The sequence below is a fragment of the Miniopterus schreibersii genome, assembly GCF_964146895.1.
Source record: "Miniopterus schreibersii genome assembly, chromosome: 8".
NCBI lineage: Eukaryota > Metazoa > Chordata > Mammalia > Chiroptera > Miniopteridae > Miniopterus > Miniopterus schreibersii.
Genome location: NC_138109.1, coordinates 1,969,670 through 2,110,293, shown reverse-complemented (window position 1 = coordinate 2,110,293; position 140,624 = coordinate 1,969,670). Strand labels below are relative to the sequence as shown.

The window sequence follows — 140,624 nt, the reverse complement described above, 5'->3', positions numbered from 1 at the left end:
AGAGGGTGGCTGTGGGCGTCCTGTCTGTGGGTGAGCGTCGCGAAGGCCTCCGTGTCTCCCAATCTCCGTGGCCGTGGGCTCCGTCCAGGTGAGGGGACTATGGGGACGCCACCTGCGCCCCGTGTGACTCCTTTGGACGGCGGATGGAGTTAGTCGCAGTCCCGCCTCACTCTTGCTATGTCCAACTTCAGAGATGTCCCGGGGCCCGGAGACACCCAGCCTCGCCCCTCCCCGCGGCCGTGTGTTCCGCAAGTAACCAGCGCGTCTCCTTCAGTGAGCGCCCGCGGGACACCCCCCGAGGGCCCAGCCGCGCAGATGGACAGGCGGACAGCGAGCCGGGGCCCCTTCGGAAACTGGCGGCCATCCGGGGGCACCCGGGGAAGCCACCGGCAAGGGTGCGTTGCCTTCCAAAGGGGGCGCCCCGCTCTCCTCCAGGCCCACACGCGGGGCGTCCCTCCGCCCTGCGGCGAGGTCCCTCCTTCCGACTTCTTTTGCGTTTGGACACAGACCCTGTGGGGAGCCGCCCTGCACCCCGGCGGGGTCTGATGTTTGAGACTTTGGTCTAGAGCTTTATTTGTCTGTTTGGGGAAGAGAAGTGAGGAGCAGATGGAGCCCTTGGTCACTGCTTCCCGGAGACGCAGATAATAAATGAGCTGTCCCCCAGCTCAGCGTCGGCCGCCAGGGCCCGCCGCCACCCTCAGCCCCCACGACGCCGCGATCGGCGGTTCCAGCCCCTGGCTCGGCAGTGCGGGCGTCTGCCGTTCATCACGGGCTTCAGTCAGCCCGTCCACTGAGGCTGACCTGGGGAGCTCGGCGTGATCACCTTCGTTACACCTTTCAGCGGGGTTGGGAAGGATAGTAATTAGGGGGATTTTTGCTTCAGCCAGGGGCACTGTGTCTTATACTCAAATGTGGGGCCCATCACACAGTCCCCCACGGCCTGGGGGTGACTCGGCCCGAGTCCCAGCCCTGGCCGCGGATCGCAGCTCCCCGGAGGGCCCGGCAGGGGCCCGCGCTGGGGAAGGGGAAGAAGGGGAAGGGAAGGGCACCTCTGCTTTGGCCTCAAGGGTAATTAAAGTTTTTTTTTAAATTTGCTTTAGTTTCAAGATTGGTCCCAGGGGTTTCAGCACCTTAGGCTGGTGTGGCCTCTGTGTCGCCGGCCCCGTGAAGGTCTGGCAATGGACTCGGAGGTTTCTGTTAGCGTTTCCGACGAGGGAGGGAGACGGGGCCACCGCTCCCACCTGCTCTGTCCGTACGAAGCCACGTCCACGATCCGCCAAGTGGTTGGTTTAGACGTGTCATTAAGTGGGACGGTGTCCGTGGAGCGAGGAGGAAAGCAGGTCCCTGTGAGATCCTGTGGACAAGATCGTGTGGGGGGGGTTGTTTTTTTTTTTATTGATTTCAGAGAGAGGAAGGGAGAGGGAGAGAGAAACATCAATGATGAGAGTCATTGATCGGCTGCCTCCTGCGCGCCCCCGACTGGGGGTCGAGCCCGCAACCCGGGCATGTGCCCCGACCGGGAATCGAACCGCCACTCCCTGGATCCCAGGTCAACGCTCAACCGCTGAGCCACGCCGGCCGGGCCACTCCATGCGTTTTGATGACAGTCCCCGCCTCTGCTCGGGTGAAAGACGGGTCCCCTGCCGTGGGGGCCAGCACTCCACCCCGACCGGCAGGTCCCTCGATTTAGGACGGTTACGGCTCGGCTGTCATGAGTGTATGTTAACCTCTCCTTCAGAGCCCCAGGAACATTTGATTCACAAAAAAATTACTCCGAGCCTGTAATGCAGGGGCGAGAAACAGCAGCTGATTCAACCAGTGAGTCGGCGGCGAGGCGGCCTGTAGCCTGAAGCGTGACCGAGAAAATCGCGGGAATGGCAGGAGCCCAAGTGCTCGCAGGTGGCCCAGTCCCGTGGGCTCTGGGCACCAGGACCCCAGGCCCAGGGCCCCGTGTGGCGACGGCAGGAGGCCAGCCGTGGTTACCGGGCAGCCTCTGCCGCCCTAGGACGACTCCCCGCTGAGGGACACCCTGCGCCCTAACCCGGCACATTAGCCCCTGCGAGCCAGCTGCCCAGGGACTCGGGTCCCGGAAACTGCGCGGACATTTAAAGCCGCGAGCTTTCTTCCCCGCGTGCCCGCTGAATGCCCTTCTCTGCGGAACTGGGGGGAGCCCCCTCCTGCCCGAGCATGGGGGGCCTGGCATACCCGGTGCCATCGGCGAGGGAGGCTGCTGCTCCACAGGCGGGACTCCCGGTGCCTGCTCAGCCCTGGGCATCGCGCTGAGCACACAGCCCCCGGGCGCTGGGAACGCGGGGAACAGGGTCCGAGCCAGCACAGCGGTCGCGGGCCGAGGACAACGACCCCGGAGGTTGTCTCAGAGCCTTCTGTAAATTCTGGGTGCCTCTTACCTGATTTTTAAAAAAAAATACAATGACAAGGCCCGTCGGCCGTCGCGTATTACTTTTATTTGTTCGTTTCTGTTATTTTTTTTCGGTTGCAGTCTGCACTCGCCGCTAGTCTGTTAGTCTCGGGGGGACAGCGACAGGCGCTCAGAGGCCGCCACGTGCTCCCCGGAAGTTCTCCCCGCGCGTGGACTCGGGGCCTGTCCCCTCCTTTTCCTCTTTCCGCTCCCAGGTCCGCCCCAAGGAAGAGTCTCCCGGGGACGGGACGCTACCAGGTGTCGCCAGGCGCAGCGACGCGTCCACCGGATGGCGGCTGACGCAGCGCCTTCCCTGGGCTGTGGGGAGCAACCGCCAGGCGTGGGTCTGTCTCACCCGCCCGTTTCGGCTTCGACGCAGGCGTTCCTCGCCTCGCTCCTTATCGATTGTGCGTTTGGCGACGAAACAGCCGCTTCAGGTTTATCACAGGCTTATATTCCCGCAGCCGCCCACCTCGCCCGCTTCCTTTGCCGGGATTTCCCCCAGGAAGGGGCTCCGCTGCTCTCAACACCCGCCCCGCCCGCGCCGGCCGCCCGGCCTGACCGGTCCTTTCTCCGGGGCTGGGTGGTTTCGTTTGTTCCTCGCTGGCTCGGAGGCACCGGATTCCTGTGCCGTCCGCAGGGGTGAGAGAAGCCAGGGCAGAGACGTGGGGCAGTCGGGGTGCGTCCCCCGCCCGGTCCCCTCCTCTCCAGGCCCGAGAGTCAGGGTCCCAGGGATTCCCACGCGCACGGGGACCGCTCGCCGCCTCTGAGGGTTGCAGGAGGCGCAGCAACGCGGGCTCACCCGGGACCCCGCGGGCTCACCCGGGACCCGCCGGGCTGACAGGCTGGGCCTCTGGGGTGCGACGAGGGGGCGGGAGCCAGAGGGCGGAGAACAAATCGCCTTCACCCCGACCATCAGAGCCGCCAGGTGACCGGCCAGGCCGTGTGGGTGGCCAGAAGGAAAGGGCGACCGGGGGCTCCTCCTGAGGCCGATCGACGCTGCCAGGGGAGAAGCAAACTGCCCACGGGACACGTGCCTCGGAGCCGTGGGCTCTGGGGCCCCCAGGCTTCTACTTGGGCCCCTTTGCCTCATTCCAGAGCCACCTTCGGGGCGGCCACTGAGCTCAGCTCTGAGCTCTCAGCATCGGGGGGCCCCGGCGGCCTTCTGTTCGGATCTGAGCTTCCGTCGGTTAATCACAAAGTCGCTCTGGGCCGCGGGGTGTGATGTGCAGGCTCTCACACCCGTGCAGGTGGGTCCGGGGCCCAGTCAGCGTCCAGTGGGAGGGGAGGAGCGCCTGACCCCTCTCCAGCTTTCAACCAGCTCACCCTCCGGTTCCAGGACAGGGGGTGGCCCTGTGCTCTCTCCAGGTGAAAAGGGCTGAGAATCTTCAACTGAGGCTCAGGATCGCACATGGTCACCATGTGCAACCCGTGGTTTCCATCCCAGTGCCATGTGTCACCCTCAGAAGCCAGTGAGGGTGGGAGGGGGGTGACCACCTGTGTGCACCTGTGTGCATGTGTGTGCATGTGTGTGCCTGTGTGCTTGCGTGTACCCATGTGTGTGTGTATGCATGTGTGTGCATGTGTGCCTGTATATGCCCATATGTGTGCACACCTCTGTGTGTACATGTGTGCATGCGTGTGTATACCTGTGCGTGTGCACCTGTGCATGTGTGCGCGTGTGTGCCCGTATGTGCCTGTATGTGTGTGCACCCGTGTGTGCATGTATGTGTGTGCACCCGTGTGTGCATGTGTGTGCCCGCCTGTGCCCATGTGTGTGCACATGCACCTGTGTGTGCCTGTGTGCACGTGTGCCTGTATGTGCCCATATGTGTGTGTGCACACACCTGTGTGTGCACGTGTGCACCTGTGCATGTGTGCACCTGTGCGTGTGTGTATGTGACAGAAAGAGAGATGCATTGAGGTTCCCCCGTTTCTGGTGAGTGTCTGCACTGAGCTTCCTGGAGTCTGACACTGCGGAAAGGTTAGTGGTGGGTGCAGGTGCTAGTGTTGATCTCCGCTTGTCCCCTGGGTGAGCGGCTGCTTGCACACCCCTCCGCCCCTCGATCACTTCAGTATAGAAATGGGGGGAAGGGCCTGTTCCTGTGGCCTTTATCTGGTAGCGGTGGAAGGTTCTGGAACAAGCAGCTGTAGTCAGTGGGGCACAGGTGATTTAATTTGTCATAAAGGCAGGTCCATGAGCCCAGGTGACCCTGTTCCCCGCAGAGGCTCCGTGGATCTTTGGACACTGGTTTCCCCAGAGGTGAGACAAGTGGCCTGGGAGGTGGTCAGGGCCATGGCTCCAGCCCAGGGCTTCTTTTCCACGAGAGCTTCACACTGTCACGAACCACAGAGACAGGTTCTGCTCCTGAGTTCTGTTTTCTTGTGTGTCCCCAACCACGTAAGGGGACAGTGACCTCTGCAGCTGTCCCAGGTCGAGTAGGGAGGGACATGGCTTCTCCTAACCTCCAGTGAGGACCAGGATGTGCACAGTGGCTTAGAAGTGCCATTGGAGAAGCGGCGAGGGGCACACGGGGCCAGCCTGGTGTGCGTGTCTGCGTCCCTCCCAGCGCCCCACGGGGACAACCGGACTCCGCCGTCAGATGGGCAGCGGAGGGGAGCTTAGCCCTGCTTGCCCGCTGGCGGTAACTGCGGCGCTCACCCTGTAATTACGCTCTTATTCAGCCGTGTGATGGAGAACCACCCAGCTCTGGCGGGTCCGTCCTGCCAATAGTGGTGGCTCACGTCAAGGGGGCAGCACCTTGAGGCTCATTTTCACTCTGGGGTCCTGGGGGGGACGGCACGTCTTGTGGGCTCCGAGACAGGCTATTCCCGGGGCACCGGCTGCGGGTCACCAGGGCCCCCGTCTAATTGCTTCCAGGGCGGATTTGCTTTAATTGGTGCCCCTGTGGTCTCGGGGCCCAGAGGCCACGTCATGTCGGTACTGGGGGTCCCTCCATTTCTGAGCAGACAGGGCAGAGAGCTCCTTCCTCCAACTCGCTTCCCCTGAGCACACGGCACCTCGTGATCCCAGCAGAGCCCGAGGCCTGTCCGTGTCCGAGGCACCAGACTTCCGGCTGCAGGACAGCGGGGCCCTGGGAGAGCACAGTGAGGGCAGGTGGGGATTTGGAGTTGGGGTGCATAGTGTCCAAGTGGCATCAGCCCAGAGTCTGGGACGAACTCTCTCAGCACGGAGGAGGTGATCCTGCCCTGAGGGACAGCTGAGGAGGGACTGGGCTGACTCCCACCCGGCCTTAAGTGCCCCGCAGCCCAGCCCAGCCCAGCCCAGCCCTGAATGGCACCTGATACCTGCATTTCCAGGTGGACCCGAGGAGCAGAGAGTCACCAGCCCCACCTCATTCACTAAAAAAATGAAATGAGCCCGACCGGTGTGGCTCCGGGGTTGAGCATCGCCTCATGCACCAGGAGGTCGCCGGTTAGACGACCTCTAACTTGATCCCCAGTGGGGGGCACTCAGGAGGCAGCTGAACCATGTTTCTCTCCCTCCCTCCCTCCCTCCCTCCCTCCCTCCCTCCCTCCCTCCCTCCCTCCTTCCCTCCCTCCCTCCCTCCCTCCCTCCCTCCCTCTCTAAAATCAGTAAAAACATATTTTTTAAAAAAACGAAATGAGCCACCAAACCCCAAGCACAGTGGGGACAGCCTGGTGTGACCCAAGCATCTGTCCCTGGCGCCCTCCCCCCCTCCCAGGCAGAAGAGAGGCCTCAGCCCCCTGGCCAGGGTCAGCCGTGGAGCCCGAGAAGCAGCCCCCGGTCAGTAGGAGGATTCCCATGTCAACAGAACTATTACCATTTATTTAAATTAAATAGACTCCGTCTCTTTCTGTAAGAAATCGATATATGGCACACGCGCCTCCCGGTCCTGTCCTCTTTTCTATTTGGGTACATTTAATGGTTCTGTGTAATTCAGAGAGGAAATCGAAAATGAAAGCTGCCAGGATTAATTTGTCACAGATCAGTTTTCCTGTAGTGGGGACAGTCCCTAATGCGCCCACCCAGGCCGCGCTCCAGGTTGTCATAATGGACTTCGGTCGATACGGCTTTGGACGGTGGAAGCCCCCGTGACCTTCTCTTCCCCACCCCACGCCCGTCACCCTGCTCGTGGCAGGGACACTAACTGGTTGTGATAAGCTTTTCTACGTTAGGACACCTGTTCTTTTCCCTGAAATATGCCTCTGCTCCCTCCGCAAATCCCCCTGCAAAGTGAAAGTCGCTCTTTCCCACTGAGCGGCAGAGCCGTTGCTGACGGTCACTGCGCCAGGACCGGGAGAGCGGACGTGAGTGACCCACAGTCTTACTGGGTCTCAGTGGGGGACCAGGGGTTTCCAGTGTTGGGGGGGTGCGAAGGACATTCATCTGGGCTTTGGGGGTGCAGGGGGCGGCCCCACCGTGGAGGGTCGTGGCTCAGGGAGGTTTGCAGAGGCCTGTGGGTCAGCTGGGGGGACATTTCCATGCGTTAGTGGGTCAACTGGGGGTGACATTCACATGTGTCAGGGGAGAGGAGGAAGCCGGTCTGTCGGGGGTCAAAAATACAATGGGCTCCATGGTTCTATGGACCCGAGTTCAAATCCCAACCCCACAGTCAGCGTCTCACCCGCGATCCCAGCACGTTAGGAGGCCAGGGTCCTGGTCCCAGCTCCATCGCTACCTCCTAACTGGGGGCTCCTACTGAGTGAATGGGCTCAGTGGCTACGAGCGGCCCGATGGTGCGGTTCAGAGGTTACTGCCCCATCTCCCCTGCTTCCCGGTGTCAGGCTCACCGCTGTCCTCAGGCATCGCGGGGCACCAGGCCTTGGCCTTCCGGGGCAGTGACTCCCGCTGGCATTCCCACCTGCTCACGCCAGAGCCGATGGAAAGGCCGATGGGGAGGGGCTTCTCCGTTGCCGCATCTCCAGAGTTTCCCCGTAGCTGGGAGTCAGCCCGAACGCGCCATGAGACCCGCATTTCCAGGTGGACCTGGGAGCAGGGGTCCCCAAACCCACTTTATTTATTAAAAAATGGAAGGAACCCGTTTACCCGTAACTGAGGGGGGGGTGACGGGCATCTCCCAATACGGGGTGGACCCCTCCGTCTCTCTGTAATTCCAACAGAAGCCTTCGCTTTATGCGTCGTGAGGTAATTTTATTAGACGCATACAGATCGCGATTGCTGCATCTTACTGGTGGCCACACGGGCCAGGGCAAGAAGGTGCGTTTTAATGCGATGTCCCTATTTCTGGGCCGGTCTCCTGGGAACACCCTCCACTAGGAACTGATTCGGTCACCTCTGTTCTCCCGGAGTCCAGTCGGGTGCGCGGTTCTCGCCCTGAACGAGCTCGGGAGCCACCTGCACGGCCCCTGCGGACACACAGGGCCGGCCCGGCCCTCGGCCCTCGGCCCTCGGCCCTCGGCCCTCGGCCCTCGGCGGTTCTGGCCCCGCGAGCCCGGCGTGGGGACCGAGCCCTGCCCCGTCTGACCAGCCCCACGAGGCCGCACCCGAGGCGCTCGCTCCGGCCGTGTCCCCCCAGCCTTCCCCGGGGGCCCGCCCGCTCCCTCCCCACTCGGACGCCTCCCCAGTTGGAACCTGAGAAACCCGTGTGACGAACGGAGGAGCTGTGCCTGCCGCGCTTTTCTGTACTTCCCGTGACGGGGCCTAGCAGCGTTCTCGTTTTGAAGCCCCGTCCGCCCGCTGGGCGCCGCGGGCCAGCCCGGGGCCCTTCCGGAGCCCTTCCGGAGCTCCCTCCACGGCGTGGGCCTCCGGAAATTAACTCGGAAGCCAAGCGCCGCCGCAGGCCCCGGAGCCGCGAGCTTGACGGGTACAAATGGCAGGTCCTCATATGCAAATGTGTAATAATCAGTTGTTCCAGCAGCACATTTTTTATCCAGTCCCTTCTGGAAGGATGACATCTCCCGCCTCATTTTATTGGGAAGATGGATGGCCTTGTGCAGAGGGAGAGAGACAAAGGCTCTCAGTGTTCCCTGTCACCCACTCCTTGTCCCCGAGCGACGCCGTCCTAACAAATGCGAGGGGAAGGCGGGGGTGTCGGCGTAATTAGTTCTTCCGCCGCGAGATTGCTGGTGATTTATAGGAAATTGTGCCCGGGTCCCCATGTTCTTAACCTAAAGTCAGTAGCAAAATAAGGAATTCCAGCGGAGACTCCCGGGCGAGCCCGCCTGGTCGCGGACAGAGTGGGACGTGGCGATATGATATTATTAACATCCAGGAAAAGAGAGGTATCGGGGCAACCCTCCCTCGTGTTTCCCTGGGCGCGAGTGACGTCGCCGGGGTCTCCGTCGCCGGGCAGTGACCTCCCAGGAGGACCTCCGACCACCTTCCCCGGCTCCCGGCTCCCTTTCATTGTCACGTCGAAGCCGCCCCCGCTCTCCGGCATCCTCTGGGCCCCTCTCCGGACGCCCTGGCGGGAGGGCCGGTGCGTCTCCCAGGAGCCGCCTTACATCTCCCGGGTGGGCGCTGTGGGCTCGGGGGCCGAGCTCCGCGGGCAGTGACGCCGCGGGGGCTCAGGGAGGCCGGTGCTCAGGGCCTCGCAGGCCACAGCCCATCCGCAGGCGACCGGCTGGGTTTGCGTCTCGAATTACCGGCCGTTTTCCGGGCGATGAGGTGGCTGAGCCGGGGAGCAGGTAAAGCTTCGCCCAAGTTAGGGGGAGACCCCTGTGTTTTCCTCTCATTCCAGCGCCAAGGGCGACAGGGAAGCAAGGGTTTCCGGGGGCGTCCACGCCTGCCGCGGCCGTGGCCCAGGAATCCTGCAGCGGGCCCCGTCGCGCAGTCTCCCTGCACTGTCCCCGGGCCCTGCCTCGCTCATGGTCGCGTGGACGCCCACGGTCCAGTCCCACCCGATCGCTCGCGAGGGAGTCGGGGCGTTTTCTAAACTCAAACCGTGTCCCCGTGTGTTCGTGCGGCGACGGCCCCGCGGCGGCAGGGGGGAACCGCTCCTAGTCTCCGTTTCTTTGTCATCAATAAAAACTCCCTCCGAGTACAGCTTCGAGGCCGAAATCATTTCCTGTGGATCTCAGACAGAAAACAAACTCTTCTTTTATGCTCCCTAAAAGCTTTTAGAAGTTAATCCATTTAGAAATGCCACGGGGGGGGGGGGGGGGAACGACAAAATACAGTGGCCAGGACTCTGTTCGGGGTTCACGTGATGCAGACGCACGGCCGAGCTCCGGCTCCCGGGGTGGCCCTGGGACTTGGGTTCGGCCCCAGGAACGGGGGCGGCGGTCCAGCCTGGAGAGAGGACAGCGAAGTGTCCCTCGGGGGCCCGAATGTGCGCCGGTGGCCGTAATAAAGCTCTGCTCCAGCCAGGCTGGCCCGTCCTATCGGGCCCCGAATGAGCTGCCCACTGGAGCCAACACACCCCTCTCGAGGGCACACGCGTTTCCTCGCATCTGTGGCGGGGTTTGCAGCCCAGGCGGGACCGATCCCCCCGGCTGTGCAGCTCATGCTCAAGTCTTGGCTCCAGTATCGGGCTTCTGATGACTCCGTGTCACGCAACGCAATGAAACGTGGCCCATATTTCTGGACCTTTTGATGGGCACGTGAGTGGCCCTAGGTGCCAACCCAGAAGCTCCCGGGAGGCCCGAGGGCTCCGTAAAATTCTCCAGGAGGAAACACTGCCCAAGGGTTTCCTGCTGGCATTTAAACCGAGGGTGGAGTCTAGATGGCAGTGTTTCGTCGGCGGCCCAGCCGAGGAGGCTCAGAGTCACCTCCCGAGTCCTGAGCTCCTTGCACCCTCCCCATTTCACAGGCAAGAGCCGCCTCACCCCCACGCTCCTAACTGCAGGCGGGCCCGGGACACGGATCCCAGCTTACCCGCCACGCGCGTGAGCAGCTGTGTCTGCGTCGGGGGGGGAGCCCTGACTATGAAACTCACACGCCTGTCAGTGATGCCCGAGTGCGGTCACTGCGCAGACTCAGCCTGTGTCCCGAGGAGTCACCTGCACACACACCTAGCACCCTGTGACGTATATGTGCACACAGACACGCACATGTGCTCATCCTGCGTTCCGAGAAGTCACCTGCACACATACGTAGCACACCGGTGACGTGTGTCTACACATGTACACACACATACATGCTTACCCTGTGTTCTGAGAAGTCACCTGTACACATACCTGGCACGCCTGTGACACATGTGTCTACACATGTACACCCACCCACAGACACACACACAGGTGCTCGTCCTGTGTTCCGAGAAGTGACCTGCATACACACCCAGCACACCCGTGGTGTGTGTGTATACACGCGTGCACGCACGCCCACAGGCATGCACACACAATGACACGCCCGTGAAGACGTTCTTGTGACACGGTGACTTCTGAGTCCCCCGCTGGCTCGCTCCCTCCACCGCCCACGATTTTGACCTTGTGCTTCTTTCGCGTTCAAAATTAACTTGCGCGAGGCTGTTTCCCACAGATCCGGGGAAAGCTGTTTGTCACAGACCTGTGCCCGTGATGTCTAAGATGACCCTGCTGGCCCCGCCATGCATGGAGAGGAGCCGGGAGCTATTTCTCAGCGCAGTGCCTCCGCGGGATTGATGTCGGGGTGCCCCGTGGCCGCGATACCATCCTCACGGGGAGGGTCTGTTTCACGGGACGCAGCAAGGACGCCTGGGCAGCCAGGCCCCAAGCCTGCGTGTGCTGAGTGTAGATGTCCCCGCCTTTGCCTGCCTGTGACAAGCCGCTGGGCCTGGCGGCCGGGCGCGGGGCACAGCCGGGGGACCTGAGTTCCCTGCGGCCCGCTGCCGAGTCCCCGCCCCAGCCGCGGTCTCAGGCCCTGTCGCTGGCTTAGCTCAACAAGGAGGGAGGGAAGCTGGCAGGGGTGGGCCGGGCGGGAGGGTATTTTTTTTTTAAAAATGTTTTTACTGTTTTTTTTGAGAGGAAGGGAGAGAGAGAGAGAAAAACGTCGGTGTGAGAGCACGTTGATCGGCTGCCTCCTGCACGCCCCCTACTGGGGATCGAGCCCCAAACCCAGGCACGTGCCCTGACCTGGAATCGAACCGGCGACCTCTCGGTGCACAGAAGGACACCCAACCACCTGGGCCACACTGGCCAGGGCAGGCATTTTAACTTGAAGTTGTGCCTATTTATCCTTAAGCACTTACCATTTTAAAAAACTATATAATTCAAAATTATCACCATAAATGATTCCTCGAGATCACAGTGAGTGCTCCTGGGACCCAGGAAAGGGGGTGCTGCACTGACACGAGTTTTATCTGATCAAATATGACTCAGTGTTGGGAGGAAGGGGCAGGATGGTAGAGTCCTTTGGTCAGAGTCCAGCCCTGCTTCTCAAACACCATTTTTAATGTCTTTATGCACCTTCCAGCTACACAGGCATCTTGCAGGAGAGAAAGGGGGTGGGAGAGATTAGATTGGGGTCCTTGTGGGTCGACACACATGCGCCTGTGATGTTCCCCCAGGGCTCACCTGCTGGGACCCACCTGGGAGGGACCCTCCTGGTGCAGGGACACGGCCTCCAGCGAGTGTCCTAGGAGGCGTCCACGCACGGCGGCCTCTGCAAACACGTGCACGCCCACACTTTGCAACACAGGTCTGCGAACATGACAAAACACGGCGACTACACTTCACGGGGGCTCAAGAAAATGCAAGAAACCCACCCTCTCATGGGACACTCATGACAATTAAAAACAAGGTTTTCTCCAGGAAAACGGGCCAGCAAGCGAGGACGTGAACGGTAGATGGAGGCAAGGGAACACTTTCATTACTGAGCGGCATCGATCACTCTTTCAGTACCAGCTCCGTAAAACCGTAACTTCTAAACCAAGCCAAGCTCCAAGCCACGGAGACCACGTGGCTGCCGGCCAATGGGGGCCCTGACGTTTCTCTCAAAATCCTAATTAGCTACAACGGTGACTAGCTCAGTGCTTAAGACGCCAAGAAAAGAGATGCTTGGTCCTCCGAGAATTTACACACTAACGTCTGGTCACAGTGGATGTGCCACCCAAATCTAAGCTCCTTAAAGAACACAAGGTCCCCCCAGCCTGGTGGGTGAAGTGCCCGGGACACCGCGGATCGGAGGCCGAAGCTGAGACTGGGCCACTGGCTGTGGTGATGCTGGGCTGGAATAGACCCTAGTTCTTTGCGATCTGATGAGTAACTGTGACAGGGGACGAGTATGACAGGGAGCCAACTGGCGGACTCCGTGGCATCCTGGAGATCGTGCCCAGCCGCTGAACTGGAGGAAAACCATCTCCGTTGTTGCTAATGGGGGAACGGCCCAGCAAGGGCCCTGGTTGTCTTTACACGCTGGACCAAGGGACAAGGACGCTGGGATGCAGACCGGCCGCATTAGAACTTCCTGTGCACGCGGGGGGCACGCCACTGGCGTCCTGAGGCCCCGTGATGGGTCATTTCATGGGTCAAACTCGACTGGGCCACAATATTCAGTGTTTAGGGAAATACTAGTCTAGATGTGACCAGGAACATTTTTTTAATGTAATTAACATTTAATCTGAAGCCTCTGAGTAAAGCAGATTACCCTGCACCACGTGGGTGGGCCTTTTCTAATCGGTTGAAGGTCTTGGGGTCCCTCAGGGAAGAGGGGCTTCTGCCTCCAGGCTGCTTTGGACTCAAGACTCATCACCAGTGGTTCCCTGGGCCTCTGGCAGATTTTGGAATTGCTGGCTCCACCATCTTGTGAGCCGATTTAAAAAATAAATCTATAGATAGGAAGATGATTGGTGGACAGATGGATAGAGATAGATAAATAGATGATAAATATAGATATAAATACAGATAGATAGAGGTGTATTTGTAGATGCAGAATCAGACATCCTATTGGCCTGTCTCTCCAGGGACCCTACAGACCTCACGGCCATCTCGCTGGCGTTCCCTGGGCTGGGTCCCTCCAGGGCTCCCTCCACCCGCCCTCGGACCCTGGCCGCAGAATCGCCTCTGCACCCTCAGCGAACCTTGACCCCAAGCAGGAGGCTCCGGAGGAAGCCGCACCCCTGGACCCTCATCTCTAGATTCTGAAGTCATTCCGCCCCCCCCATCCGCCGTGTCCCTCCCGACGCCGGGCTTGGGGGACCCGGCTTCCCTTCGCTCCGAGTTACGCCCGGCTCCTAACCTTCACCATGAATCCTGCTCCTGCCGCCGCTATAAAAAGAAACACACACAAGCCTGTGTGGAGAAGAGCGTGATTTAAGGTCCGCGGGGTCTGCTATTTTGTTTAAGAATTAACTTGATCCGAAATTCTCGGGAGCAGTTATTACGATTCAGCCCCACAGGCCGTGCCCGTGAGCACCGGCAACGCCTGCCTGTGTCCCCCGCTCGCGCCCATTTGTCACGGAGCCCATAACACGGCAGTCAGTCTGTGTCCCGCCCCCGCCATATGCTGCGTCTCCACGCCCCGGGCGCTTGGCTGCGCTGGGCCGGAGGGAAGCCGCCATCCAAACATCCAAACGGTCCATTTGGACGTGTCGTCGGCCCAAGCCGGAGGCCGTTAGGCTCTGCGACAGGCGTGGGGTCCAGGGGGAACCGAGTCGATGGAACATTGGATTCGGGAATGTGCTGTTGAAAGGTGTCCAGCCTCAAATTAAAGCTCATCGAGCCTCTGCTCTCCCTGCCAGAGGCGACGGCAGGGGGCACCCGGCTGGCCTCTTCTCTGCCCTCCCCTCCTCTCGCCTCCGCAGGGCGGCCCAGGGTCCCCTGCCTTCTCCCGGGCCCCACCCTGACTACAAGGCTCGTCCGTTCTTTGTTCCATGTCTCCAGAATGGTGAAGCCCCGGGGCTGGGTGTGGGCTGCTGGGCCGTACCCGGGGTCCCCGTCCTCCGGGTGAGCCCTGCAAGGTGCCCTGGCGGGTGTGGCTTCGCCCAGCTCTGTCCGCGGCGCTCTGGCCCTGGGCCAGTCCCTGGGCCCCGAACCGCACGCGTTCCTACAGCAGGATGGACGTGACCTTTCTTTCTCTCCAACAGCTAAGCCCGCTGCCACTTCTTTAAAAAAAAGAATGAAAAAAATTAATAGGCAACGGCTTTGCTTTATCGAGAGGAATGTTCTTATGTAAATCTAAATCTAATGAATTCGCAAATAAACGTCGCCCGTGAAGCATTTGCTGTTTCGAGCCGGAACACAAATCAATTCCGGCGCCTGTCGGTTGATGGACGTGCGCGGGGAAGGCGGTGGGAGGCGGCTCCCCTTCTGGAAGGCGTCGGCCCCCTTTTCCCCTCCCCCGCCGTCTTTTTCTCATTCCCGCGATGCGCTGGTCCTCGTGCACCTTTCAGCGTCCCCGGGAAGGGACGTGCTGGTTCCCCGTGTGTCTCGAGCCGACCGTGGCCCTGGGTGTGCCCCTGGGTGTGCCAGAGGTGCCCCACCCGGGCTGAGGGGCGGGCGCCCGCTGCTGGGAGCTCAGCGACTCTGCCCAGGGCCTGAGCCTAATGGACGCCCCGGCTCGTGATCGCGCCGGGTAGGGGGCCACGCGCCCGCCGAACGATGCCCGGATTCATCTCCCGTGGCACCGCGCGATCCGCGTCATTACCGGTCCCTTAATAAACAGTGTGTCTGCGTAGCTGGTGCAGCGGCCGGGGGCCTGTCTTCATGATGCGCAGAGCCTGTCTGAATGAGCCCCAGCCCCTCCCCTCGGCGCGCCTGGCGGCGACCTGCCTCTTGCACCCCCGAACCTCCGGCGTACCCAGAAACCTCAGCCGCACTGACCTCTTAGCGTGGCCTGAGCGCCTTGAAGGTTAAGCATAATACTATCAGCCCCAGCCGGGATGCTCAGGGCTTGAGTGTCGACCCCGGAACCGAGAGGTCAGGGTTCGATTCCCGGGCTCCGGCTCGATCCCCAGTGGGGGGCGCGCAGGAGGCGGCCGATCGACGGTTTCTCTCATCGATGTTTCTATCTCTGGAGCCCTCTCCCTTCCTTTGTCTCTAAAAGTCAATAAGAACATGTTTAAAACATAATAATATCGACAGCAGAGGCACGGATCCCCCCGCTCCACGTGCTTGTCTGAGCCCGCCTGGCTCCTACGAGCGGAAGCCCGGGGAGAAACGCGGGCCAGGCCGAGGCCCTGCGGCCAGAAGCGCAGGTGGCGGGGTCCACCGGGCCTGCCCGCTCCCCCCGGCCTCCCGACGCCACAGCCGCGGCCGCTGGCATTCCGGGCGCCCTCCGCCCACGGCCTTCCTGGAACCAGGCGAGCGCCCTGCAGGGGGGAGAGCCTCTCTCCGTTTGCGTGTCACCCCAATAAAAGGGGGGGGAGGTGTAATGAATGTGCTGTCAGGGGTTGGGGGTGAGTTTTATTTTTTGAATGCAAAGCAGAGGAAAACATCCCCTGTCTACCGCCATTTGCCGGAGGGCAGCCTTAGCCCCGAGGCAGAGCGATGGGGAAAGCCCTCGCCCACGTTTCGGAAACACGGGCGCCGTGTTTCATTCATCACAGACGCCGCTGGAGATGCCGTCGCTCCGGGGGTGAGGCCGCGGTGGGGCCTGGCGCGGGGCTGGTGTGTCAGCGAAACAGGGAATCCAGGGTGAGCAGCGGCCCAGGGACAGGCGCTGGCCTCGGAGAGCGGGTCCTCCCCGGCCCGATGCTCTCGGTCTGAGCGCTGGGATCCCCCGGTGACGCTGATGGGCGCCCGAGGAGGTGTCGCTCCGTTCAGCTCATCTGTGCACGCTCATAAGGTGCCTACTATGCGCTGGGCATGAACGGGATGCTGGACGGCACTGACCCTGCCCAGATCAGCCCCCCATCCCTGAGACCGGTGAGGAGAGCAATGTGGCCACGGCGATCTAAGGGACGCCCCGCACACACCTCGTGGGCATCGCCTCTGCAAAATCTTAGCAAACAGAGCGAGACCCAAGAGGCATGTGCTGCCCGAGAGGGTCCGTCCGCAGGATCTAGACTCACGGCCCAGGCTGGGCTGTGGGGAGGGTGCAGAGGTTCAGAGCGGCCCAGGAGCTGTCCACTTGCCCGACTTCACCGGTCACCGGTCTCTTTCCTGCCCAGGAGACGACCTGGCACAGGCAGAGGACCCAGCACAGTTCAGAGCACCCAACAGGGCGGCTCCCGGGACAGAAGGCTTCACTCGAACCCCGCAGGTTTGGCTCTGCCCTGGGGGAGGCGGGGAGGCAGCCGGGTGGATCATGACGCTCAGACACGATCTCGGGGCTCTGGAAAGTTAATTAGTTTTCCCTCCCTTCCCTGTGGACCGAGAAGAAGCTGGCTGGCGTCCACGGTGACAGTCATCCGCCGCATTCCTGTACACACCCGGCCTAATTTAATCTCGAAATTACATTTGAAAAAGTGTGAAAATATGAATTGCACGGCGTCATTTAGAGGGCCCATTACCTGCGGGTCGCCTGCCAGTGGAGCGATCCGCGGCGTGTGGCCCCCGTGATAGCGCGTCCCTCACGTTTCCAGCGGGTCTCGGCCACGGCGGTTTGCAGACAGAACCTGCCATGAACAGATCTGGGCCGACCTTCATCGGGGCCCCCAGGGGCTGGACCCTTTGTTAGGGGGGAGTTGGTTCAAACGAGAAGCCAGGGTCGTTCTGGGTCCCAGAAGCGCCCCGGGGACCACCATGGCCTAGGCGCACGTGTCCCCCCACCATGGCCTGGAAAGGGGACAGAGCAGTGCCCCGGTTGCACCTGGAGACACCCACAGCCATTACTTCCCCCTCTTAGAATTTATTGCCGACGAGTTGTCAGGCTTCGGGGAGCTTACATTTTGCAGCATCAACTTTGGGCATAAAATATCAGGAGGAAATGGTTTATATCTTCTCGTGGCAGCCTTGGAGGGCTGTAAATCTCCTGGGGTCCATTAGAATTAGACAAATCAGCCTGGGAGAGGCACCCGCTGACCCCCAGCTCCCCCCGAATTTCGGGTCAGAGTCCGAGCTGTCTCTCGATGGCCCGTGAAGTCCAATTACAGCAACGTTTTCATCGGCACGTCGCCCGGACTCGATCCAAACTGTCTCCCCCCATCAAAAGGAACGAGTCGGCGCGTCTGTGGAGCTGCGTAAATACACGGCCGCCCGCGGGATGCTGAGAATTCTCGGGGCTCCCATACAGCCACTCAGATGCGATGGGCTGCGAATTCATTTACCAAACAGAAATATTCCAGTGAGGTTGGCTGTGCGCGGGGGCTGTCTGTATTTAAAAGTTGTGTTTCACCGCTTACCTGGGTGGGAAAATCGGAATAAATGTCCTCGCAGGAAAGAGGGACTCTGATGGGCCCGCTGACGGCTGGTCTCTCGCCGTCTCGGCCTCGCAGCGGCATCCTGGGGCCACCTCCACCTGTCCCTACCGGCTCCCTCAGGCCTCCCGGCCGCCCACGGGCGCCCGCCCTGTGTCGGGCTCTGTCCCAGGTCCCAGCGACACAGCCCCGGGGAACCCGGACAAGACTCCCGGCCCGTCTGTGCTTCCGTCCCGGGGGGAGGGTGGGTACAGCTCAGCAGGGACGGGCTCGGGATCTATAGGAGGTGAGAGAGCGACAACCGAGGCAGGCAGGCCCGTGGGTGCTGGAGGTGGGGAGGCTGGGAGTGTGTCCCCAGTGCCCAGGGAGGGGATAATTTCTGGAGGGTGACGGTCCCCCGTCCGGGCCCCAAGGCCCCCCTGGCGTGTTCGGGAAAGAGCTCAGAGGCCGGCAGGGCTGCGTGGGGCTGACACTGGGGGAGCAGGAACCCAGCTGTAAGAGGCGGTGCTGGCCCTGCCGCCTGGACTCCGCGGAGCAGCTTTCCAGCCCGAACATGGCTCATTTACATTTAAAAAGATGGCTCTGTTTTCCCCACTCAGCTGACACCTGGGCGGTGAGCAGTTCCCTCCAGGACAGGGACACGCGATTGCTCCTGATATCCGCGTATTCAGAGCTTCTCCCGTCCCCTGTGTGCGGCACCCTCGGGGGGGGGGGGGGGGTAGAGCAGGTCCGTCTGCTGCTGTTCCACAGATGGACGCGTCTCCCGGGCTCTCTGCTGGAACTGGGGCTGCCAGGCACAGGGTTTCGCCTGATGGTTGTGAACCTGGGTGCCGCGGGGACTTGGGCACAGGGCACGTGGTTAACAGGTCAAGCCTGGGACGGTAAATGAGGTGTTTCAACCAGAATAAAGACACTGCCCTCCCATAGGGTTCGTTTTTTGATATTTTTTATTGATTTGAAAGAGAGAAAGAGAGAAACATCGATTGGTTGCCTCCCATACAGGCCCCATCCTGGGATGGAACCTGCAACCTGGACACGCGACCTGACCGGGACTCGAGCCCACGGCCCTTTAGTGCACAAGACGGTGCTCAAACCAGCTGAGCCGCGCCGGCCGGGGCTGTCTCATAGTTGATGAAACAAAAAAAGATCCCATCGAGAGCTGCCTTGCTGGTAGCTCTGTGCTCTGAGGCTGGGTTTGCTGTCTCACGTCTTTCCCGGGGGGACCACGCCCGTCGGTGGGAAGACAGGGCCGTCCTTGTGGTCCTGCCTCGGCGACTCGTCCTGAGGGCGGCTCAGTCCCTGGGAGTCACTCCCCTCGGCCGGAAGGTCAGATGGAAATGGAGCCGCCCTGCAGAGTTCTGGGGGGGCCGACGCGCGTGGAGAGCTCAGCGCGGCATCTGCCCCTCACCACGTCTCCCCGTGGCCACGCCGCTGTGTGTCCTACACCCCACCCAGCTGCACGGGGTCCCCTGTGGACAGCGCCCAGGGGACGCCCTCCGAGGTAGAATTTGGGATCTGCGCCTGGAATGGGGGGGACTGTTCAGATTAAGTTTCACAGCTAGGACCCAAATCCATCTGCCTTCCCCTGGAGTACGGGGTGAGCCTCAGGAGCCTTCGTGGGGTCATGAGTGTGCCCCCCAACTTCACACATTCATGTCCCGACTTCCAGCTCCTCAGAGTGTGACCGTAGTTGGAGTTTGGGCCTTTAAAGAGGTGATTAAGGTGAAGTGAGGTCGTTGGGGTGGGGCCTTAATCCAATGTGATCGGTGTCCTTGTAAGAAGAGATTAGGACACACACTGGGACAAACACGTGAGGACACGGAGAGTCGCCGTCTGCACCCCAAGGAGAGAGGCCTCGGGAGGAGCCAGCCCTGCCCACGCCCCGATCCGACATCCAGCCCCCGGGGCGGGGCGAGCATGAGCGGCTGTGGTTCAGGCGCCCTGCCCGCCGTGCTCTGTGCCGGGGGCCGGACACTGACTCGGGGCTCGTTCCTGCGGCGGGAACCGCGGTCACAGGTCGGGTTTGGGAAGAGTGTGTGTTGATGGCTGACTTTTCTCCTGCCCCAGTTTCCAAACCCCACTTTCCATTCGTGAAGAACCATCTCCGCAGATGGGGGAGGGGACAGCGGGCTCCTGGGTCGCGCCTGGTGCGTTTTTCCAGGAGGTCTGTGGGAGTTTCCCGTCGCTGACCCTCTCGGGCGTGTCCCCGTCAGACCGGGTTGGACCATAGGCCCTGCGCCGGAACCGGCAGCCACGCCGGGTTAGCTCGGTTTTCTGCTCGGGGAAAAGTTTCCCAATGGCTCCTGAGCAGAGTGATTTCATTTACTGAGAAGTAAAGTTAAAGCAAATTGCACTAAATTAATATTGATTCAAATTAAACCATTTATCTCTTTATGCATTTCAACTCCACATCAGATACAATCATTGCCTCAGCTGCTCCACGGCAAATAAAATTACAAGTTCAATTGCATCCGTGGTGGTTTCCCTTTTCTGGGAAACACACACACACCCCGAGCTTGCTCTGGATGGAAGTGGGGGTGACGTGAACTCGCTCCATCGGCAGGATGAGGGCTGCGAGGTGGCCGGACTGTTCACCTCAGGACAGGAGGCCTCCCGTGGCTGCTCTGAGGGTGGCCGTGCGGGTTCTGGGCAGGTGACAGGAGCTGCCCCTTTGTGTCCCAGAAGCAGGCGAGGGGATGCTGCGTGGACACCGTGGGCGGCCGTGTCTCTGAGGTGGAGCCCTGTCCTCCTGGTCTGTGTGCAGGTTCCACTTACTTCTCCATCCCTCGGAGGGGGCAGAGCCCCAGGAAAGGAAAACAGCCCTGGAAAGGCTGCTGAAGGCCCGAGGCCAAAGCCATGGGCATGAGGCCAGCCACATGCCTGTTTCAGGAGCTCCGGGCCATAAGTATGTGCATGTGTGCGCACACCCACGCACCCATGCATGCACACACACATGCATTCCTGTGCACATGCACCCACACATGTGCACGCACATGCACACACATGCACATGGGTATCCACACACATGCATACACAGGTGCACGCATGCATCCACATGCATGCCCACACGTACATGCACACATGCGTGCATGCCTGGCCTCTGCTGCTCTGAGACCTGGGATGACCCTGGTCAGTACAGCACGGTGGCCAATGGCAGGTGGTCCCTGTCCCCCAGAGCCCAGCCAACAGCTGGCAGGACCCCGTCCCCCCCGGGTGAACAAGCGAGGCAGCTGGGACTGTCAGGGGTAAATGACAGGGACGGTTCTGAGGGACGGCGTTCCCGGTCTGCAGAAAATAAAAACCCGATCCTGACAGAAACTGCACGAACCCGCGGCCGTGCCCGTCGTTCGCCGCCTCGCCGTCAGAGCCCCCGGGAGCTCCGCCTGATGCCGGCCCGCTCCCTCCAGGGGGCACCTCAGCAGCAGGAGCCGGCGTGTTAGTTGCCCGGCCGCCGTCACAGGCCGCCCAGCCCGGCGGCTGGAAACACCCCGCACTGATCCGCGCGCGGCGCGGAAGGTCATAAATGCAAAAGCAGTTTCACTGGGTCGGGATCAAGGTGTCGGGGGCCCAGGATCCCCCGAGGCCCCAGGGGAGAGACTGTTTCTGGCATTTTCCAGCTTCCGGAGCGGCTTCCCTCCTGTGGCCTCTTCCCGCGCCTTCGAAGCCGGCCCTCAGGGCAGCGTCGCGCGTCCTTCCTCACGGGGCTCTTCCTCCCCAGACCCTCGGACTACATTTGAGGCCCACCGGGCAACCCAGGGAAGCCTCCCATCTCTAGAGCCCCAGCGTCAGCACAGCTACGAAATTGCTTTCTCCATTAGGTTCACACTCGCAGGTTCAGGGAATTCGGACTCACTCGGGACCTTTAGGGTGCTCCTCAGCTCACCACCCAGCCAACCCGGACCCTCGGTACAAACCAGTGTCTCCCTCATCCGGACAGACCCAGCCCTGCTGTCTCCAGCCTCTGTCCGGCCCCAGGCCCGCATCCCCCGGCAGGGTAAAGTGACCGCAGCGAATTCTGAACTTGCCCGGAGCTTCTCCCGGGTCAAAGAATCTTAAAAGTACAGTCCGTTCTGCTAAAATGCAACAGAGGCGCTGCTAAAAGTCATTGCCCTGTGCAAAATCGCAGACAAACCACGGGGCTGGTGGTGAAACCAGGTTAGTGGGACGACAGTGAAAAGCCTCGGCAGTGACCTATTTAACACAGGAGCAGCCTGCTGCCCGCGTCCAAAGGCCAGGAGAGAAAGGCGCGGGCCACACGGCGCCTCCCTGGGCCCCGTGCCCGCAGAGCGCTTGCGGACCCGGCGGCTGGGCCGGCTCCGGGCCCCGCGTTCCCCTGGGGGCCGGCGGGAAGCTGGTCTGAGGCCAGGGGCCAAGTCCCTGCGCCCAGCGTGGCGGGTGTAGCTCGAAGTGCTGGTGGCGCCCGTGGCGGGCGCCTGCTCGAGGCCGTGACCGTGGCTGAGGGCGCCTGACGCCCCTGCTCAGCTGGAGCAGGGCTCTGCCTTCTCCTGTGTGCACCCCGTTTTCCGTGCTCCTCTGTGCCTTCCAGGCAAAATCTCGCCGAGCAAACTTGAACTACATTAGGCTCAGATGGTTCCCCAACAGATCAGCTGCGCTGGAACCAATTTGCATTTGCAAAGAGAGTTATGGAAAGGAACTGGCCCCCGATGGGCAGCAGGAGGGCCGAGTCCCCGCGGCCACCTGGGGGCAGGAGGGATGGGCGGGAACTGAGTCCCACTGGAAACCAGGGAGCTGGAGGGGGGTGGGCTTGGTGTGTGCTGGGGGAGGGGTGTGCGCGCACACACACACACCAACATACTTGCACACGTGAGCACACACGTGCCCACACGCAGGAGGTGCTCGGAGCTGCCATTGTTCACCTCCCGGCTCCATCTCTCCGGGCGTCAGCACCTAGCGCTGCCTCTCTGTGTTGCTGTTTATTTGGTCCGCTGATAAAGTTTCCTCTCCTGCCTGACATGCCCTGTGGGGATGAGGCCCTCGACTTTCTGGATAATATTTGCTGGTCTGAAGGCTCAGGCAGTGAAAATTGCAGGCAGAGTCAGAAATATGGCCACGGAAGAGGGGGCACAGCCCGGACGGGAGGCCGGTGATTAAAATGACCGATGTGTCAGGCACAGAATAGTAGCTCCTGCTATCGACCGCGTGTCGAGTGCGAGGCCCCTTATATCACCCCGGGAAATGGGCAGTTTTATGCCAACTCAGAGCCGAGTGTCTGGAGGTGACGGCAGGAATAACTCACATCATTTGCTCTGTCCCAGACCTGCTTGCAAAGAGAATTTCCTGCCTTCTCGGTTTTAAAGCCAGACCTTTAAGATACATATTTAAAAGAATGCTAAAATATTTGCCTTGCTCTAGGGGGCATTAAGTGCCTGTGAGAACGGCCAGATTGATGGTCCCCGGAGGTGGGAGCTGCCCTCCTTATGTCCAGACACATCAGCCTAGACTTCGTCCCGGCCCCCCTTCCCCCCACACTCATGCTCACGCACACCCATGCACACACTCATTACACGCACACCATGTACACTCATGAGCACACACACTCATGCACACACACCCTGCACACACACATGTACACTCACATGCACACACACACTCATGCACGCACACCCCGCACGCACACATGTACACTCACATGCACACACACTCATGAATACACACCCATGCACACACATGTACACACATGCACACACAGACGCACACCCTCTCCTTTTTGTCCTACTGTTCAGTCACCATGTCTTTGCCCCCTCAGGCCTGCTCACCCGGGCAGGTGCCAGCAGGGCCCGAGGCGATCCCACGGAGCTGAGCTGGGAGCCGGCAGCCAGCGCCCGTCCCTGGGGGAGAAGCCTCGGATCCTGGAATAAGCGGGAGGCAGTCCCCAAGGGAAGCATTAAGAAGCAGGACTTCGCCAAGTTTCTAAGAAAAAAGACACTCAGTGATCTGTGCTACTTTGGAGGCCTCTCCGTGTTCTTCCAGTTTTTATTATGAACCCACGTTACAAACACAAAACAAAGAAGCGAGTTTGGAACCGTGACCGTGAGCCGCACCCAGCGCAGGGCCGGGAGCAGTCCGGCGTGTCCCGCCCGCTAAGCTTCCCGCACCTGCGCACAGCTGCCTCGCCCGCGTGCACTCGCCCCCGCCGCCAGGCCGAGCCTCCCTCCCCCGCCCCGGGCGCCGGGCCTGTGCACCAGCACTTTTCAGTCAGTGCTACCTCGTAGCCATCCTTCCACTCGTTACTGCTTACGCCATAAGTTACTTTTTCAGGTTTGCACGCTTTATTTATTTTTTAAGTTTTATGTTTCAGTTACAGTTGACATTCAATGTTACTTTGTAGTACTTCCAGGTGTACAGCGTAGTGGTTAGACAGTCATGTACTTTACAAAGTGACGCCCCAATAATTCCAGCACCCGCTTGGCGCCGTGCGCAGTTATTACATTATTATTGACTGTACTCCCGCTGCCCCGCCCCTGCCCTCGCCCCTCCCCCTGCCCTTCCCTCTGCTGCTGCCTCCAGCTGCCTCCAGATGTGCTGCCGGGTCTGCAGAACCCCGGCAGCTCAGCATGGTGCCTGGCAGGTACTTTGTAGCGGTTGGTGAGTTGAATGAGTGAATGGATTTCTGGTTCTGAAAACACAGTTGCAGTGACCATAGCTACCAAGGGTGAACTGGTTATGTTTCCCCTCCAAAAAAATACATATTGTGGTCCCGGCCCCCAGGACGTCAGCATGAGACAGCGTTTGAAAGTAGGGTCATTGCTGATGTAGCTGGTTAAGACAAGTCATGAGAGTGGGCCTTAGGACTGATGTCTTTTATAGTTGGGCCTATGAAAGAGAAAATGGCCAGAGGATCGCTGGCGGCCACTAAGCCAGGACAGAGGCCCCTTCCAGGAGGGGCTTCCAGGAGGAAGCAGCTTTGCCAATACCCCGAGTTTGAACTTTTGGCCTCTGGATCTGTGAGAGAATAAATATTTGCTGTTTTAAATGTCCTAGTTAGTGGTCATTTGTTACAGCAGCCACAAGACCCTCATACACACCGTCACCCCTTAAAAAGCCACGTGCACATATTTGGGGAGACAGGCAGGCCACTACTGGAAAGGGTGCAGAGGACACACTGCTGGGAAAGGCGGCCACGGTTCGCGGGAAAATAAACCCCGTCACTAGGGGTCACTAGGGGTCACTGGGGTCACTGGGGGTGGGCTGACCCCGGTCACTGGTGGCCCTGGGCCACTTCCTTCTCTAGTGCCCAAGATCTGTCTGCCGTCTCCAGGGACACTGGGGCCTCTGGCCTGTGAGACAAGGGCTGCTGCCTCCCCCTGGAATACTCTTGGGGCCCTCGGCCAGGCTGCCAGCTCTGCAGTCACAGAAGACAGGCTCTGGCAGCCTCTCCCAGAACATGCTCCTGAGAGTGAAACACAGGCCAGCCGTTCTCCGTGCCTCATGCATATGTATTTATGGACATTTACGGAGCCCCTCACAGAAATGCATAGTTAGCTGCTAAACACAATGTGTTTTATTGCCTGTGTATCCTTGTGTAATATCCTCTGGAAATTCATATTAGAGGAGACTTCAGACCGGCGGCTGACCCGGGGTGCCCCGACGGTCGCTGTCTGAGCGGAGGCTTTATCTAATAACAAAGTGTCTTATTTAAAGTTGGGCCTATTGATGGGCTTGCCCGTGGAGGCGCTAACGTCTCCAGAATGCGCTATTATGTGTATTATTGGCCGAATCAACCACTGCGCTTCTGTCAGACCAATTTCCCTTTTATGTTCCGGGTGCTTAAAATCCCTTAAAGATGCTCCTGTATGTTTTAGCAGAAGCACGTCACAGACTTTTTTCTCTCCCCCCGCCTCCCGTTTGAAAACGGGAAGACTGTGTACGTCATGTCCTAAAGCAGCCTTCAGGCTTCCAGGGGAAAAAATGCACATTTAGGGAGACAGACTAAGCGCTCTCCCAGCTCAGTACAAGGCCACGTGCATGCCCCACGGTGCTGAGGGGAGGGTGCACGCGGCGGAGGTTGGTGTCCACGGACAAGTGGGTGTCGCTTACTTGGGAACCCCCCCCTGACTGGGGGTCAGAAGTATTGAGAGCAGCGGATAAAAAAGGGTTTCTCTGACAATATGGAAGGAAGCGAAGGTAGTGGGGGATCGAAAAGCGTTTCTAAGGCGTTCCCTGTTACCTGCCCACAAAACCCCGGTGCTGTCTGCTGAATCGTGTCCCTGAAACTCCTATGGGAAGATCCTAACCCCTTGTGGGACTGTGTTTGGACATGTGACCTCTAGGAAGTAATTAAGATAAACTGAGGTCATAAGGGTGGGGCCCTGATCCAGTAGGATTTGTGGCCTTATAAGAGCAGACACCAGAGAGTTGTCTGTCTGTCCGTCTGTGAGGACACTATGAGAAGGTGGCTGTCTGCAAGCCAGGACGCAGGCCCCTACCAGGAACCGCACTTGCTGGCACCTTGATCTTGGTCTTCCAGCCTGTAGACTGGGAGAGGTAAATGTCTGTTGTTTAAGCCGTCAGCCTGTGGCATTTTTCTATGGCAGCCTGAGGGGATTGAGGGTCTGGGTCAGGTCCCCCCCCCCCATGCCTCCTGCCTTAACCCGGATGGGCAGGGCCATCCTTGAGCTCTGGGGCCTTCTCAGCCCCGATCCTACAGCACACACAAGCCCTGGGTGCAGGCAGACGGTGCAGGGGCTGGGGGTCCCACCCAGCTCAGGGCCTCCAGGCCTCTGGTTTTCTCCTGGCCTTTGGACACATCTTGTCCCCTGCTTGGTTGAATACAGGAGGGAGCCGGTGTCCAGCAAGTGTCCTTTCTTCCTCTAAGGAGAGTTTGTTTAAGCCCAGTGAGTCTAAAAGTCAACAAGGAAGGACACAGAACTGAAAGGGCAGGAGGCCGGGGGCCCTCCCCGCATCTCCCCACGGGTGGCATTCCACAGGGAAGCTGCTCCGGCTGGTCCTGAACAGTAAACGGCGTAGCTGATTCACCCGCTGAGCTCCTTCTGCGTCAGTTTAAATGTGCGGTTAGCCCTGGCCAGCGTGGCTCAGTTTGCGGAGTGACCTCGAGTTTGATTCCCTCTCAGGGCACCGGCCCGGGCTGCAGGCTCGATCCCCAGCAGGGGACGTGCAGGAGGCAGTCGATCCATGTTTCTCTCTCATCGATGTTTCTCTTTCGCTCCCTCTCGCTCCCTCTCTCTCTCCCATCAATAAGAATATATTCTGAAAAACCCACACAGAGTCTGCTCAGCATAAGTTACTCCCTCGACCTCCTGGCCAGAGAAAGACGACAACAGAGGAACTGGGGTAGAAACTCCGACATGGCTCTGCCTTGTCCGTCTGAGCCCAGATCTTGGGGCCCTGTGTGCCTGGGGTTCCTGGGTGAGAGTTAAAGGCGCTGGGTGCTGGCACTGGCGGGGTCTTGAAGCATCTCACCCCCTGGGGCGGAGCGTGGGCCACGCGTGTTCCCTGCAGGCAGGACAGCGTGGCGTCCACAGTGCCGTCTTAGTGCCGAGGCCAGGCTGCGTGGGGAAGAGCCGGTGCCTGGAGCTGGCCTGTGCTCAGCGGGGCCCGGTGGGGTGGGGTGGGGTCTCCCCGACAGCCACTTCACTGGCTCACGGGATGGCGGCCAAGGCTTCCTCTTGGGAACCAGACAGTTTGGAGCCTGAGCCCTGCCCTGTACCTGCTCAGTAAACCGGGCGCCCTTCCTAACCTGGGGGCCCGCCCTCCCCCGTCCTCACGGGTGGGAGGTGCTGCTTCAGGGACCAGGACCGGTGGGGCGACGGAGGCTTCCTGGGCCGGGCCTGGCACACAGGATGCCCGCTCACCATGCTACTTTTGTCTCTGTCTGTGAGGCGGGGAGGCTGCAGGGCGGTTGAGCTGTGAAACCCAGTGCAGAGCCGCTAAAACTACCTGAACTACAGGCGCCCCCGGAGGGGCCGGACCGGGAAACCGCCTGGCCAGCCCCCGCCTTGTCCGCGGCCGCAGGCAGCACCTCGGGCATCCTTCACTTTTATTTCCTTCAGGATCCTTGCGCGGGCGCTGCCCCCGGCGCCCCGGCCCTCCGAGCTGCCAGGCGTTGTTTACAGGTCCAATAAAAGTCAACAGGAGCGGGGATGCCCCGCACCCCGCAGCCCCCTGGCGATGGGGCCCCTCCCTCGGCTCTCCCGCCGAGGACAGACTCGCTCCCACCCTGGAACCCGGCTCAGGGTGGCCGAGGAGCCATCCCTCCGGCCGCCTTCCTGGTCGGGGGGAGGGCAGTCAGGTTTTTACTACGCCCATAAATTCCGCGGTGCTTTATCTTCCATCAGGACGACATTAATATTAAAACCCTCCGTGAGTCATAAATCCGTCACACATCGAGAAAGCAGCGCCAGGACATCAAAAGGCCTCATTAACAAAGACGGAACGAGCCCTCGGAGAACCCTGCGCTGGCCAAACGGACCCGCTCAGCCCCAGCGCTGTCCCCGCGGCTGCCCGGTGGCGCTGGTCAGGGTTCGGAATCTAACTGGGGGGTGATGGACGGGTGACCAGCACCTGGGCGTGTGGGTGACTAGGGGGCTCGGACTCTCCAATGGGAAGGTGAGGGAGGAGGCCTGTGAGAGCTGCCAGGCTGGACCGGGCTCTCCAGTGGGACCCCACAACCTTGCGGCTCAAAGACCTGTGTCCAGGGACTGGAGGGTCCCTGCCCCAGGAGGCCACCACCCTGGGGATTCACACTTTCCTGGGAGTGCATCGGAGCAATTCCAGCAGGACACCCGCTGGGGGCAGACACCTGCTGCAGCCCGGGCAGGAGGCCCCGTCTTCGGGACTTTCCCCCAGAGGACGTGCGCTACGTCCCTGGAAGCAATTTCCAGACATTCTCATTAGTTTGATTGAATTAGGCCCAGACCTCCAGGCCAGCCGTGGAGAGGGCAGTGACAAGACTTGGCTTACCTGGGGGACTCATAGGAAAACTCAAAGTACAGCTTCTAAATGGAGAGCACCGGCCCGGTCCATGGGCTGCTGGGCTGTTGGCCGGATCCAGGGCCCTCCCGAGAGTGGCTCCTGCATGTCGCGCAAAATCGGTCCCGTTCACGAGGGCAGGGACTTTCCTTCTGGCCTCGGGAGCCCCCTGTTCCCAGCAGCAGCTCACAGCGACCTAGGAAGCTCAGCCTCTCTTTTGTGTTTCGAAGCAAGTAGATGCTTAAAATAAAACCTGAGCGGCTGCATCGACACAAGGAGAAGGCGCAGAGTCACCCGTGACACAGGATCCTGGAGACGTTGACATCCAGGAGGAGCCGTTCCTGGGCATTTCCCTGTGGACACGGTATTTGTCCACACAAGTGTCGCGCATGTGCGCGCCCGAGGCCATCTCACCACGGAGGGTGTTTATCTGCCTCTCGGAAAAGTGGTCCATGGCGAATACCTGCTCCTGCCGACAAATGCTCCCCCGCCGGGGCCCGGGCTCCGGGAGACGGGAGATGACTGACAGCGCTGCCGGGTTAGGGATACAATGTATCCACTCGATACCCTGCAGTGAGTTTACCATCCGGGCCCAGCAGCCACCTCCAGCGCATCACATAATTAGCTTTTTTTACATTGAGAACATTTAAGATCTACGATACAGTGTTATTAACTGCATTCAGCGGTCAGATCCCCAGAACCTATTCATCTTATAACTATAAATTTGTATCCTTTGTGCAGGATCTTCCCATCTCCCCCACCCCAGCCCCTGGTGACCACCAGGTCTTGGTCCCAAGGTCTGGGTCACAGGCCAGTGCCACCTGCATGGCCGTCTGGGAATGAAGGTTTTTACCTGAGCCGATTGCCAATCAACCGAAACCCAGGTTCTGCTATAAGGACAACGGTGAGAGCGACGCATAGGGAGGGCCCAGCGGCTGGGGCACTCACGCGAAATCGCCCCTCGTGGGAAGGAGTTCAGGACTGGACCGGAGCCCGCGGACCCAGCCACAAACCCGCACCTCAGACGGTGGAGGTGATAAAACAGGCGAGAGGTTTCAAAACCCTGTCGGTTTCCAGAGGACAGAAGAAGCAGTGAGGGACCAAGAGGGTGCCCCAAAAATAATAACGGGCAGATTGTCACAGACCGGATGTCACTTCTGGAAAGGGACACGAGTGGACAAGACACAGCTGACAGGTTCGGTGAGCGGGAGGATTAAAGGAGACGGTGGGTAATAGGTGACAGCAGCGGGTGACAGGTGACAGCAGGACAGGAGGGGACACTCTGCATAGCTCTAAATATACAGGAAGGAGCGGAGATATTTAGGGGGGAGAAAAGACTGTCAGTTTTTCAAAAGTGAGGAAAGGTGCAAGTCCTCAGACTTAAGAAACCCAAACGTCCCACATGAAATAAATAAAACAAATCCAGACACGGGCATTTTACAGTGAGACTAACGAACCGCACGAATCGAGAGAAAATCATACAATCCTCAGAATGTCAGGCACAGAAAGAAAATCTCAGGCTGTGCTGGAGGAGGGAGAGAGAAACCTAACCAAAAAACCATAGTAATAGGGAGAGGAGACACCTCAGGCGGATAAAGGACGGGCTTGCGACAGAATGTTTCTAACACGGGAGGAAACAATCTTCGCCTGGAAACTGTATCCAGCCACCTGCCTTGGGACAAGCTCAGGCGCAGACGGAGGGGTTGCTGTTCCTCGCTCACTCTTCACAACCCTTTTTGAAAGAAGCACTAAAGGATACACGTCAGCCAGTAGGAGAACGGAGACCTGGCGGTGAGCCTCAGGTGGAGCCGTACTGGACAAGGTCGCTTCCCGCTGTCACCAGGGAAGGAAATGTCAGGAGAGAAGGGTCCCCCTCTCCACCGCTGCACAGAAGGAAAAGCAGGGAGCAGGGACTCCCCCGTCCCCACATCCAAAATTAATGTCACCACGGTGGGTCACTTTGTGCCATTTCCCTCAGACAAGAAACGGTGCCTTGGGAGCCCAGTGAAGTCCCAGCTTGTCGCTCTGCCTTTAATCTTCATAGCTTGGCGCTTTCTCAGAGGGTCCCCGTGAGAAGGTGCCGCCTGTGGTGCTCATTACACACCAGGTCCCGGGCGTCACCGTGAGGGGTCACAGACCCTGGGGCATCATGGGAACGGCTCAGCAGGCTTGTGGTGGTGGGTCAGGGGCCTACCCTGAGGTGTCCTGGAGGGTGAGGGACGCTGGTGTTCTGTCTGCGTCCAGAGCAGGGACCACTGCCCACCACTCCACCCCTCCGCTCTGCATGCCTAACACGGGCATGTGCGGGATGTGGGCTGGGAGGGTGTCCCAGTGCGTGTGCGTGTGCGTGTGTACGTGAGTGTGAGTGTGGAAGTGCCTCTGGGCTGGCTCCCAGGGGACTCAGTAGCTCCCTCCTCCTCGGAGCGCCCAGCTGGCAGCCTAGACGCCCGTTAACTTCCGCAGACAAAGGTGGGAGACGCTCAGGGCAGAGACGCATTATGACGTAATAACAGTTACGCTCTTTGACGAACGTGCCCCCCCCCCCCCGCCAGGCCTCCCGAGCAGAAGCCTGAGGTTCCAGGGAGGCATCTGTCGGAATGAACCTGCCTCTGGTCTTTTTAACCCGTGGGCTCCGTTTAGCCAATTAATCTCATTTCCAGAAGAACAAGCAAACAATTAAAGTTTGTGCGGTTTCCATTTTGGTCATTTTTCTGCTGTTAGCAGACAGGGTCATCTTTCCTTATAATTAGGGCTCTCACAGTCAATAAAAACCCCTGTTGAATGTCAGTGATATTGAGGACAGAGCCTCGCCGCCGTCTCTCCCGCCCGCTGCTGGGCTCCTGTGTGCCCTCGGAGCGTCTGCCCAGCCTCCGCGCCTGCAGCGCCTTCCACCCCGAGTCCTGACGTGTCATGGGCCACTGTGGACCCCTGGAGGGGGCAGCGCAGACCCCGGTGTGGACGGGAGGAGCCGAGTGCACCAGCAGGTTCTCCTGACCCGCTTGGGGCGGGCGCTCTCAGCCAGCAGCGTAGGGAACTGCACGTCCGGGGCCCCTTGGGGAGGCCTGGAGGCAGCAGGGCCTGGACTGGGCGCAGGACGTCCCAGCTTACATAACCAGGCTCCTGCCAACACCATAAACCTCCTTCCACCCCGCGAGCTCTGAGCTGATTTTCTCTGAGATCCCAGGCGCTTGGCTGCCAAATGGCTTCGAGCTGTTCTTGGGGATGGAAACTTGTCCGGGCCGGCCAGCGGGAGGGCCTTCGGGAAGAGCGATCTTTCCTTCCGACGGCCGTGGCTGCGAAGTGAAGGCCACGGCTCCCCCTCTGCTCCGGGAACCGGGCGGAAGCACAGGCTCCGGCAGGAAGTGCGGCCGATGTTGCCGACAGACCAGAGGCCGGCGGAGGCGGACCTGCCCCCTGGGTGACATCGCGCCCAGCCGACCCACTGACATGCAGTGAGGACTGTGCTGGGTCCCTCTCCCAGGCTGAAGCCAGAGGACGGGCCAGGAGGGGGGCAGTTCACTCACCCGCCCAGGCCTCCTGCGGGGAGAGGAAGGCTGACGTTCCTTTCGACCTTTTCTACGTGTTTATCTCTTAGGTGCATGTGGCTTCTCAGTCCTGTGCAATTATCCGACAGAAATTTTACCACCTCGGGACCTTCGAGAGCATCCGGACACTTCCCAGCAGTTTGCCTTTGGAGACTGTTGAGGAGATGATCTCACGAAAATAACATTCTGTGGCCCTGGCGGTTTGGCTCAGCGGTTAGAGCGCTGGCCCTGGGACGGAAGGGTCTCAGGTTCGGTTCCGGCCAAGGGCACGGACCTCGGTTGCCGGCTCCATCCCTGGCCCTGGCCTGGGCATGTGCAGGAGGCAACCAGTCGACGTCTCTCTCTCTCTCCTTTCTGCTCTCTCTGAAAAGCAATGGGAAAAATATCCTCAGGGGATGATTAAAAATTTTTTAAAAAATATTCTGTGGACAAACCCACCGGGGGCCCCGCCCCCCAGCCCCCCAGCCCCTAGCCCACCTTGGCACTGTAGGCTGGCAGCACAGGCCAGAGGCTTGGCTTAGTCCAGCACTCGCCCCAAGGATGGGGCCTCAGCGCCTGCTCCCTGTAGGGATGGCCAGCTGGCCTCAGAGCCCAGGCCCTCCACCGAAAGCCTGCCGGGGCTCAGCCGGGCTCAGCCTGGGCGCGTGTGGGAAACTCGGGCGGGATGCGTGGGGTGGCCTCCTGCGGGAGATTTAGGATCACGCGTGAGCCTCCAGATAAACTGAAGACGGGTTCACGCGCCCCGAGCTCCATCCAAGCCACTGATCTGTTCACTCAAACACGAGGCGGGGTTTGTGCGCCAGGAGCCCTAACAGGATTGGTGTCTCTCCGCTCCCCACCCCGAGCGGGTTCCAGAGGCGGGAAGGGGTCACTCGGTGTGGCCCATCAGAGCAAATTGTCCCTTAGGGTCTGGGTCCCGCGTCCCATCTACAAAGCCATTTGTTCAGTTCTGTAAAAGCCCTTGCGTGCAGTTTTGTCTGATGTGTTGGTTAAGACGTCTGCTCCCCGCCAAGTCACAAATAAGTCTTCCCCCTTCGGCCTTGCGGAGCGAGCTGACCGGGTCACCAGGGAGACCAGCCCACGCCGGTCACCAGGGAAACCGGCCTCCACAGGCGCCACGGAGAAAGCAGAACCCTGATGTCTGTGTGTGGAGAGGGTGCCGCCCCTCCCGGACGCTCACCTCCTGTCCTTCGGTGTGTCACCCAAGCGCTCAGTCCTTTTGTCCCTCCTCTCTCAGTCCCTTGTGACTCGTCTAAATTTGCCGCTTCGCTTAATAAAAAACTCTCTCCCACTCGCTGCCTGAGGCTCAAGGACATGCTAAGCGTCCCCCGCAGGTCCCCCGTGAGGACGCGAGACCAGGGGCTGTGGGAGTCGAGGAGCAGAGAACCCCAGGCCTGTGCCTGGCAGAAACCAGGACACGGAGCTCGCAGGGGCCCCTTCGAAATGCTCAGATCGGGGACGCGGGTCCCTGTCCCACCTCGTCAAGGGAAATCCCAAGACAGGGCCTGAGGGTGAACAACCTGCTCCTCAGGCAAACACAGTGTCTGCCGGGCGGCCTCTGACCGTCTCCCACGGATGGGGAGGGGGCTTGACCTTGGCTTTGCCACACCCAGCGAGTCCATCAGGTTCCCCGCCTCTAACAACTTCCCTTCTCTCTGAGAGGAGGCTGAGTTTTCCGTCCCGTGAAAGCCACCACTGTCGAGCCACCTGCATTGGGGGGTGGCGGGGTGGGGGGAAGGTGGGGGACTCCAGACCAAGACGTAGCCCCCCTTTCACCCCGAGGGTGGGATAATTCTGCAGCTACTTTCTAGGAGTCAGACAGTAGTTACATCAGTGCCCCCCCCCCAAAAGCATTGAATGGATGGACGAGAGGATGGATGGATGGATGGATGGATGGACAAGTGAATAAGCAAAGGACACTCCCCCCCCCCAGTGGTGACTCACCCACCCCCACCCATCCCAGGAGCGGGAGCGAGGCCTCTGGGGGGCGTGGCTGGGCTGGGCTCTGGGAACAGGGAGTTAATTTTAGTTCAGTCCTAATTACTAATCAGCCTTGTAATGAGTGTGCGGAACAGAGCCGCCGGCGCCGACTGCGAGAGGCACGTGGATGCGCTCACCCAGGACCAGCAGGCAGCCGAGCGCTCGGGGCTGGGGCGCACGTGGATCGCCCGGCACCCGCGTTAGAAGAGCGTCTCCCCCGACTCAGCTCGGGCACCGTGGGCCTGGCCAGAAACCAGGCAGAGAAACTCGAGTTCACGTCCCGGCTCCCCCTCTGCGGGGCTCTGACCCCCGAGGCGAGTTCCTGAGCGTCAGCTTCTCCCCTGGAAGCTGGGAATGATGCCGGCCTGGGTGCTGATGGGGACCTGGGTAGATGGGGGCATGGACGTGGTCCCCCTGGCAGGACGGGCTCTGAGACCGGCTCCTCTCCCGAGGCTCCCGTCCACGTGCCCAGCAGGGTCTGCGCCCCGAGGTGGAAACCGCCCATTCTCCCCGTGACTTCGACCTGAAGGTGCCCCTGAGCGGGAGGGTGTGCCCAGCGGTGACGCTGCAGAGGAGAGCACCCAAGGGTGTGAGCTTCCACCCACAAACTCGGCCTCTCGGGAGCTCGGGGGCTGGGGGGGGAGTTGCCTCTTGGTACCCGGGGTCGGAGATGCTGGGGCAGTTATGAGGGGTGTGTTCCTGCTGCAAGCAGTGCCCGAGGGCCTGGACCGGGGGTTGCTGAGTCACCCGAGTGAGGCCCGGGGCCTGGGCTGCAGGGCCGTCCGAGGGGCCCAGGGCTGGGAGGGGGCCCAGGGCTGGGCGGGCCGCCTTCCCCTGAGCTCGCCAGCCTCTGGCTGGGATCTTCAATCTTCTGCAAAGTGGAGTCAGCGAAACCATAACCCAGGGACGTTTCCGAGAAGCCGCCCGGGGAACGAGCCGCAATATGACTAATAGAGCAGCCTATAAAACACTATCAGTTCTAATTGAGAATTGGACTTTTCCTGTGGCCATAAGTAAGGCTAAAAGCTTCAGATATTGTATTTAAATTTCTGCTTTGAAAACCCCGGGAAGCCCAGCCAGGCTCTTCCATCAGAGTGAGGAGTTTTTTTTTGGGGGGGGGGGGATTTGCATAACACACGTCAGAGACCAGACTGCGGAGGGCCCCGGACCAAGGCTCTAGCCAGAGCTCTTAAGAATCATTTTCACTCTAATTCACACTTCGGATCATTTCCGCACTCGCGCCGACGCCTGCTTAGCGCTGGGATCTGGGCGTGCGACAGGCGGGCCTGAGCAGGGTTGGTGCCAGTCCGGACGGCTTGGCGAGCGCTGGGCGTGAGGCCTGGGACCGTCTCAGGCCCCCGAGAGGCCCGTCAGGAGGGAGAGCGTCTATCCCGGGGTCCCAGCGCGAAAGGGCCCCTGAGAAGCGCCCAGCCCCCCTCCTCCCCTCACGTGCATGACTGAGACACGGTGCCGAACCCCAGGAGCACAGAGGCTGGGGCTGGAGGAGCAGGGACTTCAGGTTATAGAGGGGACAGCAGCGGCCAGGCCGACGTCGGGAGCTCCACCAGAAGGTGACAGTCGTTAAACAAAATGCTGTGACCCCAACGCTCTGGCCCAGATTCTCAGAGCTCACACATTCTGCACTGAGGCGAGTTCTCGGCTTTAAGCATCGGCCTCGCCCGCACATGTGTAGCTATGGTGACAGCGATGTCCCTGCCAGAGTTCGTGGGTGTCGCCGAGGCTCCTCCTCTGTGCCAGGAGGGTGAGGGTTGGAGGGAGCGGGATCGGCTTACATGTCAGGCGCTCTCCGGGAAGCTGGAAGAGGTGGGGGGTGACGGGCTCGGGGACACAGCAGGGCCAGCGGTGACAGGCACACTCTGGGTCAGGCTGACCTTGAAAGACCTTGAGCGACCTTGAATAGGCCACTCGTGCCTCAGAAGCACAGCAGCCCCCCCCCCCCCCCCGGCTGTGGAGGGGCTGCGATGAGCAGATGTGAGCAAAGTCCTCGGCATGTAAAGACTGCCCAGGAAACAGGTGACATCTGCCCGTGTCTCTGCATCCCCGAGACGGCACAGGAAACCCCGACCCCAGAGGATAGCGGGGACGGCACAGAGTGAGAGGAGAGGTCACAGAAGAGGGGTGTGTGTGTTTGCGCGCGAGCCCCTGGGGCGGAGGGAGATGTAAGAAACGGACCCCAGGCCCTCAGGGTGGGTGAAGACGGCCAGTGTCTGTGGCTCCCACAGTCCTGGGCCTGAGTTATGAGAGCTTCGCCCTTGACTGTGGGATCCTGAACTTGGGGCCACATGGTGGGGCCAGCGTGCCCTCCGGAAACCACCCTGTCACCCAAGTGGCCCCAAGTCTATGGCGACCAGGCAGAGCCCTCCTTGCCGGCGGAGGTTCCAACAAGACAGCACCTCCTTAAATCTGACGGATTGCTGCAAATTGGTTTATAATCACTTCTGTTTGCCTTTCCAATTACGGGGGAAGCGAGTTTCACCTGCTAAATAATCCATCAGCGGAAACCCCACCGCGGAAACACTCCTGACGTGGAGGCATCGCCTTCAGACGGAGGCCCACCGGGGCCAGAGGGGCCAGCGGTGGACTCCGCCGGGCGGCTCAGCTCCCTGAAACTGGCCTTCGCGGCCCGCCAGCCCGGGCACGCGGCCCTCGCGGTCTTCATACAAACACCCACTTCGTCGTCTGGGCCACGTTGTCATGAGAATAGAAGGAGATGATCTGGGAGAGGGTGTGCACGCCATGCACATGCCCCCGGGGGACACGGAGCCATGGGGCGTCCCGGTGCCCAGAGCAGGCATCCGGCCGCCTGCTGACCTCTTTCCTCCCAGGCCACGGCCATCCCCTCGACTCCTAAGGGCCAGCACGGCCCAAACACAGCTGTCACGGAAACACGATGGTCCCACCCCGTGAGGACCGGATCTTGGGGCTGGCCCGCCCTGTGTCCGCCTCCTAGGAGTGTTAACATTGGGGGGCTCCTGTCATGCTCTCGTTCATTGGAGCCCCCCCAGGACATGCCAAGCACAGCAGGCAGGTGGCCTCCCACAGCCATGTCCCCGTCACACAAACGAGGACAAGGGGGAACCTGCTCAGTAAGGGAGGCAATAACTTGTGTCCTGAGCAGCCAGCTGACTCTCCTTTTCTTATTGTATTTATGGGGGGGGGGCTCCCTTTAAAAAATTAAGAGTTGCAGGGACTTTGTCAAAAGGCCATTACCTGCAAGCCTGTCTTCTGGAACCTCATTAATGAGCAGGCGCAGCTCCCACCGTCCCCACGTAGAAGTTAGACACCCGCGGCCCGTGTTCCACATTCTCTGCTCAGCATCACTGTCAGGCCCATTTCAAGGGAGATGGGTATCTGCATACGGTGCCAAGCTGGGGTTTCCATAGCAACAGGCATCCTTGGAGACCTTGGGATGGGCTCCACCCTTGCTTTCGGGTTCCGCCCAAAACGCTGTGGGTGAGGGACGCCTGCGAGGGAAGCTTCACTGCCCATGCCATTCGGGTTGGACACGGCGAGCCGCCCGTTAAAGATGAATAGGTGCTTTGTACTAAAAATAGGTGTTTTGTAGTTACAGTTTGGGACTAAGCAAGAGAAAAGGGGAGAGGGGGAGGAGGCATCTCTTCCCACCTCCTCACCAGGGGGAAAATTACTTTCCTTTCGGAAGACTCAGGCTGGGGTGCTGAGGGGGGCTCACCCATCCTGCCACCCTCAGCTCCCCGGCCAGAGCTGACAGAGGAAAAGCAGGGCCAAGATAAAAGGTCCAACAGTTTTGTTTGTCTTGGTTACAATTCTGCCTTAAGCTGAAAAGCTTCCAAGCTTTCAGTTTCATGAGCCAATAAATTTTATTTTTGTTTAAGACAGTTTCTATCAAGTTTTGTCGCTTTCAATAGAAAGGATCTTAACTGATTCAATATTCTCTCATTTTCACAACTTAAATAGAATGTGAAATCCAAAGATAAAGCTGTCTTTTCATGAAGATGGAAGCTGAAAACAAAGAAAGGCGGGACAGGATGTTCAGCATCCTGAGGCTCCCTTTATGCCTACTGTCAGGTCTGGCTGTCCTGCCTGCAGCCCCAGGACTTGTGCTATGCCTCTGCCTCTGATGTCAGCTTTGGCTGACTCCAACTCTCAACATATGCTGGAAGTTGGGCTGCTACTCTACATGTTCTCTGCCCTTGTTAAAATCTACTGCCCCCCTCACCACCGTACAACCAGGCCTCAGAGAAAATTTACTTTGATACGTTTTACTTTGATACATTTTAAAATGTCAGACTTGGATGTCAGCAGGTGCCTGGATGAGGAAAGAGGTGAGATGACTGAAAATAGGCACTCAAAAGAAATGTCAACTTATATTCTTTAAGACCACGGACATAGTGCTTGAGGACCAGCTTCTTCAACTGTAAGAGAGAATGAGGGATGGGCGGGGAGCGAGCCCCACCTGCAGAGACCAAATGCCGGTGCCGCTTGTTACTCAGTCACCTTGCTCATTTATGCTCCTGACAGCGTGATACTGTATCCAAATGGTTCCCTCCGCAGCTGATGAATGTGTTTGGGAATCTTCCCCCAGTTATCAGCACGGCTGAGTTGGTCGGCATGTGAAAATTTTCCATCTCCTTTCCGCCTCCACTAAATCACATTTGTTTTATTTCATTGATTTAAATTAGAGATGGTCGCTCTCCAACAAGTCCCAATTTTACAGGGAAAAATAATTTGAAAAGTTATTCATCTTAATGTCAATTAAGACCAGCTAATTAGGCATAGCTTCAGTGGTCTGGACTTGCTGAACGCTAAGTCACTCGTGATGATGTTTATGATTTTGGAAGAGTTCTGAGGAAGAAGAGGAGGAGAGGGAGGGGAGGAGTGTGGGTCCTGAGAGGCCTGCTCCCCACCCAGGTCCCCCCGTTGGTGATGGGGTCACTTCGTCTCCCCCTCTGGCCTGCCTGTGAGGTGGCACAGTCTCACCAGGGGGTAATGTTGGGTGACAGTAAGAGCAACACTAAGTGAAAGCAATGGTCACGGGAACCCGTTCTACCTGCTGACCCTGCGTTGGGCGCCATGGGGCACTGCGCCCGTCGTATCCCGTACCCCATTTCATTCTCACAACCCGCCTTTGCTGCTGACTGCGGAGGAACCGGAAGCAGAAAGAAGGCGGAGTTGTCAGCACGCGTGGCTCCCAGGTGGCGGCGGGCGGAGCCTGTGTTACCTGGGCTCCTCCCGAGTCTTGAGTGACGAAGTGGCACAGCTGTGGGCAGGTAGGGGAGCCGCTGCCCCATGGGGTTGGGAATATTTAACCACCTTTCACCATGAGTGTGATGAGTGGGGCCTGGGGACGGGGCGTCCTTGTGAGTTTGCACAAACCCTGTTGGGGGTGCCCGTGTGTAAGGGGGGAGGGGTAAGTGTACAACCAGGTCCACTGGGGGAGCATGCAGACTGCTCGGGGCTCAGCTCCAGGTGACAGCCAACCTGCAGGCGGGGCTCAGGCCCTTGGTCTTCCTGGGCATCCCTTGGGGTCCCTTGGCACGGCGCCCTGGTCCACACTGTGTCCCCACACAGAAAGGACGTGCAGGGGCTGTGGGTTGGAACACAGGGGAGCAGGGCTGTGCAGCAGGGTCCCGACCCCTTCCAGAGGCATCCGTCCCTCTGCTGCTGGGGCCCCACCTGTGGCTTCAGATCCCTGCTCTCCAGTCTTCAAAATGATACGGTCAGGGGCTTAGAATCTCCCAGATGCTCCTCGTAATGACCACCCTCAGGCCGGGGCGATGGCGCCAGGGTGGGTGGGTTGAAGTTGTTGTTTGAGGGTTTTGGTTTTTGCTCACCTTTCATAATAAGCTGGTGGCCGCTGCCCCATGTGGGCGAGACACCCTGTGGCCAAGGACCCAGCATCTCAGGCCACAGTCTGTGCTCTGGGTCCAATGGCCCTGGGCAGCCACGGGGGGCCCTGGGTGTTTCTGACGTGAACCCCTAATTGTTAGTGAGCTGTTCCCTGCGATGGGCTCAGGACAGCGCCTGGTGCGGTTCCTTGGTGTGATTATTACTAATAAAGCACAGAGGGTTCTCCCTCCCTCGCTCGCCGCCCCTCTCCCCGTCTCTCTCCCTCTCTCAGACTGACGGGCCCCTTCTCCCCCTCATGTCCCACAGTCGCCAACCCTTTGGGCTGTTTATTTGAGTAGAAACCTATTCGCATCACGCAGCATCCAACCCAGCAGGTAGATGCGCAGAGAAGCGTGGGAAACGGAAGACGTTTGTGGGCATAAGGTAGCGGGGCCGAGGGGGTCGTTCCAGCCAAACCTGCGCCGGGCACAGCTAAGTGCCTTTCTTCAGTGGGCGACCCCCGGGGGCTGGTCACAGGCGCCAGGCAGGTCGTTCCTGACGGGCCGGTTTAGGATTCGTTCCCGAGGGGGGGGGAGTCGAAACTGTGATGAGTTGGGTCTGGGTTTGGCGACCTGGGGCTCAGCATAAGAGACTCCGTTTGGGGCCCCTTGTTTGGTTTTTAACAGACTGAAGCCCCGGGACAATGTGGCTTCCCTCATGGGTATCCCAGCCCAGGTCTCCCATGGGTGGGGGTGGGGTGGGGGCTGTGTCTCTCTCTCCCAATCTCTCCCCACCCCCTGCAGCACCCACATCCCCTGCCACGTGTGCTCTTAAACTTCCCAGCCCCCCAAAACTGTAATAAATAAATTTCTGTTGTTTAAACAGCTGAAATGGACTAAGGTGCTAGTTCTAAGGTGTGTGTTTTTTTTGCCTATCCAGGTAAAGTTCAGAATCAATTGTCAATTTCAAAAAAAAAAAAAAAGGAGGGCTGTCTGCTTGGATTTTGACTGAGATGATATTGGATCTATAGATCAGTTTTTGGAGAATTAATATTATTGAGTCTTTCAGCCTTCGAACAAGATACTTATCTCCATTTATGGAGGTTTTTAATTTCTTTTAACAATGTTTGGTAGTTTTATTAGCGTACACTTCTTGCATGTATTTTGTGTACATATATTCCCAAATATTTAAAAATTTGTGGAGTGTATATAATGTTAGGTGTATAAAACGATACTGAACTATCGTGTACCCTTAAATAGGTTACTCTTTTGATGCTATGATAAGGGATATTATCTGTAAACTTAAATTTTCTGTTTGTTCATTGCTATATGCAGTGGTAACATTGGTTTTTTGTATATTGACTTTCCATTCAGAGAACTTGATAAATTTAGTGATGCTTTTGGAGGTTCTTTAGGATTTTTTACAAACGTAACCATGCCCGCTAGGAGTAAAGCCAGAGTTACTGCTTTCTGTCCAATTAGCACGCTTTTTATTTCATTTATTTGTGTCATTTCACAGGCTAGGACCTCGGTAAAACAGTAAATAGAAATAGTGAGAATGGACGCACCTGCCATCTCGTGTGTCTGTAAATATTTCGGCTTTCACCTCTGTGTGATTTTAGCCATAAATTTGGTTTTGGTTTTGCGGGTTTCTGACTTTTGGATGCCCTTCATCATGAGGGTGTCACCTTCTATTTCCACTGTGCTGAGAGTTTTAACATGATGGATTTTGAATTTGGCAAATACTTTCCCTTAATCCATTGAAAGTGTCCTATTTCTCCCTTTAACATTAAACTACGTCACACCCCAGCTGGTAGTACCCTTTTTTATGTGCACCTGGATTTCATCTGATGAAATTATATTATGGTTTTTTATTATTTATTTATTTATTTATTTATTAATTTTTAAAAAATATATCTTTATTGATTTCAGAGAGAGGAAAGGAGAGGGAGAGAGAGAGAGAGAAACATCAATGATGAGAGAGTCATTGATCGAGCCCACAACCCGGGCATGTGCCCCGACTGGGAATCGAACCCCAATCGCCTGGATCCTAGGTCGACGCTCAACCGCTGAGCCACACCCGGATGGGCTATATTAAGGTTTTTTAAAATCTATGTTAATGAGGAATATTGGTCTATTGTATTATTATTTTTTTTTTTTACTTTTTAAAACGTTTTATTGAATTTATTGGACACTGATTACTAAAATGATACAGGTTCCAGGTGCACAGTTCTATCACACACCATCTGTATGCTGTGTGTTCACCCCCAAGTCACTCCCCTATTGTCACCATATAGCCCCCCTTTACCTTCTTCTACCCCCCACAACCCGCCTCTTTGGGTCTGTTGTATTTTTGTTTTGTTTCGTTTCTGTAATATCTCTTTTTGGTCCTCACACATGAGCTGGGGGTGCTTCCAGTTCCAGGCCGCGGGCGGTCATGCGGGCCGGGCCGTGGCTCTTCAGGTCGAGGGGCGTCACACGCGAGCGTAACCCCATCTGAAGTCTCCACTGCCGGCTGCTTTAGGTGTGAATCCAGCTGCTTCACTAGGTCCAGAGCCACCCAAATTCCTCCTTCTTCTCGTAGCAGTTTTAGTACTTTGTGTCTTTTAAGCAGTTTGTACACTGTATCTAAATTGTTGCAACTACTCATATAAAGTTGTTCCCACTGTCCCCTGGTTGCCCTTTTATTATCTGAAGGATCTAGGTCCCACCTGCATTTTCTTTCTGATGTGGTGCTTATCTGCCTTTGTTTTTTTGTTGTTTTTTTAAATTTGTCTAGCTGGAGTTTATATTTTTAAAGATGTTTCCAAAACACCAGTTTTCCGTTTCATTGACTTTTTCTCGCGTTTGTTAATACTTGAGCTCATTACTTCCCACTTTCACTTTCATTTCCTCTCTTACTTTTGGTTTAATTTTCTCTCTTTTTTTCTAGACTCTTACTGTGGGGTAATTAGGTCACTGGTCCTACAAGTTATCTTTTTCTGATATTAACATATGAAGACATAAACTCCCTCTGAGCCCTGTTTTAGCTGCATCACGTATTTTGTCAAATGTTTTCCTGACCCCATCCCCCTTTGTCGGTTTCTGGGGCTCCAGTTATACCTTTGTCACTCTGCTTGAATCTGTCCTACAGGTCACTAAAACTTTGTGTATTTTGTGTTCAGCTTTTTTTTTTTTAATGTTTCAATTGGATAATTTCTATTTCCATATCTTCTGGTTCACGTATCCTTTCTTCTTAAGCGTTTAATCTGATGTTAAGCTGATCCAGGGGATTTTTCATTTCAGACACTTTATTTTTCAACTTTAGAAGCTCCATTCAGTATTTTTACATCTTTTATTTTTATCCCTTATGTTTGGATTTCCTTCTCATACCCCTGAGCGTATTTACAATTACTGTTTTCAAGATCTTGGCAGTTAATGCCGTCCTTTCTGTCATTTCTGGGTCTGTTTCTATTAAATACATTTTGCCTTGTAACTGGTCCCATTATCCTATGGCTTCACACGTCTAGTGATTTTTTATTGGATGCTAGACATCTTGGGTGTTACATTGCTGGGTGTCTGCTTTAGGTTACCCTTTAGAATACATTGAATTTTGTCCTGGCTGCGGTTCCTTGTGAATCAATTTGAGCCTCTTAAAATTTAAACAACATTTTTTATAGGACCAGCCTAGAGTAGCCTTGAACCTGTGACAGTTCAGCCCGAGTCATAAGGCACACGTCTTCGAGGGTCTGTCCTGATGCCGAGCAGTATCTCCCCGCTCTGGCTGATCAGAACCCAGAATCCCCAGGAATCCCATGTGGATTTCAGGACTTGTTTTCCTCCCAGCTCCTTGCTGGTTCTTTCCCCAGCCTTATGCAGTTTCACCTTATGTGCTTAGGATGTAACAACAGATTTCCGAGAGCCTCTGTGCAGATTTCTGGAGCGCTTGTTTTTCCTGCATGACTCTCTCCTCTTCAGTACGAGACCTCAGCCAACGGCAACTTCAAAATTCCCAAACTCCAGTCTCCTACTTCACCTCAGTGAGACTGCTGCTGTCTTCTCTGGTTCCCCCCCCCCCCCACGCCACAGAATAGAAAGTGCCTCCTAGAAGAAAGCAGCCACCTCATCTCTTCCTTCGCTCACAGATCTCAGTTCTACACACCCTGGTCTCCAATGTTTCACGTTTTATCCTGTTTTCTAGTTGCTTATGATGGGAGTATAGATCTGGTGCTATTCACTTTGGAGGGGTGGATGCAGATATTTATCGGTAGGTTGACGTTTGAGTCAGTGAGCCCAGCTCAGCCTTTCGCTCGGCATGTGGCCTCTCAGCTCTAATTACCTAGAGGACACTTTCTGCCCTGCTGTTATCTGAGTCATCGTGTTCCAGTGTGAAGTCTTATCTCTGCCTCCTGTCAGCTGTTCCTTCCATTTCCACCGTGTCTGCGAAGCTCAAAATCATGGTCATCTTTAAACATTCCCTTAATCGTCCGTCCCCTTTTAAAAATCAATTCCAATTTCAAGGCATGTCAGTTATTCCTCAAAGAGTTTTTTTAAAATCTACCCCCTTCTCTCTATTTTGCCTGCAACCTTAATGGGACAAGCCCTGGTCCGCTCAGGGCTATCTTTCTAAATGAGAGATGAAGAGAAGGCTGGTGATACCATATATTCAAAATACCTCTCAATGGTATTGGCTGTGGTCCTGCAATCACTCCAGTCACGTGCTCAGCACAGAATGAGCCCCGGGCAGGACGCTCAGTAAATATGTGTTAAATAAACTAGTGTCTGGATAAATAAATATGGGTGGTGGTATTTTGTACGTTCTTGGTCCCATGATGGAAACAAAACAGAGTAAGAAACGAATAGAAAGAGTTAGAAAAGTCCCAGAAGTAACTCAGTCTGACCTGTGCAGGCCGGCCCTTGCCACGCCCTGGGAAATGGTCGGCTGGTCTGTGTTGAACCCGCTCAGTCACGGGGAGCTTGCTCTTGGTCGTGGCAGCCTGTTCCATCTCTGAACTGTTTTATTGAAAGAAATTACACCAGAATCTCCTTCCACATAACTTCTACCCCCTGGCCTTTGTCTTCCCTTGGACTCTGTGTAGGCAAGTTCTGCCCTATATGCCAATGAGAGCCGGGAAGTATCCAGAGACTTCCCCCAGCTCCCAAGTCTCCTTGACAATGACAATAACCATCACTATGTCGGCTGATAATTGTCAAGTGTTTACCTGCTCATTTGAATTTGTCATCAATCCCATGAGATAGTTTCTACTATCAGACCCATTTTGAATGAGGAACCTGAAGCTGGCGGGGAGAGACGGAACCTCCGGTGTTTGAGTTTATCCAGCTCAGGGTCCAGACATGAGTGATGGGGCCCTCAGAGGATTCAAGCTCTAGCCACCAACTGACTGCACCCAGGTGAGCAACCTTGAAGGACAATCTCCAGCTGAGCCCCATCAACCCACTGAAGAGTTAGGAATAAAAACTGAAGCACATTTTTGTTTTAAGCCACTAAGTTTTGGGTGGTTTCTTATGTAGCAGTAGACAACCCGTCTATTGCAATGCGCCGTCCTCTCTCTGAAGGGAAAGTCCTCGAATACACGGAGTGGCCTGTTGTGCTCCCAACACCTCGCACGTGGAAATTGAGCTATAGGTGCCGTAATAGTGACAGCTAATGTTTATTTCGTATCCTTGTAAATCTATTAAAAAAAGATGTGACCTCATCTTGCACTGGCCATTCAGGCCAGAGTCAGGGGCAACTGTGGCCTAGGTGTGCGCCAGGTAGAGAGATGTCACCAGTCGCCACGACCTCCACCTCCAGCACTGCTCTCACGGACTGTGGTGCAGACACAGGGGATGCTGTGGGATCGGGGGCGGGGTGCACTAGTCCCCAGTCAGGGCGTGTGTTGGAATGGCGGGGACCTGCAAATAAGAGCGTCCTGAAGGAGGAGACGTGAGAGTTACGTTGTACCTTAGAGAGTTTGTCATCTTTTTTTCTGGGAGGACTATTTAGGCTGAGCAAGCAGCTGACGCACGGAACCCAAAGGATAAGTCATACTGGGGACCGATGCTTTGGTCCCTGAGGTTGGAACATAGGAAAAGTGTCGGGGGGGGGAGGGGGCTGAGAAGGCTGGAAAGTGTGGAAGAGCTTGTTCCTGGAGATGCCATCTGACGGGCGAGGGTGGCCTCCCATCGGCAGAAAACATCCAGGCTTTGGAGACTCCTCGTTTGATTGTTACCTTACCCAAGTGTCGAAACAAGAAGAATGGCCTCGCCGTCTTATCTCAGGAGTGGAGAGGGATTTATGCGATGCTAACAGAAGGGCTACAGCAGAAAATATATGACCCTGGTTTGGCCACGGTCCCACCGTATTTCCAGAAACTGACATTGTGAGGTGTTGCTTGGGCGGGCCCCCTCCTGGCCCCCTCCGCGCTCGGCTCAGCATCCCCCACTGCGGGTAGGGAGCTGCGGGGGGCACGCCTGTGCTTCTGGGCACCCGGGAAGGGGCAGAGCGGAGGCGGCTCGTCCCCCAGGACCCCAGCAAAGGGGTCCCGATGATCAGTGGTTTGGGTTGTGGGCTCTCTCTGATATTTGATAGTCTCACACGTATTGCCACCGGCCAGAGCCCAAACCTTAATGGCAGGCAAGGAAGAAATCGCCTTCGGGTGGTGGGGCTCACCTGGGTCACCTCTCAAACTAGGCACAGATGACACAGGACACCCGGGGTCCAGCTTTGGAAGGACGCCGCTGGTCTATCCCTAATGAAAGGCGGCCCAGATAATCCAGATGCAGTTTAGAATCAAGGGGAAGGATTATTTTTCACGGAATAAACCTTCCCCTGGTTGTCAGTTTTGAAAGGACTGCTCTTTTCTAGGGAAAATTTGAGCTCAAGGGCGTCCACTCCCTGGTGAGCAGATGAAACGAACGCCGGGCCCTTCCCGGGATGGTCGCAGAGGTGGGCGATTTCAAGGCTCTGTGGAGGCATTTGGGACCTGGGCGGTCTCTGTGCAGGAAATATTTAAGGCCCTATTTGTGATGGGCAGACTGGTGCCCATCAGGTTCCCTGATGTTGCCGCCAACCGAGCTGCCACTTGCCTGGATTCCCTCCCACCAGACCCGGTTCTGCGGGTGCTGCTCCAGTGGCCGCACCTGGGGCTGAGCCCCGCCCCCCCCTGGATCCGCTGTTTCCAGGGACGTGGAGCCCAGCGGAGCCCAGCGGAGCCAGGCTCACCCTACTTCCACTGCAGATCAATGTTTATGTCCAGGGAAGTTAAAAATAACCATGGGAACTGGGTTAGAGCAAAGCTCTCAGCCACCCCTCTGGAGCCAGCGCCGAAGCTACCAGGCCGGGCCGGCTGGGCCCCTGGCAGGGCGGCTGGGACACGGTGGGCGCGAGGGTCCCCAGGCGGCACCCTGGGGGGCTGCACAGTCAACACATGCTCCTGAGGGCGGGACTGAGACATCCCCATCTTTGACCGCCTTTGGGGAGAGAAACTGGAAGGTTATGATCCGTCAGTGAGGCCTCTGCCCCGGGGAAGACAGGCAGGGACAGGAGGGTGGCCCGTGTCCAGCCCTGAGGTGCTCAGGGGCCAGTGGGACCGGACTGGGAAGGCTGGGGTCTGAGTTGGGCTGGTCTCTCCTGTATTCCCTGCTGGGTCACATCTAACCCGGGCCCCAGGTCGCATGCACCTCCCCCCCCCCCAACCATAGGAGACAAGCCCATTGCCGGCTGAGGCTCAGAGGAAGAGCCCAGACGTGGGGCTTCCCTCCCCGCACCCCTGCAGCCCCCAGGACCTGGCGTTCCAGGAAGGCAGCAGGAGTCCTCCCAGCTCCCAGCCCTCCCCCAGCCTCACATCCTTCCAAGCCCATTTCCCGTGTCATTGACTCCAGAATGAGATGTTCTTTTGCTCTTTGAAAATAATGTTCGGAGCCATTCAAACAAGCCCCCCTGGCTCAGATCAGCCGCCGAGGCTGGGCTGGGAGCTCAGGGCCGTGTGTCGCTCGGAGGAGCCCCCTCTCTCGGAGAGGCCCCAGGCTCCCCATTGAAATTCAGCCTTGTCCTAATCTCTTCCCACAGGCCCCCTGCCCACTGTCACTTTGATTTAAGCGGTAATTCAGCCCCGAAGTGAGCAGCCTCTTTCAATGCCTCTCATTATTTCTCTGCATAATGTTATTATACGTAAGGACCTGGGCTGAGGGACGCGCACACCCCGGCTATTACTCACATGGGGACCCGCTCTCAGAGCCCAGCAAGGCCTGGTCCGGGCAGCCAGGCACCTGCCTCATTGCTGGGGCGGCCGTGGCAGGAGCCCCTTTCTCACGGGGAGACGAAGCTCAGCCAGAGGCCTATGTCGAGGCTGCATCGCTCTCACCCCCCACGAGGCAAAGGGACCTGGCACAATGGGGGGGTCCCCCATGGGTTTGGGGAGGACATGTCTATTTATTTATTTATTCATTTATTTTTAAATGTTTTTATTGGTTTCCGAGAGAGGAAGGGAGAGGGAGAGAGAAAGAAAAACATCTGTGATGAGTCACTGATCGGCTGCCCCCTGCCCGCCCCGTCGGGGCAGTGCCTAGGGTGCCGGCTCGACCCCCAGTAGGGGGCCTGCAGGGGGCAGCCCGTCAGTGTTTCTCTCCCTCTCCCTTCCTCTGTCTCTAAAATCAATAAAAACATATTTTATAAGAAAGAAAGAGAGAGAGAGGGAGGGAGGGAAAGGGAGGGAGAGAGGGAGGAAGGAAGAAGGAAGGAAGGAAGGTAGGAAGGAAGGAAGGAAGGAAGGAGGGGAGGAAGGAAGGAAGGAAGGAAGGAAGGAAGGAAGGAAGGAAGGAGGGGAGGAAGGAAGGAAGGAAGGAAGGAAGGAAGGAAGGAAGGGAGGAAGGAGGGGAGGAAGGAAGGGAGGAAGGAAGGAAGGAGGGGAGAGAGGAAGGAAGGAAGGAAGGGAGGAAGGAGGGGAGGGAGGGAGGAAGGAAGGAAGGAAGGAGGGGAGAGAGGAAGGAAGGAAGGAAGGAAGGAAGGAAGGGAGGAAGGAGGGAGGGAGGGAGGAAGGAAGGAAGGAAGGAAGGAAGGAAGGAAGGAAGGAAGGGAGGAAGGAGGGGAGGAAGGAAGGGAGGAAGGAAGGAAGGAGGGGAGAGAGGAAGGAAGGAAGGAAGGGAGGAAGGAGGGGAGGGAGGGAGGAAGGAAGGAAGGAAGGAGGGGAGAGAGGAAGGAAGGAAGGAAGGAAGGAAGGAAGGGAGGAAGGAGGGAGGGAGGGAGGAAGGAAGGAAGGAAGGAAGGAAGGAAGGAAGGAAGGAAGGGAGGAAGGAGGGGAGGAAGGAAGGGAGGAAGGAAGGAAGGAGGGGAGAGAGGAAGGAAGGAAGGAAGGGAGGAAGGAAGGAAGGAAGGAGGGGAGAGAGGAAGGAAGGAAGGAAGGAAGGAAGGAAGGGAGGAAGGGAGGAAGGAGGGGAGGAAGGAAGGGAGGAAGGAAGGAAGGAAGGAAGGGAGGGAGGGAGGGAGGGAGGGAGGGAGGGAGGGAGGGAGGAAGGAAGGATGGGAGGGGGCCAGAAAGCTTAGCAGCAGGCTAACCATGCCATGAAGATGTTTCTGGAGGCAGGTGAGGCCGGGGTTGAGCCGGGGGGCAGGACTTGATAGGGTGCTGGGTCCACTTCAGCCCCACCCGTCCTCGGGACCCACGCACAGTGGCCGCCAACCCCAGGACCCGCACGTGGAGACCTGGAACGTTCCCCCATTATTGAACTGGGAAAGCCTAGGCTTGAAAATACGATGGCCCAGGATGGAAACCTCAGGCTCCGCGAACCACAGCTAGAAACACACGCCCCTGCTCTTCCAGTGTCTCAGACGACACTGTTTAAAACATAAGTAAACAGACAGCATTAAAAATGAAAGTCCTTTTCAGGTCATGGCCCGAACGTATGGCGACCCTTTTCTCTTTTTTTTTTCATATTATGGTTTTTTTAATAGCAACATCAGAGTATAAATATACACAGGAAGGTTGATATAGGTGCTGCATGTACAACGCCTTCCAAATACATAGTTTTGAAATACAGAAACAGCTTTTAAAAATCTAGAATAAAACTTCACCTGGAAGGAAATCCCACGGGGCCCCCACCCCACCCCAGGCCCGTGTCCTTCCCCTTAGTCAACACGATCATGATGCGCGTTTAAAGAAAACACAGCGGTCAACCAGAAGAGTTTAACTGCGGGAAGACGGCTTATTGACATGTCCGCGAGGACGGCTGAGGTCTGGACACAGGGCCAATAACACTCAAACGGACGGGATTCGTTTCTCTGCTGAAAAACAACGTGTTCCGTGTCAAAGTATAAACATACAATGAACAGTTTATTGTATCAGAAAATAATTTAGAAAATCAAAATAAGCCCCGTTTCGCTATACACGAGTGAGGGTGGGCGGAAACAGAGCCCGATTTAAAACCTGTGAGAACAGGCCACTTAGCCCCGGCCATTTAATTTCAGGTTTAGGGCCTAAGAGTTTCCCGGTTCCGCGGCTGAGCTGGGGGTGGGGGGGATGCGGGCACCCTCTTCAATTCATGGAACGGGACCCGGCGAATCCAGCGTTCCTCCCGTGCGCTAGGAATGTCCAAATGGCAGAACCCTTTCCGTCTGGGGGCCCGCGATGCCCAGATCGGGCCAGTGTGGAAACGGCGGCGAGGTGGCCGCCTCTCTGCGTCCGTCCGCGCCCCCACGTGCCCGGCAGCCCGCGCCTGCGGCCGGACGCCTGACTGGCTCTGCTGCTTCATCGGAGATGCTCGAGCGGTCTGTGATGTGTTCAGTCGATGAGGAGTTCAGCCGGCAGAGACACGTTTGAGAGCTAATTGGGCTTTTTGAAAAATAAAACATACAGCGCAGCCGGATCTGTCAACTGTGCTGACCGCGGGGCGAGAGCTCGGCCGCCGGCCCTCAGTAGGTCAGCCTCTAATGAGCGGTTTCCACCAAATTCAGCAGTAACGGGAGGGTCTCGGATGTTCCCTTTGTGTTTGGCTCTGGGTGTTTTCTAAATGTTCTGCGGCAGATGTGAGTTCCTTTAAAACATGTAAAATTGAGCAGGTAACCGACGCACAGCCTCACGCTCCCTGTTAACGCCTTCTGGGCCCAACTCATGGGCCAGGAGGCTCCCGGGCAATGGCGCAGGTCCACCCACACATCGGCCCAAAGGTAAGTAACCCTAATTGACAAGGTCATGGAAGTTCACACGGGGCGTTGTTGATGACCTGCTTTCCATTCAGATAATTTTAGCTGAAGGGAAACCGTGTTCTGGGCTCCAGCACCGGCCGTCTCGTTTCTCCAGGGAATGTAAGAGGAGATGAACCCAGTGGAGTTGCCAGAAGGAAAAACAAACACAAAACAAAAATACCTCTCTACTTGCTAAGAAAACAATTTCCTGGAGCCCCTAACTGGCTACGTTTCCCCCAAATCACAGTGTTTCATTGCAAACTTTACAAGGTCCCACCTCCCCGGCGGGTGCCCCGGACGGTGCTCTGTTTTTCCCGCTGAGCACCGCAGCACGCGGAGGCCTTGGCAGCGCTGGCTGAACCTCAAGCCGTTCCCTGTCATCTTGGGTTGGAAGTTCATCTTTAAGGGCAACGTTTATGGTCCACGGAGACTGAGAACTAACTTCGCTAAGGTCCGTTCGCCCTCGGGTCCATTCGCTTCGGGAGAAAACAACCGAAATGTGAGCGAAAACATGCAAACAGGATGTGTCCGTGGGCCGTGGCCATTGAATTCAGAGTGTGTGGCCCACGTGGAACCTGTAAGACCCACCCCCGTTGCTAAGACCTTTCAGCGGGAGAACAGGCGCGTGCTTACCTGCGGAGGTGGCTCAGTGCTTCAGAGCTCCTTAGAGACCCGCTCTCCGCAGAATCTCAGGGGACCTCGTGTTTACCTGGAACTCGTCAAGGAGAAATGCTCGGGTGGCGTGGACCTGGAGCCGTAGGCAGCCAAGCAGCTTGCTATTGCATGAGAGAAGGTGAGACAGATGGAGCCCAGCTCCAAACAGGCTTTGGAGGCAGAAGGAGGGGACTCCTGGTGGAGAGGTGGCCACACAGCGGTGGTGAAAAACATGGTATCACTGCTGCTCCCCAACATGGATTTCGGAGGCCTAAGGCCTCAGCAACCCCCTTCTCTCCTACCCCAGCCAGTCCCCTGAAGGTTGGAAACTGGGCCTGGGTGTCACAATGGCTTTGGAATTGCCCCCTTTGGGCTTGGGGTGGTAGACGCGCAGCGAGGGATGGGATGGTGTCCTGGGGAAACGGACGGTGGCCCAGGAGAGCGGTGTGGTGGTATTTGCCTGTACAGTTTTCTGGGTCACAACTGGAAACCATTATTGGGGTTCCTCAAAGGGCCCCCATCCTGGACATTTAGTGGCTACAAGTCTTCATGGCCCGTTCAAGTCTTCAGGGAGCCAAAAAGTAGAACCCAGGACTGCTCTGTGTTCTTGCTTCTTCCCTTATGGTCAAAGTCCCCCCCAGGTCTCTGGGAGCAACACCTCGCCAAGTCCAATGAGACCAGCAGCAACGGGGGGTCCGCTAAACACCAGCACTGCCGCTCTTATTGCAGCCTCAGTGATCCCGCCAAAGCGCACCGGGGGCTCGGCTGGGTTTCTGCCCACAGAAGAATGGCGCTCCGGGGGCCTGTCTGGTGTTGAAAATATTTGGGTGTGGATTTACGCATGGAAATCCAGGTCTCTGGAGGCTTCTGTCTTAAGAGAGAGACCACCTGGGACAAAGCTAATTAACCCCCACAAAGGAGGGAACCTCCCTGCGCCCGCTCCTGCCGGACGCGACTCCGCAGGGGTTTTGCTGTGAGACTCCGGGCACCGGCGAGAGCGGAGTCGCAGCAACTCTCTTGGCTTAAGATACTGTTCATGGCGCACGAGGTTCTGCTTCCAGCCCACCCGGAGGAGACAGTGGGGCTATTTATACCTTCACGGACCCTGCCCCACGAGCCACGAGCCGTCTAAACCACCCGCCCTACGGGCTACCGACCCGGGTGGGCAAGGCCAGCCCGGTGGACACCGCGCCTCTTAGGCTGAAGCCGGTCTGCGGGTCACTCAGATCCACGGACTCATTCCAAGCTCCTCTCTGCACAGCCACCCTGGTAGCACCGGGCAGGGGACCCGTCGAGGGGCCCCAGGGGAACGTGTTTCAGTATTTCAGCTCCAGCAGACACGCAGTAACCGAGGGGACGTCGCCTCACCTGCCTCACAACGGGCCGGGCAGTGCGTGTGTGGGCGCGGAGCGTGGCCCTGGGGCTGGCGCGGCGTCTGGGGCCCCGCAGAGACAAGCCGCGCCCCTACCCCCGCCCACGCAGCCCTGCACCCCTGCCTCGCCTTCGAGGTGGGTGGCCGGCGCCTCGCCTCTGCTCCCGCGTCGCTGTGATGTGGGTGCCCCCCCGGGCACTGCTTCCCCGCCTACGAGCTCAACCTCCCCCAAACCGAAGTGAAATCAAATGCGGGGGAGGATGCGTGAGCCGGGCAGAGCCGGCTGCCCCCTTCCTGTGCGGCTGCTCCTCTGCTACGGGGCAAAGCCTGTTCCTGGCCCTTTGGCATTAAGGGGGGTGATGCACGGAGTTAAGTTCCCCGCCCAGGGACTGGCAGTTCACGGGGCGGCCGGCTGGAACTCTGGAGGGTGGCGAGGGCGTGTTCGCTGGCTGAGATCTTTCTAGAGCCGCCTGAGGTCAATGTTTCTCTTTCGCTGACCGTTGGGGTGACCTGAAACAGGCTGGTCCCCCGCCTCCACCTGTTTACCCAGCCCTCGCCCCAGAAACGCAGAGCTGCTCCTCCCGGTCGGAAAGGAAGGCCGGCTGCAGGGTGCACAGAGTCAGCAGTTTAAGGCCTCGCCGCAAACCCCGGGGATAGCCCTGAGTGTCCCTCCCACGCGCGTCTCGGCTCCGGGCGGGGGACCGGAGACGCAGCCCTGTTCACAGGAAGCCCAGCCGTGGAAGACGAGTAGAGCGAACGCCGGGAACTGCCCGGATGGCGAGCTCCGTGCCCGTCCGGGGCCGCGCTACTCACCCTGGAAAACAGGCGAACGGCCCAGAAACAACGCGGCGCGGAAACCGACGACGCGGAGCCACCCCTTCAAAAGGGCAGGAGTCGCAGCGGGTCCGGAACGAGGGCGGCTCCGAGGCAGGTGTCGAGGATGTGAGGGGTCGGGCGAGGGGGTCCTGAGAGGCGGCTGCCTTCCCGCGGGGGCTGCGAGACACCTCCCCGGCCCTGTCCCCGCCGGCGGCATCCCTGCCTTCGCATTTCCTTGTCTCCTTGAGACCCGGTTGGGCTGACGCTGACCTGCCGGTGAAGGGGCGTGCAGGGGAGGCCCGGCGGGGGGAGCTCAGGGAGGGGCAAGATGCTCACCCCGGTCTCGCCGCTCTGCGCCCCAGTGCCGCTCCTCCCTGGAATGGCTGCTGGGCTTCGGCGGGAAACCCCTTGGGGATGTGTGACGATCGGGCATCTCGTCCTGGGCAGGGGCCCGCCTTTCCCCCTGGGAGGTAGGAGGAAGGCGTTCACGCTCCCGCCAACCCCGGACCAACCCTCGGGAGCACGTGGTGTCCCAAGAGGGGAGGGTGTCAGAGGAAGAACCGCCTCCCTCTCCCGTCGCCTGCCCCGCTGCCTCCCTGTCACTCGCCCCTGGAAGTCATTTTGTTTGCCTCTGTGTTGGTATCTGCCACCCCCCGGGCGGGCCTGTGTGCAGCCTGGCCCTCGCCGTGTTACCCGCGTGGAGACGTTCAACAGGTGCGTCAAGCAAGTGGTGGGCGAATGACCGGCTCAGGACAGGGAGTTGCGAGGGGTTGTTTCTCCTCTCACTGCGTGTGTGAGTGACGTCTTCTTAAAGAACTCACGGGGTGCCTCAGGGTGGCCCCGGGGTGGCCCGGAACTCAGGGGTCTTGGGGTCTTTTCCCATCGTAGCTATGGGCTGATGGGGGAAGATGGGGAAAGAGAGCCCAGGGGGTGCTGAGATTCACTTACAAAAGAGGGTGACAGTGTCCAAACGTGGACAGACATGTACGGATGCCACTGAGGAATGAGAGCCATGGAAGAGCCAGCCCAACCGTGAAAGGGCTACAGGTCCCGGCCAGAACCTCAGCCCTGGTTCCTGCTCTTATCTGCCAAGAGACTGGGGTCAGCCCAGCTTCCTGAGCTACGGATGAAACTGGACCAAAAGGGAGAAAAATTTAAAAAAGCTGGGCTATCTCCTTGGGCTATGGAGTCACATAGAGACTGTACAAGGAGCGAGGGCCGAGCCTCCGATGTGCCCATTTCATGGTACAACCAGATGGGAGTGGACGTCCAGGCCCACAGTTCCTGAAGACCAACCCGTGAAAGGAAGGTTCTGCCTTCGGCTGAATGTGGCCGAGGGAGGGCCATGTATTTGTGAGAAGAAAGGGAGCCTGCAGATCTCAAGATCACTGCAGGACCCACTGAATTCCTGGTGGTCGACTCCAGAGGGCCGGTGGGCTTGGCTGGGCGCAGGTTTCTAGGTTTGAAATGCTCCCTGAAGGACCAAGAGGGAGTCTGGGGGTGGAACGAGACCTGGGAAGCCCACCCACGCTCAGGGTTGGGGAGGACCAGAAACACATGGGAGAAAACACAGCTTCCTAAGTGGCCTCTCCTCCCCACGCAAGAAAGATGCTGTGAACAGTGACCACTGGGACGTCCTGCAGGGCCCCTGCACCGACGCCCTGAGTGGGTCCCCGGGGGGTGGAGATGAAGGAAGACTGGTGGACATGTGGCCTGGCTTCGTCTGGGACACTCTGGAGCCCGAGCCCAGGGGGAGACTGGCGGGAAGCTCCCTTGGCCACGCCCCAGGCATCTTCCCCTCAGCACTCAGGATTTGTAAACAGAGCGATGACACCCAGTACGTCAACCGGATAAAAATGACACCAAGTTCACGGAGATTAGAAAGGTTAAGCCTAGAGGTGGACTTGACCATAGGGCAGAGAGCCCCCCAAAGCCATTCCCCATCGTCCTGAAGGCTTTAAGGGCCTAGGGGTGGGCGATGACCAGCGGTCAGTACACCGCCCGGGGGCCGTGACAGTGGAATTTCAGAGGTACTGAAGGGATGAGATGGAGGTGGAAAAAAATTAGGGGATTTTACCAAACCATATTGCCCTTCCTTTGAGTACCTTTCTTGAGGGAAAAATAAAATAAATAAATAAGCTAAAGAAAACGGAAGGACTGGGCCCTGGACGCTGGGGTGTGACTCTGTGAGGGACGGGGCTCGCTAATGAGCTCAGACCCAGAAAGCCGCGACGGGAAGGTGCACCGACCACCCGGAGCATCACCACCCCCAAGCTGAGGAGGCCGCCTGGCCACGCTCACGGGCCACCACGGAGCGCACGTGGGCCGGCAGCCCTGGGCCTGACTCGACACTCCCCGGCTTCGCTCTGCGGCTGTTACTGCGGGGGGCCGACTGTGCGCTCGCTTCATTCACGCTCCCCCTGCAGACGCGATGTTTCCAGGTTACCGGTAAAAAAAACAAAACATCTCTGCACACACACGCCCTCCGTCGCCGTGAAATGGCGGCCTGCCCTAGGAGCCTGGCTCTGACACGTGAGCACAGACTCGGCCTCCCGAGGGGACGTGCAGCCGTTGGCCCGCCCGCCGGCCGCGCCCGCGTCTCCGGGCCCTGCTCTGAGTGTGCCCGGGGGCTGTGTGTGGGGGGTGGGGGGCTGTGCCTTCGGTTTCCTCCCGTGGTGTCCAGCGGCACTCTGCGGAGAGCTCAGGCCTGTGGTCTGGGGTCAGGGATGACACGGTGGACACCGAAGTGCGGCCCCTGGGGCTCCCGGGCTCCTGCTGTCGGTGCCCGTGGGCCCCCGAGCCCCCACCTCCTTCGCCGTCAGGCCCCCTGGAGCTCAGTGCCACAGGGCAGAGCCGCAGCTTCCAGAGCCCGGGGATGCCGCCAGCTTGGGCCTTTCATTCACGTCCGGCTGGGGCTGACCTGCGGAGAGGGGTGAGCGATGGAGCAGCCCGCGGGGGTCCCAGGAGATGACCAAGGTCAGCGGTGGATGTCTGTGTCCTCTCGACCTGTGCCCGGGCTTCAGGGAAAACCACAAAAGCAAAAGCAAAATAAAAACCACCCGACGTTCCCACCTTGTGAGCAACCTCCCCAGGACAGAGCTCGACGCTACGGTGGCAAAAACAATTCCTTTCCCTCCAGGGGCACCGCTTACTCTCCCAAATTGCAACAGGTGCAGAAGCAGGCTTCCCAAGCACATGACAAGGGGTGTCAGGGGGAGACTGAGCCTGGGGGAGAATAAATATGTCAGCACCCAGCCAGCAAGCGGGAGCGAGGCCGCCTGTCCGGCCAACCGATCTCTAACCTCCTCACCGGATTGGTTCGGACGCCCTCCGGATGGAAGCCAGGTCGCGAGCGGGCCATTTACAGAAGACCAGCCGTGCCCGTGGGATCGGGGCCCCTAGGAAGACGGGCTCTCTCACGGGGAAGAGACCCTCCGGCGGCCCGTCTCCTGCAGCGCCCCCTACTGGCCGCAGGACGGGAGCCGGGGGCTGCGATGGGTGGGCTGTGAGGGCGTCGCCCGCCTGGGATGCAGCAGCGGTGCTTTTAACAGGCCGAGCGGTCGGGATCTACATCGGGGCTCCAGCGCGGGCCCCGTTTCCACCGGGAAGCCACCCAGGGGGACCACAAAGCAAACATGCGGCCCGACGGGAACCAACAAGGACGCTGTGCTTGCTACGGCCCCCCCAGGGTTCAGCCACCCGTGGGCTCAAGAAAGAGCAGGCGGCCCCGTCCGTGGATGGCGGGGGGGAAACGCAGGCCCGCCCGGGCGCGGCTCTCCCGGCGGCAGCCCCGCCCCAGTCGTTCTCCTCTCCAGACACCCCGGGGCCCTCGCCAAGCCCCGCGCTCTGCGCTGACTCACACGCACACGTGGTAAGATATATGCCTTTAATTTCTGGAACTGGAAAATTTCTTTAATTCGATCTACGCTTGTATAACACAAAGATGGCCGGGGTTCTGCCACCCGCCCGGCCCGACCCGACGCTCAGGCCCACGGGGGGCGGCCGGCTACATAAATACGCACATGGCTCTTAGGTAGCATCTTCAAACAGTCAAGTAAAAAAAACGGTAATATTTATGTGTGTGTGTATATATATATATATATGTATGTATATAAAACCAGGGCGTTCTTCACCACGGCCCAAGGTGACCAGCCACACGCCTGGCGCCGCTCGCCAAGGATCCAGCAAACACAGGACGTGTCCTCGGAGGGCCTGTTTGCGTGGGACCGGCAGGCCCCGGGGACAGGTGGCGAGGAGAGCCCGGGTCACCGGGAGGGGCACGCTCACTCGCGGACCGCGCCCCAGCGTATGCATGTGCCTCCGCGTCTGCGCTTGTGTGTCTGGCTGTGTGCGTGCGCGAGCCTGTGTGCGCGCCCGCGAAGTAGAAAACACGAGTTTATTCCGTCTGTACTAAGCGTGTTAAATAAATCAGGTTCGGTAACCGATAACACTTTTTCTTTTCTTTTTTTTAAAAAGGAACATTGAAGATATTCAAAAATCGCTACAGTACAAAAAACGGTGTGTGTGTCCGTGTGGGTTTATCTAGTTATGTACATTATATATTAACCAGAAATAGCGACTCTACCGGAAGGGATTCCCACCCCTGTTTTCTGAGAGATTTCTACGCGCGGTTCGCTTGGCTCTGGCGGTTGGCCGAGTCTTTCGGGTCCGTACATGGCACATAATGGTATTATTGGCACAGGTCAGAATCGTGGTGCAAATCCCAGGCTCCGTCCGGGTGCTTCCCATCCCTGTCGCTCGGTCTGCCGTCCTCGCTGGCTCCGGTCCTCGTCCCCCTCGCTCGGTCTGCCGTCCTCGCTGGCTCCGGTCCTTGTCCCCCTCGCTCGGTCTGCCGTCCTCGCTGGCTCCGGTCCTTGTCCCCGTCGCTCGGTCTGCCGTCCTCGCTGGCCTTTCCGCTTCCTGTCCTCCAGAGAGCGCCGGGAGGAGGCAGGCCCCCATAGGCGAGCATCTTTATAAAAATATATTTGGCCTATAGCGTCCTGCTCCGAGTTCCCCACCGGCAAACAGAAGTGGTAGGTGGGGGGACCCTCCCCCTTAGATAGTTTAGTTTTAGGTTTTTATAAGTTTAATTGAATTTTTTTTTTTTTTTTTTTTTACAGGTTCACCAACAGAATCCTGTGTGGAAAGAAAACAAGAAGAGGTTAGATGGCGGTGGCCCAGGGGCCGCCGAGCCCTAAGCACTGAGCGGAGGCCCGGGATGACCCGCCCGCGCCTGCGGGTGGATGCTGGAGGAGGGAGCGGGCACCGAGGATGCACGGACGGAGGGCTCGGAGGACTGACAGCGGCCGCTGGGCGGTCGGGAGACTCTTACTAACCCACAGGCGCCTGTCTCTGCCCAGCGTCCCCGGGAAAGCGAGAGGGAGAGAAACAGACGGACAGACAGACAGAGCGCTCCAACCCTGAGCCTCGACTTGCCGTATTCGAGCAGCGCCGGCTTCCTTGCCTCCGCCCGGAGGCTCAGCGGGTTGGAGCACCGCCCTGCACACCCAAGGATGCAGGTTCGACTCCCGGTCAGTGCGCAGGCCGAGGCTGAGGGTTGATCCTTGGCCGGGGTACTTATGGGAGGCAACCGGTCAACGTCTCTCTCTCTCTCTATCTCTCTCTCTCAAATCAATAAAAACATATCCTTGAATGAGGATTTTTTTTTTTTTTACAAAAAAAGGCAGTGCTGGCTTCATGCAGAGGTCGGGGGGGTCCCTGCATCACCACCAGGCCGGGAGGAGGGGTCTGAAGCTCTGCACCCCCTTCCGGGCCTGCCCTACGTTCCAGCTCACGGGGAGGACGCGGTTTTTCTGCTCCGGAGGCTCGGCCCAGGAGCTTCTCAGCGGCGCACGAGCTCCGAGAGGGACTACAGAGGGTCGGACAGTCCAGACGAGTTGGAAAGACAGACCCGGTGAGCCCTCGACGCCCCTGCTGGAGAAGGGCACCTGGGAGGGCGTCCACGCAAGGTTCCTGGTCAGAAAAGGAAGCCACCTGCTGCCAAGTGACCCGAGGTGGGGACCTGGGATCAATTCTGACTTGGGAGAAACCGGGGTCCCCTGCTGCCCAGAAGGGGGTTCTCGGCTGGCCTGGCCCCACTGGCCACAAGCCACACCGTGAGTCGCGGGCTACAGGCCAAGTGTCTGCTTTTGCAAAACCAAGAGGACAGGGTCCCCCGGAGGGGACAGGGTCCCCCAGAGAGGGCTGCGTCCCCGCCAAGGCCTCCTGGGTGCTGGCTCCCGTTCCGTGGCCCTCAGCTCGGAGAGAATGCGCCGAGGTTCGAAGAGTGTTCCCTCGAGTGTCAGCAGATGGCTCTTCTCTTCGTGGGCTTTTCAGAGCCGAGCGGCGAGGCTCGGGCCCTTCCCTAGTCCTCGTTAGGAACGTCTTGGGCGCGCTTTTGAAAATAGCACCACCCGCAGATGGGCTTCTCGGGGGCGTCGCTGTGAGAGCCTCTGTCGCGTCTCAGGCTCCGTTTGGGATGAAGCAGCCATGGCCGATGGGGAGATCCGGGCACCAATGAGGTTTGCTCAAGTTTACTCGTTCCACGAAAAGTGACAGGGAATTGGCGCAAGAGCCAGTGGCCGGCGGCCCGCGCCCGAGGCTGCTTTCCCGGGAGCGGGCGGCCTCCGGCCCCGCTCCGTCTTGTCCAGAGCACTCTGCGGGCTGTGCCGGGGGGACGGGCCCTGAGGCTGGGGGGGACGGGCCCTGAGGCCGGGGGGACGGGCCCTGAGGCCGGGGGGACGGGCCCTGAGGCCGGGGGGGACGGGCCCTGAGGCCGGGGGGACGGGCCCTGAGGCCGGGGGGGACGGGCCCTGAGGCCGGGGGGACGGGCCCTGAGGCCGGGGGGACGGGCCCTGAGGCCAGGCTCCGCTGGGGTGCACCTCAGAGGCCGACTCTGGAAGCACAGTGGGCGCGGCCGGACCCGAGCACCCGTGTCCACCGCCCCGGGCGTCGCCGGCCACCCGCCTGCGGGAAGCGGACCTGGCCACGTCTGGACCCCGAACACGCGAGCAGACCAGACGGCGCGGTAACAAACGGCTGCATTGTCATTAAAAATGCATTTGGAGAGGCTTAGCCGCTACGCCGTAGATAAATATCTCCGCCGGCTCCTAAACCGTAATTAAATGTTTCAGTATTAATTGCTATTTACTTAAGGGGTGGTAAGTACCCCGGTAAATCTGAGCGGCCTTCCTGGTTGCCCTCCGCTCGACGCTCATGTCCAGGCATTAATCACGAGAATCGGGGACACTTAGAATCCGGATGCTTTCCTCCCAGCGAGTGATAAATGGCCCGTCCGACCCGCGGCGCGGAATCTTTAAGCATTTATCAGGGACGAACAAGGCGGCCTGGTCCGCGCACCCTCCTGGCCCTTGTCTGTGGGAACGGGAGGTGGCTGGAGGGAGCCGCAGCCTCGTGTCCCCAGGCGTGGTGGCCGAGTGCGGCCAGGTGCCTGGCAAGTCCTGAGGGCTCTTCTCAGCCCCCAACCGCCTACCTGCCTGCGATACAGAGACCCAGTCCAGGTCTTTGGACACAGAGGCGTCCCCTCCTGTAAACTGGGGTGGTCCCAAAACAGCTCCTCGAGGATGGTTGGAGAGTGGGGTCCGGACACCTTGACGCCTGGGGGCTAGGAGGCCTGGGGGTGATCTGCCCCACCTCTTACAACCTTACTGACCTTGGGCCAGTCCCTTACCCCCTCCGTGCCTCACTTTCCCTATCTGGAAATGGGGCCGCTGGGAAGACTGAGTTCCTAGATGTAAAGGGTGCTCCCACGAGCCCCCGTTTGAATATCCGCCTCAGAGGACTATCCCCCAGGTGGCGGTTACCTGATTCCAAAGGTGTGTCCACCTCCAGGCCTGTGGGCCCGCAGCCCTCGGACAAAGGGAGCAGAGGTCCGGCGTGCACAGGGCCAGCCTCTCCCAGGTCAATGTCTTATGCTCTTATTTTTTTTTATTATTATTAAAAATATGTCTTTATTGATTTCAGGGAGAGGAAGAGAGAGAGAGAGAAACGTCAATGATGAGAGAGTCATTGATGGCTGCCCCCTGCACGCCCCCCACTGGGGATCCAGCCCGAAACCCGGGCATGTGCCCTGACCGGGAATCCAACCGTGACCTCCTGGGTCCTAGGCCAGTGCTCAACGCTCAGCCACACCGGCCAGGCTTTTATGCTCTTACTGCATTTAGAAATCCCAACAGAGATGCTGGCCATGGCTGGGTGGCCTGCAGACGCTGCATGGGACAGGCAGGACCCCTCTGTCCGCGAGAAAGGTCCAGGTGGTTGGTCTGGCTGGAGCAACGGGAGGTCCCTGGGGCCCTAATGAGGTGTCCCCTTGAGGCAGACAAAGGCCTATGAGGGCAGGGCCGTGCCCAGTGCCTCTGGCCTTGGCCGTGGGGACAGAACACATCCTACCAGCTGCCACACAGTCTCAGCAAAGGCATCTGAGGGGGAGGCTCCCTTTCCTTTCTAATCTAATTACACTTCTTGGCCTGTTGGCTGAATATGGCGCTAAGCAGGTCATTTTGGCTCCGGGATAGGAAGGGAGGGCTGGAGATTTAATTTGGAGCAAACACGCTATTCATTAGGACCGGTCTCAGGAACTGACCGATCCATTCCGACGTCTCCAAGCAGCCGGCTCCTCCGGCCCAGGCTAACTCTGGGAGCCGCGTCCTCGGAGGGTCCCCTGAAGGCCCAAGAAAACAACTCCCCACCTCGGGCCCTGCACCCCACTCTGACAATGGCTTTGTCCTTGTGTCAGAAGGTGAGCAGAGAAAAAAAAAATAACCATTCTGGAAATTGGGTTCCCTGCTCACGGCAGGGATCAGAGGTCACCTTTAGAAGGAACATCTGGGGGGAAAATGACACTCTCTGGAGCAAAATGGGGGTCCTTAGAAAACCTGGCATCCAAAGAAAAGCAAATTTAAAACGACCCACACCGGGGGTTGCATCTGTTGACTGCGCTGGTGGAACGTGCAGCCGAGGGGGCCGATGCTCACCCCCGGCCTCCGCGTGTGCGCAGATCCAGCCCGAAGAAAGCAATTTAACATCCGCATTAAAGTTAATATCATTGAGCGCAGAGAAATGTTCCCCGCCAGCCGAGCGTGGAAAATTCATCCCACTTTCTACCCATCCCCGGCTCCAAATTAGCAGATGCCTCAACTCTCCCTTCCTTTCTCTATAATTTTCCTTCTTATCTCTTGTTTTTATATTTCAAAGTTGTGTTTTAATTCTGCTCTGCGCCTCCCTTCCCATGTCAGGACATGCGATGGCGCCGCGTCTGCCCACGAAGCTGCCTGACCGCTCCCGGCTCCGGGAGCGACCGTGGGGACCCGAGCTCGTCTCCAGGGCTGAAGTCCCCGCCCGGCAGGCAGTGCCCCCTGGGCCTTCCTTGGGGAGGGGCAGACGCGGGCAGAAAACAGCCCGGGTGCTGGGTCCGGGTGCCTGGGTGTCGCTCTCCCTCTCCCCCCATCACTGAGACACGGGGGCTTTTCTAACAAGCGCAGCAGGGACCCCACTTGCCCAGCCCTCCAGGTTGCTCAGAAAGGTAACCATCGCAGTTCCACCCACGGTGTCGCCACCGGGAAGGCTCCCAGTTTTCCCAGCGTGAGGACGGAGTGGGGAAGGCGGGGCAATGGGGGAAAAAAGAATCAGGCTCGCCCGGCCCGGGCAGCTCAGCGGTTGAGGGTCAACCCAGGAACCAAGAGGCCGCCTGTTCGGTTCCCGGCCGAGGCCCACGCTCAGGTTCCGGGCTCGGTCCCCAGCAGGGGGCGCACTGGAGGCAGCCCCTCGATGATTCTCTCTCATCAACGTTTATCTCGCTCTCTCCCTCTCCCTAAAAATCAATAAAAACATATTTTTAAAAACAGAATCGAGCCCAGCCGAGCGTGGCCCAGCGGTTGAGCGTCGACCTAGGATCCAGGCGATCAGGGTTCGATTCCCGGTCAGGGCACATGCCCGGGTTGCGGGCTGGATCAATGACTCTCCCATCATTGATGTTTCTGTCTCTCTCTCTCCCTCTCCTTTCCTCTCTCTGAAATCAATAAAGACATATTTAAAAATAATAATAATAATAAATTAAGTTTAAAAACAGAATCGAGTTCAAAAGGAGACGTACGTACCGTGAAACAGACACATGGGGTCCGCCCTGCCCCCAGGAGGTAAAAAAGACTTGGCCAGTCAGCAGGAGATCTCAAACCACTTCTCAGACACAAAGGCCACGGGGATGAGGTGCCGATCCGAAGAGGAGGGTCTGCGGTGGGCGGAAAGGAACCGGCTTCACGAGCTGGCCCAGGCCCACAGCCGCGGGTCAGGCCCGAAGCAGGGCGCTGTCCCCTCGGGCCACCAAGAAGCGCCTGCGAGGCGGGGCTCAGCTCCGACCCGCCGGCCCGGGCAGGAAGGGGCGGCCTCCTGTGGCTGGCTGACCGCCCGGGACAGCCCCGGAGAACCCAGCCTGAGGGACCCGTCCCGGGCGGGCTCTGCTGCAGCGGCCGGAGACCAGCTTTCCGGCACCGCGGGGCCATCTCCAAAATGTAGCCTTTCAGGCACAGGACAAGCACACAGCTCGGGGGGCTGCCTTTGGGGACAGGGCCTCAGTCTGCGTTATCACATCGTAGCGGGGACAGGGCCTGACTCCTAAAACGGCGCCCCCACGCTTCGTCGCCTTGAGACTAAGCTACCGCCTCCCGAGGCCAGTGAGCGCCAGGGAGGGTCACCGCAGGCGGCAAAGCGAGGACTCTCTCCATCCAGGGCTTCCTCCCCGGGCGTGAGCATGCCAGCCGTGCCCACCGGCCCCTGGACAGGGCTGCCACGGGGCACAGGGCAGAGCCAGGGACCAAGTGAAACAAGGACCGATCAGAGCCCCCGGCCCCCCAACCCCGAGGCTGAGGCGCTGGCCGGGACTCCTGGCCAAACCGACGCCCACATTCAGTGAAATGGTCAGAAAACCCTGACGATTCTTCGTGAACTCGGCCTTCTGCAAGGCCGGGGTGCGGTCCGTGAGCTCCCCAGTGTCCCCCAGTGAAAGAAAGTCGTGCCGGGAAGGACAGCCCCGAGGTTCCCTCTCCGGAAGGGGCAGCTGCTCTCACACTTCGGGGCCCAGCGGGGAGACGCGAGGTGTCCGAGGAGCAGCCGCAGGCTCAGGGAGGGTCCAGGCTGCGATAACTGCGGGCCCTGCAGCTAAGGCACCCCGTTTCCCAACTGGGTCTGGGAGGAACCCGTTCAGGGGAGTTCACCCCGAGCCCCCCAACTTGGTTCTGGGAGGAGCCTGTTCAGGGGAGTTCACCCCGAGTCCCCCCAACTTGGTTCTGGGAGGAGCCTGTTCAGAGCACCTTGGGCAGGGTCCCCAGCCGCCTGTCCTGCTCTGAGAGACGCCCCCCCCAATCCGCCTGCTGTCTTACTCATTTCCCCCTAAAATTAAGCCTTTGCAGAATATTTTTTTTAATTTATAAAATGAGGTAGGAGTGTATGCCCGCTTGAAAAAAATAGCATATTGATGTTTTAATCTAATTCGGGATAAACCTCCAGAAGCTGACTCAGGGTTTCTGATGCTCCCAGGCACGGATTCAGGGCTGTCTTCTTTAAAGCACGACTAGTGATTAATAATAATAAAATTAAAAAAAAAATTAAAAAAAAAAAAGCATTTAATGACCAGGAGTCTGGCTGTAATTTGAGAGTTTCGCTCAATTCGCTGCGGACATGTTATCGATGGGGCTCAGAGACAGTGGCCAGGAGGGGCCGATCGGGATGCGTGGCGTTCAGGGGGCGAGGGCTCCACCGCTGGCTTTGAACTCCGGGCGGTGAGGCCCCGTGGGCACAGCGCAGGAAGGCACTCGGCCCGCTGCCCAGTGAGTGCAGGTCTGGGTGGGGGTCAGGCTGCGGCTGTCCTCTCTCCGGGTGGTGGGCGCCTGTCTACCTTTGCCTTTGCTGGACCTCAGACACAGGGGAAGGCGCCTCCCGCCCGATCCAGGGGAAGGGGCCTCCCGCCCGATCCAGGGGAAGGGGCCTCCCGCCCGATCCAGGGGAAGGGGCCTCCCGCCCGATCCAGGGGAAGGGGCCTCCCGCCCGACCCAGGGGAAGGGGCCTCCCGCCCGATCCAGGAGAAGGGGCCTCCCGCCCGTCCCAGGTGAAGGGGCCTCCCGCCCGACCCAGGGGAAGGGGCCTCCCGCCCGACCCAGGTGAAGGGGCCTCCCGCCCGATCCAGGGGAAGGGGTCTCCCGCCCGACCCAGGGGAAGGGGCCTCCCGCCCGATCCAGGAGAAGGGGCCTCCCGCCCGATCCAGGAGAAGGGGCCTCCCGCCCGCCCGCAGCCCCCCGGGCTCTGTGCGGGGAGCTTACCGGTTCCCGTTGAACGTGGACTTGTACTCGCCCGCGGGGTGCAGCGTGTCGTCGGTGTACACGGGCACGGCGGGGCGGACGCACTCGTGCGAGCACTGCAGCGTCTCGTTGTAGGCCGTGAAGATGTCCAGGCTGCTGGGCACCCGCGCGGGGGTGAAGTCCGTCAGGTTCTGGCAGCTCTCCTCCTGCTGGTTGATCTTCCGCTGGTGGCTGTTCCTCCGCGTGGTCCCGCTCTGGGCACAGCTGGAAGGGACGGACGGACAGACGGGGGGCGCGGCTGGGACCACGGACGCAGCTCAGGCCGGAGCCCCGTCCCCTCCGTCTCCAGGCGGTTGTTACCCGTGAAACACTAAACGGTAACGCCCGGCCCCTTGGGGAAGGTCAGCCACAGTCAGGCAGTCGGCCCTTTTTTATATAAAATCGGAATTTTAAACGCGTCCCACACTGCAGGGAGGGCTGGGAGGGGAGCGTCGAGCTCCCTCATCCCAGAGCTGAGCCTGGTGTGCCCAAAGAATGTCAGCCTGACCTTGGAGCTGACCCCTTTCCCAGGGGCGCCTCGAGGGGGTGGAAACGGGTGGTCCCCAGGGGGAAACCTCTGCACAGTCCATGCGCCTGATCGTTCCTTCTGGATGGGACTACATCGTTCTCTTGGGGGACAGCTGGGAGTCGGGAGCCCCTCCCCTGCCATGCTCACAAGTTGGGAATGTGACTGGACCCCCCCCCCCCAAGGGCGCCTGCCTCATCTCCCATCCCTCTGGACACAGAAGCTTCCAGATGCCACCTGAGACGGACACAGGGATCTAACCCCGGGGCCGAGGGATCTGATGACGGGACAATCAGAGACCCGTCCCCTTTCCTAGATGTCCCTCCGGCAGGTTCATGAGCAGGAGGGGTTGAAGTCCCATGCCCGTGGAGGAGGACAGCGAGGTAGAAATCTGGGGAGCCCCCACTTTGGGGGACCTCATCAGGGCACCAGTTCCCCCTGTCCCCTCTTCCCCCCTCAATGCTCAGTGTTGATGATGAATGAGAGGATGCAAGGGGGTTCATGCGCCCACCTCCCTGTGAGTTAGGGTACCCCTTGCCTCGCTCTCCCAAGGAGGGGACTCCTCGCTGCCGGCCTGGAAGCCCCCCCAGCCCCAGCAAGGTCATGGAGCCCCCTCGTCCAGCCTGCTGAGGGTTTGCTGCAAACCCAAACGTGTGGGGAAACCAAGAGGAAGCTGGCGGCCTGTCACACAGGGGGTCACAAGTCCTCTGTCTCCTGGGGGAGGGGTTTTTCCTCCATCAGGGTGTCGGCGGGATTCGCGGACCAGGCGCCCACGTGGTCCCGCCCCACCCAGAAAGCGGCTGTAAGCTGAGTGCCTTCCTCATCGTGCGTCCCAGCAAACACCCAGGGTCCACGCTTGCTGGCCACGGGGGGTCCCGGGCCAGCTGCCCATCGGGTCCCATGCTTATTGGCCATGGGCATCCCGGGCCAGCTGCCCATCGGGTCCCATGCTTACTGGCCATGGGTGTCCCGGGCCAGCTGCCCATCGGGGCTGCGCCGAGACCTCGCTGGTCCGTGTGAGGCCCTTCCTGGCCCTGCGCCTCCCTGTCCGCCCTCGCTGACCCCGGAGACCCGCTTTCCACCGCCCTCCCCCATGTGGACGCCCGGCCGCCCCCGCCCGGCAGCCGTCTGATTTCCTCCAGCAGCTGCAGGCAGCAGGCGTTCGGGTGAATTACTCTGCGAGGGAGTCTGAGCTTTGATGCTAAAAGGAGCCACACTTGCTGGAGGAGAGGCTGCAGGCACATGGGGGGTCACCCTGCAGCTCCCTGCTTTTCCCAGGGGGTAGCAGGTGTGTACACACAGCGAGGCCAACCTCAAAATAGGCCAATTTCCAGGAGGAAATAGGCAGAGACAGGCCGCCTGGAGCAAAGCAGTAACCTGATTCGGAGGGCGCCGCGGCCCATCGGGGAAGGAAGGTGAGGGGAGGCTGGGCCGGCACGGGGCCTGGGACAGCTGGGACAGCTGGGACAGCCAGGGCCAGGGCCAGGGCCAGGGCCAGGGCCAGGGCCAGGGCCAGCGAGCGCCCCGCATAGCCCCCGTCCGCGCTGCTGCTGGGAAAGAGAGGAAAAGGGTTGCCCCCTGGGTGAGCAACATCCAAAGGCACCTGGGTCCGAGAAAAAGGAATCGGAGGAGGTAACGCCTGCTGCCTGAGCCAGGGGAGCGCCTCCGGGAGGGGCTGTGCTCTGGGGGGCCTGTGCGGGAGGCCGGAGAAACAGTCCCCTGGCCGTGGCCTGGGGCCAGGTGGGAAAAGTTGGATCTTTCTGCCCTGGCCGGTGTGGCTCAGTGGTTAGAGTGCTGGCCCAGTACCAAAGGGTCTTGGGTTTGATTCCCGGTCAAGGGCATGTACCTGGGTTGCAGGTTCGATCCCCGGCCGGGGCAGGAGACAACCAATCAATGTGCCTCTGACATTGATGTTTTTCTCTCTCTCCCCCTCCCTTTCTCCCTTCTCCCTTCCACTCTCTCTAAAAAATCAATGGGAAAAAATATCCTTGGGTGAGAATCCTTACCAGTTTTTTAAGACAAGAGTTGTAATCAGCGCAGCTATGACCATGATGAGGGAGACGGTGATGGTGACGATCTGATGGACAGCCAAACCTGGAGATGGAAGGGGGAGAGGGGAGATGTGAGACCCGGGTCAGGAGGTGAAGGGGTCCCGGAAGGAGGCACGTTAACCTGTCCTGTTAACCTGGCCACAAACGCCTGGTCCTGTCCCTGAGCAGCCTGCACACACCGGGCAAGGGGCCACGGTGGGGACCACACAGGCCGCAGCCCCTCCTTTGCCACACGGGTGCAAGCAGGTGCTGTGGGCACCAGGCCTGCCCTTACCTGGGTCCAGGGAGGGAAGCCCCAGCCCCAACTTCTCCCCTTCCCAGAGCTCCTTCAGTCCCCGGGCTGTGACCTGGCCTATGGGGGCAGCTGGGCCCTCCTTGCACCTACAGAGCCCCTCACCTGGCACAGGTGAGGCCTAGCTGGAGCTCCCCCCAGGACCTGTCACCCTCCTCTGTCTCCTGCCACCCTGGATCAGACCTGCTCCTTGATTCTGAGCACCAGGGCAGCTGCTTGCACGTGAGGACAGGACCAGGCCTGACCCAGGAGGGGGAAGGTGGGGAGACAGCCTGCAGGCTCGGGGATAGTTGGATCATTGGGAAAGGGCTGTGTTTGCCTGAATTTTCTCCAACAAGCTCACTGCCCAGGGAATGAAAGATCCAGGCCCTGCAGAAGCTCTGTGGTCTGACCCTGCCCTGTGTGTGCAGGGTGGTGGGGGATGAGCAGCAGACAGGGACAGAAGGGCTGGCCCCTCCAGAACCAGGGCAGCCAGAGCCCGGGCCAAGACCTGCCTGCTAACCCCACGTGCAGACGGCCGAGGATGGGAATTCTCCCCCGCACTCCCCCTCTGCCCCAACCCCAGCCCCGCACCATCTCCAGCTTCCACCTGCCACCCCCCAGCCCAGCTCCACTCTTCCTGATGACACATCTGTGACATCCTTCCTGGGACATGGACACAGGGACACCCCTAGCAGCCCCCACTGGTCAGTCAGGGCCACCTGGAAGGTCCAGGGCTCTGGCTGCACATTCTGCTGACAGCGGGAACCTTACCTGGGAGCCAGGTAATAAAGGCCATGGGGGCCCTGCAGGTGGGGCAGGCTCCCCACCGAAGCGCCAATTCCCATGTTCTTCCACCTGAGACGCTGGAGCATCTGTCTCTCCACGCCTGGTGCCCAGTCCTGAGGTCCCTTAGCAGAGGCCCACCTACCACACCCAGGGAACCCGGCAGGTCGCGTGGGAGGATGACTCTCTGGCGTGGAAGGTTTCAGAGTGGAAGAATTCTCTGGCAGCCTCCCAGGGACACAGTCTCGCAAACAGATGTCACCTCTCTACTGGATATGGCACTCGGGGGGTGGGGGTGGGGGGAATTGCCAATAAATGATTCAAAGTTGGCATGACCAGAAAATAAGCTTTCTCCTCCTGTCGGCCCCTCTCCCGTCTGTCGGGAGATTCCTGGCCCGAGCACACAGCATAAGCACCGCCAGGAAAACCGGCGGAAAGACGTGAATGTCACAGGCCTCCCACATTCACTCTTTTATCCATTGAACCAGGTGTTGAGCACCTACTGCAGTCCAGGCAGTGCCAGCTTTGACCAGCCCAGCCGTGGTACCCACCCTCAGGAACAGTCGCTCTGGTGCCCATTGTTTATAGTGGCAGCTCTCACCGCTGGTTCTGGCCAATGGCTTCTCATACACCAGTGCCCAATTTGTCGCATCTGTGAGACAGCTGGGCTTCTGTAGGACTGCCAAGTCTGCCTGCCAGTTGGGTTAAGCTTCATGCCATATAGACCACCCTCAACCTCAGCAACAGTGGAGTGCCCACCACCTCAGTAATCCCTATCCATTCACCAGCTTCCTTTGACTCATCTGAGACGTTGTTGGCAGAGGGGACTGATAAAGATGCCCAGTTTAATGGGCACCAAGGACGGCTGCTCGGGCTCCACTCACCCTCCATTTGCACACACTCCGGCCCAGTCAAGAGACCACCATGCTGTCTTGAAAACTACGAGCTCATCCTGTGTCTATCCTCCTGCGATGAGAAGTAAGCTGGTGATGCTGGTGATTCTGGTGATGCTGGTGATGGTGGCGAAGGTGGTGGTGATGGTGATGGTGGTGATGATGGCGATGATGGTGATGATGCTGATGATGCTGATGGTGATGATGGAGACAGTGATGATGATGGTGGTGATGATGGTGATGATGGTGATGATGCTGATGATGCTGATGGTGATGATGGAGACAGTGATGATGATGGTGATGATGATGATGGTGATGATGGTGATGATGGTGATGGTGATGATGGAGATAGTGATGATGGTGATGGTGATGATAGAGATAGTGATGATGGTGATGATGGTGATTGATGATGGTGATGATGGAGATAGTGATGATGGTGATGATGGTGATTGATGATGGTGATGATGGTGATGGTGGTGGTGATGATGGTGATGATGGTGATGATGGTGATGGTGATGATGGAGATAGTGATGATGGTGATGATGGTGATGGCGATGATGGTGATGATGGAGATAGTGATGATGGTGATGGTGATGATGGTGATGATGGTGATGGTGGTGGTGATGATGGTGATGATGGTGATGATGGTGATGATGGTGATGATGGTGATGGTGATGATGGTGATGGTGATGATGGTGATGATGGTGATGATGATGGTGATGACAATGGTGATGATAAAGTTGGTGATGATGATGATGACGACAATGATCACAGGCATGCTCACCAAGTGACAGCAAGCATTAGGTGATTCTGTGTATTATCCCATTTATTCTTGGCAGAGACTCTCAAAGGTAGATGCTATCATCATAAATGGAAGTGACAACTGTCTGGGTAAATTTGTGTAAATTCCTTGGATCTCATAGGGTCTTCTGGCTCCAAAGTCCATCCTAAGTAGTACTATATGATTCTGAGCTCAGACTTTGTTCATCTCGGTTTTGGCTTTGACCTGGCAGCCTCACTTATTTCTGTGGAGGAACTGGCAACCCTCCTACATTCCCTGGGGACAGACAACCTTCTAAATCATGAAGGCAAGTGCTTTAGCCTCACCACATCCTCCACGGACAGACCCCTTGGAAGTGCTCCAGCCATTTCTTGGCAGGTCACACCTCAGTTCCCATGGCAAGAACGGAGTCTTTGTTTCTTGGGCTAAACCTTCCCTCTTCTAGATCATCAGAATTCGATGCCGATGAAGGTGGGTGACATAAAAGAGCAGGCTGAGCAGGAGTGAGCTGACAGGAGCTGTGGTGGCTGGTTCAAGGGCGAGGCCAGCCAGCTGGAGGCACTGAGGATCCCCTTACAAGAGCAGAGCACCTTGTCATCCACTCCCCAATGTCCCCAGGACCAGAGGAGGCCCAGGCCACTGCCAGATTTTGGTCCCTCATCTTGTTACGCCTTATCTCCTGCTGGTTTGAGTATCTGTATTGGTCAAAGTCCTCGGGAGGGAAGAGTCCCACGTGCAGCTGCATCTCAGCTGTCCCATCCCCTGCCGTTCCCCTGTGGGTGAGGATGGGACAGCGCCCTTCTCCTCTCCCGGTGGATGGAAGAGGCTGAGGTCCAGGGGAAAATTGTTGGCTCAAGGGAAATCCCGCCCCCAACTCAAGACTCTAAGAACAAAAGTCCATCCCTCTGCCTGACGTCCTTCACTGTCCATCATCACAGGTTGGCTGTCTCTTGAGATTTTCACTGGCCACTGTCAAAGTGATTTCAAAGATGGCCACAGCCTCTATCTCAGCAAGCTGGGCCTTAACCGGCGGTGGGCAGCTTGCCCACCTGGGCTTGTTCCCATGAAGCTGGCTTGAGGACAGATCTCTTTGTGTGACAGTTTTCCATGGTAACTCGATTAGACAGGATTCTTGATTTTTGGAAACCAAAACTCAGAGGTAATTTAACCAGCGCAATCCATCCAATGGCCCTCAGAAATATTCCAGCCACGTGCCTCTCAGCCTTCCTCCGTTAAGGTTGAAAAACTGCATCTTTTAAAAGACAAGCATGTTCAGAGCACTAGGTCACTGTCCAGAGGGACTGCACCCTACTGGTCTACAGATATGGTTTTCCCTCCCCAACCAACGGGCACCGCTCTTAGGAGGACAGCTTCCCAGCTTCTCTCCTTCCTTGCTCATCTCTCTGCACCTTAAATTGTGTTCCCTCAGGTCAGGTCTCTGGTGGTCATTAAATAATGCAGCAGGGACATCTGTCCCATGAACCCTACTGACCCCTGGCAGGGAGATCCTTGAGTGGTCTATGCCGCCTGCCAGGAGGCCTGTTAGAGTTGATGATGATGTCACCTTCAGAGCATGTAAACGCTATGCCCCCAAGAAAGGAAAGATACGACCTCTCCGGTTCCAAGGTCAATGTTGAATCCATCTTCAGATCGTTTGCAATTCCGACCTGGTCCCCAGCACGACATGTGCCGTGTGGGCCTCCTGCTCCCCTCTCCTGACAGGTGCTATTGTTGCTGCTAATTTAGGGGTCCTCTCTGCGCCTGGTAATTGCCACTGTGTCCTAATGTGCTGGAATCAGCTGCCACCCAGGTAATAAAATATTAGGCCTGGGATAATGGATGGGGACAGATGGATTACCCAGCCCTGCATCAATCAACAGGGCTTTTATGGTTATATTTGTGGAGGTTTGTAATAAGATTGGGCCCAAAGATTGGGGGGGATATTGGCAATCCATCTCGGGGTCTGCACGAGTGTCTTATGAAATGAAGGGGGACCCAACACGGGCCACTGTCCACTACAGAAGAAAACCCACCCAGAGCCTTCTTGTCTGGCACTGGGGGGTGGGCCTTCTGGCTGGGGCACTTGAGGAAGGCAGGGACAATGGCCCTGGATGGCCGAGGCGAAGGATGACATTTCTGTGTGTCCAGTAGCTCATGTTCCGATGCAGGAACTCCAGGTACCTGAGTTACGGGAACAGGACCCAGTGGGCAATGGGTCAAGGATGTCTTCATGGGTCTGACAGTTGGGAAGTGACACTAGGTGTCCAAAGTGCCAATTCCACTGCAAAGACACCATTCCCTTTCCACAGGCACTGTGAGCTATGACTCCACAGCACGTCCTGGGCAGACAGTCCCTGGGACACGGTGCTGCAGGAGGCCGGCCCCGCTGTCCGGAGGCCGAGGCTCTCCGAGGCTGAGGCCCCCTCGGAGGCGCCTGACCCCCTCCCAGGGTAGGGCGTGCACCCTCGAAAGCCAGGGTGTTCACACAAAAACAAGGCCACCAGCTTTCGTGGCGGGGACCCAAAGGAGTGCGCCATTTTCCGAGTGACCCAGCAGAGCCGTCCACGGGGGTGAGTGACGGAGGAGCTTCGAGCCAGAACTGTGAGGACAGAGTCTCCTGTCATCAGACGTCCCTCCAGCTTAAGGCAGAGACAAAAGGGCCATCACCAGGGAAACAGCCCAGTGGACGCCACCCAGGATGCGGCTTCATCAACCCCACGGTAAAAGCCAGTCCTCAAGGAATCATCCCAAAGGGACCTCGGAGTCAGGGCGCAGCAGTGGCCTCAGCTGGGGACATCTGGCTGTGTCTGGAGATGTCCTTGGCTGTCACACAGGTGGGGGTGCTTCACAAGCACCAGGTGGGCAGAGGGCCAGGATGCTGGCAGACGCCGCGCAGCGCACAGGGCGGCCCCATAGGAAATACGGCCCCGATCAGCAACAGTGCCGAGGCTGTTTGCTGAGGAGAAATGCAGGGACGACCCTGAGAAACGGGGTCCGCGTTTCGAACCCACGTCACGCCACGGAAACTGACGTGGGGATTCTGCCAGTGGGCACCATGTGGTTAGCGGGTCCTGGTCACAATTGTGTGGCCGCAAAGGGCAAACCGTGGTCCTTTCCCCATCCCGCCCCCTCTTCTCCGTCCAGTCCCTTCCGACGAACAGCAGAGGCAGGGCTGAGAAGGGGGCGGCCTGGCCCCCGCGGGTGCAGCCACGTAAGGAGGCAGCGCTCGTGTTACTGGCACTGGGCGCAGCTCACAGGTCCCGCTGAACTAGGTCCCGCCCGGCTCACTGCCACCCCGAGGCGGTGCAGACACGCTCGCATGTCCACGGGGAGATTAAGGGGTTTCTCAAGGTTGAGCAGTATAGTTGGGAGTCCCAGGACCCCCTCAGGCTCAACACCTCCCTTTAGGGGCCACGAGATTGAATGAGGCTGCTACACTCCGGCGACACAGCAGAGGCCGAGTCCAGGAGACGCCAGGCAGGGACCTGCAGCCGCAGTCACCTGGGGGAGGGGGTGTGTCTCAGCACTGTTTCCCAGAGATGACAGTGACAATGCGGAGTATTGCTTCCCTGGTCTGGGGTCCAGTCCTGGGTCTGGCTCTGTGGGTCGTGTGGTCACAGGTGACCCACATGTGGCTGGTGTAGACTCCAGCCCCTCAGAGGTGAAGCTGACACCGTAGGCCATGCCCCTGGTTTAACAAAGACACTAACCAAGCAGGACATCCCCAGGGCGAAGAGCAACCTCCCAGGAGCTGGGGTCCAGTGCATGTCCTTGAGCGAGGGTAAGCCTTTACTGCACATACAGCGAAGACCCAGCAAACACGGGCCTCCAGCCCGAGCACGCGTGCTCTGGAACCCGTCAGCTGGTCCCTGCACAGCCTGGTGGAGGACATTGTCCCCGGGGAGGGCCAGTGCCATGGTCCAGAGAGCACCGGGGTCATCACACACACTGCGCTGCTGGGGCCTCCAAAAGGGACTTGATGGCGGACACTTGTTCCCTGACATGAGGCACAACTAAAACTGTCCCATCCTTGGTTGGCCACATCGAGGAGAAAGTTCCTCAAACAAGGGGAACTTTTCTCGGAGATTTCAGAGCTCAGGGCCACAGACGGGAGACAGAGGGAGCCCTGACGAAAGGATCACACGGCAGCCACGTCCAGACCCCAGCTTGTCACTGTCTTCACGGCCAAAGCCAGGCTTGTCCCGCTGCTCAGCCCCAGGACGGTCACTGCCCTTCGAGGCCTGGGGCCTGGGGTAGGGAGGGTGGCACAGGAGGGAGTTTGGGAAGCGCCCTCCATGGCAGCACCTGTTCCCAGAAGAAAGGCCGCACTGAGGGAAACGGGGAACTCCTGGGACAGAGCACGGATCTTTCAAAGCCCAAGCATCTTAGGCGTGTCACTGACCCACCTCTCCATGTGGTTTGCTGACTCCTCCCAGGACTCGGGCACACACATGCACACATGCACCCCCCACACGTGTGCACACAGCCCAATGCACGTGCACATACACACATGCATGCACACGCACATGTGCGTACATGCCCCACATAGGTACACGTGTGCACCTGCGTACATGCATATGTACACGCGCACACGCGTGCACACGCACATGCACATACGTGCCGCACACACTGACTTTACTGCTCATCTCACTGAAGGCACACAGGGAGCCAACACTGGGCTGCTCTCATTCAGGATGGAAACAACCCATTTCCTTCACTCAGATCCCAGCAGCACCGGGACATTTCAGCAAAGGGGGCCGGCTGGAGGGAGCGTGCCGGGGCGGCTGCGGGCTCGGCACTAGCAGGAGCCAGGGGCCCTGGGGGGATGCCCACCCCCGGCACCCATCAGCCACTGCAGGGAACAGGGGCTTCTGCTGCGGAAGCAGCACCGGCCGGGGCCTGGCAGCCGGGGCTCTGGGCCCAGGTGCCAGCTGGGGAGCCTGTGACTGAATTACTCACCACCAAGATGGGGACCATATTTAGCCCAGAAGATGGTGAGTGGATCAAACCTCTAAGCAACCGCTAAGGCCCCCCCACAAAGCCTGGCTGCCCCCCTCTCCACGTGGCCTGGGCACTCCCATCCTGCAGACCACGATCCTGGTGCTGCCTCGGGCTCCTGATCAAAGCCGGCGCACAGTAGGGGCACGGAGGGCTGTGGCCCTCACCCTGGTTATCATTACAGGGGCGTCTGGGCAGAGGCTCAGGCCCCTTCCTGGGACAGGACGGCTGGGGCTGGGCCTGTGGGCTCTACGCAAGGCCTAGAGCAGGGAGGGAGGATCCTGCCTCCTCTTCTGGGTGCACCGAGCAAAGCTTGGAAACAGAGCCCCGAGGCCCAGCTGGCTGTCCCCTCTGCCTCCCAAATGCACTAAGAGTGTCAGCACAGCCACCAGGAGGACATGGCTGTCCCCACATGCCACTGAAACCACTAGGCAGCCGGGGGATGGCAGTGTAGGGCTGGAGGTCCGGGGAGAGGGGGTGCAAGACCTCCGGGCACCAGCTTCCCATAGGGAGTCTTAGCACCTTTTAAGGGCTTCCTGGTGGGGAGTGTCATTAAATCTAACAGCCGCTGTCTTTATGCTGCTAACTGCCATCCTATTAAAAACAACAAACAACAAATAGGCGCATGTAAAAGGCCCTAATACCCCTGGCCCAAGCCAGGGGCCACCCCCTGCGGCTCCGAGGCAGAGCCACCTACGGGCCCCCTGGGAGGGAGGGGCCTCGCCCAGGTAAGACTGGGCCTCTCTCTGCATCTTGCCCCTGGGGCTGCAGCAAGGTCAGGACAAGAAAGGCCCCAGGCAGTGGTGGCCTTGGGCGCTATTCCTGTGAGACCTGCGAGAGCAGGGGGGAGAGTCTGAGGGATGGGGGTCCTGGTGGGAGAAGCATGGGGACAGGACAACAGCTGCCCTCTGCTCCGCTGCGGGGTCCCTGACACATCCGCACCCATGTCCGCAAGACGGCCTTTCAAAGCACAAGCCGGAGGCCTCTTCAGAGAGAACATGAGGAAACCGAGGGAAACGTGCACGTTCGGCCTGGGGATCAAGCGCCAGGAACCCCCTGGGACTCTGGAGAACAGGAAGGCTTTGTTCCCCCGACCCCAAAGTGACAACAGCTCTCTGGAGTCGGGGAGGCATCCGTGGGCCGCAGAGGCAGAACCCGGGGCTGAAACCGCAGGAGGATGGGCCTCCTTCCAGAGACGTGGAAACCCAGCCTCCTGTCTGCACGACCCCCACCGGCTGGGGCGGAACAGCCCAGAGCGGAGTCTGAGGACACCTGCGGGAAAGGGCCAGGCAGGTCAAGGTTGAGGCTTCGCGCCCCACCGTCTCCATGGCGACCACTGGCCCCCGCTGCTGCAGCTCAGAGGCGGCCACCGATGCAACAGACGGGTGTGACTGTGCCAGGACCACTCTGCCCGTGGACGCCGACATCCCGTTTCAGATGGCCTGCACGTGCTATGAAATACTATCATTTTTTATTTTTTTCAAACATTTAAACGTGTAAAAAAGCCCTTGTTGACTCACGGAACGTACAAACCAAGAAATGGACGGGACTCGGCCCACAGCTTTTCCCGCACGATGTCCAGCGTCGGACACAAAATCACCAGGCACACCAGGGGGCAGGACCAAATGTACAAAAACCAAGAGAAAAAACACAGGCAAAAGGAACGGCCTTGTGGGACATCCAGGGAGGGGGCGCTGGTCATCAGGCAAGAACTTTAAAATAATGGTGATTAACATTAGTAAAGAAAACCAGTTACAAGGTAAAGAATTTCAAGAGAGAATCGGGACCACTATGTAAACACAACCATCTTATATGTAAATCATGCATATGAATAATTTATACACTTATATATAAATAATACATATGAGTATTTTGGGAAGAAAACAAACGATTTCTGCTAATTCCTGTGTGATTTGCCTCGGGCAGGTCTTGCTTCCTTTTTGGGTCCTGGTTGCCCCTTCCTTGCACCCCTCCCCCATCTGTGGAAGGCCAGGCTGTCTGTCCTCAGAGCCTGCACTGAGCAGGCCGATGCGGACGCACGGACATGCCGGGGGCCCCCAGGGCCCTCCACGTCTGGGCTCAGCGTCTCTGCCTCACCCTCTGCGGAGGCCATGGGCGGTGATGTCATCTCGGTCTGCAGATGAGAAGACCGAGGACCCAGGGACAAGGTGACTCCTCCAAGGCGACTTGGCAACAGGAAGCCGAGAACAACCCGAAGGCGGAGCCGACTGCGCACCCACAGGGGGGCCTGCAGGGGGCGCCCCCTGAAAGCCTCCCTCAGTCCATGGGACCCGGAAAGGGTCCCATTCGCTTTTGAAGCCCCCCAAGGACACTTGCCAATCAAGCAGGAGATACAAACTTCACGGGACTGAAATACTGAAAGGCTTTAAGGCTGAACTGCAGGCCTGGGGGGGAGGGGGGGCACCTGAATGTGACAGGACCATAGAAACAGTTGCTGGTTGAATCATGTCCCCCCGCCACCCCAAAAGACAGGATGAAGCCCTCACCCCTACTCTGGACTGGAAGCCAAACGCAAGATGCCTCACACCTTTCATCTCCCAACCTCCTGGGGTGCTGAGGGGGCTCTAAGACCGGCATAGCTCATTCCCCGGCACAGCCTCCCCCAAGGAGAGCCCTGGGGGCCGGGGGGGGGGGAAACAGAAGGAGGCGGAAAGCCCCAGAGCACCCCCTCGGACCCTTCTCAAGGCCGTGCTGAGCTTCATTATTTTCTAATCCAAGCACCCAGACCCGCCCTGCTGTCGAAGGCTTGAGGGGCGGTGGCGATGCTCCCGGAGGCGTGGAGAGAAGCCAAAGGCTCGACACGGAAAAAGCCAACAGAGGAGCCGGGACACCTGCCCACCGCTCGGGAGAAGGGCCCGGAATCGGCATCCGCAGCCGCCCGCCGGCCGGGCAGGAGGCAGCAAGCAATTAATTTAGGAAATTGTCCTCCCGGACTCTCCGACAAACCCCAGGCCTTGGAGGACGTCTCCGCGCCCATTTGTTACTGTTACACATTGTTACTTAGTGTGATTGCAGGTGATGATTCTGATTATTTCTGATTATTTTGATTATTTCAATTCTCGCCGTGGAGGGAAGCGCAGCTGCGAGCTCCACTGGGGCCGCGGCCTCCTTCCCTTCCTTCCTGGGCCTTCATCTAAGGGGCTCTTTCCTCGGAGCAGTGACCTTGGCCCCGGGGCGGGGTGGGGGTGCAGGACGGGTCTGGATCCTGGGGCCCCTCAAGAGCTGCAGAGCTCAGTGTTCAGGCCCCAGTCACTGCCTCTGTCCTGGCGTCTGCATGACCCATGTGGTTCTGCTTCCCCAGCTCTCCTGTCCCAGTTCTTGGCGGTGCCATCACCCTGGAGCAAATCTTCCTACCTGGCCTGAAACTGGAATTTGTTGCCGTGTGAGCAGCCTGTGTGTGCCTGTGTGTGCGCCTACGTGTGAATGTGTGTGCCTGTGTGTGCATGTGTGTGCGTGTGCGTGTTGAAGACATACAGCTGGGTGGGTTGGTGTGCATGCATAACTGTGCACATGTGTGTGCATGGGGGTGCATGTGCCTGTGTGTGCTGCATGTATATGGCTGGGTTTTGGGGGAACACACAGGTGTGTGCATCTGTTTTGTGTGTGCATGGGGGTGTATGTGCCTGTGTGTGCTGCATGTATATGGCTGGGTTTGGGGGGAACACACAGGTGTGTGCATCTGTTTTGTGTGTGCATGGGGGCGCATGTGCCTGGGTGCGGCGTGCGTGGATGAGTGTGCACGCATGAGCCTGCGTCTGCGTGCAGACCACCCTCTCTCTGGCCCAGCTCGCCCAGGCCCCCTCTTTCTCTTCGGGCCTCCCCTGCGGCTCTCAGCGCCACGCTCGCCAATAGAGCTCAATAATTGCTCTGCTGATTGATTCATTGACCTTGGACAAATCACTTACACTCTCTGCCTCCTCATCTGCCAGAGGAAAAGTACGCAAGAGCCCTTTACAAATCACGAGGCATTGAGCAAATGTGAGGATTAAGCCTACGGCCGGGAACGGGAGACGCCGGGCCGGCACCTGGGAGCCAAGGCTCCTCTGCCTCAGGACCCGCAGCTAGTGCCACAGCCATGCGGGGAGGTCCGGTGGCTTTGCTGCCCCCGACACAATGACTCAGGCCCTCAAAGGGACAATTAGGTCCACATGCCCAGATGTCCTGGAGGTCACAGTGACATTGACCAGAGGCCTGCATGCCTCTGTGTGTCCTTTCTCCACTCTCCTCTCCTCCCATAAACCCAATTAACCACCCTAGTCTGTCCATACAAATCCCAGGGCTCCCCCAAATAAAAACACCCCATCATGTCACCCCCATCCATCCTGAACTTCATCTCTGCGGCCCTGGGAGCTCTGGCTCTACTGCGATCACCCATCTTCCACAGGGCACGCCATCTTCCACAATTAAGTCATCAAGGCCAAATCAGCATGAGCCTCAGCGGAGTTGGGAGGCTGACGATTCCCCAGCCAATTCTGAGCTGGTAAGTCAGGAATTGTTCTTGGCAAGACGTCCCATAGATGGGGTTGAGCCAGCCTGACCTTCACTTTGCAAATCCGCCCTGGCAGCACAGAGCACTTAAGGGTTCAGGTCAAATGTAAAAGACAAACCCTTTGGGGGGTGCGGACGGGAGGAAATTAGAAAACCATTCCGTCCCATCTGGTTGTAAGCTCCTAGCAGAGCCTCAGCATTTGTTTGATGGCCTATTGTTGAATAAATGATTGAATGAGTGAGTGAGTGGGTGAGTGAGTGAATGAGTGAGTGAGTGAATGAGTGAATGAGTGAGTGAGTGAATGAATGAGTGAGTGAATGAGTGAGTGAGTGAATGAGTGAATGAGTGAATGAGTGAGTGAGTGAATGAGTGAGTGAATGAGTGAATGAATGAGTGAGTGAGTGAGTGAATGAGTGAGTGAGTGAATGAATGAGTGAGTGAGTGAGTGAGTGAGTGGGTGAGTGAATGAGTGAATGAATGAGTGAGTGAGTGAGTGAGTGAATGAGTGAATGAATGAGTGAGTGAGTGAGTGAGTGAGTGAGTGAATGAGTGAGTGAGTGAGTGAGTGAGTGAGTGAGTGAATGAGTGAGTGAATGAGTGAGTGAGTGAATGAATGAGTGAGTGAGTGAGTGAGTGGGTGAGTGAATGAGTGAATGAGTGAATGAATGAGTGAGTGAGTGAATGAGTGAGTGAGTGAATGAGTGAATGAATGAGTGAGTGAGTGAGTGAATGAGTGAGTGAGTGAATGAGTGAGTGAGTGAGTGAATGAGTGAGTGAGTGAGTGAGTGAGTGAATGAGTGAGTGAATGAGTGAATGAGTGAGTGAATGAGTGAGTGAGTGAGTGAGTGAGTGAATGAGTGAGTGAATGAGTGAGTGAATGAGTGAGTAGGTGAGTGGGTGAGTGGGTGAGTGAGTGAATGAGTGAGTGAGTGAGTGAATGAGTGAATGAATGAGTGAGTGAGTGAGTGAATGAGTGAATGAATGAGTGAGTGAGTGAGTGAATGAGTGAGTGAGTGAATGAATGAGTGAGTGAATGAGTGAGTGAATGAGTGAATGAGTGAGTGAATGAGTGAGTGAGTGAGTGAATGAGTGAGTGAGTGAGTGAGTGAGTGAATGAGTGAGTGAATGAGTGAGTGAATGAGTGAGTAGGTGAGTGGGTGAGTGGGTGAGTGGGTGAGTGAGTGGGTGAGTGAGTGGGTGAGCGGGTGAGTGAATGAATGGACACCGGGCGAATGGGTGCGGGAAGAGCAGGCACAGATGTGAAAGGTGCGGGGCACAGGCCCAGCTTCAGGATCCCTAAGTCACACCCGGAGGCAGCTCTGGGACCAGCACGGGGCTTCGGCACAGGGCACCCGAGGGCGTCACCCAGAGCCCGCTGCCACCTGGATCCACCCTCTCCGGCCCCCGGAACTGGAACGGGGTCTGGGGGTCGGTCACTGCCACGCGGGTTTTCCCCACCAGACAGCTGCCGAAAGAAACCTGAAGCCCACTGGCGGCGGCTGAGCACAGGGCTGGGGGAGTAAAGCATCGTCTCTGAGCTGCCGTCCTGACGGGAAGGCGGGTGCTGCTCCTGTTCCGACACGCTGACGAGTCGCAAAGGCAGGAACGCCTTCTCCGCGTGTGCGCGTGTGTGTGTCTATGTATGAGTGTGTTTTGTATGTGTATGTATGCATGTGTGTGTATGCATATGTGTGAATGTGTATGTACGTGTGTGTACATGTGTGTACATGTGTGTGTACGCGTGTGTGTACGCGTGTGTACGTGTGTGTGTATACATGTGTGTGTGCAGGGAGAGGCTTAGGGAGAAACTGAAACAGGTGATAAGCTTTTAGATTCAGCTCTTTAATTTATTTTACTTTGTACGTTGAAACGACCTCGAACTTGGAGGGACAGGACAAAGTCACCCACGTTCCCCGTCCCCGGAGCCCCCGCCCCGGTTTCGCCCACGGTCCCAGCATTTTCCAGCTTCGGGCCATGTGTCCGTCGGCTTTCGTTTCGGCTCGTCGCCAACCCCGGCCTCCGGGTCAATCTCCCGGGCTCTCCCAGGCTCGGTGGCCTTGGCAGTGCTGAGATGACAGCGTCAGCAGTCCTGTGGCATGTCCCTCACCGGGGCAAGGAAGTCACGGACCGGCGCCGTGCCCTCGGCCACGCCCCGGCGGGAGTGTGGGCTGACCTGTCCCCTCCCTGCAGGGGCAGCTGGAACCCCTGGGCCCAGATGGTGTCTGCAGGTGTCCTCACTGCAAGGTCCCTTCGCCCCTTTGCGGGGACGAGTGTTTCCCGGGGGACCACTCTCTGGGAGCTGCGCTGAGAAACCCACTCCTCCCACAACCCGCGCCCCCTTCATCGCCCGCCGGTGTTTCTGGCCTGAATGATCACTGCCACCGTTTCTCTGCATTGATTAGCTGCCGTTCCACCATCACGAAGAGCTTCCTCTCCTCATTTCGTTACTCGCTCAGGGATCCTGCTTCATTCAGTGGGTCGAACCTGCGATTTTCAACCGGTGCCACGAGAATTCTTAACACACGCAGAACCTGTTTAGTCAGGGGCACTGACCTCTTTTCTCTTAGACCGTCAAGTAAGAAAAATGACAACAGCCAACCTCACAATAGCCGTCCAGCGTGAACGAATCAGAATTATACCTATTTTTTGTCAGATGGGTAAAAAACATATTATACATATTTTTATATTATAAAATACATATTTGTGTGCCGCAGAATTCTAGTAATTAGCGCATGTGTGCCGTGAGATGGAAAAGGCTGAGAATGGCTGGGTCATGCCATCGTTCCTTACTTTGTATCTGGAACTGCCTCAGACTTGGCAGCGGGCGCCCTCCCTGGCTCCTCAGTCCTTCCGACATGTCCCCGGAGTTCCCTGATCGCGTCCTTAACTTTCTGGGAAAACAGGATGTTCCAGGCCCAAGTTGTTCCTTCCCTGCCTCAGCCCTGGCACCGGCCGTTCTCCAAGCAGCCCCGGTCCTTTCGTGGAGAAAGCTGGAAAGCGAGGCCCGCGCCAGGCTCGCCCACTGCTCTGGGTGCCCCTGCTCCCGGGGCCGCTTAGCTGGGGCGCCAGGAAGCGTCCCTGTGAATCTCACGGACAACCGTGAGTTTGCACCGACACCTCTGTAGCGGGGTGAATCGTGTCCGCCCCCAAACTCATATCTACCCGAAACCTCAGAGCGCGACCTCATTTGAAGTTGTGACTAAGATGAGGTCACGCTGGATCAGGACAGGCCACACAGGCACGCACGGGGAGAAGGGGAGACAGAGGCAGACTGGAGGGGTGTGCCCACAAGCCAGGGGACGCTGGCAGCCACCAGAGGCTGGAGGAGGCAGGAAGGGTGCCCCGCCCCGCCCCAGGGCCTCCAGCCGGAGCTCGGCTCTGCCAGCACCTTGACCTGGGACTTCTGGCCTCCAGAACTGACAGAGAATCCATTTCTGTTGTTTTAAGTCCCCCAGTTTGTGACCCATTTTTACAGACCACCCCCTGGAAACCAACGCCGCCTCCTAATCCAACCTAACCCCACGATCACTCTAGCTGGCCCCTCATCTGTGCCTCCCCCCAGGCCCCCCGAAACCGGCTCTCGTCCGTGTCTGGTTATCCGCTCGCTCAGTCCCCCGTACAAGGCGAGCCTCCCAACCCCACCGGCCACCGCCCTGCTCCGGCATCCTCCCTGAATGGCCGCGGGGCACCCCGCTTTCAGCGGAGACCCTGTCTTTGCAGGCGGGGGGGGGGGGTCTGACAGCTCTTCTGGGGTTAGAACCTCCAGAAAGTCCCCTGCCTTCGATGCTGCCTGAGGACGAGGCAGGGCCAGGAGCAAGACGCCCTGGTCTCCTACCGTCCGAGACTATCAGATCCTTTGATTTTTTTAATTTTAAAAGACTTTAGTAAGAAAAACACCAGCACATAACAGAATTTCACCATTTTGAGCGCACAGGTGAGTAGCATTAGGTACGTTCACCTTGCTGTGCAACTACCTCCTGAGCCCCATGCTGCGAAACTGAAACTGTCCCCATTAAATTGCCTCCCCGGGCCCCTCAGCACCCCTGGAATCTGACACCCGCCCAGCTGCTCTCTGTCTGTGAGCCGGAGGCCTCGGGGAGCCCCTGTCAGTGAAAGGGGCAGTAGTCGTCCTTCCGTGACTGGCTCATTTCACTGAGCGTGTTTTCAGCGTCCACCCATGTTGTAGCCTGTGACGGGACTTCCTTCCTTTTTTAAGGCTGAGTAATATTCCACGGCACGGACGGACCACAGTTAGTTCATTCGTTCATCCACCGACGGGCGCTTGGGTTGCTTCAACCTTTTGGCGACTGTGATTGTGAGTGATGCTGGTGTGAGCGTGGGAGTGCAAATGTCTCTTTGAGTCCCAGCTTCGGGTCTTTTGGGGGTAAGGCCTGTCACCTCCACTCACCTTCCGAGACAAGAGGATCCCCGAGCTGCATGAGGACACCCAGCACGGGGCAGGGGAGCAGGGGGGTCCTGAACACCCTCTTAGGAGACAGTGGGTGAGGGCCTGGGAGGTTGTGTGCACACGGGGGTCCTCACCCCCAGAGTAGACACTCAGACACCAAGGACACAAGCAGGGACTCTGGGAGGGAGGCAGAAAGAGGCATGCACTTGAGCTCGCACACAACTCGAAGTCAGAGGCGCGTGAGCCAGGGCCCCGCCCCGAAGTCAGAGGGGCGCGCACCACGGCCACGCCCCGAAGTCACACCACGGCCACGCCCCGAAGTCACACCACGGCCACGCCCCAAAGTCACACCACGGCCGCGCCCCGAGGTCAGAGGGGTGCACACCACGGCCACGCCCCAAAGTCAGAGGGGCGCACAACACGGCCACGCCCCAAAGTCACACCACGGCCGCGCCCCGAGGTCAGAGGGGTGCACAACACGGCCACGCCCCAAAGTCACACCACGGCCACGCCCCGAAGTCAGAGGGGCGCACACCAGGGCCACGCCCCGAAGTCAGAGGGGCGCGCACCACGGCCACGCCGTGTCCCAGGAACAGAAGCCCAAGTACAAAGGAAAAAGCCACCACCAGAGCCGGCCGCCTCCCTTCTTCAGACGGCTCTTTTTTAAAAATACGCTCTGAGGGTCACTTCTGTGCAGAGAGAACATGAAAAATACCAGCAGCTCGGGTGAAATGCCAGCCGAGATGACTAAGGGAGGAGACTAGATGCAAATTGATCCCTGCCTCTCGGGAACTGATTTCAGAATCTGTTCAAAACCAAATTAACTTCTTGACTTATTTCCCCCCAAAGCTCGGAAGGCGGCAGGGAGACCTCGGGTTGACACTCTCCCCAGGGGAGCAGGAGCGCTTCGGGGACTGAATCACCGACGCGTCTCCAGGCGGCTCCCGGGGCCTGCGCCTGGCACCGGGCCCACGGAGGGACTGTCTGTGCTGGGACGGACCTGCTCCTGGGCCGGCTGACCCCGAGCCTGCGGTCAGGCAGAGGGCCCACGGCTGGCTCCCCAGGGCACTCAGCCCCAGCCAGTGTCTGTGCTGGGACGGACCTGCTCCTGGGCCAGCTGACCCCGAGCCTGCGGTCAGGAGACCTGCGGGTCGGGGTCTGGACTGTAACTGCCGTGATCCAAGGGGCCTTTTGCCAGTCGCTCCGGTTGCATCCTGGCTGAGCCAAGTCACCACTCGGGACGGACGGCTTCTGAAGGCGGCTAATTGGAGCGTGGTCTCGGGGCCCGCGTGGCTGAGCAGCCCTCACGTGCGCGCTCCTTCCCCGCACAGCCGCTCCCGCTCCCCAGCGCCTCCCATCCATGTTTCTAAGGGCATCTTGCCCTAGAATCACGAGACAGAAATCAGGGCAGGAATCGGCCGCGTTCTATTTCTGGCTCTGACACAGACGCCGCGTGTGGGCAGATCAGGACTCCAGAAGCTTCTCTGGTCTCTGGGAGAGGGCACCAGTCACAGTGGCCTCCTCCTGCCCCTGCCCCCACCCCGAGCTGGACGGGGACTCCTCCCGGCTCTCCCACAGGGCGGCAGGACTCCCCGGGCCTCCCCCCAAGCCCCGTCCGCTGGGATTTCCCAGGCTGGGGAGCAGGACCCATTCTCCATGCCCCGTTCGTCCAGAAAAATGACAGCAGGCGTCCCTGGATGGGGAAGGCAGCTGTTCCTCAAATCTGGTTCCCTTGGGACGGGGGTCTCGCCGAGGACAGGCTGAGACCATCTGCTGACTGTTAAGGCCCCGCTCCTCGCACAGACGGGCACTGAATAGATTATGGTTGGGTGAATGCGTGTATGAATGAATGAATGAACAAATGAATGAATGAGTGAGCAAACAGCATGCTCCCGGGCAGCTTCCCTACTACATAACCTGCTTTGAAAGGCAGGATTTGGAAACAACGATCCTCAGGGCAGTTGGGGCCTGGGGGAGGTACAGAGCCTCACTCCCTGGAGTCTCAGGAAGGACCAGCGATCTGAATGGACCGGCACTTTTCCATAAAAATAAATCAACTGCAACCCCGAGCCAGTCCTGGGGGGCCCTGCAGCCTCCCCGGCTCAACGCTGCAAGAGCGGAGGGAAAAGACTGGGGGCGGGGCACAGCCCAGGAGCCACGAAACCCCACGGGGACTCCAAGGTGCAAACGAGCGTTCCCACAGTTTCTAATTGTCCTGGGTGCTGACATGCCCTGAGGGACCCCGCTGGGCAGGCAAGAGCCCAGCGGCCCATTTTAGTTCGTCTGCGGGCAGTTTGGGCCAGCAGAGGCCACAGGCGGACGTCCAGGCCCAGACGTCTGTCTGTCTGGGGAAGGAAGGGCTCCGAGGGAGCCACGTGCGGAAACTCACGGCAGCTGTTACATGTCGTCGTGTCCGAAGGGACACCCAGACTGAGGGTCCCCCACTTACGGGTGTGCACGCTCAGGTCTCCCGGGGGCACAATACCCCTGTCCTGTGTTCCTGCTAAGCTGCTCTGCACCACCTGGGACACCGTGGGACGCCGGGCCGGGGTGACGCTCCCACTCAGGGGACAGCCAGCACTGAGGAGGCCGTGTGAAGCACAGCGCGATTCTGAGGGGCCCCCTGAGGAGCCCAAGCCCTGCCATTTGCCCAGGTTGGCCCATGGGACACTGCAGCAATGAAAGGTCCTAGGAGGAGAAGGCGCTAGGGTCCCCTGGCCCGGGAGGGCCCCCTCAGTGCACTCAGACCCCGAGGGTCCTACGCCCGCCACCCAGCTTCCTTTTCAGGCTCCCTGGGGAAGGCAGGGAGACACAGTTACAGGCTCTCTACTGGGGGGGTGTCTGGCTGAAAGGCTTATCCCCTCGGAGGCCTGTGGAAATGGGTGACACTGGCCCCCCGGGGGAAGCCACGTTTACATCTGCCCACCAACGAGCCTCTCAGCCCGGAAGGCACATCCCACTGCCACCCAGAGGGCTCTGGGGGCTCAGAGACACTGGGGGATGGTGACAGGTGACCCTTCCCCCCTCCGTCGCTGCCATGGTGCAGATTAGGAGGGGCCCCCTGGCCCCCAGGGAGGGGGTCTTAGGGGATGGGCCGCATGGGCGGGAGCAGGGCAGGTGACAGTCCTGGACGGAGGCCCCTCCAGGTGGGGTTCAGGGAGAGCCCCAGCCTTCCAGGACGGGACGGGGGAGGGTGGTCCCCCAGCAGCTTTTCTCTGGAAACCGCCAGGCACGGCGCAGGCTCTGTGCGCATCTCCACCTGCGCCCTGGGAGGGCTGCGAGCCCCGCTGCCGGCCCCTCCAAGCGCCGTGGACCCGCGTCACGCTGAGCTTGCTCTGCGTGGCTTCCATGGCACCTGCTGAGCTTTCGGACCCTGGACCCTGACAGCAACTGCCTCTCCCTCCTCCTCAAGCTGTGTCCCTGCAGCTCCGACCTCAGATGATGGCGGGATGGGCACTCTCCCCTGCAGCCACGGCGCCCCACGGCCCCCAGCTAGCCTCTCTCGTCCTGACTTTTCTGCTCCCCTCAGCTTTATTTAAGTATAATGCCAACTTAAAACATACATATTTAAAGTGTGCCATAGTATGCTTTGACATCCCGCATTTTCCGTAGCTCCTTGGGGGCATTTAGGGGGTGCCAAGAGGGGGCCTGTCTGTCCAGAGAGCCAGCGTTTGGAAGGCGTCTGAGTGAATCTCGGCTCTTCGACACTTGAAAAGACCGAAAATGAAGCATTCCCACGGTAGGAGCATTTGTCATCTCCTGTTAACGTGGGGAGTTGAACCTAAGAGGAGATGCCCGAGGGAGTAGCGACACACTTTCTGCTTTGGAAGAAAGGAGGCTGCAGGCGGAGTTTGATCCAGCCTCACAGTGATGAGAAGGGCTCCGCGCTCAGCGTGGAGGGGGCAGGGGCCGTGTCCAGTGTCACCCAGAGCCTCTCATGCACCTTGGAGTTGCCCAACTCCCAGCCGGGCCTGACAGGTGCTCCAGAAACGCTTGTCTCCCTGGGGGACAAGACTGTCCCTGTCCAGCAGGTGTGGGCTCAGTGCCAGAGGACAGAAGCGACTGTTTTCTGCCTGTGAGGACGCGTGCTCCCCTGAGTTCTGGCCTGAAGGCGGCCTGGGGACCCGTGGTGCCACCTCCAGAGCGCCGCCTGGAAGGTGCGCGTTACCTGGGTTAGTGTTAGTGGGGTCGCCGCAGACCTTCCAGGAATCCCTCCGCGTGAACAAGTCCAGCCGGAGGTGCCTGGCCGGTGTTTCTGCTTTTCTTTAAACTTTGGAAAGTTAGGCGAACGGGAAGGGCTTTCCCGTGGTCCCCCAAGTCCTCACAGGCCCCGCCGAGGAGCCGCAGGTGAACCCGGCTGCGGGAGCAGCTGCGAGTGCGCGGCCTGGGCTTCTCTCCCCGTGTCGGTCATTCCACCCCGAAGCCGCAGGGGATGGCAAAACCCAACTCCCGGCGGCAGCAGGTGCCGCTCTTCCTCCCCCTCCTCTAACTGCGCATGGAAAATCCCACCTGTGGCGAAGGGAAAGTTCCAGAAACATCTCGCCGGTGAACAGCCCCTTCCCTCCTCAGGGCCTTGCTCCTGGGGCCCCACAGGCCCTCTGCTGACACTGTGTCTCCCCCAGAGAAAAGAGCGAAGCGCAGCATTTGGTGGGTGCTGGGGTGAACTTTGTCTCCCCAAAAATGATCACATACATGATCGACACATGTCACAGTCTGCTCTGCCCAGCACACCGCCCGGTCCTTCTCTTCCTCACCCACCCCACGGCGACCTCACTAAGCCCCACCGTCACCGTTCCCCAAGGAGGGGTGTCTGCGTGCAAGCCCAGTGCCTCCACCTTTCTGATTGGGGGTCCACTTTGGGGGGTGGCTCCACTCCAGAGGATGGCAAGCATCTTCCATAAAGGGCTGAAAAGTACATATTTTTGTTTTGTGGGTCGTAGGTCTGTGTTGCAACTACTCAACTGTGCCATTAAGGCAAGAGAGGAGCCACAGACACCATATGAATGAATGAATGAATGAATGAATGAATGAGGCGGTGTTCCAATAAAACTTTATTTACAAAAGCAGGAGGAGGGCCGGATTCCACCCAGGGGCCACAGTTGGCCAACCCTGCTCTGAGCCCTATAAAGAGCTGGTCTTGGCACCTGATGCCCTGTTGGTGCTGACTAAGCTCACGGGTGATGTGGTCGACCCTGAAGGCCACCGTGGACCACAGAGACACTGGGAAGGCATTTCCCAAAGAGCGTGCTCCGTGGAACCCATCCTGGTAGAGCCTCCAAATTTGGGGTTCTGTGGTCACGTGACTTTGAGAAATGCGGTCTGCTCCCTCCCCCTCAAGGCCTTGCATGACCTGTCAGCAGCAATGAACCCCCAGCACACGTGTCACCATGTCCCAATGGCAACGGCTCCTCCCACCTTAGAAAACCTGCCCACCTCAGCTCCACCCGACATCTGCTTTAATGGAAGAATTTCAAAGTACAGGAGGGCCCTGGGGCCGGCTCACAGGGGAATCTGCCTGAGGGTGACACTTCAGGCCACAGATAGCTCAGGGGACCTGGACGTGAGTCCTGGGTCAGCCACTGACACCTATCACCAGGGGAGGCAGGTGTCCAACAAGGGCTTCCTGTTCAGGACACAGGCCCTCCGTGAGCGGTGGTCACGTTGCACGGCCCTGGGCCAGACACAAGGGGGCCTGGGGACAGGATGTGACCCGAGCTCAACTTCTCGGGCAGGAGTGACCCCGAGGATCAGAGGAGGGGTGAGGCTCCACCCAGCCTCTGAGTGAGGGGCCGCCCCATCCTTACCCCACCCGCGCCAGCCTGCCCACCTGCCGCCATCCGAGGCTCCAGGGCAGGGGCCCGGCACAGCTCCGCCCTGCCTGCTGCACTGGAGATGCCCTGGACTCCGGGTCCCAGGCCTCCTGACGGGGATCCCCCCAGGCAGGCTGCTGTGCGCACCCCGCGCCCCACCCCTGCTGCCTGGAGCCCGAGGGCGGCAGCAAGCGGGGCGGCTCCCTTCTTTCCCCCAACACTCCGGCTCTGCTCACCTGGAGCCCTGGGGTCGCTCCCGCGTTGGCCCAGGTGCGCGGCGGGACGCGGGAGGACGCGGCCTGGCGTCCAGGCCGGGGTGGGAGGAAGTCTCTGCCCTCAGTCCGGGCTGCGGTCACTTTTAAAAGCACAGGACGGCCGCACTCCGCTCCTTGTTCTCATTTCCTCTCCTGTCTAAGGACCTAAGGGTCTGCTTGGACCCTCGCCCCGCGAGCCAGGCCCTCGGCGTCCTGGGCCCGGAGGCTGCGTTTTGTACACTGTTCAGAAAAGGGATGTGGAGCCGCCTGTGGGCCGGGCGCTGAGCCAGGAGCGGGGCGCAGGGGGTGCGGGACCTGGGGCCTGAGGTTTGCATTGCCCCTCAGAGTTCCCAGGCTGGGGGTCACCCACAGGGAGTGCTGGGCACTCAGGTGGCATTTGCTGTAATTGGTATTGGTTGGGGTGGGCGGCCAGACAAGTAGCGATAACATAGAGAGGCCATGGTCAACGCCAGGAGACCAGGCACAGTGTCCCGAGGCTCTTAGAGGTTTGGGCACCCAGGAGAGGCGGGTGTGGGGGACGGGAGATGCCAGTCCAGCTGGGAGAGGAGCCTGAGCCTGGCCTCTGGGAAGCCATCCTGGGGTCTCCTCTCCCTCCCCCCTCCAGGCTGCCAGGTTCTCGGTTCAGGAGCCAGACAGGGACCTGAACGGGGACTTTGTGCCCTGATGGTGATCGGGGGTCTGAAGGACAAACTGGGGGGGTAGGGGGACCAACAGTTGGAGACATGGCCAGGACGGGGTGCCTGAGAACTTGAGGTACCTTAAGAAATAAACCTCCCTGTCTCCCCCTTCCCAGTCCTGGCTCTTGCCCCTGGCACCTGCCCCGTGGACCTTTGGGGCAAGGGCAGGGTGGACGAGAGTCTCTGTTCTCCATTGAGAAGCAGCGGAGTGGCCAAGCTGGAAGCTTGAGCTTCCTGGGGCCCTGGCTGGTCCTCAAAGCCCCCTGAGACCTCAGAGGCAGGAGGACGGCTGGTCTGGTTTCTCGTGGCTCACGGCCTCCTCAGCCTTGGAAACAAGTGCCCAGCCTCACCCCATGGTGGCAGCCACCGCTGAGCAGAGTCTCCGCATCCTGCTGAGACAGGCAGCTGCCCACTGCCCGTGGTTTGGGCGCAGGGTCTGGGGTCCAGACGCCTGCTGTGTCTGCGTCCTAGCCCTAATTTCTTCAGGGGAGGGTGCTGCAGGAGGGAAGACGCGTTCCCAGCACAAGTCTCCCCAGCCCCCCAGAGCAGCCTCGAGGTGACCCCAGCTCAGCCGCAAGGTGAGGGGTTCACAGGCCATCCGAGTCGATCGGTGCCCCCCAGCACACTGTGAGCTCAGCTCTCCACCTGGGTGAACGGAGCCAAGTCTGGGAATGACCTTGAGAGGTAAGCGGAGAAGCCACCCCCGGTCACGTGGCAGAGCCAAGGCCACGCCCACGGTCAGTGTGGCGGGAGGTCCGGGTGAGGTCTGGGTCAAGGCAGGTGCTCTCCTTGCAGGCATCTGCTCAGTGGCCACATGGCCCCTCCCTGTGGGCCTCAGGGGGGAGATTCTGAACCTGCTGCTGAAAGAACCTTCCGGAAAGGGAAACGTACTCCTCTGTTTTGCTGATCCTCAGTTCCTGGTAACAGACTTTGAGGCGGAGACTCATGTTGAAAGCAAAGCCCCGAGGCCGGTCTGACCATATGGCACATGAGCCATGTGGCTGCCATGATCTGGGCCGAGTCTCCGGGGCTCGGCCGGGACAGTGGGTGGCGCTGTGGCTTCACTCGGAACCCACCTGCAGCCGAGGTGAGGCCGCCACTTCTACCACTCTCCTGGGACCCTTGCAAGTTATACTCCTGGGCAAGGGCAAGGGAGGGGCTCGCCCAGCTCAGGGGCCTCTTCTCACCTCATATGGCAGCCCTGGAATCCAGGCCACAGCTGTCTGCCCCACTGGCCCCAAGACGACAAAGTAGAGCCGGGAGGGAGGGAGGGAGGGAGGGAGGGAGGGAGGGAGGGAGGGAGGGAGGGAGGGAGGGAGGGAGGGAGGGAGGGAGGGAGGGAGGGAGGGAAGGGGCCGAGGTCTCCGGCCTTCCCTGTCCACTGATGACCAGCAGGAAGGGGAGGGAGCCGAGGCCAGTTCTCTAGCTGTCTGCAGAAGGAGCGCAGGCCTGCGTGTTCCCAAGTCACTCCAGAGCCGGAGGAGGGTCTCAGGGTTTCCTCCTCAGCATCTGTTCCGAAGGCCAGGAGGCTGAGTCCTGGGGGTGGTCTGCGGGCTCCCTCTGCCCTCCAGGCGTCTGGACTGACCAGAGCTCTGGCCTCTCCCCCACTCACCACCTCCCCCACCCCCATCCTGTCCACAGTCTTCTGTGGCCTGGGCAGCCTCCCCACCCCTCAGGACTTGGCCGCATCCAGGCTTCCAGAAACCTGACCGCCCTTCCTGCCTGGACAGCCCCTCCCCGGCGGACCCGCATTTCCAGGATAGCAGTTACTCCACCACCTAAGCGTGGCTTTGTGACATTTCTCTTCCAGGCCTTACCTGCCATTCCCTCCTCATATGAGCCCGTGTCTTTACCTGTCTCACTTCCCCAAACAGATGTTTAACCTCTTTGAAAAACAGGCCGGTTCCCCTTCCCTCCTGCACCCGGAGACGCGGCTCCTAAAGCCAGCTAAGCACAGAGCCGACGGTTGGCTGCACAGGGGATCCGGGAGCCAGGAATTCCATAACCGGGCCTCTTAGCACAGTCAGGCACAAATTCCAAAAATGATGTTCTGTCCAATATTTGATCTCAGCGCTTAGAGTCATTCCCCCGTGAGTGGATGAAAACCATAAATTCAGTGCCTGGTACAGCCAACGGGTCAATCCGCTACTTAGTGACGGGTGGGGTGTGAGGCAGACTCGCTCTGCAGGGGTGCGTCCCCTGCACCCCAGCCCGTCACCCGGGAGGGACGGATTCCAGGTGGAGGGGGTGTCATCCCGGCCTCTTCCTGTCACCTCGAGGGCCTGGCGGAGGAAGGGGCCCAGGGAGTGGGGCGAGGCGGCTCTCAGGTGGAAAGCGCCCTAGACAGGCGCCGGGGATCTATCTGCAGGAATTAGAGACACTTCCGGTCCCTCGCTGCTCTTAGACGGCAGATGAGGCCCTGGGGGGAACACAGACGCTTCAGAAGCAGTAAATGCAATAAGTTGGCGCAGGCAGCTTGTGGAAAGGAAATGAGAGGAAGCCAGATAGAGTCATCAGCAGAAGAATCGAGGCCGCTCTAATGAGTCGGAGCTCATTTGCCCATTGGCTGTGAGCACGGCTTTGCTCAGCAGAAGAGAGGGCGCCCTGGGAGGCCAGGCGGGCCGAGGGCTGTGGGCAGAAATGGCGATCCCGCCCATGACCGCGACAGAGCCCTGCGGAAACCACAGCTGGCAGGAGGTGCCACGGGGCATCCACTGGCAAAGGCCCGGGTAAGACCCTCAGGGCCAGCCCTGCGCTAGCAGAGTGTGGGATGTTTCCCAGAGCCCCACGTGCCTGTGTGCGTGGACGCGCTTATCCCAACGGAGCCGCTCAAAGCTTCGGAAGTTCGTGAGTCATTTGCTTCAAATATCCTTACATCAAGGACAGATTCCCTTCCCTGGTAGCCAACTCCCAGCAAATTAATAAAGAGGGGCTCAGCATTTAAACCACCGTGTTTGCTTGAAGCACAGCAGGAGGGGCCCTTCTCTCCCTCCCAACCCAATCCTGAGGCTTAAGAAATGTTTTGTCATCATGAGACCTGCTCCCGAGTTTGTTCCACTGTCTAGGTCAGGTGACCACTGGAGCGAGAAAGAGGAGAGGACACCAGCCTGTCCCTCCTGCTTACAGAGGGACTCAACTAAAGGACACTAGAGGCCCCCTGGTGACAAAGACAAAGCAACCTGGAAATCATCCTTGGAAACTCATGAGTGAGTTACAGTGTAAAAATGGACAGGCAGGACTGAGGGGACATCTGAGCCACAGCATCCTTCAGTTCCTGGGTGTCACAAGTGCATGACTGATCCTTAATGGAGCAAACCCTGGATGATAGTAGAGACCTACAGGGCTCCATAGCCCCTCCTTGGTGGTGCACAGCTGTCCTACAGCTGTGAACATGGACAGCTGAGGAAAGTGCCAGATATGTCTGAGCAGGTAGGAGAGTCTCGGGGCCCAGGTGCCAGCAGGCAGGGTCTGAGAACATCACAGCTAGGAAACCTTTCCCGAGCACTCGCTGTACCCCAACCACCCATGGCCCAGGAGATCCCGCAGTGGGGCAAATGCAGCCATGGAAATGAGCTGGCTTGAATTGCCGACAGCTCCCTTTACAAGTTTTCAGATTAAAGCCCAGGAAATGATTTTCTTTTTTTTTCCCAGGAGACTTTATGATTCCAGACTCAGAACATGACCAGCAAGGGAGCTGTCACAGAAGGAGGGTGCTTCACTCTGGGGAGCCCTCCTCTCTCAACCTCAAGTGAACTTCTAACCCATCTGACACTCACCCTCTGCCAGCACAGTGTGAGGCTGGAGCTCAGCGCCCTGGAGAACCTGTGCTAGGTGATTTTCCATCTCCGGCAGTTCCTCGCTAGTGTCATCCATACCTCTGCATGAAGCATCAAGGTCGGGGCGAGGGCATGGAATCTCATCAAATGACTCCAAAATAAAGCAGCAAGTGGAGCAGCAAATCATCACAAAGATAATAACTGTCACTATCATCATCATCACCATCATCATCACCATCACCATCATCACCATCTCCATCAACATCATCTCCATTACTGTCATCCTCATCACCATTGTCATCATCATCATCATCACCATCACCACCATCATCACCATCACTATCACCATCATCATCACCATCATCACCACCATCACAACCATCATCACCATCACTACCACCATCACTACCATCATCACCATCACCACCACCACCGCCACCATCACCACCATCATCACCATCACCACCATCACCACCATCATCATCACCACCATCATCGTCATCATCGCCACCATCATCACCATCACCATCTCCACCACCATCACCACCATCATCACCATCACCACCGTCATCATCACCATCACCATCTCCATCAACATCATCATCTCCATTACTGTCATCCTCATCACCATTGTCACCACCACCACCATCACCACCATCACCACCACCATCACCATCATCACCATCATCCTATCCGTCACCATCATCACCAATATCTTCATCGTCATCATTACTACCATTGCCACCACCATCATCACTTGCACCATCACCACCATATCATCATTATCTTAGCAATAGAAGCAAACATGTACTGAGCAGCTGTTACGTTCCGACCACAGAGCACTTGGCAGGTACTGTGTCATTTAATCTTTAAGACATTATGAGATGGTTGATTCTGTAATTTCCACTGAGGCACACAGAGGACAAGCAAGCTGCCCGAGTTCACACAGCTATTAGAGGATGATGTCAGGGATGTGAAGGGAGGCAGTGGCATTTTAAGCACTACACTGAAACGAGGAGGGAGTCCCAATTCACTTCCCTTACTGAGGGATCTTGCAAAGGGGTTCCTTTGACAATCCCAATCATTATTCCATGTAATGTTAGCTCCTGAGGGACTGCAGAGTGCCCCACATCACCAGGCCCCTCCCCCTTCTATGCCCACCAATGCCTGTGCCACAGACAGACAGGGAAACGTAACATGCCCCTTCTCAACATCTCCCAAAAATACAATGTACAACTCCCAAAACCTGGTTCCAAACATCCGTCTCTGGACAGCAAAACTGACTTCACGAATTCTCTCCGTCACTTCCTAAAACCTGAATTCTAGACTTTGGGGTGGCCCTGGCAGCGCATGAGCACAGATGGGAGTGCTGAGATGACAAGACTCCCACATCCCTGGCAGCCTGGTTGCCCTCGACACCTGCAATGCTCCTCTCTGAGTCACTCTTGCTGGATATAAAAACAACTGGTGTCTACGGAGGCTCTTAGGTGCCAGGCACAATGTTTTAAACTCGATTCATTCACGGAATCCTCACAGCAACCATTTAGGAGAGGCGTTTATTTAATTTTGCTGATGAAGCAGAGAGAGATGAGAACCTTCCCGGGGTCACACAGCTACACGCGGTAGAGCCCAGATTCACATGCTGCTGACCACTCGGGCACAGTCCCCAGACCCCCTTGCACCTTGAATTCTGCCTGAGATGTGTGAGTAGCAGTCACGCTCCACAAAGAGGGAGGGGCCTGGGTCTGCATCTGACCATTGCCGAGGCAACGTGGACTCCCGGCCCGGCATGCCCACTTGGGCTCTCGTGCCCCGGCAGCTTCTGTCACTTAGGTGGGACCAGCTGGCCTTGGATGGTTCCCTGGTTAGAGGAATTGTCCCAGGATTTCCTGTCTTTCCTCGCCTCGGCCTGGAAGCTGAGAGACCGCTGGCTGTCCCTTCTCAGCCTCCAGCGTCACTTCCCAGAATTAGCATCTCTCTGTATCCAAACACACATATTTACCCCCCCTTTAAATCTGTTTTGCTAAACAAATTAATCTCACCCCAGATTATATTATGAGGAACCATACATCTCTTCCAAGATAAGCATCTGTCGAGTTGGATTAGCGGCATCCGGTGCACTGGGAATTAATTTCCGTGGCCTTATAATGCTGTCCCCGGCGGTTAACTTTAGTAATAACAGAGGTAATCGGGAATAAATGGGAGCTTGTTTTCTCAGCCACGTCTGCGTGGTACGTGACCTGTGCCGAGGGGGACAGTAACGGGGGGCAGCACTCAATTCCATCACCACGACGGCTTGAGCTTATTGGGGTAAAAACGAAGGCTTCGCAGACTGCTCTGGGCGCCCGGCAGAGATGAGGAGTGGCAGGCCCGAGGGGCCACGCGTTCCAGAAGGGGGCTCCGCGGGGTCGGCCCGGGCCAGCCCTGCAGACCCGCTCCCGCCACGCGCCCGAGCTCCCGCCCGGCCCTGGCACAGACGGAGCCAGGTTTCGCTTTCATGGTTACGCGGCTCTCTAGGGAAGAGCAGCTCAGAAGGAAAAACACGGCTCTCTTGTCCTGGTGACGGGAGAAAGTAGGCCACGGAACAAAAACCACGCACTCTTCAGAAACCTGTCCAACCAGTGGCCACGGCCTGCCTGCCTGCCTGCCAGCCGGGATGCGGAGACTAGGGCGGGGGCCGAGTGCAAAGGGAACTGGCCCGGGTGCTGTGGGTGGGCCCCGAGGGGAAATCCTCTCCTTCCCCCTGAGTTCTGAAGACCACCCACCAGGGGCCAGCGGAGCCTCAAAACCTTAGGAAGCGCAGGAGCAAACCGGGGCTGGACGAGGATGCTGGTGCTCATGCCCTGGGAACTGCACCCCCCTTTTCCGAAGTTAGCAAATGTGGCTGCTTGTCGCACGCACAGGTCCGACCTATGAACTCGCGTCACACTGGGGAATGGGCCACAGCTTGTTCAGAGACCGGACGCTGGAGGCCCCTCCTCTGCACTCCCCTTGGCCCGTCGCGGCGTGGGGCAGCGGAGACACAGAGGCGGAAGAACCAAAGCCCTTGGTACCAACCTTCGTCCCCCAAACACCTCCGAGGACACGGCCGTCCCCAGCCTGAGCCCACCTGCAGAGCCTCAGCCAGCACCCCAGGGGGCTCTTCCTCCGGCCCGGCCCCCATCTCCCCTTCCGTCCAAGGCGAGTCCTCATTCCCGGCGCGCCTGGCAGTGGCCACCCACAGAGCCACGCCCGTGAAGGTGTCCGAAGACTCCACGTGGCCCCCGACTTCATCAGATGCGCCCACGCCCTGCCCCCGAGCTGGCCCCCGGGCAGGAAGCTCCGCGTTCCCGACGGCGTCGCCCTGGCCGGGCAGGGCCCATGGCCCCTCACGCAGCACAGCAGGCGCAGCGCCCGCTCTGGGCCCCTCCCCCCCCTCGAGCACACCCATACCCGCCAGCACACGCGCGTGGGCGGGTTCGCCCACAGGGCACCCAGCCCTCCCAGAGGCCCCGCACCAGCTCCTGACCCTCTGCCTTTGCTCCAGTGTCTGCTGCGGGAACACAGTCCCACCAAGAAGCACCCCCGGCACCGCTCAGCACCCTTCCCGAGCCACGTGCCCAGGAAACCCCTCACCCCAAGAGAACCCCAACCAGAAAAGAGGGGGCGTACCTGAGGTCTCCCCCGGAATCCGCGGGGGCTTGGTGTCTTTGCCGCCGTCTCTGCTGGGACTGGTGGAAGGCTCCGTTGTGCTCAGCCCAACCGGGATCCTATGCCTGGGGTCCAGGGGCGCCGTGACCCCCTTAGTCTGCAGTGTCATGGAGGTGGCCGTGGTGGCCGTGGCGGCCGTGGCGGCAGTGGCCGGGGTTGTCTTCCGTGTTTGGAAGTAGGAGGCTGTGGTGGGGCCGCGGGGAAACGTGTTGGACTCCAGGGCCTCTTCCTCCCCCGTGGGCCCCCACGCGATGAACTCGGTCTCCGTGGTGGGCCTGCTGCCTCGGAGGTCGAAGCTGTTGGGCCCGACCTCCTGCAGCTGCCGCCGTCCCCTCCGCAGCAGGGCCTGCTGGTCCGAGGGGGCCGCGCTGCCCACCGGGGGCGACGCGGAGGGCGGGGAGGGGCCCAGGGAAGGGCTGGATTTGGCAGCAGCTGGGGGCTTGGTGAGCCCCCCTTTGGGCACCAGGGCGGCCACCTGGTCCCTGGGTCTGTGCGCCCGTTTGGCGCGGGGACTCAGCATCTGCCCGTGACTGCGCTCCACGCGGGCCGGGCGGGGGCTCCACAGGGGCGCGGGGATCCTGGCCGGCTGTCCACTCTTAAAACTCCACAAGCGGGGCGGCCGGGGCGACGGGCGGGGCAGCAGCCGGAACTCGGGGCCGGGGCCCAGGGCCTCGCACGCGGGCAGGTCCATGGCGAGCTGAAACATGGCGATCAGGATCCAAGCGTGGCTTCCCAGGGCGCAGCCCGGCCAGCGGATGGACATGGAGCTGCGTGGGAGAGAGAGGGGCAGGTCAGTGGGGGACCCCGCGGCGCCTGCCCCCACGCCCATGGCTGGGAACCACCCTGCTTAGCGCTCGGCTAATCCCGACGTCAAAAGGGACACGGGGCCGCGCATTCCTCTGCTTCAAAGCCGGTTCCGAGATCTGTTCGCCAGTCCTTAGAGGGACAGTCCCGGCCACACGTGTTCACGAGAGCTGGTTCCCGCCCGCGGGGCACCTGTCACGTCTCCCCAAGGAGCCGCGATGCTCAGGTGGGGTCGGTAACCACCGTCCACTGCAGGCAGGGGAAACCGAGTCCCAAGCCTCCCCCGCACCCCCCGCTGTCAGCTGACAAGCCGGTGCCAAAGACCCCGCTTTGCTGAAAATGCCCAGAATAAAACCGGGGCAGCAAGGACCTGAGGGGAGGGATGGCAGGGAGGACCGGGCGACGCTGCTCAGGGTCGCAGAGGCCGCCCACCCGAGGCGGTGACCCCCACTGTGCAGCCACTTCTGCCGAGGTCTGGAGGGGCAGGTGTCCACTCTCAGGGCAGGTGGACCCATGGACTTCACGTGGGGCAAGAGCCAGGCGTGTCCTGGGCCCGCCACACCCTGAGCGTGAGGCTTTGCCCTCCCCCCCGCTCGGGTCTCAGTGGAATATGCACATTTTAAAGGCGCTGTGGCCTCGGCGTCTTACTGGGGAAAGCTGCTTATGTTTGGCCTCCTCTGGATTTCGCTCCGTCACCTGCGACCTGCTGTGGATCCCTGGAGAGCTCAGGGACGCACCAGCCCTGCCCAGGCGCCTCTGCTGGCACCGGCACTTCCCCCAGGTTACCTTCCGCGCAGGGGCCCTGGAAACCCTCGTTTGCCCCCTGCTCTGCTCGGGGCGGCCGGAGGAAGGGCCAGCCCCACACGGCCCGGCGGTGGCGGCCCCCTCTCAGGGCAACATGAGCTTCCAGGTGCGCTCACGGGGCGTCACGTGAAATCCGGGGCTTGGGCACAGCCACACGGAAGGGTGTGGGGATCCGGCCCCCGCGCCCCCGCCCACCAGCTTAGATAACTGGAAACCCGTTCCAGGCGCCATTCAAAGTCAGTCTCATCACCAGCAACAGTGGGAGACTTGACAGGAATCCAGGACCGAGTGACTGCTGCGGGGGGCGGCGAGGGTGTTCCCGCACCAGGCGCCAGCCCGAGGAGCTGCTCAGAAGCAGCCCGGGAACCGGAGCCCGGCTGTTTTCCCCTCGGGGGCTGATTATTTAAAGGGAAATAAACCAGCGAGTGGGGGTCACGGTGGGAGTGTGTGCACGGGAGCGTCCCAGGACTGTGGGGGGGGTTGTCTGTGGGTCTCTGTCCAAGTACGAGGCTGAGTGTGCAAGCAGATGTGGGCGTGCCAGTGTGTGTGTGCCAGTGTGTGAATGTGCAGTGCGTGTGCATGAGATGTGTCAGGGAGTGAGGGTGAGTCAGCGTGAGGGTGTGAGTGTTGTTGTGTGCCACCGTGTGGGTGTCTGTGTGGGTCTGTGAGGTGAGCGACCAGTGAGTGTGTTGGTGTTTGTCAGTACATGTGAGTGTGTGTATTTGTGTGTGTGAGTGTATCTATATGTGTGGGTTTGAGTATCTGTGTGTGTATCTGAGTGTGTGTGTATCTGAGTGTGTGTGTGTGTACCTGTGTGTGTGTGGGTTTGTGTATCTGAGTGTGAGTGAGTGTATCTGTGTGTGTGTGTATGTGTGTGTGTGTATCTGAGTGTGTGTGAGTGTACCTGTGTGAGTGTGTGGGTTTGAGTGTGTATCTAAGTGTGTAAGTGTGTGTGTGTGTGTGTGAGTGTATCTGTGTGTGTGGGTTTGAGTGTGTATCTGAGTATGTGTATTTGTGTGAGTGTGTGGGTTTGAGTGTGTATCTGAGTGTGAGTGTATGTGTGTGTGTGTATCTGAGTGTGAGTGAGTGTATCTGTGTGTGTGTGTATGTGTGTGTGTGTATCTGAGTGTGTGTGAGTGTGTGTCTGTGTGAGTGTATCTGAGTGTGTGTGTGTATCTGAGTGTGTGTGAGTGAGTGTATGTGTATGTGTGTGAGTGTATGTGTGTGTGTGTGTGTATCTGAGTGTGTGTGAGTGTACCTGTGTGAGTGTGTGGGTTTGAGTGTGTATCTAAGTGTGTGTATCTGAGTGTGTGTGTGTGTGAGTGTATCTGTGTGTGTGGGTTTGAGTGTGTATCTGAGTATGTGTATTTGTGTGAGTGTGTGGGTTTGAGTGTGTATCTGAGTGTGAGTGTATCTGTGTGTGTGTGTGTATCTGAGTGTGTGTGAGTGTGTGTCTGTGTGAGTGTATCTGAGTGTGTGTGTGTATCTGAGTGTGTGTGAGTGAGTGTATGTGTGTGTGTGTGAGTGTATGTGTGTGTGTGTGTGTGTATCTGAGTGTGTGTGGGTGTACCTGTGTGAGTGTGTGGGTTTGAGTGTGTATCTAAGTGTGTGTATCTGAGTGTGTGTGTGTGTGAGTGTATCTGTGTGTAGGTTTGAGTGTGTATCTGAGTGTGAGTGTATCTGTGTGTCCCTCTCCTCACTGGCCCCCCAGGGCTCGCCCTCGTCTCACTGACACGTGGGAGGGTGCAGGTGTCGCCGGTTGTCAGATGCCCAGAGGAAGGAGCGGGCGTCGCGGGTGCTAATCACCAAGGGGCCTAATCCCCGGATAACGAGGCCCGGTTTGCGTGTGTTGCTGCGGAAGTTGGGGCTGCTCATTATGCTAATGGCCCCGCACCCGGCTGTGCCGCGCGCAGTCTCTGCGCCGCCCGCCACGGGGCCCGGGGAGCAGCCCCCCGGCGCAGGAATTTAGGCCGCGTGAAGCTCCCCTGCACGCACGCGGGGCGCTCCTGTGGCCGCAGGTGACTCTGTGGAGATGAATGGTCAGGGCTCTGCTTCTCCAGAGCTCTGCACACTCAGGTGGAAGGCGGCCCTCAGGGAGTGAGATGCTGCTTCAGGCAGGTGGGCGCCTCGGCCCAGAGGGCTCCGCTGGCAACCGAGAGGCACCCCAGGCCCCAGAGGTCACCAGCAGCTCTCACAGGCCCTCCTCAGACGCCACTGGGCACCACTGGGGACCACCAGGTACTATCAGGTCCCAACCGGTATTATCAGGTCCCACTAGGTAACATCAGGCCCCACGAGACCTCACTAGGCCCCACGAGACCTCAGCAGGCCCCACCAGGTCCCATTGGCCCCACCAGGTACCATCGGCCCAACGAGGTCCCATCGGCCCCACCAGGTCCCATCGGCCCCACCAGGTACCATGGGCCCAACGAGGTCCCATCGGCCCCACCAGGTCCCATCGGCCCCACCAGGTCCCATGGGCCCAACGAGGTCCCATCAGCCCCACCAGGTCCCATTGGGCCCCACCAGGTCCCACCGGGCCCCACCAGGTCCCACCGGGCCCCACCAGGTCCCATCGGCCCCACCAGGTCCCATCGGCCCCACCAGGTCCCACCAGGCCCCACCAGGTCCCTTCGGCCCCACCAGGTCCCTTCGGCCCCACCAGGTCCCATCGGCCCCACCAGGTCCCTTCGGCCCCACCAGGTCCCACCGGGCCCCACCAGGTCCCACCGGGCCCCACCAGGTCCCACCGGGCCCCACCAGGTCCCTTCGGCCCCACCAGGTCCCACCAGGCCCCACCAGGTCCCACCAGGCCCCACCAGGTCCCTTCGGCCCCACCAGGTCCCTTCGGCCCCACCAGGTCCCTTCGGCCCCACCAGGTCCCACCGGGCCCCACCAGGTCCCACCGGGCCCCACCAGGTCCCACCGGGCCCCACCAGGTCCCTTCGGCCCCACCAGGTCCCTTCGGCCCCACCAGGTCCCTTCGGCCCCACCAGGTCCCACCGGGCCCCACCAGGTCCCACCGGGCCCCACCAGGTCCCTTCGGCCCCACCAGGTCCCACCAGGCCCCACCAGGTCCCACCGGGCCCCACCAGGTCCCTTCGGCCCCACCAGGTCCCTTCGGCCCCACCAGGTCCCACCAGGCCCCACCAGGTCCCTTCGGCCCCACCAGGTCCCACCAGGCCCCACCAGGTCCCACCGGGCCCCCAGGCAGGCTGAATGGGAGCAGCCAGGCAGACCTGCCGCCCGTCAGCACTTGGAGAAACATCGCCCAGGAAATGAAATGGCAGCACCCAGCCTGTGCCTGCCCCGCATAACTTCACGCAGGATGTTCCCGTGGCTCCTCACCAATCCTGCCCTGGAACTGGTTACCATAGAAACCCCTCCTTTCCACGCCACCCGGCTATTACGCAGAAAAACCAGCCAACTGCGAGGGCTGGGAGCTCGGTCTGCTTTCCTCCTCGAGCCCGGTGTCGTGCTTTCTAAAGCGGTGGGTTGGTTCGGATGGGAAGTACGGGGCCGGGGGCAAGCCCGGGCAGGGCCGCCCCGCCCCCGACGTGGGAAGCGCAGGGCAGGGCCCGCGGGGAGGTCGGGGCCCCCCTGGGCCCACTGCTGTCTGAGCTCCCAGCTGCCCAGGGCCCCACCCTGAGAAGGCCGGGCCCGGGTGGCTCCTGCCCAGCAGGGTCCCAGCCTGGACTTTCAAATGAAGACCAAGCTCCCCCGCCCCCCCGCTGCTTCCCCATGGGGAGCTCCTGTTCCGTCTCACCTGGTTTTCTAGGCTGCCGCTTTTCTGAATTAGTAAGATTCAGGGAGCTGAGATTCAATGCGATACCTTCCGTCTATTTCCTTCTTGAAAGAGAATCGCTGTCCATGAGGGGAGACAGAGGCACCTCTTCCACCTGAGGGGGCACTCCCCCCCCCCCGGGGGCAGCTGCACCCACTGGCCGGAGCCCCAGGCAGTGAGAATCCGGGCCGGGCCCGAGCTCACGCAGGAGCCCTGGGGCTGCACAGGGGCCGCCCCTGAATCTCCCAATGACATGGGACCTCAGAGGTGTCCGGCAGGTGGCCGGTCCGTCCCAGCCCCGCCAGGGACAGTGACGAACACCCCACAACAACCCCAGCTCCAGATGCCTGTAGACAACTCCTATTCCCAGAATGTCTGCTCTTGGGCTTGTCATCAGCTGGCTCAGGGGACAGGCCACCCTGGGAACAGCTCTGTGCGATGGAGAAGCTGCCCGGGCGCCGGCCGATTGCTTTCATGCTGCTGGCCTGGGGGTTGCAGCGGGAAGGCCCTGAGGACTCCTCGCCTTCTCAGACACGCATGTGTCTATGACATCGACGGAGACATCCCTTCACCTGGGGCCCAGGGACCTGGGAGCCCCTGCAGAGGCTCCCTGACGGCCTCAGCATGACCCTGGTCCAGACGCTTCCTGTCCCACCCACTTCTGGGGGTTCTTTGCCTAAATAAACTTGTCACTTTAGAACAGCTTCAGATTTGCAGGAATTGAAAAGGAGCCGAGTTCCCGGCTGTCTTCCCCACGCCCAGGGTCAACCTCCTACATCACCCCGCCGAGTCTGCCATCACCAGTCACCAACCAGAGGCGCGGCCACATCGCCATCAACGGAATTTCACTCTGTGCTTGGACTTCACTGGCTCTGCCCTCACAGGCTCTTTCCTTCCAGGACCCCACCCAGGACAACAGGTGACATCTAGTCGTCATGACTCCTTTGGCTCCTCTTGGTGACAGGTGCTCAGACTCTTGTTTTCGGTGAGCTGGCAGTTTGGGGAAGCTGGTCAGGTAGCTGGTAGAACGGCCCTCTACTGGGATTGCGGGGTGTGCTCTCCTGCTGAGACTGGGCGCTGGGCTCCTGGGAGGAACCCCAGGGTGCAGAGCCCCTCACACATCACATTCATTTGCTTTGGGTAGAACCCTCCAGATGACAAGCAGCCTCTGGGCATTGTCCTTCCCTGGAACACAGGGGTCCTCTTAGCACCCGGGGCAGCAGGTCTCACGCCTGGACCAAGGCTCCTGGATCTGAGCCCGGGAGGCGCTCAAGCCTGAGTGGACCAGGGACAGTGGCTCCTGCCCGCGCCGGGCAGCAGGGCCAGCGTCCTGCAGAGAAGGTGCGCTCGCCGAAACACAGCCTCCCCGCAGGCCAGGGGCATCACAGGGCTGCGCTCGAGAGACCCTCCTGCACACGCACGGCCTGCTCCTCCCGGGCCTGGTGAGGCGGAGCAGCCATTCTTATCCCCCCCAAAAGGGGCTTGAAGGTGGCTGACCCAGAAGCAGCGCGGTGTGGTGGTCGCTCGGGGCTCAGGGCCGGCTGCCTGACTTCCCGTCTTGATGTGTGAGCTTGGGCAGTCAGAATAGCCTCCCCATGCCTCAGTTTCCCAACCTGTAAAATGGGGTGAACATGAGTACCCACACCCCGGGGTGTCAAGGGGGCTCCTCGGTGAATACATTAGGTGTAGCTCCTTGTGAGCTCTTACAAGCGGCCCCGTGATAACTCCACCCCCCTCGTGGCCCTCGGGGACGTGGCCGAGGGACCCATCTCCTTCCCTGGGAGCTCGGAGCCCGGTCTGCAGAGCTCAGAGGCACGAGGATGCTGCTCAGGCTCCTTGGGTGTTGGGAGGAGACAAACGATAGCAACGCAGTTGCTGGCGTCTGGTTGCCTGGGCAACGTGCCCGCGAGCACTCTGGAGGAGTCAGGTGGTGACAAGTGGAGGGTGGGCAGCCCTGTGGGCGGGAATGTTCTCTCCCTGGGAATGGGGCCTCGGCCCAGCTTCTGCGGGTCTGACGCTGCAGCCCCTGCTGCTGTGCCCAGGCCCGGGTGCCCTCCTGCACCCGGGTCCGGGTGCCCTCCTGCATCCGTTCTGAAATGGGACAGTGGGCAGGCATCCGGGACCCCAGGAGGTGCCCTAGGCCCAGTGACTGTCTCTCCTACGTCACTGCGCCCAAGACATGACCAGCAGCTGCCCCACTGCTGGGCGGCCTCCCCAAGTCGCCCAGCTGCCCAGCCAGGTGCCCGGGGCCATACCTTCCATGTTCCTTCTGCAGGTGGGGACAGAAGTCTGAGACAGGCCCCCAGGACCAGCTGGCCCTTCCTGGGATCCAGCCCCGTCCCTCCTCCACTACCCTCTAGACAAAGCAGCAGACTCGGCAAGGCCTGGCCTTCATGGGAGCTGGGCAACAATCCTGCCATCCGGTAACCTCCACCCCCCCAGCAAAGTCACCCCGGAGCAAGGGTGCCCAGAAGGGCCTAGAAGGGCAAAGTCAAGCCTGCAACCCCCGCAGAGCTTCTCAGCCGGGGCCTTGGCGAGAATCACCAGCTGGTGGGGAGGGCGGTTACAGGACCGAGGCCCAGGCCCAGCACCAGGCCCAGCACCAGTAATGATTCCAGAAGCTCCCCAGGGGACCTGGGGCTGCGGGCCGAGGAGCATGGCTTGTTCCGCGCTGAGACCTGGTTGAATCCGACTCCATGTCCATTTTTAACCACAGAGAACAGGGGCCGCGGGAGAGAAGGGACGGTGCCCGCAGGCCTGGTGCCCGGTGACCCTGCAGAACAGGTCCTGGGTGGAGTGTAAGCGCACGTCAGCCCGGGCGCCTGGGTCCAGGCTCCTTCCCGACCTCGGCGGTGCTCCGCCAGGGTTGCCAGGCCCTGGAGATGCCCACGAGGAAGTTCTTACACATCACGTGGGAAGGCAAGAGCCGCTGCAGAAATGCACATCTGGGGGAAACCCGACTAAAGAGGAGCGAGCGTGGCGAGGAAGCACGAGTGGGCATACACAGGGCCCCCACGCAGAGGGAGTGGCAAGCTCGGCACCCAGCCGACGGAGCCACGGACACGGTGCCACTGGGATGGAGCGGCCCACGCAGGCACGTGGCTGAGCGCTCCACGGGCCTGGCTCAGGCCCGGTCCCCTCCGGGAGGAGCGGCCGTTACTCTCCTCGCGCAGAGGGAAAAGCACAAACTAGAAGCTGCGCTTCCCTCGGAAAAGACGCCCCAGAAATACCACCAGCGCGGGGGTGCCGGGGAGGTACACAGCCTGGAGACCTGGCCACGGGCGGGAGCGTCCCCCGCGGTTTCGGGTGCGCGAACGGTCGGAGAAATACACGCTCCTCCCGCGACTGTGCGTCTGAGACGCGGCCCCTCCCCGGTGAGATCTCCTCCCCGAAAAGGGGACCAGGGCGAATGCCTGTCGCCGCTTCCAAAGCGCCCGTTGAAGTCCCTGCATCTTCACGGGAAACGTCTATTTTGGTTTCGCTGCTATTGTTACGCTGGTATTTGTGAAACTGGTCTGCGTGCCAGGCCTGTTTAAGCCGACCGCGGGGGATGAGCGCAGAGGCAGGCGCTGCCTCGAGTGACAAGCAGGGCCGCCTGGGCTGGGGGTGCCGGCTCGCAGGCGGGGAAGGGCATCCGAGGAGGGGGAGGGCGAGGCACCGGAGGAAGGGCAACGTGGCCGAGGGGAAGCCGTGGGGTCAGGTCACCAGCTCACCCACAGAACGGCCTGCAGGTCCCCCGTGTCCCCTGGGCACGGTCCCCCGTGGCAGCCACGTGCCCGCCTTGTGCACGGGGATGTGAGGATGAGATGCTGGCGGGGCTCGCGGAGGCCCCGCTACACTCGTTAGGAATGCAAAGGAGGCCTGGACGCCGGCCACGGGAGCTGACTGCAGAGCAGCCGTGCGCCCAGCGACAAGACAGGGGCTCAGCGAGAGGAGCCCCAGGGGACCGGCTAAGGGCTCCAGCCTGCCCTGAGCCGCTGGTCTCTGACGTCCAGATCCCCGGACCACCCCTCAGGAAAAGCTGGGGTGACGAGTCCCTTCCTGGGGTGACTGCTCAGAGGGGCTCGGTGCGGCTGAAGCATCCTGGGTCCTCACACACCAGGAGGTAAACCGAGGCAGGGCAAATCAGTAATTTAAGAGCTCAGAGTGGGCACTGGGAAGGAGAGGAAATTCCAGAAGCACCTGAGAGGGTGGACACTGGGGTAGGACCAGGACCTCGGGCTGCTGGGGGAGGGTCCCTGCAGCAGGCAGCCAGGCATGAGGGAGGGCAGGGGACCTGGGGGGTCCCTCTCAGTCTGTGATGGGCATGATGGGGGAGGGGGAGGGCTGGCCCAACACAGTCAGCACCCAGCCCACCTAAGGGGACTTGGGGAGCCCGGATGTCCACAAGCGGCCTCTCCACCCCCTGCGGAAAACACGTCCCTGTCTTCAGTCCTTTCCCCAAGTGTACATGAGGCTGAGATGGAACAGGGCCTTTGCAGGGGACCCAGGGCTCCCTCGGTGGCCTGCTCGGGGGCAGGGGTGCTGAGAACAAGTGCAGCGGGCCGGGAGGGCAGGGCTCTCCGGGGCTCCTCCGGGCCCCCGCTGATATCCCCACACCCACAGATGTGACAAGAGAACACAGTAACTTGGACACAAGCTGGAACTTGCAAAAGTCGGGGGGGGGTGGTCAGCACACAGAAAACTGAACCGCAGCCTGCGGTGGGCACGTATTCAGTTTAACCGCAATTTAATATTAATTACTCTTTAACACTAATGTTCACTGTGCCTCTTAATTTCTATTTGTATCCAATTATCCCACAACCATTAGCACCGGCCCCCGCCTGCTGCCGGCCAGCACGCAGCCCGGGCCTGGCTCACGGGCGCCTCTGCCACGTTCAGGGGAGGCTGCAGGAGCCAGGGGCTCGCGGGCCCCCGGGAACAGGCGCTTCAGCTGACCCACGGCCCGGAGGCCGGCGGTCAACGCGCTGGGGTGGGTTCGGCTCTGCCTGGGTGAGCCCGGGGGCTGCTCGGAGGAGGCCATGGGTATTGGATGCCCAGGAAAAGTTTACCAGGGAGAGGGGCTGGGGAGAGCAGGAGGAAGGCTGTGGCTTTATTTGTGGGGCCCCCTTGAAAAGACCCAGCAGCGGTCAGGAAGGCGGCGGTGGGGAGCGCCCAGCACCCGTGTCCTCTGGGGGTGTCAGGAAACCCCCCTCAACAGTCACTGAGCACTTGGTCTGGGGCAACGGGGCTGGGTTCTGACGTTCACGAGCTCAGTCCCCAGAATGACCTGATGATGGAAAGGCCCCCTGACTCCCTGTGCCTCAGCTTCCTCACCTGTAAATCTGCGGAGAGGTAACCTCGGCGGATGCAGTAAGTGGTGAACTGGGGTTCAAACCCAGGCTCTCAGCCCCCCAAACCCCAGGTGCCCCACTGCCTGCTATTTGGCCTTACTGACGTGCGGGGCAAAGAGAGGCAGTTGGCGAATGACCCTGCAGGAGGATTTGGGGGAGCGGCCTGGAAGCCGTGCACTCCTGGTGACCCCTTCCAGAGGGGATCTGTGGGAGGGAGTGCAGGGTGCTGTCCCCCAAGGGTCATGGGTGCTGGAGGGCCTGGCATCCACCCTGCCGTGGGCCAAATCCCGCCAGGAGCTCCTCCACCTTGTGCCCGGGAGGCGAGCCTGGGCCTTGGGGTCCAGCCTTGGCCCGACTGTGGGGTGGGCTCTGCCAACTGCACTGTCCCCGCCATTAGCACTGAAAGTAGGTGTTTCAGGTGTAAATTGCTTGTTTCATCATTAATCGGGCAACCCTCTGGCAAATAAAATGATTTAACCGCCTTAATCAGCTGAATTCATCCCGGGCGCTCTTCTGATTGTCGGTAATGGTCTCTGAAACCTCTCTGCAAAGAGGGTGCCGAGTGTTTCTCTCTCCTTACTCTGGGGACACCGTTCTCACTCTGGGTCTCGGGATCACTCCCCCGAGAACGAGACTGTCCCAGACCAGAGCCCTGTGCCTGGTCGGCCAGGAGCCCCACAGACAGAGGGACAGGGAGGGAGCCCCCCTTTCCCCTGGTCTCCAAGGCAGCCCCTCGGCCCCCGCGGGCCTGAGCACCAGGCGAGCCTCGCCTCCACCCCAAACCCTGCGGCCAGGCCTCTGCTGTCCCCGGGCACATGGGCTCAGGGAGCGTGTGACTAACGCTAAGGCCGTGATCTCTCTAAGCCTCAGTTTCCTTCACCCGTCAGAGAGGAAGCAGCCCCTGCTGGGGGGTCTGTGGGGGCAGCCGCTGGGACGGTCTTGGCCGCCATCCCCGAGGGGGCCCTGACCACCGCCCGAGCCCCCGCACCTCCCGTCTGCGGTCCCGAGTCACAGCTGCCCCAGGAAACGACCGCAGCCGTGACCACTGGCTAGGGGGTCGCCCGGTGGAGGAGGCCCGGCGGCCGTAAGGACCGAGTGGGGGTGAGCTGAATCCCTGAAGCCGCTGAAACCACCGGCGGCCGCGTGCCCGGCATGTGCCGTCGGGAGCAGATTCTGAGGAGGAAGCCCTGCCGTCGGGGCTACGGAGGGGTTTGCAAAGGGAACACAGGAGGTGGTGCCAACCGGAGGGAGCCCTGCCAAATCTGGAGTGTCGAGGGCCACCTGGGTCCCTCTGTCTGTCACCTGGCACGTCCTGCCTCCCCAGCCAGGCAGGCCTGTGGTACCCAAGTGAACAGACCTTCCGCGCGTGGCCTCGGGTTGACCAGATGGCTGATCGCAGGTCACCAAAGGCACCTGCTCTGCAGTGGGCTGTGCACAGGGCGCCCGGCCCGTCTGTGCCCTGCCTGGGGGAGCGGCCACTGCCCCACAAGGGGTCCTGTCCCTGGTCCTTGGAAGAAGCTCCCCCCAGCAGCAGCCTGGGGACAGAGAGGCTGCGCATGGCGACTTCTCCCTGCTGTTGGTTAGGGCCGTGGCTGCCGCCAGGCTCCCGCACACGGTGAGGCACAAACCGTTAACAGCCTGCAGACCATCTGCCAATAAGCCTCCGCGGCACGGCACCGAAAGACCCCCAGATGAGCGTCCGCGTGGAAGCTGGTGACACGCAGGCCTGTCTGTGTCCTTCCTGCTGGACGCTGGTCTCGTCCCAGGGAGGCCTCGCCCACCCCGCGGGCCTGGCGGGCTGCACACGGAGTCCCACGGACGAGCCGGGTCTTCCATCTGACGCCCGAACGAGGTCCCTGTCGATGTGCGGGAAGGGCCAAGGTCGCACCCTTGTCTTCACAACTTGTGGGCCGGGAGCATTCCTTGGCTCCTGGCTCTGGACGTAGTCACACTTATGTGAGTCTCGTTGACCAGCAGGGCTGCTGTCACCCATGAGGACGGCCACCGTCACGTGGTCCAGAGGAGCCCTTCTAAGAGGGGAGACCCCGCAGCGGGGGTCGGCTTTGCCCTTGGGCTTTTTCCCTCCCACATGGTGACTCGTGATGAAAAAAGGCCAGAAGACAACGGCCTGGGGCCAGGGCTGATTCCAGGCTTCAAGGGCGCCAACGGGCCCCACGCAGGAGGAACTCACTGGCTCTCGGGGAGGCCGGGGGAGGTGAGCCCCCCAATGCTCTGGCCCCTCCTCCCCTCCATCGCTGAGCCTGCTCCTCCTGTACTTGCTGCCCTCAGTCGACGTGCCCGAGCCTCAGCATTCCCGTCTGTGAAATGGGGAGGCGCCCGCCGTCTCAGACAGTTCACACTCAGCTCTACTCGGAACCAAGCAATGAGCCCGAGGCACCTACAAAGACCTGCTCAGCCCAGGGTTCGACCCAGGAAGGGAGACGGATCCGGAGTGTCGGGGCGTCAGAGCAGGAGAGGCAGAGCTCCTGAGGACCTGGGGAGTCGAGAAGTGGCCTGTGTTTCTCTCCTCCCGTCCTCTCCGCCCCCACCCGGGGGCGTCCCACCCACAGCCAGGTGGGCCCCTGAGCCGCCCTGTGTCTTGCTCCCCGAGCCCTCTCTCCTGAAGCTGCTGGCTGGGAAGGCAGAGGCTCGGCTCCGAAAGGTGGCCCGTAGCTCCCTCTCCCCCGGCAGAAGGGGCGTCCCCGGCTCCTCCTCCCCACCTGCCCCATGAACGCTTACACCTACAAGGTGTGCCCACCCCAGAGCCGATGGCACGGAGGATGCTTTCCACGGAGGAAAATAGCCTAACAGCGCCCCTCACACAGCCAGGACGTGCTCCGCCCCCCACGGGCGTGGAGCAGCCACGGTTCCTGAACCCCGGAGCTCACGGGCAGCAGGAAACTGAATCCACGGAGGGGGGAGCCCTGCACACCCAGGCCCTGCCCTTCTCCCCTCTCCACCTGTCCCGGCTCCACCCCCGGCTCTCCAGGGACCCACTCAGAGCTGGCACACGGGTGATGACCTCAGACGGCGGCGGAATGAATGGGAGAAAGGGCGGGCGGGCGGGCGGGCGACAATCTCAGCCCAGCCAGGTGAGTCTCGGGATGTTCTCCAAGCTCTGAGGCCAGAGGCCAGAACCTGAGCAAGTGTCCCCGGGAGGAGCAGGCCTGGCGTCCTCTGCCCAGGACGGAGCTCAGGGCTTTGTCAGGGCCAGAGGGAGAGCTCTCCTGCCCTCGCCGCCGTCTAAGCCTGTCCCTCTGCCCAGCTGGTGTCCGCGAGGGAGCAGAAACGCCTGGACAGACGGACCCAGCCCTGCGTCAGGCCAGACTCCAGGCCCCAGCGCCCTGCCCCCGCCCGCCCGCCCCCCGCACACCCGTGGGTCTCCCAGACTCCCGCCCGGGCTGGGTGCGGCCTGGGCCTGGCCCTGCTCCCGCAGACGGCCGCCTCCCTCCCCTGGCTGCGGCTGGCAGGCCGGGACACCGACAGCGCGGCCCGGTTGCCGCCCCTCTCCGCGGCAGTCTGTGGCGATTCTGCCCGCTGTCCGCGCGGCCGCAAACACGGGCTTCCAGAGGCCTTCGCCAAACAGTGCGGGCATTTAGCGTGCGGGGGGACGACAGAGGGGCATTTCATCAACCCGCCTGAAGTCACACTTGGTGTTTGTCCAGTCTAGACAAAGGGATTTTGTATGAGTTTGGCTGTTTAATCAAAAGACTGCACCTGTCTCTTTGATTTATCTGACTCTTCCCCTCAGGATTTTAAGGCAATAACGGGTGCTGGAAAACACACCATTTCAAGCAGGACTTGCTCAGAAGTTTATCTTTGCAATATTTCCAAATCCGCCCCAATTCTGATGTCAAAGCCCTATTATTTAGCTCGTATATCATATAGGTTACGAGACACTAAGCTGTAATCCTGCAGAGAAATGGCCCATTTCTACTCCCTGGCAGCCCAAAGTCCGGATAAAAACCCCTCCGGAAAGAAGCCGCTGTGGCCCGAGCCCCTATGTGGCAACGCCGCGCTGAACCTCTCATCCCCGCTGTGACGGAAACACCTTCTGCGTCTCTGTATAGACCTCCCCGCACCTGAGAACACAGCTGCCCTCCTCCCCGCCCGCGGCTGGCGCCGCCCAGGGCGGCTTCGCGAGGCGGCGAGCGGCCGGCACAGGCCTGGCCGGTGGCCGGAGGCGGGGAGCACCAAGGAGGGCAGAGCCCGCGGACCCGCGACCGAGCCCCAGCCAGCCCCCGCCTCCCTCGGGGAGGCACAGTGGGGCGAAGAGTGCCCGCCCCAGACTCAGGTCCAGAATGTGACCGTATTTGGAAATAGGGTCTCGGGAGGTGTGATTAAGATGAACGAGGGCCCTCGCCGGTGCGGCTCGGCGGTTGCCGCGTCCTTTCACTTATTTGAGATAATGGGTGAAGCCAGGCTAAGCTTTGAACAAAGAAAATTTATCCTAAAGGGCCGCTCGGCTTTTTTTTTATGGGGACACAGGAAAGATAAAGTTTACGGTACAAAACCGGCAACGGCGACCCATCGGGGGTGCGCAGACGCCTGCACGCAACGATCCTTGGTGTTCGCGATTCCACTGCTTCCCCGTCAGCGGCGGCGGGGCCAGAACGGTCATCTGTTTGGAAACAGGCGTTGACAAAACAAATTATTCATTTCTGCAGATTCTTTTAAATGTTGAAAATGAGCCGCATGTTAATAAACACTGACTTTATCATCACTGTAATCATTCAAAGTGTGTAGACATTTGGGGGACACACCCTGTCTATGAGCCTGTGCGCGCGCGCACACACACACACACACACACACACGCACACACACACGCAGCACACACACGCGCACACACACGCGCACACATGCACATGCACACACACGTGCACACGCGCACGCACGCACACACACACAGGCACACGAACACACGCACGCGCACACACACATGCACACGCACACACACGCGCACACACGCACACACACGCGCGTGCACATAGCGATGCCCGTCTTGTCGGTTCTGCATCTCTGGGGAACCCTAAGACAACTGGTGTCTTCCTAAGGAGAGGGGAGGACCCACAGACGCGCGGACAGAAGACGACCACCCTGAGGGACAGGCGGAGCTGGGGGCGGTGCAGCCACAAGCCCAGGAATGCCGAGACGGCCAGCAGGCACCAGGGGCCGGACGGAACCAGGGAGGACACGTCTCTGGAGCCTTAGGAGCCGGCACAGCCTCCGGAACTGAGAGGGAATCAACTCCCGTGGCCTTCGGTTCCCCAGGAGACTAACCAGAGGGGCTGCTTATGACCTGAGGCCCCGACCAAAGAGCTCAAGACACAGGGACCATTCAATCATCCGTTTCTTCATTCCCTGACCCGGCAAATGTTTATTGAGTGCCTACTATGCGACGGTCCCTGTCCTAGGATCCAGGGGCAGAGAACACAAGGCGCGGCCCTCCTGGAGCTTATATCTGCATTCCAGGGAGAGGAGACAGGCAAGACCCAAGTCAGGTAGGAGGCGGAGGGTATCCGACAGCCCTGAGCGCCATCCAGAGAAACGGCGGCACCAGGGAGTAGGACGCTCTCGGTCCTTGACACAGGACGGTGCCTTTATGACCGGGAAGGGCTGCGGGCGTGCGGTATGGAGCTGTCTCCCGGGCCCAGCTCCCAGCCAGCCGCTTGCCCTTGGCCTTCAGGCACGAAGCAGGCACCCCTGGTTGCGCGGTTCAGGCACTTGCTGTGTGGCCTGGGTGAGTCACGGGGCCTCTCTGTGGGTTGGTTTTCTCAGCTGTCAAATGGGGATAACGAATGGTGAGGACCAGAGAAGAGGCTGCCCATGGTCCTGCCCTGTCCGTGTCAGCGACTACAGCCAAACCCCGGTTCTTGAAAGTCTCCCGTCTTAAACAACGTGTTTCTCAACCCGACATCCCTTTCACGCTGATCCCTGTGTGATCAGTCACGCGTCTCTCGGGTGACAAAGGAGAGGATGCTCGAGCACGCGTCAGTTTACCGCTAATCCTCGCACTGTTAACATCTCAGGAAACTGTGCTGTGAATATTTTCATAGTTTTTTGCTTCTGTTGCTGCTTATTATTAAATTTTCATTTTTTACTGTAATTTCATTTTTTGTTAAATTTTCATTTACGTTTCAAGTCCTTTTTGTTTTTAAAGTACTTATCTACAGATTAGATAGTACATTAGACATGCACTGTACGTAAGAAAGATTAAAACAGGGCATCCTTTGGGGTCTGGAACGGATTAATTCAATTTACATTATTTCTAAAGGGAAAAAAGGATTCAAACAGCCTTCTGGAATAAGTTTGAGAATGGAGGTTCCGTTGTATTTGGAACCCATCAGATAGAGCAGGTCACCACGGTGGTGGACAGTCACGATGGTCTCTGCCTCCTGGTGCTCACGCCTCCTACAGTCCACTCCCCTAGGAGCCGGTGGAACCTCGACTCGTTTCTAACCAACAGAAAACAAAGGGGGCAAAGGGGGTGATGTCACTTCTAGGAAAATGTGACATAAGATCCTAACGTCTGTCTTTTAGGGGACTCTCTCTTTGGCCGGCTCTTAAGCAGCAAGTTGCCTCGCTGTGGGCTGCTATTGGGAGAGGGACACAGGGTGAGGGCCTGACAGGCGCTGGGCCCTCGGTCAGGCAGCCTCCGAGGAGCCTCGTGCTGAAGCAGCATGATCTCAGCAGGGGGTCCTCCCCCGGTCGAGCCTCATAGGAGACCGAGGCCCTGCCGACACCCTGATTGTAGCTCTTGTGCTGTACACAGGCCCGGGCTCCCAACCCACAGAAAGTGTGAGACAGCAAACGTGTGCTGTTTTAAGCCATCATGTTTGTTACACAGCAATAGCTAACTCATACAAACACCGCTCACCCTTCAAAACAGGACAGGCACTGCAGGGCACAGGCCTGAGCCGATTCGCCAGCATCTGCGACACACTTTCTGTGCAAGACAGTTATAGGACTCACAAATATGCCTCCTCCCTCACCTGGGCCCCTAAGGTTGCTGTGAATTCAACAGGGGTTAGTAGATCAACGTGGCCCCTGGACCCAGAGAAAGGGACATCCCATTACATTTGCTGGCAGGGCTGTAGCTACTACAAGCAGGTGCCTCCATCCACCCCACCGGGGGCCGCGGGACCCACCACCCACCCACCGCCTAGGCCACACTCTCCCACCCACTACTCATGTGAATAACAAGTTCTCCACTGCCACGTGCTATTTATACTTGTTATAAAAACGGATACGTCAGCATTGCAATCGGAACCAACAGTCAGCTCCAGGACCGCTGTGGACAGAGAAAAGCAGAGTCTCGCTTTCATCATCTACGGGATATATTTAGCAACTGGCTCTCGATGACCCAAACACACACTCACACGTGCGCCTGTTTAATTTTTGGAGTTTTAAGCCATTTGCATGTGGAGCATTATCTGGTCCCTTCTTTTGAGGCAGATCTCCACTCCGCGAGCATCCGCTCACTGGCTTTCAAAGGGTCCCTCCCACAAACCACGGCTCCACGCCCCCCGCGCGGCAAGCTCTGGTCTCAGACGTTAGTTTTTGCTTTGTTTTATTATTCTATTTATTTACGTATTTATTTCAATCCTCACCCAAGGATATTTTTTCCATTGCTTTTCAGAGAGAGGGGAGGGGGGACATAGATGTGAAAGAGACACATCAACTAGTCGCCTCCTGCACGCACCCTAAGCAGGGCCAGGGATCATGCCTGCAACCCAGGTACAAGCCCTTGGCTGGAATTGAACCCAGGACCCTTCAGTCCCCGGGTCTATGCTCTAACCCCTGAGCAAAACTGGCCAGGGCAGTTGTTTTAAATCCTTCGCTCCCTCCTCAATCCCCTCTCTGTCCTCTGCTTGGCGCAGCGGAAGGGCCCAGAGGGGCGGGACCCGTCTGGGGGATGGCAGAAGAGCCACTGGCCGGTCCCCGCCGAGGCCCTCCTCCGCTCTAAACAGCTCATTTACTACAAATAAAAGCGACGAACCTCAGCAGTGTGCTCAGCGGCTGCGCACACCGGCAGCCCCTGTCAGCAGAAACGGGGCGCGTGAGGTTGGAGTCCTCAACTTTCAGGAGCCCTAGTGGGAAACATGCAGGGGACCTCAGCCCACCCTCACTGTCTGCTGAGCTGTCCCCTCGCAACATCCCGCCACCTGTCACGGAACCGAGGCTGACACGCCTCCCCTGGCAGGACACTCACCCTCCCCGCAGGCGGCTCATTTCATCACTGGGCACCTCCTGCAATGACAGTGTCACCGTTCACCTTGAACCAGTCCCAGCCGCCCTGTGGCTCCTGCCCGTGGCTTCCCATTCTGTCACGGGGCCCTGTCACTGTGAGCTCAGCTCCCACGGCCTTGGTCCCCTCCGGACTCCCCCAAGCCTTCTCCCCTCCTGGGTGAGCAAAGAGCTCCAACATGTCCACATGTCCAGTCCTGCCCACCCATGGGGTCAGCACACACTGTCTAGACACCCATGGGGACACGCTGGGCATGTGCCAGGGGCTGGGACCCGGGAGGACCCCTTGCTCTCTGGAGCCTCTGCCCCAGTGAAAGCAACCAGAGAGTCACCAAGGCCATCTGAGATGGTCCCACTGCCTTACAAGCCAAGAGGGGTGCAATGGAGTTTCAGGGAGGCCCCTTGAGACAGACCGGCCAGGGACACGCGTTAGAACAGAGATTGCAGGGCTGAGAACAAATGAGCCGAGGAGAACACTGGGCCCTGGGACACTCTAGATGGTTGCTTGTGCTTCTGGAATGTTCTCTTCATGGGTCCTGGTGGGACCGGGTTGGCCCAGTCGTCTCTGCCAGGGAACAGGAGGGATGCCATGGGCGTGGGTCGGGATCTACACAGCCACCTTTGAGCCACCCCTGGGGACTCTTGCCAGCTCAGCACTTGCTGGGTGTGGACGAGCCTGCCAACAGGGCCGCCGGCCTGTCCACGGGGACCCAGGCGTGGGCCGCAGGGGCACAGAGGCCGGTCTGAAGGAGGCGGGTCGCTGAAGGATGCGGACACGAGCCTGTGTTTCTGCCAGTTGGAGGGGTCTCCTCTGCCTTGCTCCCTCCACCCCAGGGCTGGGGAGGACCCGGGCTTCTACCCTCATCCACCGACACAGCGCACCCGTGGGCCTTTTTAGCTCCTGGAGGCAGCATCACTGCATTCGCCGTTCCTGCTCCTGGCAAACCCAGTCCCACAAACCCCCCGGAGTCCAGAGGCTGGCATTCTCAAGTTACTTTTCCGTTGCCTGCCCCTTGGTGCCACGTCAACTGCCCCCTTTGGTGCCAATGTCAACCCTGAAGCCGGGATGACAGACGAACAGGGACAAGGAGCCCCGGTCTCCCTCGCTGAGCCCCATCTGCTCCGGCCGCCAGGTGCACATCCAGGTGCTCTGAGGGCTGGAGCTCAGAGGCCCACCGTCCTCCCTCCCCTCCCACGTGCATGTGGTCTGAAAGCCGACTTCATAGAGTCCCTCAGACGGCACCGGCCTCACTGTCCCTGGGAAGGGCGGGTGCAGAGCTGACATCGGGGCCCCAGGGGGACAGGAGGGAGGACCAGATTCCAATCTGGCCAGCTGGACCGCCACGTCTCATGAGATGCTGCAACCAGACACCTCTCAGAAGCCAGAGGCCTCTTGGAATTCTTTGCCAAAGTGTGGATCTGTCGTAAATAAACTCAATTTGCACTTCCTTCACACAAATTGTCTTTCTTTGGAACTGGTAAAAAAAAAAAAGAGAGGAAACGAGCCAGTGCATAGCAGATGAGACCGGAGGAGCGTGACTAGTACACGGGCACAGAAAACAAAGTGAGGAGGCCGGCACACGGCCCCTGGGCGGCAGCGATGCGAGTGAACCAGGAGAGGAGCTTCCAAATGTGCCGAGTGCCCCAAGCCACAGAGGGGGAGCCGAGTGACCCCAGAGCCGGCCAGCCTGCACAGGGCCACGGGGTCAGGGCCACGGGGCCAGGGCCACGGGGCCAGGGCCACGGGCGGGCTTCCTCTCCAGCACAGGTGTCTTGCGTCCCCGCGGGGAATGCAGTGGCCTTGACACTGCTGCGTGTGTTGACTTCCCCGTACGCCCAGGATGTGCTGCTGATTCACGGAGACACCACTGTCCACCTCCCCCGCTCTCCTACCCACCACGCCTTGGGCCATGTTAAATGGCTTTGGCTACAGCGCTGCCAAGGGTGAGATTCCGTGAGAGCCCCGGACCCTGGTGTGAGACATGCTGGGCAGTGAAGGGCTTAACCTGCGAGAGAGGCCTGGCCTTTGCCCGTGGCCTTTGTCCTGCCTGACAAGAGTGTTTCCCAAGGGGTCTTGGCCACCAAACAGCCTAACAGCATGATTTAAGGTGAGGCTTTGGGTCATCTGGTATCTGTTTGACCTCCCACGGGGCTGGGGGCTGAGGTCCACCGTGTGGGCAGTCAACCGGGTCTGTGGGACTGAGCCCCAGGAAAGAGGGAGGACACCAAGGCTCAGGCGAGCTTCCCTGGTGGACAGCACTCCACGGGCATCGTCACACACGGTGCCCAAAAAGGAAGGTGTCCCGGCTGCAAGGGGAGAGGGCGGCTAGAAATCTGCGACTGGCTCCTTCCTGCACTCGGCCTCGCGAACCTCCTCGGTGGCTGGTCTGAATCTGTGTCCTTCCCGTGTGATAAACCTGGGCTGCGGGGATCAGGGCTTTTCTGAATATGGTGATTCCTTCTAATGAAGCGCTGAACCTCGGGGCGTCCCGGACCTTCAAACGCGACAGTTGGTGTCAGAAGTGGGGGTGGTGCTGGGGACCCCAAATGCTACAGCTGGTGTCAGAAGTGGAAGTGGCCCTGGGGACCCAAATGTTGTAGTTGGTGTCAGAAGTGGGGGTGGTGCTGGGGACCCCAAATGCTACAGTTGGTGTCAGAGGTGGGAGTGGTGCTGGGGACCCCAAATGCTATAGTTGGTGTCAGAAGTGGCAACGGTGCTGGGGACCCCAAATGCTGTAGTTGGTGTCAGAAGTGGGAGTGGTGCTGGGGACCCAAATGCTGCAGATGGTATCAGAAGTGGGGGTGGTGCTGGGGACCCCAAATGCTGTAGTTGGTGTCAGAAGTGGGGGTGGTGCTGGGGGCCCCAAATGCTGTAGTTGGTGTCAGAAGTGGGGGTGGTGCTGGGACCCCCAAGTGATGCAGTTGGTGTCAGAAGTAGGGGTGGTGCTGGGGACCCCAAATGTGCAGTTAGTATCAGAATGAGGGTGGCCTTAGGGACAGCGCCCTCCAACTTCACATGAGCATGCTTGTCCATCACTGGCCCCAAGGGGGTTCGGGGGGCCACGGTGGCCCAGAAGATGGGATGGGTTGAGCTCTGGGTCCCGCCCTGTCCCTCTGGCCTGCTGCCCTGGCGCCCGGGCCTCACAGCGACGGGACGGTGTTCCCCCGCCTGCAGGAAGATGCTGGAGCCCGTGGCCAAGGCATCTCCACGGCCACGTGGTTCCTGATTCATATCTTTGGGAGAATCTGTGTTTGAAAACGCTGAGTGCGGCGAAGGAGGCACAGGAGGCGGCCCACGGGGATGAAAGGAGGCCTTTGTTTGCACAGAGCCTCTCCCAGAGACCCCAAAATATGGCGACGGGGGGGCAGAGGGGGTGCAGCCTGCTGACTCCGGCCCGCCCCCTGGGAGATCAGAACCGGCTCTGAAAGCCTCTCGCTCCCACGGGCGCTGCGGAGACGTAGCAGAGGACAAGGTCCAGCGCGCCAGGACGCCCCTAAAAAGGTGTCTCCCCAAAACCTAGGCCCCCAGTATCGACTTGCTCTGTCGCTGGCTTTGCTGTCCCCTCCAAAAACGAGAGGGCAAAAGAACATTCAGGAAGAGTCCTGCTAACCCAGCTCTGCTCCTGCACTCACACGATTTCCCGGCCACGCTGCCAGCAGGTTCTCGGGACAGGAAACCTCAGGTGGGTGGGGCTGGGCCACCGGTGAGACTCCGGCCTTGTGGCTGCTCGGTGACCCGCGGGGGACAGCAGTTCCGGGGACCAGCAGCCAAGCGGGCACTGGGCTCCTGAGCCAGCAGGATACGCAACAGGCTCAACGTGCAAGGTCGGCGCCGGGGAAGCTCCGCGTTCAGGGCACGTGGCCGGGTCCCCGGCCCCAGGTCCCCGTGGGGTCTGGGCAGGCATCTCGCTAAAAGGACACACGTCAGCTGAGGCCACGTGGCTCAGCTCTGAGGTCCAGGAGGAGGGGACGCAGGACTCACGGACAGTAAGAGTCACCCCGGGGGCAGCGGCCCCAAACCCCTCCTTAGTGCAGAGCTTATGGAACGTGCTGCTTCTCGGCGGAGGGTCACACAGGTGCGGGGCTGCGTCCAGCCCCAGGGGCCGCAGATAAAGCCCGTGGTTCAGAAGTGTTGGCACCGAGACACGTACCCCCAAGAACCCAAAGCGGGGACTGGAAGAGACACCCGTGGGACTGTTCCCAGCAGCCAAAAGGTGAACCAGCCTAAGTGTCCGTCGGTGGGTGAGTGGTGGAATATTACTCGGCCATGAAAAGGAATTGAGCAACGATGCTGAGTGAGAGAGGCCAGGCACAAGGCCACATACTGTAAGATTTCATTTGTGCGAACTGTTCAGAGCAGGCAAATCCGTGGAGACGAACGCCGGCTGGGGGCTGCGGGGGGCTGCGGGGGGCTGCGGGGGCTCCGGCAGGAGGGATGAGAAGTGACCGCTCCGGAGACCCAGTTCCCTCTCGAAAAATCGGAATATGCAACGAGCTGGCGGCGAGAGCTGCACGGCCCCTATGCACTAAACGCCGCGGGAGCGCACGCCGTAAAGAGGTCGATTTTATGTGATGTGTATTTTACTCCAATAAAACGATGTTAAGTGTTGGCTGAGTCCAGGTCCCTCCTATGAAATCCAAATATGCCCCTTGGCCACTGACATAAATTCTTCCAGCTTGAGGCCCGGTGGGATTCCCGAATTCCTCCCCGAGAGAGGGTCCGAGGCGGCCGGGAGGGGCGGGGCAGGCGGTGGAGGCGGCAGGGTGGGGCCGCCCGTCCCAGCCTCTCTCAGGGCCGCCGCCGACTTCGCTCCGTCACAGGGAAGAAGCGAGAGACGGCGCAAGGCAGGCAGAGCGCACAGAGGCCCGGCCGCTGCTGGCTCGGCCCGTGGGCGTCAGCCCCGGACACTGCCCGGGGGCTCCTGGCCCCGGACTCACAGGGGGTGCCCACAGGAAAGGAGGCCTGGGCTCCCTGGGTGCCCCCGGGCCGGGGCTGGGCGGCCGAGCCGCCGAGTCTGCGCACGTCCCTCTGCTGACTCTGCATCACCTCAGACAAATTGCTTAACCCTGCTCTGCCTCAGTTTACCCATCTGTGAAAGAAGGCTAATGATATTTCCTGACCCTGAAGGGCTGTGGAGGGAGCTTGTTAATTAAAGTTTTTGAACTGCTGGACAGATGATGGATGAAAGGGCACAAACTTATTAATCGGTGATTTTCAAGTGTGCTGATCCCTTCGCCCACCCACCCCTCCCCCATGGCACCTGCGCGCACTCACACACAGACACACACGTGCACAGACATGCACACAGACACACACAGACACACACACACAAACACACACAGACACACAAACACAGACACGCACAGACACACGCACAGACACACACGCACAGACACACACACAGACACACACGCAGACACACACACACACAGACACACACACACGCACAGACACACAGACACACGCACAGACACACACACACAGACACACACATGCACAGACACATGCACAGACACACACGCACAGACACACACGCACAGACACACACGCACAAACACAGACACGCACAGACACACACACAGACACACGCGCACAGACACACACAGAGACACACGCACAGACACACGTGCACACACACCTGCGCACACACACGCACAGACACACACACACAGACACACACGTGCACAGACACACACGCACAGGCACACGCACAGACACACACAGGCACACACACACAGACACACACACAGACACACACGCACACAGACACACACACACAGACACACACACACAGACACACACACACAGACACACACACAGACACACACGCACACACACAGACACACACACACACAGACACACACGCACAAACACAGACATGCACAGACACACACGCGCACAGACACACACAGAGACATATGCACAGACACACGTGCACACACACCTGCGCACACACACACGCACAGACACACACACACAGACACACACGCAGACACACACAGACACACACACACAGACACACACGCACACAGACACACGCACAGACACACACACCTCCGATGCGCAGCCACGCAGACACCCACAGGCACCCACTCCCCCTCGACACGCACACGCACACGCACACGCACACGGGAAAGGGGTGCGACACAGGCTGTGGTACGCCCAGAAAAGGGCTTTACGCTCCGTGAGCCAACAGGCAGGAAAAGGACATCGTGTATGATCTACAGGAAACGCCCGAAGGCACGAGCCTCAGAGACGAAACCCGGGAGCGGCTGCTGGAGGCCGGGGCAGAAGCCGGGCTGACAGCTGGCAGCCCAGGGACGCCGTGGGGGTGATGGGAACGTCCGAAATCTGCACCACGGTGGCGGCCGCACACACGGTAAACCCGCCAAACATCCCTGGATTGGACGCTGAAGACGGGAGGTGTCGCGGCAGAGAAACCGCACCCCAATAAACACGCAGGCCCCCCGGCGGGCAGTCCTCTCGGCCGGACCCGAGTTAGGCCAGCCCCGGCTTTCTCACTGCGGCCGTTCATTCATCCCGCGGCGCAATGTCCCGAGAGCCCCCAGAGGGCCCCGGAATTAGTGGCATATTTATTTTTCATTATTAACTAGACTGAGTAACAGTATCTGTGTCACAGAGGTGTTTCCGTCCCTTTGCGGCACTTCGTTGGCTCCTGGCTGCAGAACAATCTCGCATTTAGACAATCGCCCCTGACCTGAAGCCGCAGGTGCCTGACGGGCCTGTCGTTTCAGGGTCAGCTGGACACGAGGGCGGCGCCCGCAGCGGGCCGGCCCGACGCCACGGTGGCGGGGCCTTCGAGTTTTGTTTCCTTTTATTTTGTTTTCCTCTGTTCTGTTTCTCCCCAAAAGGACGATGCGTGAAGCAAATTTTACACAAAAGACGGGAGCCACAGGGGACCGTAGGAGCAGGAAGAATGGGCCTGGGTTCAAACCCCAGCTCTCCCACTGGCTGGCTGTGTGACCTGGGGCAACTCACTTAACCTCTCTGAGCTTCGGTGTCCTCCTTTGTAAAATGGGAGTGACAATGCCCGCCTGGCAGGGTCGCCATGGATCCGGCGGGTGGGTGGGGGGACCATGGACGTCGGCTCCAGGGCCTCCCAGCTGGACAGAGGAGGAAGGGGCGCAACGGGTGTCGTTCACTGGATCCCAGACGCCCAGGATCAAATCCAGCGCAGGGCCTCCCAGTGCATCGCCCAGCTTCATTCAACAAGCGCGTACGAGAGCGTGTGGCCACGCGGGCGCTCACACAACACACGCCCGCACACGCTCCTTCATCGTAAAGACCCACGTGCAAACGGCAACGCCCCACACTAACGTTCTGCTCCGCACCTCGAGGCCCCCGTCTGCCGACCGGAGGCGGGAAGCCCACCGTCCCCGCGTCCGACTTCTCCTCGGGGCGCGGCCTCGAAGCCGCCCGCGGGCCGGGGGGAAAGGGGGGCTGGCCCCGAACAGGCTGCTCTATTTCCGGCACTGACCTGGTTTGTGCGAGGACCTGGACCGCTCCTCTTACCCAGTAATGACGCTCCGGGTCGTTTATTACTGTCACCGACGGCGGAGCTCGCAACGTTAGCGGCCTGTAGTTTGCATTCTCGAAACTGGGGCAGCATCGCCACGCGGCACATTCCTCCCCACCCCAGCTCGCCCACAGCTGCGGTTACAGCCAGCTCCAGGGTCCCCAAAGGGGCTACCCCTCCCCCCAAAAAGACAGCCTGGCGCTAATCTTTGATGGAAAACTAGAAAATATTAGGTAGCTTTTTTTTTTTTTTAAACATGTCTTTATTGATTTCAGAGAGAGGAAGGGAGAGAGAGAAACATCAATGGTGAGAGAGTCATCACTGATCGGCTGCCTCCTGCAGGCCCCCGACTGGGGATCAAACCTGCAACCCGGGCCTGTGCCCCGACCGGGAATCGAACCGGGATCTCCTGGATCCTAGTCGATGCTCAACCGCTGAGCCACGCCGGCCGGGCTCCAGCACTGTCTTGAACAACCGTGGTGAGAGTGGCCGTCCTCGACGTGTCCCTGATCTCAGGGGACGGCTCCCAGCTTCTCAACGTTAAGCATGAAGCTAGCTGAAGGCTTTCCAGACGACCTTCATCAAGCAGAGTCAGTGCCCCTCCAGAGAGTTCTCATCACAGACAGGCGTTGAATTTATCAAATGTGTGCAATCGTACGATTTTTCTTCTTTGGCCTTCCCATGCGATAGGGTGTATTGGCTGATTTTCAAATATTGAACCATCCTTGCATCCACGGAATAAACTCCACTGAGATTTATTCAATAAACACATTGCGCTTCTACAATCCATACATCTGAATTGTATTTGCTAATATATGGTTAAGGATATTTTTGAGGAGAGTTCCATTTTCACATGCAATATTGGTTTCTAGTTTTCTTTTGGAAGACTGTCTTGGTTTGGCCTTAATATCAGGGTAATATCAGCTTCATAAAATGACTTGGAAACGTTGGTTTTTCCACAGCACTTTCTTGAGGCCAGAACTTCCCCACAGGGATCTCCCCTTCCTCCAACCTAAACCTAGGGATCCCATGAAATAGCAGGGAAATGCCCAGCAGGGCCCTGGGACACTGCGGCCCATCCTGAGATCCGCTCCTGAAGCCCCGGGGGTTTCACCGGCTTCCTCACCTTCTTAGAACCTTCACCACAGCTAACGGATGCCAACCTGAGGAGGCTGCACCCATGGATTTGCCCAAGAGAAGCCACTTGACCCGCTCTTTCGTTGCCCCATCTTCCCATGAGCTTGACTATCAGTCGAGGCATGAATGAGAGCCCTGTTTCACTAAGTCAGTGCGCCCGAAATAACACCCGTGAGGTCCTCGTGGGAGCTTCTCAGAGCTCAGAGAGCTCACGTTTCGTTGAGACAGACCTCCCACCCGGGGGAACCATCCCGCGGTGCAGACTGCTTGCTTCAGTTCTCAGGACGAAGGGGTGGCCCCAGGTGACCGACCACCCAGGGCTCTGTCTCCGGTTAACCAGTTCCTAGTCCCCATTAGGTGTATAAACGGTCTCAGTGCCCGAGAAAGCAAAGCAGAGGGGAAGGAAGACCTCTGCCTCGTTGGGAGGCCAGTAAGTTTGCCTTTTGCCCCAAGCACCATCCCCCTCAAGTCCCCCTGTTCTCCCTTGGTGGTATCTTTGCTCCCCTATCTCACTACCCCACCTGTGCCACCTGCTTTCCTGTTCGTTCCCCATTCACACCCACCCTTCCTCCTAGACACTGAAAAGTCTGGGTGCTCTAGCTCCTACCGAAATGATAATGACTGAAAGAGGCCAATGGGATCATTTTTCCTGAACGTGTCTGCACTCCAATTAGAACGTGATCCTCAAGCCAAAAGAATGAATCTCTAATGGTGGAATTTGTGAGTACCAGTAGGCCAGGTCCTGTTTGAGTCAGAGCAGGGTCTAAGCTTAAGACTGGCCTTGGCTGGGCATTTCCTAGGTCTCCGTGTGAAATTAGGGATGAGTGACCAGAAGGACAACACTTGGTAAATCAAGGGCCCTGTGCCACCCGGACACAAGAACTCATCCACAGACCTCTCCTGGCCGCACACTAGGCACGAGGGGGGATGAAAAACGAGATGCAGTCCTGGCCCAGCAACCAGGGCTCCTCTCCACTGCAAAACAGGAGCCCACACGCAGGCTCCCGGGTCCCCCAGGGGGCACACTGCCAGCTACGAGGTCCTGGCACTGCTGCTACGCTGTCCCTTCCAGAAGCTGCTGAGGTCACACACAGCCCAGCAGTGACTCTCCTCAGCAGCCACACCACCCAGGCAGCTGCCCACTGGGGGCTGAGAATGGGGGCGGGGGGCAGAGAGGCAGCGGTCCTGCCAAGACAGCCCTTCTTGGCCGGGCCCCAAGACAAAGTGCGACAATTGGCAGAAGTCCCAGCGAGTGGACAGGACAAGCAGAGGGAACGGCAAGCTGGGGAGGTCAAGTCGCAGCACAGATGGGCCCAGCGTGGCCGCCACCAGCCTTTCTCTGGGTGGGAGGGGCACAGAAAGGAAGGGACACCTTGCAGAGGGCACACGGTCGGTGGAAACGCAAGCACAAGCCCGAGCCCCGCCCCGGGTCCCCCGTGGGCCCAGCAGCAGGACCCTGTCCTTTGCTAACATGGCAGCCTCACTCCTGGCCCTTTGGGTCACACTGGAGACCTTTTCATCAACTATAAAGACCCCTCTGCAGACGAACAGCGGGCTTCTGGCCTCTCACCATTCCGGGGACTCGTTCCAAAGAGAGAGACCTGGCACTCAGCACAGCTCCTGGAGCCCCGTCCCTGCACCTGGGTGCCCCAATTAATCTGGCCGGCCCGAGGCCGCTGGGAGGCAACTCGGCAGCTGCCCTTGGCCCTCGCCCACCCCGACTCCAGCGGGCAGTAGGGACTCAGGCTTTATCGCACCCTTCTGGAAGGGGCCTTGGGGCTGGCATTGAAGCACCCCACTGTTTCCGATTGATTACTGGGGTGCAGAGAGCCGGCCCCGACCAGGGGGCTGGAGCAGCCAGGCCTCCTCCAGGCTGTAGACGGGATCCAGCCCAGCTGTGGCTGGACACGGGGGGAGCCAGGGCCCCCACCCACGGGCCCCGGAGCTCCGACAGGCGCGCTGCAGCTTCTGACTTTCTATTAACTGATCATTCACCCCAGTTATGTAACTGCCCCCCCAGTCCCAGCCTCCTGACTCACCGGCTCTAGAATTCCTGGAAGGGGTCTTAGAGGGAGCGGGCCCAGCGGCTGCATGGTCTGCGGGCTCCGGCAGGCCCTGCTCTGTCTCCCCTTGTGTCTCATTGGCATTGGGCAGGAGAAACCCTCTCGAGCCAGACTTCAAACGTAAAAATCTAGATCAAGGATATATTTGGCTTTCCGAGCTAATCTTTACATCAGTTTGGTCTCCTCTGACTTGTAACCCTTTGAAGGGAACTGGGCAAGTTCACACGCAAAGCAGACACTCTTACGTAACCCAGACGGAGGCCAAGGCCCCGGAAGGCTGCAGGGCGGCGGGGCGGGCGGCCGGGGTCTGGCCTTTACCCACCTCAGCGTGACCCGGGTGCCGCTCTGCCCACAGGCTCCGGGCACCCTTCGGTCTGCCTCCCACAAAGAGTCGGAGGAGATGAAAGACGCGGACACACACCCAGCCCACTTCTGCCAAACACCCTGATGGTGCCCGGGTCAGTGGGTGGGAACCGTGAGGCCAGGACGCGTGCTGTCCATCCCACCACTGTCCACCCCGCCCCCGGCCAGGAGGAGGCAGGAGCCCCAGGAAAGCAGGCGGGTCCCTCTCCAGGGCCTAGAAGACGGGCGGACGTCTCAGGGAGGCCTGGAGCTGTCTCGGCTCCTGCGCTGCCGGCCCTGCTCCCCACGTATCGCTTCCTCGAGGCGCAGAAGGAAAGGAAGCCGGTGATTAAAATAAAGCCACAGAAGGGACAGGCTGGGAGGAGCCTGCCGCCCCCTCCGCCAGGAGAGTGGGCCCCTGGGTGGGGGTGGGGTGGGCGCGAGGGTCGGGGCGCCCACAGGTGGAGAGATCCGAGCCGCCTCCTGAAACGGCACTTGATTTCTGCATCACTGTCCCTGAGAAGAATCAGCCTCGACGCTTCACGCATCCCAGTTGCAATCAATTTGGAGGCGGCAGCTGGACCGGGCGTGAGCAGGATGCACCGGGAGGGCCCTGCCTGAGGACAGAGCCTACGGCCTGCCTCTGAGGCCCAGGCCCAGCCCCGGCTGCCGGAGGACTTACTTTCCAGGCAGGCCTGGGGACAGCCAGCCCACTGGGTCCCTGCACCTGTGGGACAGCGTGCTCGGGAAACTGTGAAGCGCCCCATGAAAGAAGAGTGTGTGACATGTCACCCCCCCACCCCCCCCACAGCCACACCCCGGAGCCTCCCTGGCAGCAGGGGCCACGGAGCCTTAGGGTAGGCGGACAGGCAGAGCGGCTGCAGGGGACGGGGCCTGGAAGGAGCTCTGGCTTTGGCTGAACTTGCAAAAGCCCCGCAGCCCAGAGCCCCCGACAGGGCAGCGAGGTGGGGGTGCGCGGCCTCGGAAGGCGCCCGCCCCCAGCCTGACCCGGGCTGCGCTGCTCGCTGAGTAAGTCGTCCCCCTGCTCCTGGTGCTCCCGGAGCCCGTCTCCATCCGGCGCAGCTGGGCGCGCTCAGGAGACACCTGGGCCCGTGCGGATGAAAGGGCCATCATCAGAGCTGTGCTACAGCCACCCCGAAAAGGCATGAAAATAGCTGAAAAAGGCTCAGTCTGTTTCCCTTCCCAGGGAGGAACGGCTGGCTCCCTGCACAGCTCTGCTCAAACACAGAAGGAAAACGCCAAGCCCAGACTCGGTCTTGGAAACCGAAGCCAAGAGCCCCTCACTCAGGTGACTCTCAGCGCCGGCTTCTGTCACCTGGGCTCCAGGGTTGGCCTGTCACAGCCGGCCAGCCGGCCGGAGGCCCAGCGCTCACCTGGGAGCCAGGGACCAGGCAAAGGTGACCCGCTGACTTCAAGGGAAAAGTGCACTTGGGGTCTGGAGCAGCAGTGCCCGGCTCCCAGGTGCCCACGGCGCCCGGCACCAGGCACAGCACGCAGACCCTCTGCCAGGCCCTGTCCTGGCCCGGGGACGGCTCTAACCCACGACAGAGCTCTCTGCTGTCAGCCTCCCAACTAGGTGACAGCTCGTCCTCGGAGACCCACTTACGGAAAATCACTTGTGCTAACAGTGAAGGGAAAAAAAACAAAAGGTCAAACTTCAAAATCACGGGCAGAACTGTTTCCTGAAGCAAAGCCCTGGGCGAGCTGGCTGGGGGACGCTTTAGGGGCCCTGCCAGCGGATTCTGAGCCGACAGAGCTTCCTCTCCGCCACGTTGACTCTCCTCTCCCCTTATCAAAATATACTAAGCTCTCCACCGGCAACTTGGCAAAAATAAAAATAAATAAAAATACATGTCGGTTCAAATAACCCGCTGGCGGTCAGCAATCAGGTGCCAGAAGCGGCTCCGGAGGCGCTCAGGGGTCCCTCCCGAGGCCGGGGGTTCTGCCTGAGACCCCAGGGCAGAGGGCAAGGGGCCTGGACGGGTCACCGGCAAAGCCTCCTGGCCCACTTGTCTGTGTCCAGGGCCAGGCGGGGGTTCGGGCCGCGCCGGCACCGGCAGCCTCTCCGTTAACCCTCTGAAGCCCGCGCGCGGTGCCAACCAGACAAGGCCGGGCCTCGGGACGCAGCGACGCGCTTTCCAGAAAGAGGCCAGGACAGCGCTGGGCAGGTTTCACTGGGTGTGAACCGTCTTCACCCGGGACCGGAGGGTCGGCCCAGAGGTCAGGGCAGCCTGGCGAGCTCCGTGCCCCCTGATTTCTCAAAACCGGGACGCGCCCTCGCTCGTCCCCCGCGCCCCCCGCGCCCCGCGCCCCTCGGCCGCCCGCTCCGCCCGACGCGGGCGCGCAGCGCACCCCAGCGGACGGACTGGGAACCGCGCGGCGCCCTCCGCCCCCGCCCGCCCCCGCCCGCCCCCGTCGGCCCCGCGCTCTCCCCGGCGACCCGAGACCCACACGCACCAGCCTCGCGGGGCCCCCAGCCCGAGGGTGACCGCTCGGAGGCACCCGCCCCGCGAGGGGACGACGGAGCCGCGCTGAGCCCCAGGCCGCCGGGGGCAGGGGGCGGCGGGAGCGCCAACGCGGGCGGGCAAAGTTTGCGCAAAGGGGTCTCCCCGGGCACCCCCGCCGCGGGTCCCGGCTCTAAGCCCCGCGCCGCCGCACCCTGGGGTCCGAGCCCCAGACGAGCCCCAGGGCGCCCCCGGGGTGTTTCAGTATGTGGATGGGGGGGCCGCTCGCGCTCCCCCAGCTGCCCGCCAGCTGTGCGCGCCCCTCGGCCCGGGGGTCGCCCGCACACAGCTGGAGAGACGGCTGGGAGCCCGGGACCCCCGCCCCCCGGCCCCTCAGCCCCGAGGTGGAGGAAAGACGGGCGCAGAGGCGGTTTGGTTCTGTTTTCCTCAAACTCCGCCCGCCGAGCTCTCGCCCGGAGCGAGGCGCTCAGCCTCCCCGGCAGCCCGGCCCCCGCCCGGGCCAGCGCCCGGCGCCCCGCTCGGCCCCGGGAGGAAGCGCGCGGGGCCACCGGCCAGGACACCGCGCTGCTGACGCCGCCCCGCCGGACCCCCGGCGCTCGGGGACCCCGCGAGCCGGCCGCTCCCCGCGGACCCGGGGGGCTCGCAGCTCGGGACTGGCGCCCGCTCGGCTCCCGGGGCGCCCGGCTGGCCGCCGGCGGGGGCGGGGAAGGGGACGGGGTCCCTTTTTTCGCAGCACCGGGGAAAGCGCCCTTCGCCCCGTCCCGCACCCACGCACCGCGCAGCCGCCGCGCCCGCCGCCGGCCGGGTCGCTCACCTGAGTCCTAAAAGCTGTTGAATCCACATGGTCACGTTTCGGGGAGCGGAGCCTCAGACCTCGCTCGCCCCGGCCATCCGCGCGGCGCCCGGTCCCGCTCGCTTCCGTCCCGCGGCGCCGGTGTCTGGCTCTCGGTCCGCCGCCCGCCGCCCGCCGGCCGCGGGACGCAGAGCGAGTCAGAGCGCGGCCGCGCGGGGCTCCATGCCGGCCGGCGCGCCGCCGCCGCCGAGGCGCATGGCTCGGGCTGGGCGCCCGCGGGGCGCACGGCCCCTCTCGGGGACGCCCGGCGCAGACGGCGGCGGGGCCCGGGGACGGGGCGGCCGGCCGGAGAGGGGCGCGCCCCGCGCGGCGATGGTCGGAGGAGCGGCGGCTTCGCCCTCCGGGCGGCGGGAGGGAGGCCGGGCAGCGCCGCCTGGAGCGCACGGTGCGTGTCTCTAGCCTCCCGCCGGGGCCCGGGGATCGGGGAGAGGAGGCGACGCGGGGGGACGCGGGTCGGGGCCCCGCCGCGCTCCGCCGCCGGTCCGCGCCGCTCAAGTTGGCCGGGGGCTCCGTCTGAGCGCTCGCTCCGCAGACGGCCGCGGGCGGGAGGCGGGCGCGGGCGGCGCGCGGGGCGAGGGCGCCGTGGAGCGCGGGGCGCAGGGACGCGCGGCGGCGGCGCGGCGCCGAGGAGGCGCGCGGGGATCCCGGGGCCCCGCCGCCCGCGCCCACCGCGCCAGCCGCAGCGCCGCCTCCCTCCGCGCGTCTGCCGCTCCGCGCGCTCGCCCCCGCCTCCCCGAGCGGGTCCCAACTCCGCCCGCCCGGCCCGGCTCACGTCACCCGCTTCCCCGCCCCTGGAACCGGGGCGCGAGCCCCGTCCGGCCCCGCCTCGCGGGCCCGCCTCGCCGCTCAGGGCCGCACCCGCGCGGCGACACCGAGCGGGGCCCGGCCGCCCCTTCCCCGGCGCGCGCGGCCGGGGCCTCACCTTGGGAAGGCCCGAGAGCAGCCGCGGGCTCCGATTGGACCGCGGGGCCGCCGCCGGGTTGTGTTGCCACGGTAACCGGATGGCATTCGGAACAGTTCGAGGTTCCGACCCGGTTGCGAGCGAGCCCCGTGGACCCGGGGCGCCGGCTCGGGGAGGGGGCGTTTCCGAGGGAGCCCCCGGGGCGCCTGGAGAGGGCTGCGCGGAAAGTTTCCTCCAGGTGGAGCTGCGCGGAGGGGCCACGCGCTGCGCGTGGGGCGCGGGCAGGGTCCGCACCCAGGACCCCTTCCCTCCGCTCAGCCTGCGCCCCGCGTCGGGCTCCGGGGGAAGGAGCCCCCTGGCCAGCGCACCCCCTGCCCCGCCCAGGCTGGACCCCGAAGCACCCCGGGCCCGGGCTGCGCGTGGGCAGCCCCTGCTCGCCCAGCTGCCTCTGGGCCAGGCCCTGGCTCTGGAGGCGCCTCTAGGAAGCTCCGGGACGCGGCCTCCCGGCTCTGCGCCACCCCTGCTCACGGGCCGGCCCCTCCCCCGTCCCAGGACTGCCCCGGCCCTGCCCGGTTGGGCTGTGTTTGCAGGACAGTGAGTGACCAGCCGAGGAAAGGCGCCTGATGGGGACCCTGTTCCCGGAGAGAAGAGAGAAGACTCAGCGTGGGGGGCCAGCCTGCTGACTGCTTGAGACCCCCAGGCGGAGCCCTGCTTCACCCTCAGGGCCCAGAGAGAGGTGCTGATGGGGCCTTAGAACCCCGCCAGGGCAGTGCCCATGCGCCAGCGAGGAAGCGGGGCCATGGAGGCAGGGCCCCCCGGAGAGGGCGGCCCCCATGGAGAGGCCTGATCCCCAAAGGCGTCTCCCCAGCTGAGCCCCGGAATCGCCCGGCCCTGCCCCCTCCGGGAGGGGCAGCAGGTGTCTGAGGGGAGCCAGCCCGCGTGGCCGGGGCCGTGGGCACCCAGGCGGGCCCCTCATCCCCGGGCCCCCAGGACTCCGAGGCTGCCGGAGTCTGCTCTGCTCAGCCAGGAGGGCCCACGGGCAACCGGCCTCCCCAGAAAGATCCCAGAGGAGGGGGCAGAGGAGGAGGAGACAGGGCGCTGTGGGGCAAGGGGCCAGGTCTTCAGGGGGGCCGCCCAGAAACCCCTGCTTGCTAACTGGGGTGCCGGGCCTGTTACCTAACCTCTCGGACCCTCAGTTTTGTCTCTGATAAAACCTTTTTTATACCCCCTCTCACACAGAAATGCTGGTGGGGATTCAGTGAGATGGCCCGGGTCACTGCTGAGGCCCAGAGAAGCGCCAGGCTGGCGGGTTGGGGGACAGACCCCGCTCGGGAGGCGGGCGGGAGGTCAGGGCGCAGCGGCTGGGCCGGGAGGGCGGGGAGCCCGCGCTGCTGCCACCTAGCGGGGCGGCGCGGAGGTGCCGCTCCGGGGGCCTGGCACGGCTGGGACCAGGCAGGAGGCGGCTGCGGGGGGGCTGGGGGCTCCCGGGGGCTGGGGCTCCCGTGGGCTGGGGCTCCCGTGGGCGGGGGCTCCCGTGGGCGGGGGGCTCCCGGGGGCTGGGGGCTCCCGGGGGCTGGGGCTCCCGTGGGCGGGGGCTCCCGTGGGCTGGGGCTCCCGTGGACGGGGGGCTCCCGTGGGCTGGGGCTCCCGTGGCTCTGCCCGCGGACCGGGGCAGCCTGTGCGCACCTGCCCACCCGCCTCAGATGTTTTCCAGGGCACGTGCTGACCTGCACAGGGTTAGGAAGCCAATAGATTAAAAGGCATAATTAAAACTTTAGTAAAACAAATTTTCAATAGAGCAACGTATGCTCTGTTTTTATGACCACGTTAAGCAATTACTGGGCCAACCCCAAACCACCACACTGCGGCTGCCGAGGGCCGCAGCAGTCCTTTCCTGGGATGTGCCCCTCACCGATGTGATAAGGGGACGTCCGACAGTCACAGGTAGGGCCGCTGGTCCTGTCTGCTGCCTGCATTTACAGTGGGAGGGAATGCTAGGCTTCAGTTAGGGTTCGTGGAAATAGAGACGTAACTCCCCCCACCCCCATTCAAGGTTGAAGGCCCCTTGAAATCTACCCACATACTCCAGGGGTCCCCAGCCCCAGGTGCGGAGCCAGGGCTAGCCAGAGAGTCAAGAGGAGCGGCTTCTGAGAGCAAACTTGGGGACGAGCTGTGACAGGGTCAGGAGGGGACCTCAGGGACTAGAGAACACGGCAGGTGCTCCCCAAGTGTGCACAGGCCTCTTAAATTTTCGGGGAGGGAGGAGGCCCCTCCTGCACCCAGGCTGGACAGTGTGGCCCAGGATCAGGGACACTCGCTTCTCTCTGCCCTCGAGCACTGATGCCTCCAGGGCCAACCCCTGCGCAGACGGCACCCACCTATTATTCTGCTCTTTTTTGTCTTGATGAAAACATTGTCATCTTTTACATGCTGAGAAATTATAAAACCGGGACTTATATTTCACTGTTAACGGAACTGCTTCCCTGTGCTTGACGGCACCTCAAACCTGGGGCCGGTTCATTTTTCTCCTCTCTGGGGCATCGGGAGGGTGAGCATGTCACCCAGGACCCAGCACTTGCTGTCACATAATGTCACACACACACACACACACACACACACACACACACTGTCACACACACACTGTCACACACACACAGCTGTAGCAGGTGCAAAAGGGAAGTTTGCCGATGTCCCCGCTGCGGAAAGATCTCCAGACCCCCGGCCACCCCCCGACAAACCCATTACCCCCCGGGGAGAACCTGCGCCCAGGTCCCGGGAACACCGCGGCCTCTCTGAGTCCCCTCGCCTCGCCCCCCGGTGTCCCAGCCAAGCAGTGAGCCAGCAGCTGCCGGAAGCCCTTCCTCCCTGAAGCGCTCCGGGCGGGTCACCTGGCGGCCTCCGCAGGCCCCGCTAGTTTGAAATCCCACCCACGGCCAGACTGACCGGCCGCTGCTCATGTTTCTTCCAAGGGGCGAATGTGTCTCAAGCATGACATTTGATTAAGTAGCTAAGTTTGTGATTTTTAATGAAAGGGAAAATGCTGATTAAAGTTATTATACGGCTCTTTAAAGCCAGCACACTAAGATGTTTCCTGGCCCCCTGCCTCACTGCCCCCCCCCAGTAAAACTTGCACTTGGTGACGGGGAGGGGCCAGACCAGGGATCCCAGGTGTCTCTTCCCTCCTCCCAGGAGGTTAGTTGCCTGGACTTGGGGTTTCTCCCCTGCATCCCAGCTGCTCCCCAGGTGAGGCTGCTCAGGGCTGCAAACCGCTGCTGAGTGTGAGGGCCGGGCTGCTGGGCCAGAGGCCAGAGAGAAGCTGAGAACCCACATACACACGTGCACACACATGCACACATGGGCATGCACAAGGACTCCCAGGACGATGACCCCCAGCCAGGGCTGGCAAGAGAAAAATGCCAGGTCTCCCCTGGCCCCTCAAATGCACCTGTATCAGGAAGAGGGAGAGGCGGCCTGGGCTCGCTCTGGGCCAGCCATGCTCTCTCGGGGCAGGTGGAAGGAGTCTGGCCTAAGAGTTTGACCTGGCCTGGGATGGAGAAACACTCTCATCTCAAGACTTTTAAGGGTTCTCTGTGCTGATAGGTTTTCCTCTCCATTTAGGTGGGAAAGAATTTATTTGTGTTTGCAAAATAGAATGACCCCATTTGAACACAGTTCCTTGGCTCGTGGGGTCAGGAGGGTTGGTTGTGAAGCTGGAGAGGGGTCAGGAGGGTGGACAGACTCAGGCAGGGAAGCCGGTCAGGGGCTGGGGTGACCCTGGGGTGGGGCCGTGGGACCCAGGTGAGTCCTTGTGTTTTCTCCTAATGATGGCTGGGACCAGGCGGAGGTTGGATCCTGTGTTGGGGCTCCGCCCCTGCGCCCTGGTGATTGTGTCAAAGGTGAGTTCGGGAGCGATGGACGGGTGTGGGGCAAGTGGGGTGAGGGGGGACAACTGTGGGGTGGGGGGACCCAGGGCAAAGTACTGGGACAAGGTGACTGACTTGGGAAAAGATGTGAGAAAATTCCTTTCCTCCCTCAGATGCAGAAGACACCCCCTTGGGGAGGAGAGGGTGCAGGCGGGGGGTGCCAGTCTGCACAACAGTCTCGGGATGGGGCTCTAGGCGGATTACTGGATATTAAGGAAAGGAGGGCAAGTGGGGACAAGAAGGAGCCTGACCCTTGGTTACATGTATGAACAATGCAAGGGGCTGAGGGGTGGGGATCGCTGGCCCCCGAAGGTCTGACTTCGGCTAGGAGGAGAGGGGAGAGGGTGCCCTGAGGGTGAGCAGAAAGTACCAGTGAGTGAGGCTCCCCAGGAACAAGTACCCCCTGCAGGAGGAGCTTGAGGAAGGTCTGACCCGGGAGTGGTTGCTACTACTGGCTGGTCCGAAGGCCTTTGGCTCCAAGTAGAAAAGACAAAGCTGTTCACCAGTAAGTCTCGACTATCGACGTCTCTTCCAAATCAATTGACAAACCACATTGGCAGCCAAGGCTGGATTATGTTGTATCAACGGACAACCCCAGAGCTCAGTGGCTGAATCCAGCACAGCTTGAGGGCTCGCTCATGCTCATGACCACCCCTAGCTGCCAGCAGCCCGCTGCACATCGCTTCACTCTGGGACCCAAGGTGGAGGAGCTGCTCTTACCTGGGCATCCTCCTCGCAGCATAGGCCAGGAGTCTGGGCAGAGCCTCACCATGGCCCTTAGAATCCTGCTGGGAAGGAGCCCGTATTATTTCCATGCATGTATCACTGACCAACGCAAGTGACATGGCCAGGCTGACATCAGTGGGGTGAAAAGTATAAACCTCACACCGGGGGGGCAGGTGACACTTTGGACACTCATATAATCCTCTACACTTATCAGTAGGTAGTAACAATTCAAGAAGGTAATTTATATCTTGTTCTCACTGAGCCCCTAAACTTGACAATACCAACATGTGTTCAAAGGGAGGGAGCGTGTTTCTGCCAAGCATGCTGAGTTTGCATACTTTTACCACCTCTGAACTCTAGACAAGGCCTTGAATCTCAAGGTTAGGGTGACTTCATCACTTGTCAACAATGATTGGGTGGTGGGGGTAATTGACTCACCTCAACTAGAAAGATGGTCAGATAATGTGCCTTTGGGGGCTCTACTTCTATCTAGAGGGGTGAGCCATGTTAGTCAAAAAAATTTATCACCACCATCATGTCATTACCATCATATCATCACCATCATCACCTTCACCATCACTCTCATCACCATCATCATCACTATCACCATCATCACCTTCACCATCACTCTCATCACCATCATCATCACCATCACCATCATCACCATCATCACCTTCATCACCATCATCACCATCATCACCATCATCTCCATCACCATCATCACCATCAACATCACCACCACCACCATGACCACCATCATCACCATCATCACCATCACCACCATCATCACCATCATCACCATCATCACCTTCATCACCATCACCATCACCACCATCATCATCACCATCACCACCATCATCACCATCACCACCATCATCACCTTCATCACCATCACCATCACCACCATCATCATCACCATCACCACCATCATCACCATCATCACCATCACCTTCATCACCATCATCACCTTCATCACCATCATCACCATCATCACCACAATCACCATCACCATCACCATCACCATCACCATCACCATCACCATCATCATCATTCTGAAGAGTTCTGTCGGAGCTCAGGGTCTACCGAGAAATCCCCTTGAAACACCGAGACACAGCTGCTCATTCTACGGCCTTTCTCAGCCAGGAATCGTCACGCCCCATCTTCCTCAAGCAGCAGCTTAGGTGGCATCTTGACTGCTCACAGCCAATCTAGAGAGTAATTGAGCAGAAAAGCCACTTCCTCTAACAATGTCTTCTTCGAGCTGTTATCCTCGGGCTTGAAGAGGCTCCCGGAACACACTGAGGGAAGAAGACATGTCACTTAGTGAGCGCCCCGATGCCGGGCACACGCCCAGCTGGTTCATCCAGTGTGGCCTGAAATTCACCCCAGCCTGTAAGCATCAGCATCCGTGATAAATTTTACATTTGTGATCTCACTTAACCTCCGAAACAATGCAGGAAGGCAAATTGCATTATCCCACCCAGACCTAATGTTTAAAATATCACCCTGCAGCTTGGGCGCTGGAAGGGAGCCAGGCGGGGCCTGTCCAACGCCGAGGCTTTCTCCAGTATAACCGCGGAGGACACCAGAGAAAGCCCCTTCTCGCCCATGTCACTCCCCGCTCTCTCTGTTAAAGACAGGAGCCCTGGTAGGCGACACGTGTTCAAGACAGCGATATCCAAACTGCCAGGTGCCACCTGGGTCACACTCTCCCACATACAGCTCTGCTCGGCTCGTCCGTGCACAATCAGCGTGGCCCTTCGTTTTACCTTGGCGTTGTGCTTTTACGGAGCATTCGCTTCTGTTTCGTCCACCGGGGAGCCCGGCTGCATCGCACCCTGCCGCCGAGCCCCTCCTCTGCGCCTTCCTCTCCTCCCCACTCGCAGAGCTTCGGTGCTGGAGGGCGCGGGGACTGTGCCTGGCTCAGAATTGATAGGCCCTACGAGACGTGAGCAGAAATGGCTTAATGGTACTTCTAGCAAGTTCTTCAGGCAGCAC

At 59.6% G+C, this 140,624-nt stretch overlaps 1 protein-coding gene across 2 annotated transcripts; it reads right to left on the bottom strand.

Annotated features, from left to right (window-relative positions):
* Positions 1-57,759: 57,759 nt before the first annotated feature.
* On the bottom strand, positions 57,760-133,228 carry AJAP1 (adherens junctions associated protein 1). 2 transcript variants are annotated; one of them, XM_081145625.1, is made up of 6 exons: positions 133,038-133,228; positions 99,647-100,452; positions 68,766-68,853; positions 66,216-66,458; positions 64,002-64,132; positions 57,760-59,022 (listed from the first exon to the last, which is right to left on the bottom strand). In XM_081145625.1, the coding sequence occupies exons 1-5, from the start codon at positions 133,064-133,066 to the stop codon at positions 64,060-64,062; spliced, it is 1,239 nt and encodes a 412-aa protein (XP_081001751.1). In that variant the 5' UTR covers positions 133,067-133,228; the 3' UTR covers positions 57,760-59,022; positions 64,002-64,059. The 2 variants fall into 2 exon arrangements, with proteins under 2 accessions (XP_081001751.1, XP_081001752.1); XM_081145626.1 differs by lacking the exon at positions 57,760-59,022 and adding an exon at positions 60,947-60,995.
* Positions 133,229-140,624: the final 7,396 nt, after the last annotated feature.

What these genes read in the sequence shown, in the direction of transcription:
- AJAP1 (XM_081145625.1), bottom strand. Translation starts at nt 133,066, where the DNA reads ATGTGGATTCAACAGCTTTTAGGACTCAG. An exon ending in GATTCCGGGGGAGACCTCAG is followed by an intron (nt 68,854 to 99,646) that starts GTACGCCCCCTC and finishes TTCCATCTCCAG; the next exon opens with GTTTGGCTGTCCATCAGATC. An exon ending in TCCACGTTCAACGGGAACCG is followed by an intron (nt 64,133 to 66,215) that starts GTAAGCTCCCCG and finishes CGCCCACCGCAG; the next exon opens with ACCCTCCTCTTCGGATCGGC.